Source organism: Aythya marila, assembly GCF_965140915.1.
Source record: "Aythya marila genome assembly, chromosome: 8".
NCBI classification, from domain to species: Eukaryota; Metazoa; Chordata; class Aves; order Anseriformes; family Anatidae; genus Aythya; species Aythya marila.
Window position 1 is genome coordinate 3,401,381 of NC_139049.1, and position 144,179 is coordinate 3,545,559.

The 144,179-nt window shown below is 38.8% G+C and overlaps 2 protein-coding genes across 6 annotated transcripts; one reads left to right on the top strand and one right to left on the bottom strand.

Moving 5' to 3' along the window:
• The first annotated feature begins 3,230 nt into the window (after window positions 1–3,230).
• On the top strand, window positions 3,231–31,076 carry SNX7 (sorting nexin 7). 3 transcript variants are annotated; one of them, XR_014317993.1, is made up of 10 exons: window positions 3,234–3,517; window positions 8,434–8,616; window positions 10,440–10,550; window positions 10,974–11,138; window positions 12,130–12,331; window positions 13,922–14,121; window positions 17,597–17,683; window positions 24,287–24,439; window positions 28,941–29,042; window positions 30,656–31,076. XR_014317993.1 is itself a non-coding variant. In XM_082765604.1 (9 exons), exons 1-9 carry the CDS (start codon window positions 3,320–3,322, stop codon window positions 29,402–29,404), a joined length of 1,479 nt encoding a protein of 492 aa, XP_082621730.1. In that variant the 5' UTR covers window positions 3,231–3,319; the 3' UTR covers window positions 29,405–30,647. The 3 variants fall into 3 exon arrangements, 2 of the variants coding, with proteins under 2 accessions (XP_082621730.1, XP_082621731.1); XM_082765604.1 differs by lacking the exons at window positions 28,941–29,042; window positions 30,656–31,076 and adding an exon at window positions 29,225–30,647 and having other exon boundaries at window positions 3,231–3,517; XM_082765605.1 differs by lacking the exon at window positions 28,941–29,042 and having other exon boundaries at window positions 3,238–3,517; window positions 30,656–31,072.
• PLPPR5 (phospholipid phosphatase related 5) lies at window positions 21,766–104,882 on the bottom strand. Of its 3 annotated transcripts, none has more exons than XM_082765608.1 (6): window positions 104,577–104,882; window positions 82,945–83,077; window positions 80,376–80,626; window positions 72,259–72,435; window positions 70,454–70,573; window positions 21,766–21,915 (listed from the first exon to the last, which is right to left on the bottom strand). In XM_082765608.1, exons 1-6 carry the CDS (start codon window positions 104,805–104,807, stop codon window positions 21,889–21,891), a joined length of 939 nt encoding a protein of 312 aa, XP_082621734.1. In that variant the 5' UTR covers window positions 104,808–104,882; the 3' UTR covers window positions 21,766–21,888. The 3 variants fall into 3 exon arrangements, with proteins under 3 accessions (XP_082621734.1, XP_082621732.1, XP_082621733.1); XM_082765606.1 differs by lacking the exon at window positions 21,766–21,915 and adding an exon at window positions 58,801–58,892; XM_082765607.1 differs by lacking the exon at window positions 21,766–21,915 and adding an exon at window positions 62,108–62,679.
• Between the last annotated feature and the right edge of the window lie 39,297 nt (window positions 104,883–144,179).

Genomic DNA, 144,179 nt, shown 5'->3' on the forward strand with positions numbered 1-144,179 from the left:
GCCCTCCATACCCCCTGACTGCCTGGCTAGGGAGGAGATGAAATAAAACAAGATTTAATCCTGTCCATATCACCGTGCAGTTGGTGAAACTCGACAAGTCAACATTAAGCATTCAAAGTGGTATTGTGGCCTAAAGGGATCACATGCAGCCTGCACATGAGAGCGAAGGAATAGCTCGGTTCTGCTTCGGTGTTTGTAAATTTAATTTGTTCAAGAAAAAGCAACTCTGGTAGGGATTACTAGCTAGGATCAACACTCTTACCAAAGGAAGAGGGAAAATACAAGCAGGAATAATACTGACATTTTTGTAATACAAAATAGCTTTTTGGGTTTAAGCGAATAAATAAAAGTTGGAGGCAATTGCAGCTCAGCCCTGGCATATGTGAATGCTCCACTCAGTGTTCCCAAGTAGGAGGACCTGAAACAACTGAAGGTTTTACAGCATTTCATGACAACTGAACAGTTACTTAGACAACACCATATTTTACAAAATATTAACATTTCCTTCCAAAAATATTTTTCACTATTGACTCAGTGCAATATCTATTTCTTTAAGTAAGTAGGGCAACGATACTCATGGCATGAAAACTGACATATTGGCCCTTGACTGTTGCCAAGATATAATTCCATATGTTCAGGGAAGGGTATTTGTGGTTAAATGTGTAAATCCCAGGTGCTCAGGAAACACGCAGCCTCCTGGCATACATGTGCACACACACGCACACAGAAATTAATAATAAGCAAGATCTGCAGCAATACACTTTTGAAATAACAGTACCTGTAAATCCTCTGTGTTGAACATAGTATTTATGTGACCTACATCTCTGAACAGCACAACTATTTCACTGTTTAAAGTTGTCATTGGTCCTACACCAGAAAATCTGCAACAAATTCGTGAGTCTGTAAAAAGTTCTTGTTGCTAAATACAGCAGGGCACAGAGGAGCTGGTAACTGTGGCTTGGTGGGGAAGTGCAGGTGTCCCTAAGTGGCAATTTATTCCCTCGGCCCTTTCATTAGATTAGAGACAGCTGGGATGGAGGGCAGGGGGAAGGGGTGGCAGAATGGCTTTCTACTTTGTTTTGGCAGTGATTGAAACTCTGAGTAACTGATAGAGGTAATGCCTTTTTTCACAGAGCAAAGGACAATGAATAACTTTTCCTCACAGATTGGTACTTCAAATATAGAACACAGAAAGATAAGCACTGCCAGTGGGCAATCAAAAATATGTCTTGTTAAGATTGATTAATGAGATAATAAAAAGCTATAATAAGAAAAAATAAGTCCAATTAAAGTATCTTCTGAGATTTCTCTCAAACAGAAATAAAGAATGCAGGAGAATGGTAAAACTTCAAAAAATTAATATGATAGAGATGACAGCCTTAGTATTCAAGACTACAGTACATCAGTTTTATACATTCTGTGACTGGCTGTCCCTTATTTATCATCTCTAATGTGTGGTGTCTGGAATTGTGATCCTCAGTAACTTTCCTTTTTCTCAGTTACTGCTTCACAAGTGTAACACCTGAATTTAAATTCAAACACATTAATAAAATAGGCATTATGCAGGCTGTAGGTACTTCATTTAGAAACCCTGTATGCCTCTAGCACTTTAAAACAGTGAAATAAAACCAAAACCAAAGAGGAAACAATGCCCATCCGTCACCTGTATGGAGCAGCAGACAGAAGACAACCTAGCTCCTCTAACTGCTTTTGTATGAAGGGTGAGTTAGAAAGAGTAGGAAAAACAGATGGTTTGCTTTTGGGGTGGTCCCGTTAGACTTGCTGATGCTTGTGGGCCCCTTCCAACTCAGGGTATTCTGCGTTACGCATTTCCTGTTGGGCTCTGGTGCACGAGGCACCCAAGGATACAGTAGGAGTAACAAGAGCAGAGGGAAGGTGCTGTGAGGCACAGAGGTGGGCAGAGCCCATTTGGTGAGAAGCGTCTGCCCTGTCACAGGGACCAGCCTTGATGAGCAGCGTGGGATGGAGCCCAAGGTCCCACCATGGGCTGGGCAGATGGGCAGGAACCGAGGGCCTCACCCCAGGGCCTGCTGTTAATTGAATGCTACAGAAAGCAGCAGCTTCACCTCAGCAGTACCCAGGCACAGCACAGCCTGCAGCAGCACGCAGACCATGGCTGAGTTTATTGAAAAGCATGAAATATGAAGTGAATTTCCTCATCAGTTGCTAAGAATGTTTCATGAGTGAATGGCTTTCGAAGTACTTTCATTTGATTACGGGTTTTGCCTCTTCTAATTTGACAGCTAGGGAACAAAGGTAAAGAAAAATTATGCCACATCTGCCTGTTTAAGTACCAGTCTAGGACTTCTGAAGCCAACAATAACGAAGTTCCCATTGACTTCAGCTATTTCAAAGTGAACCTGTAAAAAGAGCACTGTTCCTCATGGCGGGTCTGACCTGCCCAGCAGCACAAAGGAACTGCTGCGCCAACCCTTCTTGCCTTCAACCTGCCTGCTCACATCCCGGGTGTCCCGAGCTCCCCCAACAAGCACCAGCACTTGTTCCATCTTATTTGCCTTCAAGGAATTACCCTGCACAGGATGAGGGAGAGGCTGTGGGGAAAACATCCAGTCCCTGCATTGATGACAGCCAGTAATGGGGATACTCGAAGGGGAAAGCTAAGGAACTTAGGCAGCATCATAGTCCCTCAGTTCTGATGCTTGAACTTATTGCAGCTCCACCATTTATAAATGGCTGATTATTTAAAAAAAAAATAAAAAAAAATAAAAAAAAATCCCTTTTCAGATGTAACATGGTGCCAATAATACCTCACAAGTGAACCTCTGACCCCAAAGTGATCTCTGGCCTCAACATCAGAGAGGCAGTGCAGACCTCAAGATCAAGAGCAAACAAGTCCAGCTACACAGCAAAGGGCTGTCCGGGCACACGAGGCAGGAAGCCAGGCGTGCTTTCCGCCTGGGATGTGTGTGTGCAGCCAGGGGGCACACCCGCTGGGCAGGCTTGGAAGCAGCAGAAAGCCGCCTGGGCCGCCTCTCCGTGCCGGGACCGGCTTTGAGCAGGGACCGGCTTTGAGCAGACACCGCCCCCCCCGCCCCACTCCCCGTCCCCGTCCCCGTCCCCGTCCCCGTCCCCGTCCCGCCCCGTCCCGGCGGCGCCTCCCGCAGCCGCCGCCGCTTCCACTCCTGCGCACTGGGCGCGCCCCGGGGCCGGGGCCGGGGCCGGGGCCGGGGCCGGTCCGAGGGCGGTCCGCGGGCGGGGCCGGGGGAGCGGCGGGCGGCCAATTGCGGTGCCCCGGGGAGCGGCTCCGGCGGGGCGGCCGCCCGCGCTCGCGGCGAGGATGGAGGCAGAGGGACGGGTCCCGGGGCCGCCGCCGCCGCTGCTCGCCCCCGCCGGGGGAGGGAGCGGGAGCGGGAGCGGGGCCGGGGCTGAGCTCCCCGCCAGCACCCCCGGCGCCGCCCGGGTGCCGCTGCTGGGCGCCCCCGCAGAGGTGCTGGAGTTGGACGACGAGGAGGACGACCTGGAGGTGTTCAGCAAGGTACGGCGGGACCGGGACGGCACGGGGCGGGACGGGGCGGGACGGGGCGGGAGGGGAGGCGAGGCCCGGCTGCGCACGGCAGCTCCGCTCCGCTCCCCGCGGCGGCCCCGCCGGTATCGGGCGGGTCCCGGCTCCTTCCCTCCCTCCCTCCCTCCGTCCGTCTGTCCGGCCGTCAGCGCGGGCAGGGCTGATTGCTGGTTGTGATGAATCTCATGAAGGGTGGTGAGGCTGCCACGTGTAAGGGCTCTCATTTTGTGCTGGTTTGGTCAAGACAGGGCTTTAACTCTCGCCCTCTCAGCCGCTAGAGAAGGGAGCCTGCGAGGGATGCGTTTGCCCTGTCACGGCTGTGTAAAATGTCCCGTAAGGATGTACAGAGAGCTGAGGTGGAAAAAATGTATAGGGCAGCTGTGGCCCCATCCACTTGCTGAGACTTCTGCCTGTTGGATACCAGAATGTATGACGATGGAAAGAAACAGTAAATATTTTTCCTATTTGAAAATGCGACAGCAAACATTTTTATTAGGACCAAGTGTAATATGAACTAAGTGTATATTTTCTATTTTTGTGTAAAAAAGATACGTTTTTGTATGTGTGAATAAAAAAACACATTGGAATAAAAGCCTCATTCTTAGGAGCTATGTATTTAAACTGTGACTGCAATAAAATTCTTGAAATTCATGCATTTTAACACCACAGGTATCTATTAGGTAATTTAATAATCTGTAACATACAAGAGGTCAGGCTAAACTTCACTAAGTTATCAGTGTTTTTCTAAAGCATAACTAGGGTTTAGCCAAATCATATTTTCTGGAAAAGTATCAGTCTTGATCTGATGATTTGCTGAAGTTGCAGACAAAACCAATGTTAAATATAACTTCAGTTGTATCTTACCTTGAATCCTTTTGCGTTTACGAGGTAAGCTCAGGCAGTTCTGCATGCAGGTGTCAGTGCCTATCAATACAACATATCAACATGCTTGCTTGTCAAGGGTGAAGGTCCTTGAGAATAAAAAATAAAAACAAGTATGGATGATATGAGATACTGCTGCTCTATGGGAAATATCTATATCCTTAAATTACTGCCACCTAGATTCATGCAAAAATATTTCTTGCTTATATTAAATCTTAACTACTGTTAATGTTAGCTACTAATAAAAGATTTACTGCATGCAAAATAACCTATTCCTGCGAACAAGAAAATGTGTCAAACTGTGTTAAAGCTCCAGTGTTCTTTCCAAATCTTAGACACATGCATTTAGTGGTTATATGTTGGCCAGAAATTCAGTTTCTTTTCAGCTACAGCTTGAGCGCTGATCTTTTGAGAGGACGAAAACCTGTGAGGGTGATTTGGGGTTGCATCCTCTGTTTGTGTTCTGTATGTTAAAGGGAAACTGACAAGCTAAATGTAGCATCAGACTTATTTTTGTAAAACTGATTTTTCCATAATGTGCTGTTCCAAGACCACCTTGTATTAAATTGTATTTTAATGGAGTGTCTCACACCACTGTCTTTAAGGTCACCAGCATTTGCAGGCCCAATGGGATGCAGCGGCAGTGCAGTGCTCAGTGCCTGACACTGACTTCATTTTTCTAAGTTTAGTCAGTGAAATGGACCAGCTACCAAAATGGTGAAAAATGAGGTTCTTAAAAATTGTCAGCCTCAATACTGTAAGTTATTACTCAAGTTGTAAAGGCAAAGCTTTTATTGTATGAAAATTCATAGACATTTAACCTGATAGTGTCATAAACCACTGGCCCAATATCCGGCGACATACCTCAAATATTACAGACTAGCATTTTATTCGGCAGCCCTGATAAAGCATTTCATAATGTAACGTGCATTTCACTTTATCCCAGTTTCTGTTACCATGGAAAAAGTTCTGAGGTCGTTTTAGCAGAGACAGCCTCTCAGGGTTGAATGATGAGTCACACGAATGCAGTGTTTGCAGCCTGCTTTCTTCCATGGGTTTCAAAGTACAGTACCACATGTACTGCACTCCAGTAATCCTTGTGTTCCTTGCTGGTGGTACCTTGACATGACATTGGCAAAGCTGTCAGTGATTTGGTTAATACTTAAAATGTTAAGCAGCCGTCCTTTCAAAACTCGGTTTTACAATGCTTGTCTCCCTTCCATGATTACAGAAAACTTAATTCATGGTGTTTGTAGAAAAGATGTACATGCCACCACAGAATTGCTACTTTTTTCAGAACAAGTTGATCAAGGATTTAAGCCGGTTTCAAAGGTTTCGTCTCTTCTGCCAGTAGTTCAAGGGCATGGAAGGGAGGAGGGGGTTGGTAGGCACATGGAGTTGTGGAAGGTGTGGGAAAGTGCCTCCTTATCAAGGGCAAAGCCTTGACTTTCTTCACATAGATAAAGAGGAAAGAAGTTTATAAAAAAAAGTTTTAAAAACCAAGAGCTGGAAGAATCATCTGTTTTTCCCCTGCCATACAACTTCCACCGTCAACAGTATGCACACAAAAACAGGACCAACCCCAAAGTTACAGCTGTGTAGAAAACAGAAAATTATCAAAATTATCTATTTTTTTTTTTTTTTTTTTAACTGTGTTCCCCTGTGATGGCATCAGACATGTCAGCAAACTTCAAGAACTGCTGGAAATAAACCTGAAGTATTGTGATGATAGAGAAACAGATGCTTGTTTAAACCTTACATGTATTCACTGACGTGCAGACAACACAGAAACCATACTACAACAAAACAGAAGTCCTGCTTACTCTGTGGATTTTTATTGTCAGTGTTTTATTTCATAAGCTATGTATTTTTTAGGCCTCTCATATAAAAGCATGCTTTCAGGAACCTGCCTGTATAGAACAACTTTTAGTAGCAACCTAGAAAGAGGAAGGAAATATTAAGATAGTAATGGCCCATAGGAAATTAGAAGATATGAAACACATTTGCCTTGATCCAGTTTAGGCTTTGCAGTATCATTATTCCTCAAGTGTATGGCCATCCAAGTCCCTTACATGCTCACATGCATTTTTCTCTCCCTGGGAATTTCCCATTGTCTCAGCACTGTGAATCACATGGCCTGCCCTGAACTCGCACGTTTGGAAAGCAGTTGCATTCTTCATGGGGAGCACGGGCAGCTAGTGCTGGTGAGCCATGAAAACACAGCTTTTCTATTCATCCTCCACCACTGCCGGCGGTGCAGACTACGTACCAATACAGAAATCGTGGGTTGGAACAGGCTGAGTAAAATACATAACGTGACCGGCAGGCATACAAGGAAGCAGCTCTGTAATATTTAAAGCATTGTCTTTAACCTTTCTTCTTGGCTTTGTTTCCCTGGTCAAAGAACTGTACATGCGTGATGGGAGGAGATCTGGTACATGAGTGATTTCAGTGCATGGTTCACGACAGAAGTTTCTACTCCCTGTGTGTGAGAGTACATTGAAAAATCCAAAGGAGGGAGCTGGCAGTGTATGATGACGAGGTTAAAGACTGGAAAAGAGTGAGAGGGGAGAACATAGCCCAGAGGCAGCTTTGGTTTGGTTAAATCCAAAGGAGAAAGTCTTTCCATCCTCAGTGACACCAGTCTTGCACTCCTCAGTCCCACATGGCAATACCTGGCTCCAGCTTGCGTGGCCTCACACATTTCCACTCCTGACATTTCACCAGTTTTCTCTTCAGCAGCATCCCTTTTCTGCATGCTCCATAGCCAGCAAGGCACTAGAAAGGACCTTTTTTTACCACTCTGGGATTCTCTTGCAAGAGAGGAGCCAGTTTCATGAGCAGGCTGCCCAGAGAAGCCGTGCATGCCCCATCCCTGGAGGTGTTCGAGGCCAGGCTGGTTGGGCCAAGGGGAATCCGATCCAGTGGGCAGCATCCCTGCGCAGGGCAAGGTGTTGGAACTGGGTGGTCTTTAGGGTCCCTTCCAACCCAAGCTGTTCCGTGTTGCTGATTCACAGGCTTGGACGAGCAAGCAATTGGTTTTACTGTGGTATAAAGCAGATAGAAAGGTAGCTCAGGCGAGCTCCCAGTGCCAAGGGCAGCGTAGAAGTCCTGTGTAGGATGGCAGCGCAGCGCGGGGCTCCTGGCAGTGTGGTTGCTCATTTGCCTGATGATCTCATTCAGAAATTCTGATTTAAATAGCCAGTTTTTACCCAGTTTTGTGTATAAGCTTAAGTTTATGAAAAGAGAAAGCAACTTTCCAAAAACACCGAGAAATATTGAAGCTTGTTATTAATTGAAATACTTCATTGCATTGGATATGTTAGAAAAGCTATATTAAATGTCTGATATTTACAGTATGATTATTGATTTTAATTGCTTTCATTTATTTTTAATAATTTATTAAATTATTATGCTGTTTTCTGAGTTAGTGAATTTAATTAAATTAATAAATTAAGCAGTAATTTTGTACTGCATTCTTACTTAGCTTTTTTTTTTTTTTAAAGATTAAATTTACATCTCTGTAAAAGTTTCCCATTTGAAATTCTATTTTAAAATATATGCAAACTGGGATACCCAATTCCAGTAAAAATTCTGATTTAGATTTTGTCTTGTTTCTTAAAATCGTACTTTCTTATCCACCCTGTTCAACATACTAGAGATAATTCAAGCATGATGAGTCCTGAGTAACTGGCTTCTAACCATTATAATAAAGCTGGTAATCATACTACACAAATACTAGATGCTTGTAATCATAACTAATTTAAGCATTCACAGGCAATTTCTCTTTCTAACTATGCATAAAGGTCTAGTCAAATGGTAGCATTTTGCTTTCATCAGTTAAAGAATAAGTCTCATTCTTATTTCTTACGTCCTTACTGAAGTGAATAGATAATAGATTTGCCACATATCATATAATTCTTTCATCTTGCCATTACAGCATCTGAGACATGTTTGTGTGTGCGTAAATATGTTTCAATATGAATGTTCTCATGTCTTATATGCAGGATACATCATTGGCTGAAGCAAACTCATTCAGTCCTTCAATGACAATATCCCCCTCATCTATGATAAACCAGTATAAATTTGAAGATGAACCAGAATTGAGAGATCTCTTCATTACTGTCGATGATCCTGAAAGCCACATTACAGCCATTGAAACATTCATTACATACAGAGTAATCACAAAGGTAAGCATCTATTCAGTGGCTTACACTGGTAACAATATTTTCCCTCTTCTTTTGAACCATTCTTTGGGATATTACTAAGTTGAAATCATAGTCTGATTTTGCTATGAGTTGTAGAGCACTAAAACGGTATGAAACTGGAAGTTTTTTAAAAAAATCAGTAAAGTCTACAGACGTTATGTACATAGATTTTTTTATACTGAGAAAATAGCTGGTATTCCTTCAATGGCAAATTCAGTTCTATATGGAAATAAATATTTTCTGTTGTGATCTTCGACATGAATATGAAACAGCAGAGCCACTGATTTTGTTTGAAGACACTGTGTTAGCCAACGTATTATATGACTTTTGGATCACTTGCAGGCCTTTTGCTTTGCAAGACTTGCTGCTACAAAGTCTTTCAGCTCCATTCTTTCGTAATTGCAATGCCCACTGCGATGGGGAAGTTTGTTTCCCATCAACAGTCGCATATGATTTCTGGGAAACTGCCACAATTCTCAAATGAAAAAAAAAGTAATATTAGGAAACAACATAGTGTATTTTTAGCTGTCCTGAATGCAAATTATTCACTGGAAATAAGGAAGAAAGTGTTGTGAGACCAGGCAGATCATTTGGGATTACCAGCAAATATTCTGCAGGCTGTGTTTTGAGAATTACTGTGTTAATTTATTTTACTTTGAGTTCTTTTTAAAAGATTCATTTAAAACCAAATTTTCAAATGGGAATTATTCATCTTTAAATAAGAGAAGTTATCAATTCCTCATAAAATATTTAAAGAGTAGGAAGACAGCTATCTTCATTAGGTTGCTAGCAATAATTTTCACTTTATGCATCTTTTTGTAGACAAAAGAACATTTTTTCTGCAGGCAAATATGGAAGGACTGTAAGGTGGATTGCTTTTCCTTTTTTATCTCTTCCATCCTTTCTTATCATATTTAATTTGAAGTGCTGGTTGTTGATGATAAAGTAATGTCATTCCTCCCACATAACTTGAAAAAAATTTATTCAGTCCTCAAAAATGTTTAGATTGGTAAAGTGTGTTTTGAGTTTTTTAGAATTTACTTGCATTGCATTATAAATCTCCGTGCAACAACAAACGCTAAACAGCATGCATCACTCTGATGTAAACATGAGCTCTTTGTAGCTTGATTCTAGAAGATAGAGTGGTGATAAAATAAATCTCATGGTTTGACAATTTCACAATGCTGTAATAAGCATTTTTACAAGCATTAAAGGTTTGTTGGCAAGCTCTGACAAAGGGCTACAGAACTGGAGTTGATGATGGAATAGCAGAATCCATTAAACAGCACAGGAAATGTTACTTCTATGATGTGCTGAAGTTTTCACGTTCTGAATGTGAGGATTGTTGACTGGCATCAGCAGGCCCCAAGGACGTATGTCAGCTATTTCTAGCTTTTTCAGAATGCTAAAAAATGGACTTTCCTCACTCATTGATTTCAAATCATTTCAGAAGAAGTGCCCTAAGGGTAATCAACATAACTATGATTGCTAAAAGTAAAGGCACAGTAAAGTAATGATTGAAATCTTCTGAAAACACTGCTAGGGTGATTATTTTAGGTCACTCTGCTGTTTAGTTTTTCTTTTGTTGTTGATGTTGTTTCAAAGTAGAACTTGGATTTGTTGCTAAAATTGCATGTGTTCTATTTCATTAAGAGATTGATCGTCGTGCATTAAAAAACAGCAAGCAAATAGCAAGGGCAAAATAGAATCACGTATGCAGTTTTCTTCAAAATCTAAAACAATATAATTATTTTTTCACAGTATTCTCACTTTCTGGTCCTGTTTTTTATCTCCATGGTTTTCAGACATCTCGTGGTGAATTTGACTCCTGTGAATATGAAGTTCGAAGACGGTATCAGGATTTCCTTTGGTTGAAGAGCAAACTCGAAGAAGCACATCCAACACTAATTATTCCTGTTCGTTTGTTAAACCTTATATTATTTTATTCATTTATAAGATGACCCCAGTTTTAAACAGAGCTGCTTGAAGGCTTTCTTGTGTTTCTGAACTCTCATGAGCATCAAACTAACCTTTTAGTAGCTTTCTATGTATGTATATAAGCGATAATTAAAAATTCTGTAATTCACTTATGTTTGAAATTGTGCCATTTGCAGTAATTTATTTCCCCTTTCTTAATTGTACTTGTATCCTGCTATACTATCGGCTACAAATACCAGTATATACCGCTGTTAAATATGATAGTTTTGTAGCAGTTTGCTTTTACATGGTGAATTTTACAAGCTGTATCTATGTTTCTATGTTTTCAGTAAGTAGAGGAACTGTTATAATATCCCTAATATTTTGCAAGTTATACAATACACTTTTTTCTTTTTTTTTAGCCATTGCCTGAAAAATTCATAATGAAAGGAATGGTGGAACGATTTAGCGATGAATTCATTGAGACTCGAAGAAAAGCTTTACATAAATTTTTGAACCGCATTGCTGATCATCCAACTTTAACTTTTAATGAAGACTTCAAAATTTTTCTTACTGCACAAGCCTGGGTAAAATGGCTTTATTTTTATCTACAGTTATATGAAACCATGTCTTGTGTTAGTAGAGTGTATCAGGAGTCTCCCTAGTTCAGTATTCAATAGCATCCTCCCACAGCTTGTTACAGAAGTGTCAGAAGAAGGTGTGGAATTTATGGAATATTCGTCCCCTGAGATAACCTTTTCTTCTGTGCATTTGGTAATCTTGCGTGTGGCCATAAATATTGCTGTACCTGCCAAAGCAGTTTTTGTTGCTGCGTTTTGGATTTTTGTGGCACAATATTTCAACTCTGCATGCTTTCTATTATACACATAAGCTTCAAAGATTATATGAAAAGTAGTAATTTAAATGAATTACAGTTTTGGCATAGCACTTGTCTTTTTCATCTGATTTTTTTTTTTTTTTAAGTTATACTGGTCTCATAAAAGAAAAATATATCCTTTGTATTTCCTGTGGTATTTTTGCAAGATGTTGCCACTTGAAGATCAGAGTTTTGTACTCAGAAAGCCTGCCTCTGAACTTTAGCAAAGGCTATTCTATCAACATGTAAAAATAGTTACAGAAAATCGCTGGCTTATTTCTTCCAGTAGGAACATTGTTTGCTTTTCTCAATGAGTTCTTTCTGCAATCATTACCTCTGCTTTCCTGTTCACAAGGCTAAATTGCAATCTAGTCAACTCTAAGGAACGAAAGGGTAAAGGTTTTCTGCCATCTTTAATCATTCTTTGTGAGAGCATGATGCACAGCATGTTTATGTTTGTCCAGAAAGGCTTAGTTAATAAATGCATGTGACGGTTATGGTTCTGACACTGGTCTAATAATTTTAGAGTGAGATTTATCCACTAAAAAGACATCTGAATTGCTTTTTTTTTTTTTTTTTCCCACAGAGGTCTATGAATATAGTTTTGTTTTAAAACAAAACAGAAAGCTTTTAACCACATATTATTTTTAAAGAATTTAAAAATATATGTGCAAGTAAACTCAGCATGTTCTGTTTTTTAGGAACTCTCCTCACACAAGAAGCAGGGCCCTGGTTTGCTGAGCAGAATGGGACAGACTGTAAGAGCTGTAGCATCCTCAGTAAGAGGAGGAGTTAAAAATCGTCCTGAAATGTTTACAGAAATGAATGATTATATGGAAACATTTAGTCAGAAAATAAATGTACTGGACAAAATAGCTCATAGAATCTACAAGGAAGAAAGGGGTAAGTAGAAAACAAATATCTTTTTATGGATTTAAGAAATTAATATACTGGAAAACAACTTGTTGTAAACAGTACATTCATTTTCATTATGCCAAGCAAAATACTTCTTTCCAGCAAGCAGGGAAAAAGGGAAGATTTGTATTTATGCGGTGCTTTTCATAATGGTCATTGTTCTGGCAGATCTTCAAGTTAACTTGAATAGCTTGGTAATAGGGAAAGTTTTAACATGTCATTGACCTACCCAGTAAGGAGCTTAAAAAGAAGAAAACATAACAAGTGGGGCTGTCATTTTATTGTGGTTATTGGAGATCTGCATGACCTTTTGTTTTGTACTTTGAGTGGAATGTAGAGTTAGTTTTTTTCTCCTGTCTTGTCCTGGCATAATGCCACACAGATTCCAGATCTCTAAATGTCTTCTTCAGTTTTATTCCGCACCTTTTTTATGTATTGGCCAAGTAGATTAAGAGCTTTGCTGTGGGCCATGGTGTCTGCCATGGGAATCTGTGCCTGTTAGAGTTTTCTTGAGAAGGATGACTTCAGCTCATATTTTTCATCAGTAACAGCAGTTTACACACCTACTTGAAACTCTAAATTATTAACTTTCTGAGCTTGACCCTGATCTCAGACTAGGTCTGTTTACAATTTCTACTGGTCAGCACTTGAGAAATGTTATTGTATATATAATATAATTTGAAGTGCTACACTTTGTTCTGTAGTAACCAAGACCTTGTGCTTTAGTGTGCAGTACCACATCTCAGTGTGTCCTCACTAAGCTGGAGGGGTCTAATAAAAGGAGAATAAATGTTGCTGAAAAGGGTTCCTTTTTTTATAGTTCATTCCAGTGGAAATATCTGGCTGAGGTTCTTAGGTTCAAGTCATCAATGACAAAATATTTCTTGGAACACCTTATGAATTTTGACATGTTCCCAAGTGCTGCTGGATGTATCTTCTTTCTAGATTTTCCAGACAGCAATAGGCAGAACACTAGTGTGCAAGGCTGCACTGCTGGGGACGTGACCTGTTGATAACTGAGAATATTCAGAAAATAGTCCTGCTTGTAATTGCCTAACATGAGAGTCTTAATTACATTATCCATGGAGAGTTTTTTTGTCAAAGTGATCTCAAAGTAAATATTGATTTCTTCATGGCACAAAACTGTTTGGCAACTTTTGTTGGACATTTCTTCATTATAAACTCAATTGTGATAAAATTATGTTTTCAATAAATGGAAACGTGTTCTCAGTACCATCCTGTGAACATCTTCCAGGTCATAACCAGCCTTGCCAAATTAAGTACTGCCAAACAGCAGTACCTTATTCTTTCTTCCCCGTATCAGCACTTGGCTCAGAGACATAAGAGAAGCAATTTTTAGGATACCTATCTGTTTAGAGTAATACAAGTTTCTGAAGAAGATAACACCTGCAGAACTGGAATGAACTTAGGTATGCACCTTTGAGAACATACTAAGCAAATATTAAACATTAGTCCTAGTTTCTTGCTGCATTCACAGGAAATATGAAGTTGCAATTTGTATCGCTTAGACACCTGTTAGTGAACAAACAACTAACCTGTGTATATGTTCCTGTTAAGAGTATTTTAATGAAATGAAGGAATACGGCCCCATCCACACACTTTGGTCAGCATCAGAAGAAGATATAGCAGACTCCCTAAAAGGCATCGCCAGCTGCATTGACAAGTGTTGCAAGGCTACAGAGAAACGAATGGCAGGGCTCTCGGAAAATCTGCTACCGATCTTACATGAGTATGTTCTCTACAGTGAAATTCTGATGGTAAGGCTTCCTTTAGGATTTCTTATGGCAGTATATGAAGTTTGGCTTAGGGCACTGACAAACTCTAGAAGAGAGTTTGTAACTGATGAAAATGATTTTGCTGTCATTAACTGCCCTTAGTAAACCTGCACTACACAGGATCGCTGTCCATCAGCAGAGAATCCAGTTTGTCCTGTTTCCCTTGTTAATCAGGCTAGAGGCACCCCTTTCAGATGAGAAAGGCTTGCTAGTTTTGTGTGGCATGGATCCACTCGTGGTAGTAGTGCAGAAGAGTTTGGATTTTGCCCTCTGAAGAGAGCTCTGTGTTGTAGCAGAGGCTGGAACACAGAAAGGCTCGAGGAACAGCAGTTCAGAAAGACCTCTGCTGACACTGGTGAAATACGGACTCATCTAGTAACAGATTGTGAGGGGGAGGAGGACTGGAGAGGTTCTTTCCTTTTCTGGGAGATGTTCCTAAGTTATGTTTTCTTTTTCTAGAAAAGCAGGAAACTTCCAGTCCCTGTGTCATTATATAAGCAAGTTTTAGTCTGCCATAAGCTGATGCTCTCAGTTCCCTTCACATATGTAATTTTCTTACACTTGGAGAGAATGTAAAAAATCTGACCTGACAATCAACATAATTCAAAAACTGACTTCAGCATGTCATCATTCCCACTCTGCTGCCTTCAGAAAGCAGGAATGTCTGCAAACAAGCCTTTGTCTAGGATTTGCCATGCCTGTGCAATCTGCCGTATCCATTTTTGTGTCTCTGCTGGTGGTCCTGATCATACTGCAGTGGCTTCTGAGCAGGGGCTGAGTGTGCTACAGGTCTTGTGTAGAGCAAGACCCAAGTTCACTTGGCCAGCATAGGCCTTTGTTGGCACGGTGCACAGCATTGCCCGTTTCTCCAAATGGCTTAGCAACTGAAAGGTTAAAGAACTACTGTGTCACTACGCTGGTCACTACAGTGACCACTGTCTTTAAAACAAATTTCACTAAAAGAGAGACCATAAAAAATGTCCTGTATCTCACAGGCCTCAGTATTTAAATGTACATGGAGGCAGACGGAGATAGGCATTACTTTGCTTAAAGGTATGAAGAGAGTACTATCTTGGCAAATTGCAGTATTTCCTCCCCTCCCCCAGTTCCAATCTTGTCTTTCAGAACTTGTACATCTGTTAGCTGTGAGCCATCCCATCCCTCATGTTTTTGAAGAGACACTGCCTTCTAGTTTGCAGTTTGGCTCACCCTTTCACAGGTGCTTGCTTCTGTGTGTAGCACAGAGAGATTTGTCTGCACAAACCACAGAATGACTTCCTGGCTCTTAATGCACGTGTTGCGAGTTGCTGTTACTCACTGCTGGTTTCTTTTTTTTTTCTTTTCCTTTTTTGTTTTTGTTTTGTTTTGTTTTTCTTAGTTGCAGTTGCCTTGATGCAACACTTGCAATGCAGCATTAAGCTGCCACAAGGTCCTGTGCAAAGGAAAATCTTCCTCCAGTAGCTCAGTCCTCTTAAACTACTGCTCTTTTCCTTACATTCAACGTGGTTTTTTTCCTACAACTTACTTCCCTCTCACAGTACGGAGAGGGGACTACTAATCATACTCAAAATACAATGAAGGAAGTCACACACCAGTAAAACCTGCTTTCTAGGGTACCTCATCACAGGCACCTTTGTGTGTTGCTGCAGGAAGCTAACGTGCAAACATGCAGAAGTTGTGGTCAGTACAACTGTGATTAGTCCTTGTATTTTTGGGAGTTTAGCCTTAAACTGAGGAAAGAGATAAATTCATAGTTAAATAATTATGTCTAGATGGGCTCCTTTCTAACTGACTCACAGTGGAGACAACAAATCCAGAGAGTGTAACTGTCCTGTTGTGCTTCAGGGTACAAACTGCAGCTCTAAATTGGTTATGGGTCCGCATACAATTATTTGATGGCTTTGTGGCAGGGTAGTATTAATTATTATACAAATTACAAAAGTATAACAATATGTATATAAAACGTAGTCCATTTGTTTGACACTGGAATTCAGCACTTGCTTATAATTGCAACACGTTAATGTTAAAATTATTGTTTTTATCTTGTAACTTAAGAAATATTTGTGATAAAAGTTGGCATATGGTCAATAAAATAGTTTTAAAAGAGGCAAAAGGAATAATAAAAAAGATAAAACACTCATAATGTGAAAGACAGCTTTTCTAAACATAATCGTTTTACTTCCGTGCTTACAGCTAAACATTTTCTATATTTATTGAAACAGAAGATATTCTAAGCTATTGAAAGGTAGATTTATGTGTTAGCATGTAATGCTAAAGTAGTACTCAGAGCTGTCCCAAGTCGAGTTTGCCAAATTTTTCTAGTGTATATATGTTCAAAAGGAAACATGAAACATTATTTTAAAGTTCACCTACTGCTTTTTTATGTTGTGCTTGTTAAAGCGACAAGATATCAGAGACAACTCAGTCAAATAAGACAGATAGAAAAGGTAGAGCTGCTTAGGCCCTGTGCTGTTTCAACATGCCCTGTGCTAGAAGTAAATACTGAAAATCTTTTTTGTATATGCAGAAGAAGCAGTAAAACCAGTTGTGGCACAGCAAAGTAAAAGGAGGTTTTGACATTTGCAATTACGTATGTCCTGCTTCTGATTATTTTTTTAAAGGACTAATGCCTTGTAACATTTCTGTGAGATAAGCGCACCTGAGTATGCTTTTACAGATGAGAAAACTAAGGCAAAGAGAAATTTATAAGACTTGCTCAAGGTCACATAGCAAATGAAGATCAGAAATGGAAATTTAATCTGTTACACCATTCCTGTTTTGTAGTCTAACAAGTAACATTTCCTCCCCTTTCTAATTATTTTTTGGCATTATGCTAAAAATATAATACCTGTAAGACAGTTTTAGGGGAGGAAATAATTACATATACTGAAAATAGGCACACATATCAATGTCATTGCATCTATTATTTTTATGATAATTTTATCTGATGTTACTGAACTACAGTTGGTGCTTGCAGAATAATATTGGTTAAAGTCACAATTTCAATAATACCTTGTATACCATTCTTAGTCAGTTATTCTGATTTGTATTGTAGCTTTTCCTCAAGTAAGATACTTTTGATTTCACAAACTCATGTTGCTTTTTTAAAATGAATATATTGTAGGTTGAGTTACTACTAAGTTAACTGCTGCTGCAGTTTTTCTCATACAATTAGCAATGATACCGTGTATGGCAGATTCTTGTGGCATTGCTTTTGGATTTACCAAGATTCTAGAAAAAGCACATAAGATAAAAGGTAGGTATAGAAATATGAGTCCTTACTACCCAATTTTATTTTTTTTAAAGAAAAGTACTTATATCATGCCAAAATTCTTGAATTGTTTCATTCTCTGATCTTAATTTATTAAATTTCAAAATTGTCTGATGGTTTTCTGAATACATGGCTAAAATTTAGTGTGCTTTATTTATTTATTTATTTATTATTTTTTATTTTAAGGGTGTTTTGAAAAGGAGAGACCACATTCAAAGTGAGCTTGATTCCAAAATTGATGCTTTATCCAATAAAAAGGCAGACAAGGATCTGGTGAGTATGTCTCTGTGCAGAATGCTGAAATATTCTAGGCCTTACTCTAACTGCAAGAGATGAATCCCCTGAAGAAAGCGTGTCCTGTGAAGCCATGCTCTGTAACTGTATAGTGTCTCTGTATGTCCCATACTTTCTCTAAAAAAAGTTTGTTCTTTGTTCTTTGCAGCTGTGCATGCTAGGCAGAGGCAACCATGAGAAACATGCAACACATCAGTGGGTAGGCAGCTGTAGCAAAGGATTGGTAATAATGGGCATCCACGGATCATGTTTTGTCAATACAGGCAGTGCTGTGGTGTATTTTTAACATTTCTCTTTACATCCCCACTGGGAGTTAAGAGAAAGTAAGACTTGCTGCAGCGCTCTCATAGCTGCTGCTCTGTTGACAAAGGAAAGGAAAAGGAGGTAGAACGAGCAAAGCAATTAGACATATTTAAAATGAAAAGCTCTCAATCTTGCTCCTTCAAGTTTCTGTCTTATTTGGTTATTTTTTAAGATTTTTTTTTTTTTTTTTACTATCATTCGGATGTCTTAATTCTGGAGCAGTCAGACCATACCTGTAGTAACTCATGGAAGCAGGCATCCTGAAAGCCACCAGTGAAGTTCAGTGGGATGAATAAAGGAATTTTGGGATAAATTTGCACGACCTCAGTGCTGGCCTGCCCACTGTTGCCACTGGCTCACTTGTGGCCTCAGCCTGCTCCTGTGCAATGGTGGCACTTTTTCTGCACTGCTCCATTACCAGCTGTGCAGCTTAGAGCTGTGGTGGAGAGCAGAACTGGCATTTTTTAAATTTTTTAATAGTTGAGCTCTACAGCCTAAATAATGTCCTTTTAGCATAGTGTTAACACCAAGCATTATACAGTGTAAATAATATATAAAAATGACTAGATAATAATTACTGCAACTTTCTGGTATATCGATGGAGAAAGTCCTTGACATTTCAGACATTTTTTATTAGGGTTGTTGTAATTAGCTTTCATGTAAAGATGAGCTGTTTAGGTAGTTTTTGGCAGCTGAAGTGCATATTTTCATTTGATTTCTTGTCAGTTAACCGAATAAATAAGAATATATTACCACTATCTAAATTGTGATGTCTACTGTGTATTTCATAATTTGTCTCTGTGTACTGCAGTGGGACAGTCAGTAAATACGTCTATTTTTTATTTTTTTTTCTCCTGAAGCAGAAATTCTGTTTACTTGAATTTTTCAACCTTTTTGCTCTCTTATCTGTTTTCCGGCTTCCTCACCTGCTTCTCCTGTCCTTAGTTTAGGAATAACGTTTAAAGCTCTTACAAAATGCGAGGAGGCAGAGGAGCCCCCCATGCTGGGAGCTGGGGCACGGAGGACAGGTCTTGGTCCTCTGCCAGCTGCAGCTACCAGCAAGGCCAGCATATTTCCATGCTGCCTGCTCCTCGCCCAGCCCACCGTGTCTCCCCAGCAGCCCCAGCTGTGGTGTCCCTGGCCCCAGGTTTGTCTCCTGGCTGTCCTGCCTACACCGTCATGAAGGAGTTGGTGGGTGCAGGCCACATCTGTAAACCTGAAAGGTGGGGAGGGGGCAGCCTCTGAACAACACGGAGAGTGGAGGGGGAGGGAGCGTGGGGGCTCGCAGGGTTTCCCTGGCCCAGGGTAGCAGGGATGTTCAGGGGCATCGCTGCAGCCAGGAACCAGCCGGCAGGGGTCAGAGAGATTGCCGGCTGCCAGGAGAACCACATCTGCTCTTTGCTCCCCCAGGTTTATAGGGAATGTCACATAAATGGTGACTGAAATACAGTTTCTCTTGGAAATAAATTAACATGTTATATAACACTAATTTCACATTTATAGGAATAAGCAAAGACCATCTTCCAGCACAGCTTTACTTAAATATTTCTAGTCTCAGCCTATCTATATCTGTCTATGCACTGGACAATTGATTGCTAAGTGAGGTCTCACCGCGGCCGTATCATAGACAGGTCTATTAGTTGTATGTGAAAGCACAGTATATACTAAGAATTTGTTTTGCCAAAAGAGTGTCACAGGTCACCGTTTAAGTTATTTGTACACAGCTAGTTAGATCAACTTTGCAACATTGCATCCCTTTTATCAGTACTTCCCACTTGTATGGTTTGTTGGCAACTTGCTAAAAACAACTGCATTTGCACAGAATGACTCAGTGATGAATGGCAATTTCATACAACTTGTAGAGCAGCTGGTCTTGCTGCTGTTCACCGTAGGGAAGGGACATTGCCTGGCAGGACACGGCCTTTTCAGAAAGTATGTCTGGTATAATCTCATGGAGTCCTCAGACAAGGTGCACGCACTCCGTTTTCTTCAGCTGTTACAGACAGAAAGGAATAATTTTTTCCTTTAGCATTTTATTGATCATACCATGTTGATATATTGACAGTGTTTTGCTCCATAAGGAGGTTTGTCCTTGCTTTCAGTAAACCTGGTCTTTTCTGCACTATTTCTGAATTTCCTTGTTACAGCTCTGGTAAAAGCCTGTAGATCACACGATTACTTAGGTGTTCAGACCTTTGCTTTATCTTTCCAGCCTCTCTGTTTCTCAATTATTTCAAAAAATGCTGTTGCTGAGACCTCAATTCTCCTTGCAGACTCAAGAGAGCAGCAACATGAGTATCTGTTAGTCTAATCATAAAATCCTGTCCTCTGTAATTGAGTGGTGGCTACATCCTGAAGACTTTTTTCTTAATTAGAAGTTGAAGGCTTTTTGTATTAATGATAGTTTGGCCACGGAGAGTGGTGTACTGCTATTTTTAACTGTTCAGGTAACTTTTAACTGTTTCCTGCATCTGCTTTTACTATGTTTTAATTTTTATTACATCTTGAACTATTTTGCTAACATTTGTAACCCGACTGATTTCAGAATGATAGGAGATTGGAAAAAAGCCTGAAAACAGAAGTACTGTTATTGGAATTGGTGCCAAATGCTGAGTTTGGCTTTATTTTCACATTTCTATTCCTAGGCATACCTTATGTAGCTTCTAATGATCTCACAGACGTCAGATTGAACTTGTCAGTGCAATCTAGTAGCCAGAAATTCTGCTGACAATGAGTGGCATGAATTCTAATCTTATCTGAAGTACATTTCCACCACAGATAAGGAACTTTAGACTGTCATTAGAGCTGATAAAAGGCTGTGAGATCTTCAGCACTGGTCACAGCAAACATTAAATGATTTAACAAACAGGTGGTTATACAACAGGAGAATGCAAAACATTTTCAAGGTCAGTGCAGCTGAAACAGGCTGGAATCATGAATTAAACCTCATGAGATGTAATGTCCATTGGCTGGGGAAAAAAAAAACAAAAACGTTTTGGAGCCGTGCTTCTCCCACCAGGCTTTTAGAACCAGCTGCTTGTAGTGCTTTTAAAAAGCCAAACATTGGCCTTCCACTCCAAGCTTTAGGCAGCGCAGAAGGCAGTCATTCAGACAGGCACCAGATAGGCATTAATGCTGACTTACGATTCTAGTATTCAGGCTTGGAATGAAGAAAAGCCGTGCTGAATCTATCACATTCTGAATAGATAATTTCAACTCCAGGCTGAACAGGGTTAGTACCACCAAACTGTAGGATTAATGCATGTAGTAGATTAAAAGTCATGCTGGTTTGCATAGTGAGATACTGTAAAGTGTTGTGTCACTTACCGGGTAGTTCGGCTTTTGGGCCAAGTTCCTCTGGCTACAAGTCGCCCTGTGCATGTCCAGTAGTGCTGTGCCCTGGCAGTGTCTAGCTTACACCTTCTGGCCAGCTGTATGACGTCTGGTGAACATCATGCTGTCCTGCAGGAACCACTGATGTAAGATTTTATTCATCACACTAGCTGCCTCAGTGAGATCAGTGTAAGAAAATGGATTCAGGACCATATTGAATTGGTAGGATAAATTGTAACAACGTACACCTCGTAAATCAGGAACACACTGGGTGGATGTGTTCGTTCAGAGACCAGGGCATTCTTTGATTTCTGCTGTCATGTCAGCTGAAGAAGATGGTATTAATATTTCTTATCAGCTGTGAAAAAGTAGATCTTAGACCTTTCTAGTCGAGATGAAGAAGTGTGGCATAACGCTGTCTTTAGACCCTAGGTCCAACCCTCGCCTTGATACAACACACAGTTTCTTTGGGGCATTAGAGGGTGATGTTTAAACTGCGTATCCAGGTAGGGATGTAGAACAGTCTGCCTGTCCACATCACATCATGGCTACACCGTGGAAGAAATTCGAAGTTCCTGGAAAAGGCAAGACAAAAACAAACTGTAAAATAAATGTCTTAAAGATATAAAGAACAAGATAAGGGGAGGACGCTGCTCCAGGACTTTGAAATCAGAGACATTCTGACAACAGAAGCATGTTGTCTAGCTCATTTTCAAATAAGAACTTTTTTTCTTGCAAAAGCAGAAAAATTGATTCAACTCACCATCTTACTCTAAATCAGCTACAAATATTCACTATTTTCAGTATTCTATGTGCATTTATTTTTATAGTGTTAGAAGGAAAGGCAATTAACTTGGGACATGACCAAGATACCTAATCCAGCTGTGTGTAATGTCTTTAGAGGTAATTCCTCCATGTTTAAACTTTGGATTAACCTTTTCATATCAAATACACTGTTGGTAGTTGATGAAATTACACTTGTCCCTAGTTTGATTACTAATCTGTCTAGATAATAGAACTTGGGTTTTTCAGTAAAGTAGAAATAATATTTTTTTTCATTTTGTTCTCGAATAATATCCAGTATTTTGTGAATCTAAATGTGTAGCAAGTAAAATCAGTTTAGAAATAAAGTCCAACTAAAAATGTGTATTCATCTCTGTATTGTGGAATGTGGGAAAAAATCCATTCAGATGAAATTCCTTTCATTTTTCCCATTCTGTGGCTACTTGGAGAGGTGAAGGACTCCACTTTGTCAAACTTTGAATTTGCATCTGTGGTTTGGAAATTAAATATCTTATGTTTTCACTTGACCTTTTGTTCTTGGAAGGGTTGTTTTTGGCAGAAGCAGTACCTCTTGTTACAGTGTGGCCCAGAGTCAGCAGTCAGTAGATCCCAGACAGTGGATTCCCAGAAGGTTGTACAAACTGACTGACTTCAGAGTGATCTTGGTGACAATTTTATGCTGACTATATGGAGTGTGAACAGGATTTCTGCTGGGCATTGCATAGTGAAAATGTACACAAGCATGAGTTACTTGGTTAAAGCATATGTGGCTCGCTCTTCTTGGCTTCAGGGACACACAAGAAACATTTATGAGCTGTCATCCTTCCTTGATACCTCCATAAATTTTAAGGATTGGTCTCAGATTCTGTCACTGATTCAGACAGTGTTGCTTAGTTTATTTCTGATTCCTGCAGCACTTGCAGCTGTGGCCCTGGAATGGTGCCCTTCGTGCGTGGCTTAAGCTGGAAGCTGCAGGTTGTACCCTTCCATATCCTGCTCTGAAGTCTGACAGTTCTGCATTCTGTGAATAGCCTAAGCATCCCCTGAAAATCCTGTAAAAGAGTTGGAAGTTAATACCAATGACAGCACCAGCTCTGCAGAACTGATGAGGAGCTATCCAACTTTACAGAGTTGCTATATGAAGAAAAAACAATTTGCCTGATAGCAGAGTACAAGGAAGAAAAGGACGATGTATGGTACCTGAGTTGCAATAGAAACAGTGTAAGGATCAGCTTTTCCTGATTGCTGTTGGTTATTGGTGGCATTTATGCCTGACTTCCCTAGGGTTGTCACAGTCTCTGTGCAGTCCCAAGGCACTGAATCGCGCTGTAGCTGCAGAAGATTTACTTCATTCTGCAATTGGGTGCCAGCCAGAACCAACAGAGCTGATTAACAAATAACAATAGGTACAAAATTACTGAGAGGACTAGAAGACTCATTAAAGAGGGGCCCTCTATCTACTTACTGATTCCCATTAGCTGAAATTCACTTTGGGCATCTCCAGCAATTAGAAGAAAATAATGTCTGCATAGTAGCTGCCCTCAAGGTTTTTGATCCTGGATCCCTGTGAAGGAGTTCCTGCTCTGCAGAAATCCTGTTTTAATTTCTTTCTCTACTTCTGTATTTCTGCCTTCCTCACATGGTCACACAGAGGTTAGTTCCACAATAAAAAATTGCAAGTTGACAGGCAAGAAATCAGAAAGTTTGTGTGTGTGATTTCTGCTGTTTCCCCCATTCTGATTTTCCCTGAGGTCATCAAAGGTTCTGTCAGGGTTTTCTCAGTTTTTCTGTCCAAATCTAATTTGTATAGTTGATTCTGCTCCAGTAAAGCCTTTTAAGTTTCCTTTTTTTAATGAATTACTGTCAAGTGCAAGTAAAGAGGTGCCACAGTCTGTAACTTCGCAGTCAATAAAAATATTTTCAGCAACACTTTAGTTACCATCTGGAATTTCTGCTATTAATATTTCAGAAATTGTACTGAGCTATTCATTAAGAACATAATTTAAAATTTGTCCGTGGGAACGGATGTACTAATTGTAATACCAACCTTGGTTCTGCAGTTCTGTTCATCTTACTGCACTATGATCATTTGTTTTCAATCACATTTGAAATCATGACTCTACTAATTTTTATTTTTTTTTTATGTTTACAATTCATATTTAGTTCTCAGAAGAGATTGGGAAACTTGAAGACAAAGTAGAATGTGCCAATAATGCTCTGAAAGCAGACTGGGACAGGTGGAAGCAAAATATGCAGTGTGATATGAGATTGGCATTCGGTAATATGGCTGACAATAATCTCCATTATTATGAAGAGGTAAAACCCTTTCTCATAGCATTTTTTTTTCATTAATTATTTCAGTGGAGAAATCAATGCACTGTATCTAAAAAAGACATTTGCATCTTCGTTTGAACTTGTGTTAACTTCAGAATAAGTTTTTGTGGGCAGAAGGAGGCAGTTATCCCTAATTTGACATGTTTTAAGTAAAATGTATTTTATTTGTGCCCAAGTGGTTGATCCTGAGTTCATCATCGACAGAGGGCAGTCTTGTTTTACTAACCACAAGAATTTGGAAGATATTTTTTGATTCAATGTCAGCTGCTATATTTTCAGCCTTTTGCTGTAACTGCACGAAGAAGCCCCAACATTTTACAATGATTTTGAATGAGGAAAACATTTAAATGTAATTGCTTTTCAAACAGCACATTCAGAAAGTCATTTCGCTAAGGGATTGTCGTTCATAAAATAATCAAAATTTACTGCAATAAAGAGTATCAATACAATTTTGAGCTGTCAGTACAAAAAGCTTATTACACATTTTTATAAGATACACAGATGTATGCAGTTACTATATTATTTTTTTTTATAACTGAAACTTAATACTTTGGGAAGAAAGAAAAATGGCTGAGATAAAATTTTAATTTCAACTCAAATGCCATAGCTAACATCATTGGTAAGAATTCCAAGAAATATATACTAAGCAGTAGAACTTGAAAACATTTAACAACATCTCTTTAAGTATTCTGTGAAATTTCTTCATAGGAAACATGTTGATTGAAGTGCTTATTTTGAAAATATCCCATAGATCTGGAGTTTTTTTTAAAGAACTTCTCCTTATATTGGAAAAAGGAGTACAGTTAGCTATCTATTAATCATAAATCAGTATTCTTCACAGATACACATTGATATCTGTAACTTCAAATCCCATATTCTGAACTTTCATGGCTTGAGTATTAGCCTCAGTGTAAAATCAGTGTCCTGATTTTAGAAATCATTTTGTCAGAACATAATTGAAAAGACAGAGCTCATGATCATCAAGTCTAATTAATTAGCATGCAGCCTGTGAGATGCACGGACATTGACAATCTGTTGTTACATGTAAAGATCAAAATATTTTCTGAAATCAGGCAGCAAACTTTTGGCATCCTCTCACATTTTCTTCAGTTGCTGCTGATCTCTGGCTTCTATATCATGAATATGTATGTTAAATCAATGCTAAATATACTGGAATGTTTTGTTCATGAATGATTAGCTAAATTAAAACACAAAAATCATTCTTTCTATCTTTGTCCTGCCTAAAACTGCTTTTTGCTGAATTAGAATTTTAATTCAGACTGCCAAAACTCATAGTATACATGAAATTACTATCATTAAGTCACAAACTGCAAAAAATGGTTCAAGTATTTTTGTAACTACTGGTGTTTTTTTTTTTTTTTAAATAGCCTCTGAAATACTGGACAAGTTGGTTTATATTGAAACATTATTCTTTGTTGGTGCTTTTCTTACATATTGAAATCTGCATAAAATATGTTTGCTGTTATGCGTTGATAGATCTAAAATTTAGAAAAAAATACCTTATTGGATTGGTGCATTGGTTTTAATAACAGTAAACATTATGCTAACTTGTTTGAAATGTGAGTGCTTATCATTTTGTTGTTGGTTTTAACAGAAACATTTTATTTTAATACTGACATTCAAGAGATTTCTGTAAAGTTAATACTCAGTTTGGGAGTTTAAATGTAACGTGCATTTTTTTTGGAGACCTGTGGTTACTAACAATGGTTAATTATTGAAGAAGTGATTACAGTCAGAAGCCCTTATATTACAAACTATAGGTGTTGCACTCCTGAAAACAGCAGAAAAAGAAACACTAGCATCTGCTTTCCCTGTTTAGAAGTGAAACCTCCGAAAGGGATTCTCATAATCCGTAGCATCAGAATGCAGTTTTTATGCTTTCCATAAAAAACAAAATCCTACCTTAAACACAATCTTCTGAGTAAGAATTGTTCCTTTGTTTCTACAGCTGTGGTATCACCAATCCCTTTCTGTCTCTCAGTGCTTCAGTAACAAAGGCACTAATTAATGCCCAGTGCTCCAAATTTATAGGTGCTCTTATGCAGACCCATGAGAATGATGTCTTTCCTGGGATAATGTGCAAGCTGTCTTATAATACATTTGAATATGATGCCATTTTGGTACCCAGTTACCACGACTGACTAATCACTTAGAATTCCTGTAGTTGGTCTCAAGAGTTCATAAAGTTCTTTACTGCCTGTCCTTTTCTTCCAGAAAAGAGTTGAAAAATGTTTTACTCTCCCTGTATTCAAACTTGAGGCCAGTAACATACTGTATTAAAAATGACTGTAAGTGCATTGCTAAAACAGGGAGGATTTTCTGAAATAATATGAAAAGGTTTTAATTTAAAAAGAAAGTCAGGACTTTACTCCAGTTTCTGAAGAAAACAGCATCATTTTGTTTGCCTTACAGAGAAGAGTTCTTCAATGAAGCATGTGTTGGTGCTGTACCATTTATTTTACTGCTTTTTCCCATGCCTTAGGTATGACACAACTGTCTGAAGTAGCACAGCTTAGTTCAGAAGAGATACTATCTTCTGAATGGTTGAAATCACAAACTGTCCACAGGGTGGAGCATACAGCTGAGAAAGCTGCGTGTCACCGGGAATCACAGAATCACAGTCTTTTCATTAAGTTAGGTATAGATATTCTGCAGCTCCCTAAGGATAAAGCATTGCTAAAACCAAAACAAGATACAAAGGAGTAGTTGTTGTTATTTAACTAGGGTGTCTGAAGTCTTCCTGGTTCATACAAGTCACCAATCCAGGCAACCAGGAATGCTGAACTTTGGCTTCAGAGAGCAAGAGTGATTAAACATTTACTACATTTTCCCTTTTTTTTTTCCCCCTCATGTTTACCATAGTCTTCAGGATATTTACATCAAAAAAACAAAACAAAACAAAACAAAACAAAAAACAAACTAACAAACAACAAAAAAAGAATTTACTTTTCTCAGCAAATAACTTCGTTAACATATTCTATTCAGAAAAAAAACAAATATGGTTTGTGGGGATAGGACAAGGGAGAAGGGGCAATGGCTGCAAGTTAGAGCACAGGAAGTTCCGCACTGACATGTGGAAGAACTTCTTCACAGTGAGGGTGACGGAGCACTGGAACAGGCTGCCCAGGGAGGTTGTGGAGTCTCCTTCTCTGGAGATATTCAAGGCCTGTCTGGACGCCTACCTGGGCAGCCTGCTCTGAGGAACCTGCTTTGGCAGGGGGGTTGGACCTGATGATCTTTCGAGGTCCCTTCCAACCCCTACTGTTCTGTGATTCTGTGATCTGAACAAGTGGGTTTTGCAGCACAATCCAAATACCAGTCAGATCTTGTAAATCCAGGAAATATACCAGAGTTTGGTTTTCCATTGCTTATAAAGTACTCTAGTAACTGCAGGAAGATTGTGGGTTATGTTTTTGTTTGTTTGTTTGTTTGTTTTCATAGTGTGGAATGATATTTAATTCATTTCGGCATTGAAAGAACATGTTTTTCCTTGTGCAAGGATGCACCTTCTTTTAATGTGTAGCCTCTAATTTTGTTTTTGCCATGTCAAACTAATCCTGTTTAAACCTTTGCAGATTAATCTGATATAAAGCTAAACTTATCTTTGATAGGGTAGTGAGATTCTTATCGGCATTGACACGGCTTACTCTTTTCCAGAAACATACATTTCTTGATTTTCTTAACTATTCCAAGCCTAATTTGGTTCGTTCCTGTGATCTACATTGTCATGCAGGCACAAATTGATCCAATAAATTCATTAGGTCAAAACAATACTCCTTCCCCACTGGAGTAACTTCCCTCTATCTCCAAAACCTATATGTATCTGTCTAGTATAAGCTGTAGAAAAATAGATGAGATTTGTTGTTTACCCTGGAGGCCTCTGTTGTGATGCATTTAACTAGTCATTTGGTTGTGTACCAAAGTCAGCTGCTTATGCATGTTGATCACATCCTACTATAGGAATTTAGGAATTCCCTACCCAGGAATTTAGTTAACAAACTTCATGTGATTTTCAAAAGCTTCCACATGGCTGAGCCAGTTTGTCTCTGTGAATGTTGTTTCAAAGCCTGGCTCCATCTTTGAACCCTCAATCATTTCAACCATAGACATTTATTTTACATACTTTCATGAAGGCTTTAATGTTCTGTTTTTGTTTCTTTGTTTTGTTTTGTTGTTGTTTTGTGTTTATTTATTATTATACGAGGAATCAGCATTTTTCTATTTCTGTTGACTCCAGTTTTTGTTTCCTTGCACCCAGACACTATGAAAGTGATCTTTGTCTCTCTCACACATGGAAGACTACATTTTCAGATTCTTCTCTAGGAAATATTGTCATAAAAGGTATTTTTAAGGTATCAACCATGGAAAATTAGGAAACTGGAACAGAAACACACATGGCATGTGACACATTGCTTCTGTTATCATCCCTACTACATGTTCTATTTTTATATCTCCTTTTTAGTATGATATGCAATTGTAGTATACGGAAACCTCTCACTGCTATTTCTAAAAATGGTGTTGCAGAACAGATGTGTGACCTGCAGTAGTAGGCAGACTATTTTAGGTAAAGTAGCCTTATTTAAGCACTTGCTTTTTTCATTTTGTATATTTAGGTTTCGTTATATCTTCTGTGGGGCTTTTACAAGTAATTGGATTATGAATTTCAGTCCTATGCATGCATATTTAATTTCCTGCATTTGATTTTCTTTTTTTTTTTTTTTTTTCCTTTCTGTCTCTTTGTGAAAGCTGGCTGATCCTCTGTTCAGATCTCCATTTTTACCCTCACAGGAGAACCAAGTAAAATCATTCTGTAATAATGCTGAAGTATACATCACTAACAAAATGTCATTTATGCAGTTCATGCTTCACAATATAAAAAGCTTGAGCCTAAGGCACAGAGACCTAGTTTTGTCTTGGTATGGTTAATTATAAAACTTGTCAGCTGTAGCAGCACTGTGATGTCTGCCAGTGAAATGAGCCACTATTTCTCTTACATTTTGGAAAGTATGTTTTGGTTACATAAATTAGGATAAATAAAAACCAAGTAACTTGTATACCTGAGAAAATGTTCTGCATCTTTGTCTGGAAAAGCTTTAGTAGATTATATTTATCTGGGTAAGCAACATAGTGTGACTGCATTTTAAGACATGCATTTTGGATCAGTGTTGCAGAGATAATAGACAGCCATTTTTATATTCCAGCCAGTATATATGATATATATATATATATTTAATTCACATTACTGAAATTACAGAATGGCAAGACATGAAGTTACATGGTATAAATTAAGCTGTGGTTCAGAAAAAAATGTCATTCAACAACAAAAGACTGTTCAATGTAAAATTATTGCATAAGTTTAGCTGTACTGTTTGTTGACAGACTTAAAATGGCAGAAACCTGGTACTTCGGTAAGAAACATCAGCAAACCATAGTGATAGGCTTGCCATGATTCTCAAGAATACTCTATGATTTATATAGGTTTGCCAAGATGCCAACACTAATTTAAACCAAACTGAACCAAAGTCATATATTTTTATTTATTTAATTTTGTTTTTGTTTTTTCCTTTTACTGACTACAGTGTTGGTGCTTCAAATCAAAACAATAGCTTATACAGTTATGAATACGTTTTTCCATTAGGAGAGAAACATTTGTTGTAAAGACGACAGTCTCCCCCCAGCCTCCTGCCTTTCTTGTCCCATTTCTTTCTCATTACTCAGGGCGGAAAGGAATTATCTGTGTGTTTAGAAAAAAATGTTTTAATTTAACTTGGAAAGAATTGAGTATACTACAGGAATCCATAGAGATTATGCAGAAACTGTGCCTGACTGTGCTTTCTGTTTGGAGGAGATCTTTGCCTGTAACTAAAGGGAGAGATTAAAGAAGGGCATAATTAATGTTAGCATCTCCCGTGATAACACATACAATTACGATGCTCACACTGTGTGCTTGTCATTATGGAAAAGTGACCTTTACAGCTCACTCAGCATGTTGGCTAACATTTTGCATATCACTGAGCTGCCTAGGAAACCATATTTTGCTCTTACCGTAGTCCCACAGAAACAGCTTGTGACAATGCATATGTATTCTGCTATTTTTTTTTCTTCTTTTTCTCCTTGGCTACCAGTTCTACAGAAATCTGTCTGCTATATTAATATGTATCTGTGTTCTTTTTTAAGTGCCTTGCTACATGGGAGTCCTTCTTAGCATCTCAAACGGTGGATCGTCACGGAGAAGAAGATTCTGAAGACAGGCCTTGAGTAGTATCTCTGCTTGATCTCTACCTTTCCATGCAGTTTCTCCCAACCAAAGAAGTGCTTTATATGAGATCAGATATATTGTTAAATATAACTGTTAAAATCAGTGAAACGCAGGAAACCAGCTTATTGAAAACTCAGGTATTCTAGTCCTGAAACACATTTTGGAACATGCTATATATTGCTTTATATTGCTTAGTTGTGATTTTACATATTTTTATGCAAGTGTTTGCATACAATTGTTTTCATACATATTGCATAACTTGGATATAAAGTATTTTAAATATGTAAAAAATAGCTCAATTTTAATAAAAAGTTTAATAAGAAAAGGCCGTCTTCATTCTCCATTCTAGTCTTTAAGAAATATTTTGGTATTTTAGAGCGCTTGTTATATTCTCTTTGTTGAGTAATTGCCTATATTTGTAAAATTACATAGTGTAGTCTGCAAGGAGCAATTTAGGATTGTTTTAATAGATTGTTCTAGTCACCCCATGGCAAAGTGGCATGGGAAGATGCTGAACCTGTTCTGTGAGATTAATACTGCTTTAAAGTCCTGTTAATTCAGTTTTCAGTTTGCAGCATTTACTCGTCTATTAAGCATCTCATTTGACGTTTTTAAAAAGATAAAAAAATGATAGTTCATGAAGCAGACTATTTCTACGTTGATATGTTTGTCAAAGCACTCATCCTGCCAACACAAGAACTTTGGAGTTTGCCAGATCAAGGCCGATCGATAGCCTTTTACTCCCACAGCTGACCTGCCTATAATACTTAACTTCTTCCCTCTTTGGATGGCTGGTATGGAAGTGAAAGAGAAAAAAAAGGAAAAGAGAGTTTTGCTATGATTCACTAGCGCAGTATGCACTGACATATTCCAGTCACTGAACTCTGTCAGCCTGCACTTCTAACTCCTGTAGTTGTTCTCCTTGGCAGTTACGGTGTGAGCAAGCCTAAGTCAGAGTTTGAGAAGAACAAGTGCCATCCTCACCATGGCTCTGGCCTCGTGAAGCAGCACGGTGCCAGCCTTTGCCTGGTTTTGGTGATACTCTGTGATCCCGCTTCTGTCATTCAGACAATGACTGCAGTTGTTCAGCACTTAGCTGCACTTGGGTGGCTGTGGACCTGTCCAAGCAGGACATTCAGCTGATGAGTCATTTTGTGCCTTCGATCTTAAGCAATCTAGATTACGAGTCCAGCCTTTTTAGCAGGCTTTACTTTTTAAAGGGACGGCTGGTCCCATGCTGCCCCATGAAGCCTTAATGAAAATTTAGATCAATCTCTTTGAGCTATAATATTATAGCAGGGAAGATGCTTGTGAAATCCTAGGGGAAGCTCACGTCTCTCCCAGCCTGGAAAACTTGCAGGAGCTTACCAGCTGTACAGACCAGAGGCAAGTCAGCATCAGGATGGAGCAGGGCCGTGCCATGGGGTGCCCTGTCCCGCTGTGCTGGCAGCAGGTGCTCACAGGAGGCAGGGAAGAGCCACATGGCAGTGCCGTGCTCTTTCTCCAGCATATCCTTGCTGTGATTTTTTTTTTTTTATTTTTAACGTCAGAGCTTCTATCAATGTGCTTAATAGTGGTTAATGCCTTTCCTTTTTTTTTTTTTTCTTCCATCTAACTTTTTAGGATACCACATTGAATATGGCTTCTACAAAAGCCATTCCATATCTGCGCTCATTGTTGCTGCTTTCCTCTGTATTTTCTCATTCTGCTGCAACCAGTGGTCAAAATGCAGGCACACCAGAAATGTCCACATTCCCATAATTGTGCTTTGATTTTTTTCCTCATTCTTTACTATTTCTGATTTATTTTTTAAAGTACCAGTGAATGCTAAGTTGCTATTTCATAACATTATGTGCTATTCTGAAGGTTACCAAATAATTTAATTTTCATCAGTGTGTATTTATAGGAGAATTGGCTTTTCCCCAGTGAGCATTAATTTGCATTTATTAATTCTGAATTTTGCCTGCTGTTTTTAGCTCCTAATCTCTCAGTAGTATACAATCCTATAAGCAGGATTCCTACAAGATAGGCAGCAGTAGCACTCTGAATGACAGAGAAGAGAAAGTTCAAGAAAGTGAGCCTGAGCAGGCTTACCTGGAAGGATATGAATGTTTAAGTGTAACAAAAAATTAAATAGCATGCCTAAGCTCCTGTGAGAAAAGGCAGTGTCTGGTTAGTTGGGATGGGAATACCAGTGTCTGTTGCATTGATTTTTACCTGCATGTTCTGCCAGAGCAGAGAGCTGTTCTCTAAGGTGTTTGGAAATCAGAGCACCAGGAGGGATTTTGCATCCTTAGTAAAAACTGGGCTGCAGTTCGTCATGTTTAGGCTTTATTTTTAATTTATTTTCCTCTTTAGCTAGGCCATAAGTTATGGGGAAAGACCCACTAGTTACGTAGAGGCTTTCTTGTGATTGAGTTGTTATTTTTCTGATTTTCTATCATGATTTTCTGATCATGATTTTTCTATCATGATTTTCTGATTTTCTATCATGGAAAAGCAAGGTCTATTGTTAAGTACAATCAAATGTTCTCTTTGTGTGGTGCAAATAGTTACTATTTTAGAAAACATACTGTGTCTTTAGCCCTGTTTCCAATGACTGTTAATGTTATGGAGTCTCAACTTCCTTAGGCAACTGCTTAGAAAAAGCTTAAACTATTCTTAAACTCATAACCAACCTGCTTATACTTTGGATTTTCTTTCTGCTGTTTTCAGATAGCTTTGTACAGACTGTTAGAGCCCAGCCACTTAAGATGATTTCTGAAGTGCCAGGAGTCTGACTAAGAATTCAACTCTTAGCTGCTTACAGCAAAAAAGGTTCAGTCTGGTCACCTCTATTTTCCTTCTTCAAATTTGCCCTCTGAAATTAAATACTGAAAAGGTGATTCTAATTGTCTAGAAAAGAAGTCAGTGTAAAACCAGTGTGAAGTCTTAGTGTATCGTGTATCTGTCTGCAGAGAGCCCCAAACAACAGCTCTGAGAGCTAGAAAGTTTCCCATCCAGTGGTGTTTTTTTTTTTTTTTTTTTTTTTTCTCTCAAATTTATGCGGGGGCACTTTAAAAACATTATTGTTTTATTGTAAAACAGAAAATTCAGCCTGCATCTCCACTTTCCTAGCTAGGTAATCACCACCTAGAGAATATATAACCGCCACAGCTTACGAGTTTCTTCTGGCAACCAGAAGCAGTGGTTCATAATGAGTTTTATTTATATCTGGTCTTGACAACTTGTTACAAGTATTTGCAGGGACCAGTGAGTTCTGGTGGGCAGAAGGATGTCTGGGGAGGGGGGGGAACTGCTCTGCAGTGCCCCAGCTGTACCTTCCAGAGGTTTCTGGGCCCAACAGTTCCAGTTTTCGCACTGATGCCTTTTTTTTTGCCCACTACCAGAAATAAGAGCATTGGTAAGTTGTCATGAGTTACTGGTCAGGTAATTTTGCCCATTACAACATTTTGAACTTATGTACAGACACTTGGAAAGCACAAGTCAAATGATTATTTGAAAGAAAGAAAGAAAAAAATATAAAGAAAAAGCTGCCTTTTCCTCTGAACTCAACATGCAAATCTCAGCTACTGGTTAACCACAACCAGCTTCCTCACACAGTGTTGTTGCTGCACGGCCAGCATGGCTGCCGGGGTTACTTTCTGTGGTCTGTGGCTTGACCATAAAGAGGAAGATACTCAAGACAAGAAAAGGTCATTTGTTGAGAATATGCATCCTCTTTCTATGCTGGTGCTTCGTATCTGCAGCCTATAAACAATGCATTTCTCTTTTCTGCTAGATTGAAAGCACATACAAAGAAATGACCAAAAGGTTTCTCAGCAACCTAACAGGAGCTGTCACCAGTGCAAACTGTCACTAGCAAAGGTAAAGCAGAGACTGCTTGTACTGCTAGGGCATCACTGGCTCACGGCACTGAATGGTTGGTGATGGTTGCCTGGTGCAGACTTCATCACTACTAGGGCTGAGCTCTAAAAGAATGTCTTTGTTTCAAATATAATGGAAATAATGATGAAAAAAAAAAGATGTTAATTTTCCTACAGGCAAAAAGCTCTACTTTGAGTTTTAAAATTTTTGATCTAGACTGTGGCATGACACTGGGTTTTCAGCAGGAATAATTCCTGTGATAATTGTATTGCTTACAAGGTTAGTTAAGGAATAAGCATTGTTACGTCTGCATTAATAATTAACCACAAGTTGCAAGTAAGCCATTAACTGTCAGATCCAAACTTCCTTGCAATCGAGGCAATGTTGATGCCCTGTAGTGGGTAGGATTCACTGGTCCTTAAGTGTTACAACAGTAAGCCAGCTTAAAGGCAACTCAACTGCCTGTCTGAGCAAACTAACTTCTTTATTCAGAAATATGTGGTTGCAGTATGTTCTAATGGGAAATTATTTAATCCTTAGCATTACTGTAAATAAAGCATCTCACAAGGCTCTTTGGCAAATGATTTTTTTTTTTAATTATTATTTGAACTCTATAATTGTGTTCATTTCAATCAAGTTAAGCTTTCATCAGGTGTTGAAAACCTTGTCTCTAAAATGAGAGCTGAACAGGAGGCTCTATATATGTACAAATATCACAAAGTTTCTCACTTTTACGTAGAGAACTGTTTGGTCACTCAGTTACAAGCCAAAAACAGTTGTCATGAGCAACTGCATCTCTTACACAGGAGCCCGTAAGAATTGCTGGGGCCCCACAAAGCTTGTCCTGAGCCTGTAACACTGCTGAGACTGCCTAGATGAGCAGCAGCTCATTGAAGTTTCAAGACGCTAACACTTTTTTTCATTTCTTTACTGCTTGATACTTCCATATACCCTGTCTCTACATATATCTCAGCACAAGAGTCCAAAGCTTCTAGCTAATAAAATCAAAAGAGGGATGATTATGCGGTTCCCTTTCAACCTAAAAAAAATAAAAAAATAAAAAAAATAAATTTTATGAATCTATAAAATAAAGCAAAAATAGAGAGTAATTCTATAAAGAGAAAAACCATTACAGGAATTTAGTACATTATTGCCTGATTTTGTCCACTAACAATACCTTGTGCAATAAACAGAAAACCTGGCAGACACTCTGTTTGCTGACAGTAATGGAAGGCTAAAGCAAGGATAGAGAAAGATTTAATCCATTTGCAATTGGGTTCAAGAGAAAATAGCTAAGTCAGAATAGCTCTCTGGAGGCTATGTGCTCATTCACTAACAGGACAGTACGGATTTTGTAAGCAAATTAATTGTGACAGCTTAACATAGTAAAGGCAATTGTTCAATATTTATTGGTGCCTTTCAGCATGTCGTTTCATTCCTATGATTCCACATATTTTGTTACTATTACATTGCATGGAAGAAAAATAATGGAGAAATATAAAAGGAGAGATGCAAAGCAGGAAAAGCAACTAATTTTGTATTTTTCTGGGATGACGATCATGCACTGTTAGAGGCACACATTTTTAGTCTGCATGCAATTCTTAGAAGAGTTTAAAAATATAATACAAATGTAGTTGTGCCTCATTTTTTTCACTGATCAGTATAGCTAATGAAGAAATATAGTCCTGCTGAAGACTGAAGGTCTTATTCTAGCCTTCTCTCCATTTCTGAGTTATTGCTGAAGGAGAAAGACTCTCAGTACAGAAAAGCATCAGCTCTATCCAAAATATCTAATATTCTGGGTCAAACCAGCAAGTCTTACCCAGCTCCTGTTAGAAAATCCACAACTTCTTTTTTTTCCCACCCTCCTCTTAACTTGCCTTTCCCTAAGAGCTGCAGAGCCACTTCCCGCAGTTCATGCGCTGCTTCCTGCTCAGACCCAGCTCCTCTCCCAGGCTTCACAAGGGCTTTTGCAGCCACATTCGGAGAGGGGACGAAGATCCCTGACGGAGGCTGGGGGCCTGCCGTGCCGGGCTAAGGAACCCCTGCCTCGCCGAGCTGCAGCACTGCTGCGGGATGAGGGACAGGCTGAGGAACAAAAGGATTGCTACTGTGCTTGGTCACATTGCTCAAGGGAGATCACGGGTCATACTACGAAGACAGAGGTCTATACATATATATATATACACACATTGTAGTCTATACATAGATTTGGCAATATAAAAGAGCAGAATATAGGATGGAAAGAGAAAATATCTTGTATACAATTAAAGGATATTTGTTTTAATAGTTTAAATTACATTTAGCTTAGTTTTTAACCCCTAATTCAAAATGTTCTTGTTCCTTATTTGCATGGATTGCTACATATACCGGATGTGTGTTGCATCTGAAGTTTTAAGGGTTGCTATGGGAATTCTAGCATCCCTGCTCAGAAAGTCATCTGCACCTTGACAAAGCTGATCATCATTATTGCTATACATAGTCATCTGCCCTTAGAATCACTTACTGCTGATCTTTATGGAAAGAAATATTATTTCATGTCTGGTTTTTATTGTGTCATCTCATTTATCAAAAGTATTTATTTAGAACAACAATATTGCAAGGTTGTGAAGATTTTCCTTGGGAGTCCCTCTCCAATAACACAGACCCAGATATTATATTGTTCCAATTCATTATTTGTCTACAGCTAGTTTATAGCATGCATGTAGGATCACACATACAACTCCATAAAATGGCAGCCAAGTGTCACCTAGCACCACCATGTTCCCATGCAGCTGACATTTAGTTCACTCATCTGTGTGGAGAGCTGCTCAGTGCAAGAAATATTTCATTGTTAGCTTTAGCTTTTAAAAAATATGAGACCAGTTCAGAGCAGAATTGAGTTTCCTAAGTAATTCTAACCATGCAAATGTATTTATATTGTGCATCTTGTTTTTTTCTCCATTCATTCATTCATTCTGGGATATGTGAGCATTCCTGATGTGATTGCTGACCATTCCATCATTATGCTGTGATCCAGAATCCACTGAAATGAATGAAAAGACCAAAGACTGTGTTCTGATGTTCTAATACACTCTACCATTTAAGCAACATTCAAATTATTAATAGTATTTGGGGAAAAAATGCTCATTAAAAAGAAACTGGAGCAGAAAAATATAATCAGTACCTTGACTTCACTCTTAGTGACCACAGCATTTTGCCATTTGTTAAAAAAAGGCTGGGGGGGGGGGGGGGGGGGGGATTTGGAGAGGGCAGCATTTTCCATTGTCTCCTAAGTATCTCAGCTGTTTTCTAGCAGTAGCAACATGTGTTTAGAAGGAAAGCCATAAGGCGTTAATTATAGGGCAGTGTAACAGCTACAAATGCATATTCTACTGCAACATGTTCTCCAGAAGGATGTAATCAATTCACACTGTTTTTGAATGATGTTTCATATTGTGATCTTGTAAACAGATCTTAAAATAGCCAGTTTATAAAGAAAGCTAAATCTCTATAATCAGGAGAGCTTTTCTTTTCTTCCAAATTAACCCTAAAAGAAAAGTAAGAAGATGGAGGTACAGCGGTTTGATTTTGAACCCCCTACTGAGCTAAAAGAATGTGAATAATTTGAAAGGGCCTTTTTGTTGTTGTTTTTTGTTTGGTTGGGCTTTTTTTGTTGTTGTTGTTTTGAAAAGTGCACAGCCATTAAACAACGTATGCAGTTACTAAATGTGGTGTGTCAGAGAGAAAATTAAAATGACGTTTCTATAATGCCAAATGGCCATGAATTAGTTAGGGTAGTGAACAGTGAGACACTGCTTTGGAGTTCAGTGAAAGAACAAGAAAACAGAGTTGCCATTGAACCCACTTTTGTTGACCAAGGTGTCACTTGTTTTTGTACCATAGTCCCTGTCCCCTTTCCCATATGCCAGCAAGATTGAACACAGCTGTCAAAAAAAGCTGATCAACGCGCTTAAGAGTTCCCATATTTGCTACATATGAGGGTCATGTTGTGTAGCCAGAGCTTCTCAGCTCAGTCTCCCATGTCCCAAAACATCAGATGAGGATCCTTGTCTATCTTTCTTATCATTACAAAGACAAGTTCATAGGTATGTTGATAGGGCAAGAAGGTACATCTATATGGGAAATACTAAGTCTTTTTAGAGTTATAAGCCCGTCCAATAAATGCCTCTTCTCAAGGGACTAGAACTAGAAGTATTAGCATTCCCTACCAAGTGTGTTCATCTAATCTCTTGAAGTTGATTAGGACACAAAGATATCCCCATCCTGTGGCAGAGAGCAAAAATAAGCTTTTCACTTTTCTAATTCTTCAACAAAATACACACAGTAGAAACAAGAAAGTCTGTCAGGTCTATTGGCCTTTTCTGTTTCTTAAGTTTTATTATGTATGTCTGTAGCATATGGGTATAACTAATTACATTTTCTGAGCAGATGTGCAAAAGATGGATTGATATGCCAAGGCTGGGAAATGTCCAATGAGGAGGAGACTGGTTCGCCCATGACAGATTTTGTAAATGAGACATTTACGGAAATGACGAACATAAAACATCTATTTCATTTTAATATGTTATTCTTGAGGTCATAAGAACTATTTATAGACACCATTAAGTGGACCTTACTTTATTGAATTAAATTCAGAGATGGCATTTATCAGAGTATGCTCCAAACACGCAGGAGCCCAAGTCCATTGTCAATGGGGAAAATGTGTAATGTGTCTCCATTTCCATTCCACTTTTAGAAAAAATATATATTTTTAATTTTTTTTCCTAAATCTGTATGGAATATGTTATTTTTTTAAACTTGTATCCTCTCTCCTCTCTTCCATTTTCTACTTACTGTTAAAAAGGAAGGTAATTAGGAAGGGATTTGGAAGGGAAAAAAATGTTAACTCCCCCTCTCCCTCATTTTTTTTTTTGGGCAAATGTTAAGATGAACAGATAAGACTAGTGAGAATCTGCACACACTGCACCTGAGTAAAAGAGCAAACAAGGAATTAATGACATTTTTGTTTGAAGCACTGTCAGAGATTTGCCTGACCACTCAGACATGCTTAATAGTGTCACTGCTAATGCTGCTGAATGAGCCTACCTGAAGCACACCAAGAGTCTTACGGATCCTACGCTTAAAAGTAAACAATCCTATTGTCCCAGTTCAGTATTCATCTGGTGAGAAAAGTCACTTTGAGAAATAAAAGTAATACGTTATTTGATACTTAAAATAGTATTTTTCTCTACATGTTACAGTCCTTTAGCATTTCAGTACGTCTGCTCAGCTAATCCCCTTTAGTCAGATCTAGGCATGTTCCCACCTGGCTATCTCCAGGGGGGCTTCTTTCATTTTTTAAACAGAGCTGAAGGATGTTTGGGAAGTTTATAAATTCTCTGTAGATAAAGAACCAAAGAGGAAAAGTATTTTGCCTCTCAAAGAGAATCCTAGTTGTCATACTTTTTCCCCCTGTTAATCTCTTCATTATTATTCACATATCTCAAATCTGTGTATTCACCTTCTCCAATTTTCAGGTGCTTTTCCTTCACAGTTAATTTCTTTCTTCATTTCAAAATCCTTCATTTCTCTCCGACACCACGTAATATTTATTACATTAGTGCTAAAGCTGTATGAATAATTCATCATCTATTTTGCCTCTTTTCCTATTTGAGTATGGCCCATAATGATTTATTTGAAATATTCATTATTTGAGATGTGTTGCTGAATAATTTTTGCAAATAATTCTTGGCCTATGTATTGTTCAGAGGTGCAACTAAAAATCCAGGTGGTAATGATTCAACACTTTCATCCACCAGTGAACAAAACACATCCCCTGATGGAAGCTATTGTGATCCAGTGCTGAAACTGCTCTTCAATATTCTCTTACAGTTACTGAAATGGCAAAAAAAATGCCCACCCCAAAATGCATATTTTTAGACTGCTTGGAAAGGTAGGACATCACAGTCAGTGGCCAAAAACTCACCGAGCAGCAAGAATGATATCAATAGGGAGACTGCTGCTTGGACGACTCAATGCGCTGCCTCTGCTGCCTTCATTCACTTACTCCCTTCTCTCCTCAGCACCTTCAAGCAGCACTGGTTACCCAAGTGACAAGGTCCTTACAGTGAAATGTTGCACCTACAGTTTATGTAGCCAGTTTTGAGGAAGGCTGAAAGAGCTAACGCTGCTACTGAGAGCAGCAGCTGTGCTGGGAGTTCCCCTTGTGGGCATCAGTGCTGGCACCAACGAGAGGTCAGCATTGATCCCAGAGCAGAGGGATTCAAAGAAGAAGCTTCAGTAATATTCTGCCACATATTTTTCAGGCATTAGTTGCAGCCAGGGTATGGGTACTGTGTTTATGAGGGATGCCAGCGTCTGGGGAGCAAAGGGCTGGGCTTTCAGGAGGCTGAAATGTGGTGGGATAAGCAGGTCCTATGCCCTGGTCCGTGGCTGCAAGCTGCCCCATCTGCTGTCACCCACTGCTCTAATCAGGGAGCAACCATGCCCAAGTTAAGTGTCACGAACTGGAAACCTCTGTTTTACTGAGACCATGAAGGGAATGTGACCTTTCCCCTAGGCAAATCCACCCCTTGTGTCCCCAAACTCTGTCTTGTTTCTGCACCTTATCAACAGCTGCCAGTGCTTTCTTGGCTGATTTAGATTCTTCAGTGAGAAAATTGCTGCCGTAACAAAATCGTGACTACAGATTTCAGTAGTATCATGGTTACTTTTCCAGGCATTAATGTAAGCATCTATGTAAATACTGCAATTGCTCAGATTGTCAGCTTTCAAGGCTAGGGGTGTGTTTCAGTTTGGTTGATAAGGCACCTAACATCACTAGCCTGCTTGGAAGCTGGGACTTCTACTTGCTGCTACAGTGGAATTAATATTTACCTCTGCATGTGTATTTTTGGTATGTCCTTGGGATGCAAACTACTCCTGTTTGTAGTAGGAGCACACAGGCACAGCAAACACAGGGCTAAGCCCCAGAAAATTGTCACCTATAAAATGCAGTAAAGCTGTTTGCAAAATACTGTCAAAGTTAGTCTCAATGACATTTCCCTTGCAGTGAGGAGGGTGCTTTTAATTTAATTGCTAATTAAGAGTTCAATCATATACTGCTTAATATTTCCAATTTAGTACTAATTGAACATTAAGTGATATAATTGCCACAGAAGTCCCTGACCAGACTGGAAGAGGAGGCATAGGGGGCAATCTTTGCCAGCATCAGGGCTCGCTCTGTGCTGATGCCAATTTTCCACCTCTTCCTTTTGTTAGCAATGCTACGCGGCAAGAGCTGACCCTCAGGGTTAGCTTCTCTGGAATAAAAAATGGGAATTTAAAGCTGTGCGGCTGTCTGCTGTGGCCTGAGAGGGGCTGCCTGGGCTCTGCAGGCTGTAGGAGCATGGCCAGGGCAGCAGGAAACAAAACACCATGCAGGAGAGCCAGCGCTATCACAGGGAATGTGCTTGGCAGAGGAGAGAAAAGAAGGTGCTCTGTTATGCACCAAAGCAAACAAGGGGGAGCCACTGGGGAGACAGCAATTTCTAATAAAGCCTTGATATATAGAAACATATATATAAGGGACACTATGAACTAGGTAATTGGTACTGAGAAGTAATTGGTTACAGAAGCTGTGACTTTTTCAACTCATCATTTTTTTTTCTGTTAGGCTGAGCTGTCACCCACTGTGGCCAGATTCCCTGGATGAATGTGCATCCTGTAATTAATTATTACTTATTCTTTTTCTGTCTGACCCCTGGAGTTGTTTTTTATAAACTGCAAATTGTCAGAATCTGATCGTATTCAGTGCTCTTGACAGTGCGAATAATCAGAAGAATTCACTTAACAAACACGGATGATAAAATAAAATGTCACATTTTATTACATACTTTTGTTCCATCTGTCTGAGCAATTTTGAATGCCAGATTTAAAGACGTGCCAGCAGGCCACGTCTTTCAGGGGTGCCTGCACATGGCTACACTGGCTTTTAGCATTTGCTTTCTATTGAGAGGGATAATTTGGTGGCCTGGTAAATTCCTGGGAGGGGGCAAGGGCACACATGCTGGCCGGGGGCACTCGCCCCTGCTGCCAGCTCCTGGAGCCAGCTGTCCTCAGCTGACACACACCGCATGGGCCCAGCAGGACACGGTGTCACTGCTCCCAGGTGGCTTCCGATGGTCACCATGGCTTACCTCCTGGAGACACTGCAAGAGCACCTCTGTTACTGGGCGCTTTTTCTATCACTCACAGTCTTTCTCAAATTCGCTTATCAAAGAGCAAGGCTTTGGAAAATTTCAGATTGCCTTTAAAATATGTGTTGTCATCAGAAGGCAGGGCGGTGGTGGCCGCGGGTAGGTGGCAGGTCCTGGTGTCATTTTTGCTCTGAAGATCACTCCCCACCGGACTGCTCCTGTTTCACTCCAGTCCTTGGTGGGGACGGACACGCCAGGCCCACCCCATCCTCCTCACTAAGGAGGAAAGCGAATCCACCTCAGCCCTGAAGTCCCTCAGAAGCTGTGGGTTTTAAAGTTCAGCTCAAACTTGAAGCGTCTTTGATGTATTTTCGGCTTCAAAAATGCTGTGAAAAAATGAACAGGAAAAAAGACCCAGAGGAAATAACTCAGTAGAGAAAAAAAGATTGGGAAATGGAGCAGAAGGAGGTAGAATAAAAAATGTAGAAAGTCTCCGATCAAAGGGATGAGAGAAGAGAAAAAAGAGATGATGAATAAGTAACTGCTACATGCCCCGTGACACCCAGCTTGCCGTGCCACTGCCCTGCAAAAGCCCCACACCAGGTCACGACCCTCCTGGCTGCCCCAGGGACAGTGCTCCTACGTGGCACAGCCCCTCACAGTGGGCAAGGGGCAGCCCATGGAGCTGCCAGCAGCAACGTTAGCTCTGCGTCCACCCCACAACAGGGTCTCGTTCCCCACTTCACCCTTTGCCCTGCTGCTTGCATTCCCTGTGAGACATTGGCAATCGGTCAAAATACATAAAAGACAAACAAACTAACAAGCAAACCTAGCCATGTTTAGGAGGGAACAGAGAGACAGTTCCCTCTACACGGACACACGCGCCTCAGATGGAGAGACCTTAAAAGGTGCAAAATTTCAGCCCACAGATCCTTAGCACTTGCTGAAAATAAGATTTTGTACCTCAAATCGCCAGCTACGTGGAAACACAGGACATAAATATTTATGTGGCTTCCCATGGAAATTCCAATTGCCTTTCAAGGTTGAAATTTGCACTTATTTTCAAATATTCACAATAATATCTTGCTTTTTAAAAATCTTTTATTTCAGCTGATTTAGGTGTATGTGTGGAGATACGCAAGCGTGTGAAGGCACCATTGAATCTCTCTCTTGGGCCTTAACTTTCTATATGGAATTAATTAAAGTTGGGCTTCCCAAGAGCCAGAAGTTAAACATTCATATCTGTTTCTGTGAACTAGAAAACAAGATGGTAAATTGCTTTGGCTGGCTTTGAGGCACCTAATGTATTTTTCAGCCTTTCATTTAAAAACTGGCTGTACAATGGTAATGATCACAGGAGAAAATGCCAAGTATTTATCAAGTTAAAGCTCATTTTAAAAGAATATCAGGAAATAAAGATAATGGAGACAAACACGTCACATATTTTAACAACCACCAAGCTTGGTTTTACTGAAAAAGAAGATGCTGAACTGAACAAATACTCCATCTGACCATACCAAATCCGAGACATTGATTTTTTTCCCCCCTCTGGCTAAATTGCTATCTTCATGCTTGATCTCCTCAAATAATACTAGAATCAGGGCCGTTGCTCTTGAAATAATGTAGGTTATGAGGCGAGGTAGCTGGAATATTTGGATTTAAAGATGAAAACTTTGCTAACTGCAGGCTACTGTTGGTTTTGCACCCTGCCAGCGAGTAAAGCATGGATTAGCCTTGCAGAAATACCCCCGACTGTGCTCACGCCTTGGGGCGGGTTTCGATCAGACTGATTGTTCCATTAAGCTCCCAATCTGGTGAGAAGTCACACTACTGATTTGCATGCTCATAAAAGAATTAGCAGAGCTGTTGCTTTGAAGTTCAATTATCCATGTGCACGTTTAAAGCAGAATATTGAAAATGCATTGTGCTGTTTGCACAGCTGCAGAGAACTAAATACACGGGATGTTTGCAGGTTTGCTATGGGACTTTCCACCCAGCCAGGGAAACACAGAGCTACTGTGAAGTCTGCAAATCTAAATCATGGGCAGGCATTGAAGCAGAAGTGAAGCTCTAAAGAAAGTTTATAGCTTCATTTGTGGACATTGAGGATAAATTCAACAGGCCACTTAAGTGTTTATATTATGAGGTGCCAGCTGCAGCTCTATAGTTGAGGCTGAATTGAGCTTTGAATTTAAATCAGGGGTTCAGCTACATTATGTATGTGGATGATGCGGTTTCCTTTCTTTTTTTCCTTGTTGCCAAATTTACAGTACTCGCTGTTTGAGTACATGATGGATTTCCCAGGAACTCACAAGTAAATCAAGCAGCTAAAGGTTAAAATTAAACCATAAAGTAGATCCACTTTGAAATTAGATTTTGTTCAGAATACTACTGACTTTTTCACATTGTTATCACTGTTTAAACTGTTACATGATTAAAAACAAACAAACAAACAAACAACAGATTGGCCAAGGTGAGCTGCAGAAACTGCTGTCTACGCAAGGCACTTTGTATCTATGTATTATTTTATTTCCTTCATCCTTACATAATTTGCACAATGTTTCATGGACCCCTCTTTACTGCTTTTGACCACTGCACTGCATTCTGGTACCAGGTCACTGTTGCAGAGAACAGCGAGGACCACTGCAAAAGAGACAGGCGTGCCACAACATTTATCTACGAGCGAGGAAGATATTTTGATATGACTTTTATAGTTATTGCTAGTGACTAATCAGAGTTCCAGCTCAGCATCTGAGGATCAGCACTTCTAATTTGCTGCCTGCCTAGCTCTTAATCAGGGCAGCATCTTAACATCAAGGACTCTGCAGCCTGTGGCATTTGTTACGGGAATGTGCTTCCTCTGAAAGTTAAGAGAAACAAACAGATCTGATCGCAAGGAAACAAAAATATTATGGCTCTGATGTTATCAAAATTAAATGACTGCCTTTGAACACATTACTTTTCCTATAGCAGAAACAATTACAAAGGGAAATACAAGTAAGGAAGGTTTTTCAAAATGCAATAAGTAACCAAGGAAATCTCATGTATGAAAATCCACAGTGTTTTGTACAATTTCATGCATTGATGAATCTTTGCCAAAAGGAACAGAATTCCTTTGGGTTACAGCTGTACATGTAATTAACCACCTCAAAATGATAACCCAAAGGAATTCAATAGTTTGCTCCAAAACATCATCCTCTTGGGTCTTGTGGCAAACTATCTGTTATGCAATAAGCCTGAGACGTTAGAGTCAAGTCTGCTCAATTTGCACACGCTGTATTCAGAGAGCCACATCTTTCCAAAGGAAAAACCCCAGTGGAAGAGATAACAATGTATTTATTTTATTAAAATACTGCTGTTCCTCATAAAGCTAAGCTTGGGGTTAATCAGATATACAGCAGTCTATTATTTTTGTTTATGAATTATTGGAAAAGCATCAAGCCCAGGTGCAGTCACAGCCCCTGAGCAGGCTTGCAGATCAATAGGAAAATTGATCCGGTCTCTTCACAGCACACCTCTTACTCGTGCTGTGTTACAAGCTATACAACTAAAACTAAATCAGGCAAAGCACATTAAGATTACAGCTGATTTCCAGCATCTGCTAAACACATCTAGCCTTGAAACCACACTTTCACTAACTGCACCACAGCCATGATTTCTCCTTCCAGTGATCCATGTTGATGTAATCTGTAGAATCAGTTAATTCTACAGTTGATCCTCTGCATTTAGCACTGCAACAAATAATGCCTTTTCACTTTATTGTAATTTATTAAATATTCAACACTATTCACACTCCTACTGAAAATAAAATTCTATAGCTTTTAATGCTGGAAAGAATCCTGGATGATGGCAAAGAAAATCCGTAAAAAGCAATGCTAAACAAAAAGAAAGTTCAAAGAATTCAAAGAAGCTGATGTCAAGCCTGCAGTCCACTCCCCCACTGCTTATCCCAGCGAACAGAGATAAAAGAGGGGTTTTGCAACATATGCAGAGGACTAATAGACCAAACCAATGTTGAATGTGATACTATAGAAAGATCAGATATTGCCTGCATCTCACTTCTTTATAGCTTCCTTCCTGTCCTGTCATGTTTAAATTAATATTTTCCTACTATAACTTATTAAATGAATACAAACATTATTTCTTAAACAGAATCCAAGAGGGGCATTTGTATGCCTTGCTGCTAAATGCAGAGCAACTGTGGCTGTTGCCTACTGTAACAGCCATGAAAGTCAAGGGGGACATGGAGTCATCCACGATGACTCCAACGTCCGCTCCTCACATGATGCCCGGCTATGATCTGTGTTATTTTCTTTACCTTTTTACATTCAGTACATTATTTGCTAGCTATACAAATAACGTTTGCCAAACTTGCTGCAATATTGCTCTGTTACAACAAGAGTTCACCTTGGATATTTATCACTAACCAAAACCAATTCTACAACCCAAACCAAGAGTCTATCTGTATGAAGTGTTTGAGTATTTGGTCAGGCAGAAAGCCAAAATTAATGCCATGTTACTGATTTGTTCACTTCCAATCTGAACAGTTCAAACTGTAAATACTAAACATTGCTATTAAGTCATTTTTTAGCTAAATCCTGATGCAGGATTTGGAAATGTAGACTAAACCCAATCTATGTAGTCCAGTGTGTTCTCTTTGATGGATATCAGTGCTGGATTTTCATAAGAGGCTGGGTAAGAGCAAATATGAAATAATAATCCTATAGGATAAATCCTCTCTTCAGGGCTACGGTTAGCTCCTCAGCCTAATAGCTTAATTACATTGTAAATAGCTTGAAATCCTATCTACAATAATCATGAACATTTCCATCTTCTAATTTGTTTTCCTGAATCATACTCTTAGCTTCAACAAAACCCTGTGGTAATAGACGCCTGGAGTTAATTTAAAAAGTCATCAATTTTAAGCTTGTCTCATAGAAAAAATCCTTTGTACATACGATAACACCTCCGGAGGAGCTGTGGCTTCTTTTCTCACTCACAGACTTTCACCATAGCCTCTTTTATTTGTTGTCACTCCAAAGTGGATTCAGAATTCCTTTGGAAGGAAATGTCTGGTTTGCAAAATTCTTACCTGAATAATGGATACATTCATTTTTGCACAGATTTGCACAGATGAATAAAAAAGGCTGATCTCATTGTGTGAGTTATGCAATTCATGTAGTCATTTCTGTGACATTACTCTGTTCTGAAGAGCACAAATTGATGATAGTCTTATTTCATTTTCTCAACTTGAAGTGTTCATCTATTGCATTAAGAGGCAGAATTTCTGTGGAGATTCTGTCCCCAAATGAGTATGGGGACTCATAACGTAATATTTGTTTCTCTCAATAATTTTCTTTTTCTTTGATAAAGACATAGTCAATTTTCTAGACAAAGTATTTTGTTTCTCTTCCATTTAAGCAAAATGCAACACCCTAACGAGGATAATTTTTTCTCCATATCCTCATTTGCAGAGCAAGGTGCACACACCTGAAGACAGGTACCACCACAGTCACAGTACAGCTGTGAAGGGAGCACAGCACTGCTGGACAGCTGGCTTTAACACTGGGGTTGTCCAGCAGCTGGAAACCTGCTTCAGCACAGTCCCGTGCTTTCCATATCACACAGGCCAAGCTCCTACATCCCCATCGTGGTGGCTATGGGACAAAGTGGGTGGTGAGAGGGCCACAGCTCGAGTCATGACATGCAGCAGCTGCCAAACACACATCACAGAAGGGGAAGCAGAGGGAAATCACCACGGTGGAAAAATCAGTGATCAGAAGCCCAGAATGACTTTGTGGAATAGAGGAAGCCTGTTGTGACAGCCATGGGCAGGGGTAGCTGTAAGTGGTTACAAATGTACACTGCGCTCACTAATGTCAGCAATAACCATTAAAATAAACACTCAGTAATTTGTTGGAAATAGCTGTAAAAATGGCACAAGATAGATGATTGAGTAAGGGTAATTTCCCCATCTCATTGGTTCTTTCTATTCAACTCGTAAGGTTCCTTCTACTCCCTGCCCCCTTAAAAAATGATTTTTGTTTTCTATCCTGCAGGGAAAAAAAATATTCAGTTGGCAGCAAATATAGTTCCGGAGAGAATTTATTGACACAGAGTCAATAAAAACAAAGCCTGCTCGTGCTCTGTTTGGCTCCTCACCTACCAGACTGTTTCAGGAAGATGGGGTATGGAGGAGAACTATATACTTTAACTGGGCATTGTTTGCTGTAAACTACTAGGTAAGCCCCAAGGTGTTCTGAAACAACCTGTAAACCAAAAAGCATCTGCAGTAACAAGCATGTAGAACATAATTCTTTGCTTATTTACTGCTCAGAAGTATTTTGAATCTTGTTTTTATTTCCAAGTGATCTCAGCCTGCAAATGCACAATGCACCATTATAACAGCTGCAGATGATATTAGAACTGAATAGTACACTTCTGAGCACTGCACTGAATCATCTATGAGCACCGGAGCGCTGTTCATGCATTATTTTAAATGTGTATACATTACCAAATAAAAAAAATATTGTACATTATTGATATTAAATTACAGCACAGCGGGTAGGTTGCATAGAAACAAGAAAAGGATAACCAGAATAATTATATAGTCTATAGTCACAGTACTTTAACAAAGTTTACAGGGGTTGATTTGTTACAAATATGAGATATAGATACAGGATCTACCCTTGGTCTCAGAAGGAATTTGATTATATTAATTGCATTATAGAAGATGCTCTGCTTTTGCATGATTTGGTTCTTTATAGTTTAATCACTGTAGGCTTCTATAAATTAAATAAAACGCTTAATTGTTTGGATGAAGAAACATAAATTATCACAAATACATTTAAAATTATTTTTAACAATAGCCTGCTAGGTTCCATAAATAACTAGTGGCAAGGGCCTTTACTTTACTAAGGTAAAGTAAAACTGCATTTTAAAATGAACTCTTGAACACCAGAGAAACATTCTCATGCTTACACATAAGCACACAGATTTTTCTCTAACACAGGAGTATTGTTCTGTAATGGAATAATGGTGGAAATGCCATAATATGTCAAAAACACAATTTAATATTTTTTTTCCATTAGAAGACTGCTTGCAGGCACAAAGATAAAGTTATTACTGCAGAACCATTGGTGCTTTCACAGTTAATGCCTGATAGCATTTTCATTTTAAATTGTTTCTTTCCATGGTGTGTAACTTGACAAATCTCCCTAGCGCTGAAACATGGCTTTCAAGAACTAATATAGGTACCTCATTTAGCCAAATTACATTTATGTATGTATTTTTAAAATAGAAGAACTTATTTTTCACGAGAAGAACTTATTTTTCATGACTGAATCATGATAGTATGAGACAACTATTCAGGAAGTATGGGAAACTGATAGGACAGTCAAAATCCAGTTTGAGCTTTAGAGCAGGTTAAATATTTTTTTCAGCAGCATCATGACAGTGACTATTCTGGCTCTGAAAAATCAGCATCCCTGTATATAGGAGCCTTTGCTTTATTTCACCACTAAGAAAAACTAGTGGCACTGGGAAAAATGAATAATCACCCATGCTGCAATGTCTTTGTGAGCAATTAAAGCACGAAGGACGCTCTGTTCTCCAAAGGGCCATCCATCCTCCAGTAACTCCTCTTAGATGCCTGCTCACTAGCGGTGGGATGAGTCACAGACTTTCACTTCCCACTGACTTGCACAGGTTTCCATAGATAACCCACATTAAATATACAGATATATATATGTATGTGTGCATACATGTATTTATTTATATCTCCATCCCTCAGCCTACATGCCAAACAAGCATTCAGCTCTGTCAACTTTTTCTTCTCTCTCCTCTTCTCCTTTCTAAATACGTTGGTCTATCCAAACTGGAAGTGTCTAGGCAACATCAAAGGTATTAGCAAATTAATTCCTGTGCTCTCTCTTTTCTAAGTTTACTCAAATACAATAAGGAGCAGAAATATTACTAAGTAACATGTGCTAAGTGCATGGTTGTACACTGCAGAACTAGGTTTCCTGGCTTGAACTTTGCCTAGCTTTTTCCTGCTGCCCTGTAATATAGAGAAATCTCCCAATACACAGTAGAAGCAAAATTAAGATACCTTTTCTTCAGAGGCAATATTTCAATATGGGACTTAATGGATTTTAAAAAATCATGAAGAGACCATTTCAAGAAGGGACTCTTCAGAATCCATAAATCTGCCACTTAAAATTCACAAAAGAATAGTACAGACTGTGCTTTTCAAAGGCATCCCAAAGTTAATCTGTCTAACTCCCACTGCAAGCTAATGAGTTTTGACATTTCTAGAGACTCTTCAGCAAATCCCCCAGCTATGGTATATAAGCACCTTTTCTCAGCCCAAACAAATTGCCTCCTGCAGAGGTGCCCAGTTTTCCACCACCATGCTGGAATGAGGCATAATCTCTGCTTTTATACTCCTCATTCCTGGGAGCCTTTCCAAAATAATCTGTTCTGCACGGACTGTTTAGGATGCCTCTGCCCCCGCTAAGTCAGTGACGAAACTCTCATTGCTTTCAGCCTATGCTGTCTGTGTCCAATGAGCTCATCAAGAGTTTGGGATGAATCCAAAACCTCTAGTTGAGCTCCTCAGAATGTGTGGAAGCCCTTTGCTGTGTCTCTCCCACAATAATGTACTCCCATAGCACAGAATCGTATAAAATCATATTTCTCTGTGTAGAGCCAAAAAAGTAAGGGAAATCTGTCCTTCAAGTTGCTGCTGGTAAGGTCATGCCCCCATCAGTTCATAACTACCAATACAAAGAGTTCAGACTAATGTTAGACTGCTTCATCCAGATATAGTCTCATTTGTTTAGACATGGGCAGTTAATACCTTTGAAAAAATACTAGCTTTTAAAAGTTAAAATGCATTTAAAAACTTTGGCCTAAGGACACAGAAAGAAGGTAAAATTGCTACCAATTGTTTGGAAAAGACCAAGACAGCTGTGCTAGCTCTGTGAAGATAATTCTACTAACATTTGTTTAGGCAAAATACAAGACCATAGTAAGCAAAAAGAGATCCATCAGTATAATACCTTTTTAATACCTATTAAATAAAACCATACACTTTTAAAAGTAACAAGTTCCAAGAAGCATTTAGAGAACTTCTCTGAGTTTACAAAGTAATAAAGCACAACTCCATACAAAATAGGAATTAGAACATTACTCCAGAATGTCATCTTTCTATGCAGAATGACTTTTAAGGCACGGGCTACTAATTCTCATATTCAGTGTTTTCCAGACCAAATGTCCCACATAAAACACACTATTCTGTATTCCCAACTCTGTACTCTCCCCTTCCCCTTGTGCCTTGACACTTTAAAATAACGTGTTTCATTTCATGCCTTCATTTTACTATCTTTCAGTTAATTCTATTTTCTAAAGTAAGACTGATACCAAGGTGCGAGAAATCTTTACCACCAATCTCTGCTATACACTTCAACCAAACCTGGAAAGGTGCTGCTAACTAGGTGGCAGAATATGTAAATATGAAATACAGGAAACTACTAGCTGCCTTTTTAAATGAATTTATGGCTCTCTTTGTCTAAAGAAGGAGTTTTACGGTTAATATTTCTCCTCACGGTTCTCCTTCATGGTTCATGAAAGTGTTTCCAAACAGGGTAAACCTCAGGCAAATTTCATGCTCAGAAAACAGTCTGGACACAGTTTATGCATCTATCATTCTTGTGGAAGTTGTCTAAGGACTGTGGTAACAACATCCCCTTATCCAGTGAGCCCCAATTACCATCCAGCATAGCATCACTGGACACTGAGTGCCTGGTAGCTCTTTAGCCATTACTATTTTTGCTCTGTGGCTGCCTTGGATTGGCTGTTTTAATGGCGCACAGCAACACAGTACCAAAGAGAAGAACAGGCAGTGAAAACTATGTCATTCTGTTGGCAGCACTGAGTAAATTAAGCCAGGCAAAATATAATTGGAGTTTAGCCAAAATACAAGATGTACTACAGGTCTTCTTATCAAAACGGCTAAGATCTTGGCCTGAAATTTAGACTAAATTGCATTTAGAAAAGGAAAAGACATTGCTAAAAACTTACAGCTGCACCAAAGGTGACCTTTACAATACACAAAGGTGACCTTTACAATGTAAAGGTGACCTTTACAAAAATTTAAAGAATAGGGGAAGAGAAGCTTAGGCTCAACTCTTATTTTTGCTTTTGTTTGAAATGTCATGCTTCTTTGATAGTAGCTGAGAAACAAAGACCAGGAGAACACAGAAATGGAGATGAGCAATGCTCATTTCTGAGAGCTGTTTCTTCACTACTGAAAAGAGCAAGTTTCCTAGGAGTGGATTCCCCAGGGCGATGAACAGTATTTCACTGGAATCAGGAAAGACTAGCCAAGGGACCAGGCCCTCGTCTATCAAACTGAATGCATAACAGTCAAATCGGTTGTTCTGGCTGAAAAGTAGTCAAACTGCAAAATGTTCTAATTACTTAGGCGACAGTATTGGTTAACAATCCAGCAAGCCCAAATCACTTGCCACTTAGATACCACAATAACCAATTGTGCTGATCCCCAGTGTGAAACCTTCTATAGCAATGTCTCATACTTACAGTCTTGTAAGGCAGAGCACCTTGCCTGATAAATGGGGCTCTACCTTGTAGAGACAAAATGCTGAGAGAGCACTCGTGCAACTGTAGAATAACCTTCCTCATGTCTCCTCAGCCTCTGTCTGGCAAATCCATTTCCTAGACTTCTCCAGAAATAGGTGGGTAGTGAGAAACATCAGGACTGTGATACTTAGAGTCAAACTGCATCTTAATTGTCTGTTCATTTATCTTGAAGCTTCACAACTGCAGTAATTAAAAATTGTAATGCCCTTACTAACAATGGCAGTTTCTACTGCCAAGCAAATTCATTGCTTGGGTTGTAATCTCTCTTTGTTGGAGCGTGACTGTGTGATAGTGAATGAAGGATTCCCTACCCATCACCTCTAGCTCCTAAACTACTTTTTATCTAGCCGGTATCAGAAGTCATAGCTTCACATCCTTATCCATCAAAACTCCACTTGATTGCACATACTGAGCATGATGAGCTCTATTCATGGAACAGCAGGTCAGAAAACAAACCTATATTTGTAACAGAAATAGAGCCTGTAAATATAGTCAATTTATACTCTTCCACACTGATCACAGATTAATTTTCTGCATAGGATAGCACAGCAAAATGCTTAGTCTCAGAAAACTGGCAGATATTTTCATTTTCTTGTGTTTATATGGTTTCTTCAAGAAAATATTTGGAAAGCTTTTATTTTATTTATTTATTTTGTGAAGATGTCCTGAAATTTTTCATCTCTTTTGCTTAATTTCAGTACCCAAATTCTCCCTTTCAGAATCTTAATAACTGAATAGCTCTTAATATCTTCAGCTAAACTTCTTTCTCTGTCCTTTTACTGTTTTCACAAGACTCTTTTTCACAGCAGCAACATTCTGTAGCATTAAGTCTCGCATATCCTGGCCTGTTCTTTCATGTTCACAGGCTGGTTGGAGCACATCTGTACCATGACTGCCACTCCATACCTGCAGATCCTGTGCACAGCAGTGGGATCCTGGAAGTCACCTAGACAGATAAACATGTCTATAGAATATTTTTGTTAATAGTTACAGGTCCCACTAGGGATAAAAGCTCCACTTGATGAGGTGGCTTGCAGGCCCAGATACAGATAGCAAAGTATCTACAGTCTAAAAGACATAAACCACACATCACACTTGTAGCCAAATATGTAGTAAGAAGGCAAATTCATTCATAACCAGTACTCTTGCTGTTGCATATCGGTCTTTGTTAAAACAAAACCAAAGTCTCTGGGACTAACAGTAGTAGGGGAATCACCACAGGATGGGAGTAAGCAAGGGGCGAGAGTCAATTTTGTGTTGCCTCCTTGGTAAAAACATGGACATCTGTATCTTAAGGACAGATGTGAGAACAGATAAGGCAATACTTGAACTGACAAACCAGCACATTGTATGCTTGCATGAAGAGGTAGACAACAGAAAGTGAAAAAGCATCAGGCTGTGTGTTTCTGGCATTACTTAATTCACTTTGCCCCTGCCGATAAAGAACCAAAGCATTTTTGTCCAAAGCATTTGGACAAAACAGCACAATATTGCTATCACTGTGACCACAGTACTGAACAAGAGCACAGGGCTCCAAAAGAACCACTCCTGCCTATGACTGAGCTTTCTCTGTCTCGTGCGTGACTGCACCAGGAGAGCCACACAGACACTGATAAAACACAAGGAGAGCCATGAGAACACTGCTGCCTGGAGAGGGAAATTTCTCCTTGGTTTTGGTAAGTCTCACATTTCTTCTTGACCATAGGTACCATGCTGAAACCAACACTCACCTCCAATTACAAACAAACCAGCAGAACTTCCCAGTTCCACTGCTACAACAGGGAGATGATAGGCTACATGTAAAAAGTGGACAAAAAAAGTCATTAATTTGTCCATGGTACATTCTAAGACAAATGCTGAACTGCAAATCGACAACAAACAATGAGAATGTGATGCATTTAAACGCTGCTGAAGTGTAAAACTCAACAGAGAGGAACGGCACTGAAGGGAAATAGAATTTTTGTAAAGCTAAATTAACGTATGCTGCAAAGTTCTTTATGCCGTCTGGTAATAAAATTAATAAAAGAACAATATGGGAGAGTGAGTAAGTTCAAAAAGTAATAAAGAATAAGATACAGGCATATATATATGTGTGTGTGTGTATATATATATATGTATATATATATATATATATATATATAAAATATGGCATCTGTTATAAAGAATGAATGGAAATCACATCTATCTCATACTAAAGAAATAAGAAACGACAGACTGAAAGCCTATTCTGATAACATACTGTCCTGGAAGCAGGCTATGCCAGGACATCTTAAAGCTTCTGGGAGACACAGCTGATAAATTCACATGATAAATCCAGTCTCCATCTGGCAGGTGAAAGAGCGTTTCTCTGTTCCAGGGCTAACCATTGATCTGCACAAGCTTGCAGTCTCCTGTCACAACTAAGTCTATCAGAAAGAACAACACCAACATAATAATACAAATGTGCAAATAATCATCAGCGACAAAGAACACAGCCTGGTCTCCTATCATATGCTGTCTTGCTGAAAATGTTTGGTTTCCATTTACCCCCGCAGCAGAGAGAATGGCTGTGTATCTCAGCTCCAGCTGCAGAACAGCAGTGACATGTCAAGCTGCAGCTCTCCTGGGTCCTCCTCACAGCTAATGCAAAAGCTGTGTTTGAAGTCTTGCTAATGGTCCATGAGTGCAGACTGGTGTGGGGATGAGAGGAGAGATGCAGAGAAGAGGAGGAACTGGATTCATATCTGGTGGCCTACATTTGAGGTATAATTCAAAGCCTGAGCAGCTGAGCGTGGGTTTCAGAAAGGAGACCTCTCAATCAGGAGGATACAAGGAGGCTGAAAGGGAGGAATGATCCTTGGGATTTGCCTGTTGTCTTGTGTAATCTGGTGATTTTCTTTGAGCAGCTCCACATGAGAAGTTTTCTTTGGAAAGGGCCATCCATCGTATCTGACATAGCGCTCTTAAACTCCCTATGCATTTGCAAGAATGGAGAAATATACGATCTAATTTGAAAAAAAAAAAAATACCCATTCTGCCTCTTAAGTCTCCTATTCTCCTATTTAAATCCAGAATAAGGCTCCTGACTCCCACCACGAACTACACAAAACAGAATACACAGAGCAGTCCTTTTTTGAGGACTTTCTTGACCAATTTATTTTCTGCTAGATTACAGAAAGTATAATACAACACAGCCCTGCACAACTTTCCCTTCCCGTTAGTTAGGGTTGTTGTCACAAATTCAGGCCATATTTGTGCCCGTAACATGTCTGCCAGACCACTGTCTGTAGGGTCTGCACTCACTGGTTATTATATGATGTGACATGGCACTATGTAACATTAATGAGAAAGACAGATGCCAGAAGCAGAGTGAAAAAGCGAAGACAGAGCACAGAGCCATATAATAAAAGAAGCAGATACACAGAAGGCCTGTGAGGATGAAGAGTCAAGTTTTAGTACTGTTTTCTTTTGTGTAGATATGTTATGTTCCTTGGTGATTTTCCTTTCAAATGAAACCATCACCACAGTGAAGTGGTATGTCCGTGAATCAAACCACTCACTTCAGATCAAGCAGGCCACAAAGAGCCTTGTAGGTGACTGAAACTTTGAAGTGTCTCCCACTGCAGTGCTCAAGGCCTGTAGGAGCTGGTTCCTCCTTTGAGCCTGTAGGTAACCCTTTCCCTCAAGTATGAACAGCTTTTATTTTCAGGTTTATAGCATTATACAGACAGAAATAAGTTTCAATCCAAATTTTTTAAAGAAAGTACAACCATGAGAGAGACTTTCTTAACCCCTACACACAGATGCACAGACTCATGAAGAAAAATTCAAATTCATTCATTCAAAAAGCAGAATACAGTCTTTTACCTTAAGTATGCTGGAAGGCAGGTCATCAGGCAGCAAATAAAAAGCAGCAGCATAGTGTCCAATGGCATGGGAGTACCGACTTCTCTTAATCTGACAAAGAACTGAAGATCAAACATCCTGTGATTATTTGTTCTTCTAAAAAAAATGGTAATTGACTGAAACGTATACATTGTAAGTAGACAACATTCCCACAGGAGATCCAGGATGACAGAACTCTGTCACATAATCAGCTGATATAAGTCCTCATTCATTTGCTTTATTTCTGAAAAAGACTCATGCTGCAAAGCTCTCACCCTCCATAGACAACACACAGTTTTAGTCTTTCTATCCCCCTCTTCTGCACTGTGCTTCACCATCTTTGAGTGTGACTCTGTAGAATAAATATAACACAAGCAGGGACATTCTCAGTTTCCTTCTGGAATACTGCATGCTCCAAGACTGCACCTTTATAATGTTTTCTCTAATTGCTCAGAAAGACAGGGTATTAATCCCAAAAAAGATCTAACACCTCATCTTAACAACATTGCAAAGTACTGTCAAAAGGCAAGGGACTTGTTTTATTCCTGGTGTTTCCTGTTAGGACTAGCTTCAAACCCTCTGCCTTCAATGAGAGCCAAAAGGGTTTTGGCTTTGTTTTCCTAAATGAGCATTTCATTCTCATTGCATCAGACTCATTTTTAGAATAGTCAAACACAGTATCTTTAAGTTGTCAGTTGCTATCATTTAAATAGAGGTTGCTAAGGAAGGAATAGTAGCCGCTTCTTTAAGCAACAGTAGGAAAAGGGGATGAAACAGTAGATAATTTCTTAGCAGAAAGAGCAGACAGAACAGCAGTTCTCTGCTGCAGCATTTCAAAAACACAGAAATGCCATCCACTACACTATTGAGATTTTAAATTAGGAAAACACAGCAAATCTACCTGAAATTAGCATATTTGCTAATGAGCGTAAGAAAGTATTTTCCCTGCTCCTCCGTCCCTTTCTCATTCTGTAGGTCTGAGTTCTTACTTTACAATTGTAGGTATTCTTACTCTCTTTTTAAGGTTATCTGCCTACTTCACAACAATCTAGGAACCAAAGAATCTCATTCAGAACCACATTAAAGATTGGCAGCAAGGCCACAAGTTCCCTCTACATACAGAGAGTATACATATATATTTAGGTGTAGCACTGTTATTTAGGGCAAGATTTGTCAGAAGGGTTTGGGTTCTTATTTTTATTTAGAACTGAATGTTGTCTGATGAGATCACTGCTGCAAAGAATCGGGTTTCAGCAGCTAAAAGTCTTAGCTGGGGTCATTTCTGAAGACCCATTTCAGAGGATGGATTCAGTAGTCTCAGGCAATTCCAGTGTGCTATTCTTAATCACATTCAATGCACAAGTCCACCAGCAGCTGCATAATTTAGGGATGATTATTCTATTGATGAGATGACTTCAAGAGGCTGACTACTGCAAAACTATTTGTCTATAGTCACTAGGGGAAGATATTAGAACAGCAGAGCTCCTCTGGGAAAATAAAAGGCTTAGGTCTTGTCCACACAGGGGGCAATTCAGGACAGTTTATTTGTGAAGCTTTCCTTTCCTTTACTTTGTGGAAGTCCCTGAAAGACAGAAAACATAGAGAGAAGAGAAAACATAGAGGCTGAAGAGATGAAGTCATGACAGGTCCCCATTTGTCTTTCTGCTTGTCCAGAAGAAAACTGGGCAGCCGCTGGCCCCAGCTGCAGTCACACTTGTAGAGTGCTTCAGGGTTAGAGAGTGGTATCTCACCTGAACTGTCCAGCTCCCCAAGCATGAGAGGTGCTGGGTAATGGCTGGAAAGTCTGGCATGTGGGGGTCAAGTCAGCTGTCAGAGGCAGACCTTGGTGAAAACACTCGTGGTTGTGCTCAGAGGGAAGTGCTGCTGGGCACCAAAAGGCCTGAGAGCCTTGGAGGCCTGCTCACCCTACTTCAGCCCTCTGCCCTCCTTCCTGCAAAGCATCCCCAAGGCCAAGGCAATCCAGATGGGCAGGAACGTAACTTGGTGATTTGGTCAAAACAAACTCAGGTCGTCTCTTCCTAAAATATACTGCATTCTCCTTTCTGCATGGAAAACCTCAGAAATACCAAAATTAGACTTCAGAAGAGTATAAAAGCTCCCTGCTAACATAATGTGCAAATGGACTGTCACACTCACTGTGATCTTGAACAGCAACAAAATTAGAAGGTAACAGCAAATAGCAAAGAAAATTGCAGCTGAAAAATAGCAATGATATCCTCTCTTAATACATATTGTTAAAGCAAACGTTTTTAAAAACTGAAGAGATGTGAGCCCAGATGCTATCGCCGTATGTCTTATGCAGTTCATGATTACGAACAAACAACAGAATACGTATAAGGGAATGTAAAATGGTATGGATACAAGCCCAGCTGGTGTCCCCATATGCCTTATGAATTCCACTTTTAGGAACACAGCAGCATACAGCATTAGAGATGCTTCTTAAGCACCTTATTTATAAATAGAACAGAGCTGTTTCACTGAAGCACACACACAGAAAAGGTCCGCAAGGATCATAAAAACAGAAGGTCCACCACAAATCATAAAAACAGACGCATGTAAAACCATTGAAATAGTTCAAACAACATATTTTTACTGGGAACCACTCTGAGCTAGAATCTTCTCTGAACAAGGGATGATGCTTGTTTGTCAGCCTCTTCATGGGGATTTTTTTAAAGAACAACTACCAAAAAGCCATGTTAGTTAGAAAATGCCAACTTACTTTCGTTTGGACAAACTCTTCCTACTGAAAGTTTTCAGGTCCAGATTGAATGCCCTAGCTCCAGGGCAGTGGAGCCACTGCAGCTGTGGGAGAGGTAAAAACTTGCCTCTTTTCCAAATGAATCAAAGCAGGATCTGGAGCTTGGCCTGAGCCAAGCATGGTCTGGAACTTCACCAACAGGCAGCGGACACTTCTGCAATACAGCTCTTCCCCTCCTGCTTTTCAATTTCACCAGAACCACCTCTAAGGGAAGGGAACTGTGGGAATTCCTGGTTAATTATGAAAATACATCATGAAATGCAGTAGACTTTTAAAATCATCATTTCATTGTTCATAAGCTATCAACCAAAATATATCTACAGCAGATATCTCAAAAAATACACTATATATGATTGAAAAATTATTTTATTTAAAAATACATTATACAGCAGAGTGTCTCTCTGTTTTCTCACTGCTGGTTCACAGAGATAAAATGGTAAATTTAACCCAAATATTTGACTGGGAAAGATCCTGAGAGAGAAAGAGACCAGTTACAAGCTGATGATATACAGTACACTGGAAAAGAGTCATCTCTTTTAACATAAAAGAATCTCTTGGTAATCTAATAAATCAGATAGTAAAAAAGAAGAAAAAAAAAATGTAGGTTTGCTACCATGCAAAAATGAGTGAGGATTTCATTTAAACCTGCACACAAAAATCATTAGTACCTTGGACCCTAAATAGCTAACCTAGAATAAGGGTAAGTGTGCCTAACATGGTGATACAAACTTTGGACCTACTACAATTTTGTAAACACAGTTGGTAGTCTAATAAAGGTGGATCTTCAATCACCTAAGTAACGTTATTGTAGCTAAGGGCTCTATTCTAGGACTTTTCCCCCACTAATTTATTTCTTTGTTCTCTAATTCTCAGTTTAGGATGATGACTTCATGGGATATATTCTATGATATATTCTATTGCACTCAAAGACAACTTGGCCTTGCCCTGCTTGCCAAGCAATATTTAAGTAGTTGCATTTTAGTTAAAACAGAGATTAAAATAAAAATAAGAACTATGTGTTACTATACAGGAAAGCATTTAAATTCAACATAGAAAAATATATACCCAATTCTACAGTCGTATGTTTCAAACATTTTCTACCAATGATTAATGCACAGGAAATGCACTGAATTATGGAAAATTTAAGGCCTAGAATGCTATACTTGTTTCAGCGGATCACACTGAACATTACTGTTCTCAATGTATCTATAGTGTTAGCGTCAGAACTGCTGCTGCCAGAGGAAAACTTTCTGGCAGAAGTTGAGAGTATCTTCAGCATCTCCAAGATCCAAATCCATTTGGTTCTTAATTTTGATAGGACAACTTCACTATGAATAGTCAGCTAGGCTGTCTTTTGAAGGGGTGGCTCAATTTGATTTTTCACAGTGATAACAGTGATATGATAACATCACCTGATGTTGAAGAAAAAAAAATAAATAATCTGTCAGTACCATAAAAACTGACAGAGGATTTTTTGCAAGAATATGGCCCTGAAAAGTAAACAGGGATAGATTCCTAGAGATAAATTCTGCCTGTCCCGGCCTATTCATCTGAAGTAAACTAAAGCAGCCATTTCCACTTTCCCATGAATGCTCCAATGTGAAAATGGAGAGCAGAAACACTTTTGCACTTTTCCTCACAAAGTCTGTGACCCTCTTCCTGTCTTAGCACCCCATTCTTCCAGCATAATATCTGTGTGTACAACAAATATGAGGAGAAGATGCCGGCTTCCTTGAGCAATTTGTTTAAGTGATCTATGATTAGCAGGGCTTCCTATCAGATATGCTGAGCTAAGAATGGAGCCCTTAACCTTTCATGGGATAGCATTAGTAATAAAGGATATATCAATGATCAAAATTTCTATATTATTTTCATTTCTTTTTAACCTAGATACATATATATCATTCAAGACATTCAAGAACTACAAAACAACAATTCAACTACAATTATGTCAGGAAAATATCCAAATAAATAAACTTTTAATTATGATACAATACTTATTACAGTAAAAATTGGCATATTTTTTTTTTCTCTTCAAAAGCAGAAGCACCAGTCTTACATATAACATATTGTTTGAATGATATCTTACATGGAATACAGCGTAATACAATGTGCAAACAGCATTTTCATACAGAACATAATATTTTTCTAGTTTTTATACACTAAAACCGCCTCAAATGGAAACAAGTTCATGCTGAATTAAAAACGCAGATTTTAAAAATCAAATTCAAAACAAAGTATGAAGTTCTGTTGGAATAGGTGCATGAATCATTAAAAAACAAGAAGCCAAAATAGAGGGTATTGTCAGATAAATATAATTAGTGCTCAGTTTGTCCCATTCCGTCAAAAAGTAAATAGTTAATATTTTTTCTAGAAAGTAAAGTGACGTTCTAATATTTAAGAATTCTTCAAAATGTCGGTATCATTTTAATGACGTAAAAATCAAGTCAGAAAGAGGACTTCTAAAAATTTCTTATTTTTGATACACTGCAATTATCGTGAGTGGGCTGTGAAAAGAGATGAAGTCCAATGGAGTGAATATACATCAGCATCAACATCATGTGACTTCTGCAAAGGCCGTGATGTGGTTCTGTGAGTTAAAGGAAAAAAAGAAACAAATAAAAACGCAGAAACCACACAGGTAGACATCAGTCACCATTGTGAAAACTGTTGCACCTCCTGCTTTAGGGACAGCCTTATGCTTGCAGAGTATTGCAGGGTGATTTAAAGAAAACTGTTTTTTATTGCAGTGCTCTCACTCACTCCTACAGCCAAGTTTTGTTACATGCTGGAAGACTGTATATGTAACTACACTGAACAAAGCAATTAGGTATGACAGTTCTACAATATTTTAGTTTTACATGCATTTTTTAACTAAATAATGTGAATAATAGAATTAGCTGCAGTTTTGTTGGTAAAATATAATCGAAAGCAAAATGAAAAAGACTGTTTCTGGCAGATTATAATGTTCTATTTCAGTGTTAAAACAATTTCTATGTTGCTTTTTTTTTTTTTTTTTTTAATAAAAAAATGCAAATTGCTTCCCATGAGCTCCATAGCATGGAAGGAAGTAGTGAAGTGCTACAACAAAACAGCATTCAACAGCTGAGGACCTGTATTCAAAGTTTCTTCAGAATCACTAGCGGCCTCTTCACTTGCAATGTTAGTCTATTTCCTTCAACAGGACAATCCTTATGAACTCAGATATCTGTCTCAGGATGCTACATGTGACTCTGCACAGTAAAGCTGTTAGAATCCCAAAGAGCTTTGCTGCTTTTTCTTGCTCTAACCTAAGCGAGTGCCTCTGCAGAAATTTGGAAGACTCAAACGTGTAGGAACATGTAGGATCCAAAGGAACCATATGTTGCCTGCTGGTACACAGCATCCTTGATTGCCACCAGTTCGGTCTTTCTGTGTGGTTGGTTTTTAAGCATGCAATATGTAAAAGGAATGAAGGGTGTCAACATTTTAAGCCACATGTTTCTTCTTCAGCCCCAGGGCACCCAGAAGGAATTGCAACCACACGGAGCACTGCAGACCTCCCTCATCACCTTCCTTCACCGCCTGCAGCAGGCCAAAGTCGGGAGAAGAGAGGAGGCAGCCGCAAGTTGAAAAGAAACTGGGGATTTAGATAACTATTAGAGATTGGGCTATACTTCCAATTTCTTACTTAAGGGAAGTTGTTCCAAGTCCCTCAGAAACTCCCACACCATAGGAAGTGCTGGAGAGAAACAGTGGCCATCACACAAGTTCTTCCTTGAAATGGATATCTGTCTATCAGTCTGCAGAGAGCCAGGGGGAAGAGGGACGAGTGTCTTTGATTTTCACACTTCAGAAAAGAATCTACATGCAAGCCCAACCGGGGACACGGGAGAGCTGCCTTTTATTGCCCCTGTCCCTGCAGGCTGGCAGCTTTGCTCCTCTCCCTGTGCCATGACAGTAATGTGGCCAGGAGGAGGAGCTCTTTTTTTTTTTTTTTTTTCCTCCTTTGAGTACTAAGGATTTTCGCTCTAGAAACATCCTCACTGCATTTTGTGACAGTTTTCACAAGTGAGGAACACCAAATACTAACCATGTACTTTTTTTTTTTTTTTTTCCTCCAAAGCAGAGTGAATATATTTTAAATGAATAACAATGATTAAACCATAGACAGCAGATTTTTCAAAAGTATCGGGAAAGAAAACAATCAGCATGCGACATTCTGTGAAAGTGTTTTCAGTAAACAATATTAGACATTAGTCAGTGTTTACAGATTTTGACACTGAAGAATAAAAGCAAAATTAGATTTCCTATCTGGAAAATAAAACATAAGCATTTCAAAGCATTTCAGTTGTTGGCTATCTTCTGCTTCCAGCAGAGGAAAGAGGATGCATTGGGCAACCTCCATGAGTCTGGAATTGCTATGAGGACATTATGCCATTTTCTCCATTGTATTTACTTTATTTTTCATTTAGATTCCCAAATCATCCTGTCAACTTAAGCAAGCAACATTCTAAAATTATTCACTTTTTTGATAACCACGGTAGTTAAAAATGAGGAATTAAAGAAAAATATATTTTTCTCGTTATTTATCCTAATTAATTCTTTCATGTTGTGTTCCTTTCTCTAAATGGCATACATTTGCCAGTGATGCAGGAACCAAATGGTCTTTTGAGTGCCATTAACTCATGGCTTGGTAACTATTTCTTAAGAAAGGTGAATGTGGTTCTCACTCCTGCCATCTCTGCTTTCAAACTGAGCAGGTCACCATCCATGGAAGCATATGCAAAGCACAGAACAGAATCACAAAGAAGAAAATCTGCCTTCCACAATAAACTCTTAGAGAGAAACGCTAAGCTCCCAGTCACGAAGCAATTGATTTGGACTCTAGTGAAGATTTGTCGATTCATTTCTAATGGGTTCAGCATGATAATACATAACTAGGTCAAAATTAATGACTTTCTAATGGCAAGAATCACTGATATTGATTCATGGAACTATGTATTCACGCTTTTTCATATGTTACCTTCTCATGCAAAACTACAAATAAGCTTTGCTGAGACAGTTCACAGGAAAGCAAACAAACAAACAAACCAACATCCATCGTCTGCTCAGATGCACTGTGACAGAGTTCATTGTGAGATACTAATCACTGTAAGCCAAAGATTTCCACAAATGCAAGAGACAAGCAAAAAAACAAAACAAAACAAAACAAAACAAAAAAAACACACAAACGAAAGACCTCAGCTTCTCCAGTTTCAAGGGAAATGATTTCACCTACAGCACTCAAAAGAATTAGAGCATGCTGAGGGGCTGCTCACAAGCAGCAGTTTCACAGACAGGCACACCAGATTTTGTATTATTCATTCTAAATTGACAGCATCAGCTTGGTGTCAGCACCGCAAACAAGGCATGCTTCATAACCATGCTCTCACACCACTAACAGAAAAATGAAAGGCTAAAAGGCTAAGCCTTGAGTGCAGGTTCCTGGGAGAAATTATCCATATCTGGATAATGTTAAATAATTGAAAAAGTCCATACTTACCAAGTTTCTTTCTGATTTGCAGTTTTCATTATATTTAACATTTTTAATCTGAAAATTCCGTTCTGTTCTCATTGATACAATTATAAATAATCATAAATAGTCATCATCTTAAAGATTCTTCTATTTTTGAAAACAGGAATGTGAAAAATTGTTTGTAGTTCTTCACACAGTAGGGTTTGTTAATAGAAAAACAGCACTGTAGTAGTTCTGGCAAAAACAGTAATAACTATATTTTAGTTACCATAAAATTCTCCTGGTCAGTAAAGCTTATTTTATGCTTTTGCTGGACAAGCCATGTTTTTAGAGAAAAGAACGAGTTTAAGTGAAATTCCCCATCTAAAACATTGCAGACCTGCACAGAACGCTGCCACCACACATTGTTTTCATTCCATACACAAACACACAGTGCAGTCTTGCACACGTTTATTGCCTTATATGAAGATGGTCAAAATGGTCCATTCCTGATATCCAGGAGAGGAACCTAATGATGCGTGCTTTGAAGGAGTTTTGTTGCAAAGGATCTTCTTGGTTGTTACTAATACCTTGATTCTTTAACACCTACAACATGTATATTTGAGGAGTTCACATTGAATGTATTGTTCCGTTTCCTACGTTTAAATATTTTATTTGAAAGTTAGATGTTGTGATCACAGTTTGCATTCAAATAAAGATAATTCTTTTACAATTCCCTACAACCAGATCAAAGCAGAAAGATTTGTGTTCATGTCCTACTCAAATTTTTAAGATTGGAACAAAATTGCTCAGCTGCCTTTTCTGGGTTTGTGTTTCTGTGTGTGAAACAGTGTTTTATTGTGTCTCCTTTAACATAACGTATTATCAAGAGAACCACTATGACAACAGAAATTTGAAAATCTGCCCATAGGCTAATGTAAGCACATGAGCTCTTGTCAAGCTGTCCTGAAATCACACATGCATGTATTAAAACACTGCCTGTAGGGATACCTACGTACACTTGTGGACACAAAGCACAGCAGCATTTGGATATTTGTCAACTAAAATATTTTGGAGCAATAAAAATAGACACAAGCCCTCTCTCCCATTCTATCACAGCACAATGACCTAAAACGTGCTCATGTTTTGCATTTAGCCTGTGAGTTCAGTGATGAGCCATCGGTCTCACTAGAGAGCCCCAGGGACAATATCAGACTGCCCTACCACACTGCGCGTACACAAGCACACACACCAGTGAAAGATCCCTTAGTACCAAAATGCTTAAGACCTCTGTATCTCATGAACAATCAAGTTGGAGTAAACAGAAAACACGTTATAGACGGAAAAAAGCTTCTACAGTTTTGAAAGTCTAATTTAAGAGGGATCCAGGACAATATCTGTACTTACTGCAATTAAAATGTTTCATCTCCACCATAACCTTTGGCACATACACAGTATATCAAGAATTACGGTGCCAAACTCTATAAGACTTTTGAGACAATTGGCCCTGATTGGTATGATAGGCAACAAGAATGTAAGAATGTCGTATATTGTGAGAGGAATTCCAACTACTTATCATCACTAAAAATGACTGTGTCTCAAAAAACAACCACCACCACCGCTGGCCCATCTGTAAAGGTAAAAAGACTGTAAACTACCTGTTTCTTGTTCACAGTCTGCTAGAGTCAGTCCCATGGGTAGAGTAGAAGCAATCTCACATGGGTGGAATACAAGCTATCTCACGGTAAAAAAGAGCGGCGGTTGTGTCTGGGGATGTGATTTAGGCATTGTTGACAGAAGTAACACTACAAAGGGATGCCAAGCAGAGGCTTTGGGGATAAATTCAGCTCAGCAGTTGAACAGAGTACTGTGCAAATAAATAATATTGAACAGATGCAGAGAGCACTGTTGATCAGACAGTGATCTCATGCCATAGGAGATGAATTATAATGCCTATCCTAACCCAGCACATTTTTTTTTTCTTTTCTTCTTACCATCAGAATTTTATCTACTGCCTCAATTCATCCTAAAATGCTCCATATTTCCTTTGTATTTGATTTTTTCAAAGGTAGAATACCTCTAAGAAAAAGTCTAGCATGCTCAGCAGCTACTACAAGACATTTACCAGCCTTCTGTAAGCCCTAGACAATTTCAGGTGACTTTGGCATGAAACAATAAGGTGTCAGTCTCCCCTGAAATAGGGAAAATTTGTGCCTGCACTGGATGATGGTGGACTTCAAACTCTTCTGGGTGCCACCCAGAACATCCCTATTTCCCAGGAACCCTTATAACAGAAAAACAAGTGTCTCTAACCTTGGCTGTGGTGGGAATAGGGCCTCCCCTCTGTAGCAGAGGGCCTGCTTACAAACTCAAGTTACTGTACAAGAGATGAAGGTCAGAGACAGAAGAGAAAAAAGAGCAGATGGGTGAGTGATGAGGTTTCTTGGCTTTCAATCTTTTCATTAATTCCATGGATGAATGTAGTTAAGGTGAAAGCAATAAGTCTGCGCTGCTGAGCCAGCTCTGGCAAGGATTCTTCAAGGAGACACTCTGCAACTATGTTTTATTTGAGTGCATAAGAAGTGGGTACCCATGCAGAACAGCTTCATCATCTGCATGCACCACAATTAAACAGAAGTGTCATGCAAACAGTGATCTACCCTTAACCAGCAGAATCCCAGTTCAGAATATTTCAAGTACACATATTCCTGCTTAAAGTGCACTTCATATGTGGCTCCTGACCCCCACCAGAGCTCAGACAGTGGCAGCACAGAGAGCGTGCCAAGCACATTGGTTTTCCAGCAGGAAAGAAAACAAAACACTGCAACAGACAAGTAGCAGATCTGGAAACAGAAGAACAAAGTATTTCCAGGTCTGTGTATTATGCCATGTACCATGTGCTTATTCATTTGTTGGTGAATTTAAAACAATTGCAATGAGAGAGGTCCCATCTGGTACGGATTTCTAATGAAGTCATTCTTTAGGACACCATCTTTAAATTGCTTATTTCCAAATGCCCATATGATTATCATTTTTAAATACCAGTAACAGAGCTGCATTGCTTCATCCCAGCTCTCCTTTAGCCCACAATAACTTTAGTCAGCCAGGTTCTGTTATTCTTAACAGCTAATTTATGATAGTAAGCTGGTTTTAATACTGCCACAGGAGCTTGCAGACTGACAATAAAGAAAAAAATCTAAAATATGCCAAATAGGAATGTATACACACTCAGAATGTGGAATTAAAACAGCCCTAACTGAAATATAGTGAAAGCTAATTTGCACATGGCAAAATATGAGTATCACACAAATCATCTAACACCAATCTTTCTAGAGGAGAACGAAGAATGTAAAACAAGACAATAGTTAAAAAGTAAAGACTATATTAATAATTCTTCCAGTGATGGTAGTTAATTGAGATGGCTCAGTTTAGACCCTAGTTTCATGTAAGTATTACTCCTAGTGACTTTCATTTAATAGGGCCTGGATTGTATCCAAAACTTTAGACTAAGCATTTAAACAAAAACAAAAGAAACAAACAAACCACACCTCGCCACCTGCAGCACTTGGAAAAAAAAAAAAAGATTTCTCATCAACTACTTGCTAATTCCAATTCAAAACTTTCTGAGGGGGAAACAGAAGAAAGCATTTCCTAACACAAAGTCTCTACATAGTCATCCTCCCATCTCATCTGAAGGAAGAAATGCTTTGCAACAGAGAGAAAGATGAAGCCATACACTGAGATCTCACCAAGTCATCCTCAAGCAGGGCAATTCCTGCAGCCACCCTTCCCATAGCTTTCCCCACATCATCTCAGTCTTGCCTAGGCCAAGTATTATAAAAATAACATTGTTTGTCATGGATAAGAGGGTGTCAAATCAACTAGAAACACGAAAATAACATGAGGTCTTTATCCCCAGAAAATATAAAAATAAAAAATTCAGCAGACAAACTACTGCTCTGATAAGTAGAATCTGCACAGAATATACATTTATGATCTGTGATGGCTTTTGAGCTGTATAATTGTTTATTTATTTATTTTTTTATTGTAGGAGAGCCTAGCACATAAATAAGACATGCTTATTAATATGGTATGTCCTAGGCCAACTGACAGCTTGTTTTGTTTTGACATTTTACAGGGAGCTTACTGAAGGGACTATTTTGAAGATACACATTTATCATCTAAATGCTTGTTCAATCAAATGATACTGTGACCTCCTTATGACAAAATATCAGCAGAAGTAGCTTAGACACATTTGGTTCAAAAAGGCATGTTCGATTATTCTGATAAGAAATCTTTCCCTTCAATGAAATACATAACAAACCTAGGGCTAGCAGCAATTCTTATTAAAGGACAATTTCTACCACTTTCAAGTGACTAACCCAGGCTGGGAAGTGGTTAAAATATTTCTTCTTGCTTTAATATGAAAAATTATCAGTGGTAACATGGGTTTGCAAGAATGCCGTAGAAACATAATTTTGGTGCCCTAAACAGTAGAATTGTTTACTATCTTGAAACATTGGCATAACAAAAGAGATTTTAATGACAGAGAGTCATTAGAAAGTAGAACTGTGTTAAAAATTTGCATTAGTAACTCTAATTTTCCTTCTAGTAAAAATACCTAAAATATTTTCTTTATTTGATTATGCTATTTCAGAGGTTGTTTGCTCAAAGAATTATTCACATATAGCCTTACCTAACATTTGCATAGTACAACATCATCTTTGCAAAACCAGAAATTTTTATTACAAGAAACTAAAATAACTTTTAAAACAGCACAGTACTTACTCATGCAAAACATCTTGGCCTACCCAGGAGAGTATTGCCAGTATGTTCTTAGCTAAAATCATATTTTTCAGTCACATTTTTTTAAAAAGTCAGACATTACCTTTTCTAACGGGCTTTCTACTCGGGGTATGCTGATCACGGGCATCTGGGCCAGATTATCCATATGAGAATGTTCATGTTCTGGCTGACGTCCTCTGAAGTTATTTACCACACAAACAACCTAGAAGGGATTAGGAGGTAAACACAATAGCTAAGGAACAACTCATTTTTTCAGCTTTGATCATGACATCTGTAATTAGGCAGAACTGACACTAGCTTTAGTCACAGCTTACAGTAGAAACACTGAAATATGAAGTTCATGTTTTACAGAAAATTCTTAATTAATATTTCATAACAAAAGATTTAAGTAAATTATTTTTTTGGATACATGCATCATCACAGAACCAAAAAGCCCTCTTAAAGCAAATACATTACTGAAGCTAAATAATATAATACTACTTATTAGCAATTTGTATGAATGAATGAACATCCAGAGCACGTGCAGCAGAATATGGTAATAACCTTACATATACATGCCTTTGAAGGGCCTGCACCATCAAAGAATGGTACAGAACTCTTTTGACCAGCAAAGAATTTCTCAAATGGAGAGTGAGAAAGGGAGGATAAAAAGGCAAGGATCACCAAAAGGTTTGATCTGAACTCCATTCCAACAGTGTAGTAGTGACACTCACATAGACATTTAGTAATGTGGCATAAAGCAATTTGTTCAGGTTTCTACTAATTCAGACACTCAGCCGAGACAATGCTTGCCAACTATATTATCTTCAAAACACAACTAAATTTGATGTCATGTTACATAAATGAATTTATGCAACACAGCACAAAAGATAAGAAAATGTGCTAGACAGATTTCTTTTGTGCTCTATTTTGTAACTTTAGGGGCACAAACACAACACAAAAACTTAAAAATGCAAAAACAAATACAGCTCCAGGATACCTTGTGTTGAAGGAAACAACTGGAAGTGCCAGAAAGTGTATTTTAGAGAAGACCTAAAGCTGCCCTCACATGTATCAGATGAGTGAAAATGCCCACCTCAGCCATTCCTGTGTGAGTTCACAGACAAGGCCAATTTTGAGATCCAAGATCTTGAGATCAAGATCTTGAGATTCCAGAATCAATATCAAAAGAAATTTAGTGGGGAAAAAAATCAGTTATATTTCAAAGTTATATTTAGTACTAATACAAGCTGTCAGACAGACAAACTTGCAGGCAATAAGCAGGAGTAACTATTTCATTCTATAGTCTTGCACTGAAGTTATTGGTGAAGGTGATAAATAGATTAATGGCAGCTCTCTGACTGACACTGGCCTGTGACTAAGGATCTCATGTTGCAACACAGCTCCAGAAAAGGAAGAAGCTAAACAAGAATTTTTGATTGAGAATAACTTAGAATTTCAATTTAAGCCTGAATTAGTATGGAAAAAAAATAAATCAAAGGGAGCATGAAGATTACTTTAAAGCCAGAAAATTATGAACTAATTCAGTGTAGGTATCAATTACAACTTATTCAGTGTAGTTATCATTATACTGTATTTAATGTTTTATAAATTAAATTATGAATAAATGTTATTCTGAGGGATATGTACTTGCTTAAAGTAGGGCTTGATGCAAAAATCATTGGTTGAAACTCATTAGTCTGGTTTACATGAAAGTCGAAACAGAAAATTTGATCAACCCATTATTTGGTATTTCTGAATGTATGTAAATATATCTAAGGAAACTGATACATTAAAAAAATAGAATCACCTCTTTGTCTGAAAAGTCAAGTTTACTAATACTTGCTAGGAGATACAAACCAATATACTGATATTTTTCCAACAGAAGTGACACAAATATACACTTACCAAAAACACTGCTATAGATATTCCAATTACAAATCCTGCTATTACATCTGACCAGTGATTTCGATACTCTGCTACTCTGTTGATTCCAGTAAGGAAAGCTAAGCACATTAAGCCCAAACACAGAACAGGTTTTGCAAGCCTTGTTCCTCTGGCTTTTACTGTGCTGGTGATATACATCTGAAAAGTAGAAAGGAAGAAAGTTTAAGACTGATTGACAATATATTCTACTAACTGGTGAAGAGAATCTCTGAAACTTCAGGAGTGGGAGGATATAAAGAACCAAGAAAGTAAAAGTGTTACACAAGATAAAGTCTTCACACTCTTTTCTCAGAGGAAACTCTTCTTACAGAATAAGAGTTAGACCACAGTAATTTTATGTCTTATGTGAACCTGGAAAACCCCCAAAAGAACACAATAATTAGACAATTCTATCCTATCATTCTCAATTTACGCATTTATTTATACAGAGAAGTAGAGAGACTGACTTTTCATATCCCGGTGTTAGCAATAATAGCAAGAGATCTTCTCTTGAAAGGTGCTACATCAAGGCCTGGTTTTTACTAGCAAATGCCTTTCTTCCTCATACATGGCTTCTCCATGTTATTAACTAGAGACTTCACAGAATCACAGAATCATCTAGGTTGGAAGAGACCTCCAAGATCACTGTCAAAAAGCAATGAAAATTGAACTAGATATCAGCATCTACTTATATAAACAAAATGTAATAGTTTCAACCAGTGCTGGATGGACACAATCCCATACCTCACAGACACTGACTGAAGATATTTAGTACTAATTTCCCACATAAACCAATCTAAATACAGAAACTTTTATACAAACTCCAAGCAATTGAAATGCCTAGCTCTGTTTGCCATCTAACTGTCCTTGTGCAGTACAACTGAATTAAAAGCAGTGTGTGGTAGTAGACCAGCTCTTCTGCCCTAAGAGTAGGTGCATTAAGGACTACAGGGTTTAAGCCAGTGCTTCCCAAATTCTGATGGCCCAATGGGAGAAATGAATTTCAAAGCTCTGAACTTCCATTCTCCTGTTTATACTTAATCTTGGCGTTAAGGCTGTTTGAAAGTTTCACCCTGAAAAGTAATACTTCAGCTGAATAGGATTTTGAGAGGGAAAAAAGTACTTACTTTCTGTAGAAGATCCTTCTGCAGCTAAACCACCAAAATCCATAAATCCTTCACATTTAGACAAAACGCTATGGTTTTAGGACTGAAGAACAGAAGTTTCTTTGTGGGGTTTCACTAGAAACTCAAACTGTAATGTCAATACTTTGAATTGCAAAGGGAAACAGATGAATCTGCACTAACAAACTGGTACCTTTCTAGCTAACAAACGGGCAGCCCTTTGGCTTTTTTCTCACCATCGGAAATTTCAGCTGAATTGGCTCACTAACAAGTTAGGCACTGCTGCAATAATCCAGTCAAGAAAAATATCAGAAAGTGTGGTTACAGTTAGGGTAATTTAACTTCCAGGAAGGAAGGAGTGGTCAGAGCTTGTCTGATAAGAACATCTGCCAGTCATTTTGTTCAAAACACTAGAGAAATAATCAAGGCATAGGGGGGGAAAAAAAACAACTAACATAAGCAGGCAGATTAAAATCACAGCAGAGTACTGCAACACACACATTACATCATCAACGTACCTTATGTGCCAAACAGCAGACTAATGGCATGCTTTCAACTAGTGCAAACAGTGCAAAGTTTTGAAAAAAAAGTTTAGGGTTGTACTTCCAACCCACAGTTATCCTTTCTCCTTCCTAGTTCATTTAAGAAATACTGTTTCTCCTTTTTCTGACTAGCCTTTCATCTTAGGTCCTTTTTTTTTTTTCCCCCCTCAAACTCTCTTCTTTAGTGAGTTGCTCTTACCACGTGGAATGCTGACAAGATAACTGCAGCTTTCATTTCCAGCTCTTTAGCCCCAGCAACTTTTCTTCAAGCTACAGGACAGTGCATGCTGAGTCACCCAGCAACCCTCTCTTTGAGCGAGTCTCGCTGTACTTGTGGATACCACTGTTGGGTAACATTAACACTGTGTGTTAGAACATCTGGTGCTTGAGAAAATAGTCTAGTATTCTGAATGCCCAGGAAATCTTAGTGATGTATTTCATTTCTATAACATCTAGTCATCATCCAAGCAGATGATCTCAATTTTTATGAAGTCAAAACACAATGTAAATAGCTGATTCTTCAGTACTTCAGTCAAACTTCAGCTTTGTATTAGAAATGTTGAACTGAAGAGTGATCTGCAGAAAATTCTCAGTAACTCTTTTTAAAATAAGCATGTCCTTCAAATCTTTACTCAGACAAAGCACTCAGCAAGCAGAAACAACTGCAGCCTTGTGTTGTGCCTCTTGCGACTAACAAAGACCACATTTGCTATGTCCCCTCCTATGCACAGAGGCAAGATTGCCATACCCAGTCCATTATTCACAATAACCAGAGGGATCTGCCAGCATGGGTACCATTTTTATCTTTTCTTAAAGGTGAGCCTCCAAGATATTATGGACGGTATTCTATTAATCAAGAGAAAGAGGGCAAACTTCTCTTACTGGAATATGACATTGACAAGTCTACACGTTTTCAAAGCTCTGTATAGGAAACACTGAATCCGGCAAGTCAGGACTCACAGACGTACATTTCTAATCTTTTCCTCTAGCAGCTCTAGTACTAATTGACTTATCAGTCAATTCAGTCAAAGATCTGATTCCCATTAAAAATAAAATGTAATTAAGTAGCTTTCTTCTTCTTGATTCTGGAAGAAAAGCTCCATACACAGACACAAACGTAGCAAGGTCCCAGACTTCCATTTTAGTTAGAGTGGAGCTAGTCGTCAGGTTGGGCACACCAGCCAGGATGAGGGTTAATTTTCCTGTCTGATCAATCAGACCGTGTCCCAGGAAGTGGGGAGGCAGATGCCCTCCATGCTTGCTGTTTTGGTTCCCCTTGAAGCAGATGGTCAGGGGGTACTGACAAAGGGACAAACCAGTCTGTTAGTGGGCAGAGGAAAATGACTCATGAAGCAACAAGCAGAAATGGGAGGAATCATTGTACAGGCACCTGTCCCAGGCAGCACTCCAAATAAACATGACTATGTTTTGTTTTGCTCTTATAGTGTACTAGCACTAAAAGAAAAAAAAAAGAAAGAAAAAAAAAAGAAAGACTCCTGCAAGTAATATAAGTTACAGATCTTCCACCTGAGGAATGCACAGTTTTCAACATTTGTAACAGCTACAAGAAAAGAGATAGTAAGAGATCAAAAACATGGAAAAGTAGTGGGCTAGGATGTAGTTTGCAACCAAGTTCAATGCTTAGTTTGAATCCTGCCTGGTAATATAAAAGCTCTCCAGCTTCCTTGATTGGAAGGAATTACTGGGTCAAATTATTACCAGAGCAAACCACCACAGTCCTATCCTTAAAATCATCTGGGTGTCACTGCAACCCAAACTGCCCACTGAAGATTTTTTTTAATTTTAGTTATTTTGAAGACTTCTCCAGTTTTCTTGATATGCGTTGCAGCAATTATTGAAGACCCTTGGCGAAACTTGGGTTTCAAAGTCAGAGGCCTGGGTTGGCAAAAGGAAAAGGAAGTTCTAGGAATTCTGGAACTTACTATGAAGTGTCCCACTAAGAATTCCGCACAGTTGTAATTTTAAGCAACCGGAAGAGGTATTCTTCAACTTATCAAGACAGTAAGATACATTCAAATATTAACTAGAACTAGTTCAGTCTACAGAGGTCATTATCTTGAGTGACTGAATTGTAATGAAGAACTGACTGAGAAGAAATCTCCAGAGGTCTTTAGATAAATCCCCAAACCAAATTGTAACGTTACTTTGCTATCCAGTGTGAAGCATCCAATATATGAAGAGCTGTACAATCAGTGTCAGCAGATACTTTTACTCACTGAGCCATATACCAAAAAGAAATCCCACTTTCCTAACACTGTCCCTGAAAAGCTTCCAAAATCCTTTAATCCTTCAACTTCTCAAAAAATAAAATTAAAATTAAAAAGGCAACAACAAACCAGACTCCAAGATTCTGTTGCAACTCAATAGTCCCTTAAAGCCTATCATGCCCCTGTCAGCTACCCACTGAATGGGACCCAAATGGGCACTTCAAGAAAAAGATCTTCAGAGATGAGCAGAGACCTGCACCTAAAGACTGGATCAAGGAGCAACACTGGGCAGTGTCATCATCACCTTGCCAGCACTGTAACCCAGACGGCATTGTCTTTTCCCAGTGACTTATAAACACATTAAACAACAGGGATGATACAGCAACGTCCAGAAGCAAGAACCTTGCAGAACAGAAGATCAAGGTCCCAACAAAAGCTCTGCAGATGGGAAAGAATTATTTGTCAGCTTCATCTGCTAGCCCTGCCTGAGGCTGTAGTTGTGGCCAGGGGTTCACTGTACAGAGCAACAAAAGCAGCCCATGGACCTAAGGGCTATGTTTATTATAAAAACATTAAACCTCTATCATTACATCTGCTCCTCTATCATTACAAATCCAAAACAGGTCTGAAATGAATCTGATAGCATCAAGTCCAAAAATCATGCTTTGGATAGGTTAGTTGCCTACTGCTCATCCAACGCAGTAAGAAAAAGCAACATTTTGTAGAATTAAACAAAATTTGTTTTAAACTACAGCCAGCAATGATCAATCCCCTAGGTTTGCAGCAACAAAGGACAACTGTTAGTCATAGTCTCATATTTAAATCCATGGAAATAGATTGACTACATCTTCATAGACCATTTTAAAATCCTACCAAAAAAAGACTCATGACTTCTCATTTTCGTGTCAGTTGTGGAGAAAAAAAAAAAAAAAAAAAAAAAAGTATGTGCATAAGGGCTGCTTCAAAATATATCTCTAATCATCCAGGCTGTGTCAGCTTATGCATATTAAAATGTGTCTCATACAATTATATTCTATTTAATAAACCCACAACGTTTGCCTCAATACCTATGTCAGCAGATGTTGTTCAGCTGAGAAAGGGTGAATTGCAATGCTGATAAGAAGTGACTACTGATGCAGTCAACTTATTATCCGAACTTCAGCACACACATGCACACACACACACACGAGATCTAAGATGAGTTGAGCAGACAGCTAAGAAAATATCCAGCCAGCTAAGGTACAGATTTTGGAATAATTTATGGTAGTTTATTATGAAGATTTTGGTACACTAGGGATAAATAAACCTAAAACTCTAAAGAAGGTAAGTAATGGAACCTTGAAAGCATCTGCATTTTGAGCAGGGTAGAGGAAACATCTAACCATAGTGCTGCCATTCAACGTTTCAGCTGCTGAGTCTCGATAGGTCCTGAGAGAAAGCAGTGGAGACAAACACTACAGAGAGGCCTAAATATTAGCAGTACAATTGTTTGCAAAAGCCTGTACTTTCAGCAGGAGGGGAATTCAAAGTTACCATAGCAGCCACCCACTCACAAAAGAGGGGAGGGGGGGGAAAAGGAAAACTCAAGAACTTAGATGAAAAAAACCTATTGTTAACAAGACAATATGCACAGATGCTAGGTGATAAGGACATGGCTGCACTTACATGGAACAAGACCAGGGAATTATTAGATAAAGCATAGGTTTTGATTTCAAATGGGCTGATCATTGAAATATGACTGATCAGTGAAGCCTGGCTGTTTACGTCACCACTTCAGAAAGCAAGGACACTGGATCAGCTTGTTGCCTGCTTATGTCTTTGAGCTGGTTTCATTTTGTGCACAGCTGGCTGAAATGTCCAGGGAAGATTCTGAAACAATCCCTCTCTCTCCCCCAGATATTTCTGTTAACCAAAAAGAAAGCACATTTTGTATCAGAAAGGATATGCTCATGCTACTAGCTGAGTAGTATATGGAGGTCTTTATGTCCATGCTCTCAATAACTTTTGTACCACAGCTCATACAAAGACTAGGCTACTGTTTAAATATTCCTCTCCAGTGAATAATGATGAGAAAGTTGTTATTCAGGGCCAACTTTCCCAATAAACATCATGACAGTGTAAGGACATGACCTCAGATACTAGAACATTGCATTTCTTTCCCTGGTGTGTAACAAACAGTATTTTTAGCTGCAAAAAATGCAACTGTTTTTTTTTTTTTTATTATTATTTTTTAAAAGACTGACAATATTGCAGAAAGGACCTAAATCTTCAGGCTAGCACTCAGCTGATACATCACAGTAATTAATTTCTTCAGGCAGCCCATAAGAGCTCAGAAATCCTGTCTGCAGTTCACAGTGCTTTGGTTAAGTGATGACACTGTCATGTATCGCAATGATAAACTAGTGACATGGGATATATCCATGTCCACAGTTACGGAAAGATTATGAAGTCATTAAATAGATCACATTGTTTTCCACTTTTGATGTTGTTAATCATATATTGACCAGAGACACCATAAAATTTGCTTGAAGTACTGTAGCTCATAACAAAAACCATGAGGTATTAGGCCTTATCAATGCCTACTTTAAAAGAAAAATGTATTTATACTATTTTTTTTTCTGCTCTGCAGCAGCTGAACAGTTGGTTTCCTTTAGTTACTGTGACTCATGGCAACAGTGGAAATCCAACTTTGCAGATGGATGAGAAAAATAGGAGCAATTAAAATGTAGAAAGCTGAATATTTTCTAAAATAGCTTGCACCAAATTTAGAGGTATGTTTCAGTGAAGCAAAGCCTCAGATATCTCCCCAAATAAAGACAATACTATTAGGAGTCTTACACTTGCCTCAAGTTAGAATAAAATTTAATTGCTCATCTCTTATTTGCAGATAACACTTCTCCTGTACTAACTGATAATCCAAATCTCTAGGTGGCATTGCCCACAAGGAACTTCAGATAAGTGTTGCTGTTAGGGCTGCAGATTTTAAGCAACTGTCTCTAAAACCAGATCCAGAAGAACAGCATTGGCACATTGCCTGTGGATGGTTTGAGATCTTTGCCATGTATCGAGTATCAGCTGACAAGTATCAGCTTCCAGATCAATCAAGAATTAAGGCAGTTTATTAAATATATACGCTCAAAAGTAATACACATAAGTAATACACACTCACAGAAGCGTGTGTATATACATACATGCACACATAGGTACATGCACCCCAACACAGACCACTGCTGAAACACTCCGGACACAGAAGGGATGACTGCTGCTACGACCAGCAAGGCACACACCTGCCCTGCTCCCCAGTGACACTGAGGGAAGCCTTGGGTCCTTCCAGTGGGCCATAAAGGAACGCAATTGCAAGCCCAGGTCAGGTGGAAGATTTCCACAGGGGTGCCCTAGCAACAGTCAACTAAGAAAATGCTCTTCTGCTTGTGAAAGGCACAACATGCGCTCCAGACTAAGGCAGGGAACATTGCACTGAGTTACCTGAGCAAGACTCATGACTACTACCCTCTCACCTGCCTCCCAGCACCAGCTCTGATGCCAGTCAGTGAACAGCAGTTTGTCCCAGCCCTGCTCATCACTCCACGTGTCAGAGAGGAGGGAGGGAAGAAAGGATGGACCGTATTGTAGCCTGCTTAAATGCAGTATAAGAGCCTGAGCACCTATGTACCTATAAATACCAATTCTGGTACCTATGGATATGCACAGATCCAGAAAACTTGTGAGATCACTTACATGTGCCCACTCCTCTCCTTTACCCCACCAAAGCCACATGCAATTCTACTAATGCGTACTCAGATAAAACACAGAAAGGGACTACTACCAGTCACAGATAATCCCTACCTTTTTTCTTTACCACCTAGCACAGCCTTTTCCCAGATTTTCTGGAAACAAGGAAAAAGTAAACCAAGAACATGGTTATCCTACACACCAATAACCATTCTGAACAATTTACCCTCCCTCTGCATTGCCCTAGACACTTCCTTAGCTTTCAAGGCTCAGAGGACCACTACATCTGTAACTGTCAGAATGAAGTCAATGAATCAAATTCTCAAAGGCTTCACAGTAACACACAGAAGGTTTGCATACAGAAAACCAAAATTCAACAGTTGCTTTATTTTCCCTCCATTCCTCCCCCCACCAATAGTTTGAGACATGTACTCTCAGAATTATAGTGACATTAAATAGCACAATATACTTACAGCCAGATACATAGCTGCATATACGCTTAGTGCTGCTTCTTTGGATGGGAATGTCTTTCTGGCTTTCATGATAAGGTCTGGGTTTCCCGTACAGGCATGCGCACTACTGATGAATTGTGTATACTGTTTACATCCAAGTGCTGTATAGTTGGGTTTACAAAGTGCAAGAAAATGTGGTGCAAGATTCCCTGTTACTACTTGTCCAGCATTTACAAAGATGTCCGTAGCAAACAGTCCAAATGCGTAAATTCCTAAAGAGGGAAACAAAGAGTTAAATATCCTGACAATTTCACTCCAGGACAACATATTATAATATTTATTGCAGTAACAAATCAGCTCCTTCCATTTAGGAACACAAACAACTCCCAAGTGTAGAGACAAGACTGTACCCTAAAGATCCTGGATGATGTTGGAGATTATAATCTCCTACACAACCACAGAAATGATGATGAGACACCCACACACCCAATCTCTCTCCATCCTTCAGGGGAGTATGCTCACCTCTCATACAAACAGCCTGCCTTCCTGAGCCCCCTAGCCACATGTCTCCACCTGTTCAGCGTAGCTAGCTATGCTGGCATCTAGCCTTTGCCTATGTTCACTAAACAGAAGTGACAAAGGCAAATTCTTCACCCCAAAAATCTGTTTCAGAACCAGAGAAGTCAGGGTCTAAGTGGTAAGGAAACTTGAAAAAAATGTAACACATACTGGACATTTTCTTTTCTCTCTCATCTGTAAGGAAGATGAAGTACTGAATAATTTAATACTATCATGCACGAGTTGTCTTCATCTACCTGCTACTGTGTACAACTCTACGCATGGCATATTAATCATATTATCAACACAATGAGCTAAATATATATATATATGAGGAGCTTCTTATGCTAAAGCATATTTCTAGTCAGACATATCAGCAAAGCATTAAGCATATGTACTTCTTGTTCTTTAGAAAGGAATGCATGTATCTGATGATTTAAAAGAAAACAGATTTCTCCTATTCTGAGGTCTCTTTCTATCCTTTTGGAAGCAGAAAGCAAGCTCTGGAAAAAAATGCAAACACAGTGCTCTGACTGGGAGACAAAGCCAGCAGATGTGTGTTTAAATTCCACCTGAGCTACAGATTTCCTGTATTTCCATAGGCAAATCAATTTGCCCTTCCCATACTTCAACTCCCTATGAATATAGTGTGAGTTCTGGCAGTTCCCAGCTTCCTGGGGCACCGTGAGGATGAGGACATTAATGGATGCACACCACAGCAGACACGATGCCACAGAAGCATGTGCATTTTTAAAGGTCAGGTTTTTTTCCTCTGCAAAACTGGAATACCAAGCACTGGTATTCTGGCTGGTCAGCAAGGTCACACTAACGTTAATTCACCCTGAGCAGCTAGGCACTAGTGAGCAAAGGATTGTGCCCAGGCACTGCACAGGAGGGCCCTTTCAGCAAGCCCTGGGGATGTGCACTGACCCAGAATAGGTGGCCACATTGCTTTCTGTGAGCATAATGGGTAGTGATGCCTTGCCTGGTGGAACAGTGCAAAGGCCGCTGTGCATCCCTGCCCTCCCACCAGCTTTGGTTTTTGCTTCTGAGAGCAAGGAGGGCCCACCAAGCGGGAAGGCAGCACTGACACTGACTGCACAGCCCCTGCACGGAGCAACTGGAGCTGGAGGAGCTCCTCCGCATCGCTCCCGCCCCCCTTCTGCATCTATGCAAGACAGTCTCACCCTGAATGACTTCCAGCACTCCTGTGTGACAGTGAGCAATCGTGCTCGCAGACGGCGGGCACGGCTGCGCACAAAGCTGCACAGACACAGCTGTACGCCCCTTCCTGCCCCAGCAGCAGGGGCACACCGAGGATCAGCTGCCCCGGGGCTTCGTGCTCCAGCTGCTTCTCTTAGATATAAGGGAGAAGCAAATAACTGACAGAGAGCCCTGCTATGACGTCCCTGCATGCATTAAAAAGCAGCATCTGGGAATATTCAGCAGACATTGTTTGTGGTGGTACTTCCCTCCCCAAAATACAATTCCATGAAATAAATGGAAAGCATGACATTTCTTACTCACTGAAGCTGGGAGAGGGTTGGGGTTTTTTGTTTGTTTGTTTTGTTACAGCTAACTTCTGCAGACCAAGGATTTCATTCAGTCCTCTATCAATGATTATAATATATGCTCCAGGCTGGGAAAGTACCTAAACGGTGCTTGCTTTCAGACATACGTTTATATCCCAACGTCCTCAATTTTGGCTGCTGTATGTGTGTACAACCAAAAGGAAACTACTGACCATAGATATGGCATAAGGATATTTCCCTTCTCCATTTCACCCTAGTCAGGGCTCAGCAGTTGTCTTTTGCCTCTCATGGTCCCAATTTTTTCTATTCTTCCTGCTGTTTCTGCAACTGTTTTTTTATCCAAAATTCTAAGAAACTTAATTTGCTCCCCAAAAGGAAAGAAGCCACTGCACCCAAGTTAAGACTACACATGAAACACTGAATATTTTCCCCACGTTAGATTTAAGACATATTTGATCACTCTCATCACTCAGAAAATGGAAACATTAATTTGCTCATACCAAGGAATCTGATGGTTCTGCGCACCAGTGGATTTATATAACAACAGTCTCCAGTTAATATTGTTTTTTCTTGGTTTTCAAAATCCTTTGTAGCTAACTGTAGGCAAAACACTGCAGTTTCTCCAACGATAATCTTAGGGGGAGGAGAAAAAGGGGAGAAAAATGGTACATCAGATTACAGCAAATAAAATATACTAGTATTACAGAGATGGCAATCTCATCTTAAGGAAACAAAACCAAACCAGCACAAAACACAACATAAGCGATCCAAGTTCTGTAAGTTAATCTTCTTAGGAGGAAAATAGGCCATATGGCTTGCTATACTTTATTTGCACTGAGAGAATGAACTTCTCTAACCAGGACTTGGAATCAACAAAACATAACCTAGTTTTCAGAAAGAGGGAAAAAAGAATAACTGTTAGTTCAAGAAAAACAAGCTTCATAACGCATAGTACGGGGACCAAAGTAAGGGCCAATCCTGGAAGATGCTGAACACTTTCTCTTCCGACATGGCTTTCCCCAACATTCAGCACTTCACATGGGTGGGTTCCAGATTTTGGACCGTAGAGAAAAATTCACAAGAGAGCTCCAGGTCACAACAGAGAATTGGTTTGCCAGTAGATACTTAACAGGGTTTGATCCATATTTTCCCACCTAAGTTTATCTAGTCTGGCTTTAGCTTTGCTTCTTAAGCTTGAACAAAGCGTCGCCATGGATATTTTAACATTAAGCATGGTCTGTTTCCTATTCATTAAACCAAATTCACTTGTCTATAGCTCATGAACAATACAATTGGTTAAAAATTCTCACACACTCACAAATAAGAAAAATACAGATTTTGAATGTAAAATATCCCCTCTAAGACACGTATTTACCTGTACAGGAAGACATGACTCCTAATTTACTTATGACAATTATGGTATTCAACCTTAATAGCCAAGGACAAACCATAAGCGTGTATTAAGCCTTATTACTAAGCTTTATATTGAAGCTCTACTGCAGGTAGAACACGTATGATCAAAAAGCGTAGAGATGGCCACTGTATTCTAACTTTGGTTCACTGTGGGACTTAAAATAAATAAATAAATAAATAAAACGGTGCTTTCTCTCTTCTTGCGGTCACCAGTGGGGTCCCTCAAGGCTCCATTTTAGGACCGGTACTTTTCAATATTTTTATAAATGATCTGGATGTAGGAATAGAGGGTATTTTGAGCAAGTTTGCTGATGACACCAAACTTGGAGGAGTTGTGGACTCAAATGAGGGCGTAAAGGCCTTGCAGAGGGATCTGGACAGGTTGGAGAGCTGGGCGATCACCAACCGCATGAAGTTCAATAAGAGCAAGTGCCGGGTCCTGCACCTGGGACGGGGAAACCCTGGCTGCATGTACAGACTGGGCGATGAGACGCTGGAGAGCAGCCTAGAAGAGAGGGATCTGGGGGTCGTGATAGACAGCAAGTTGAATATGAGCCAGCAGTGTGCCCTGGCAGCCAGGAGGGCCAATCGTATCCTGGGGTGCATCAAGCACGGCATCGCTAGTAGGTCAAGGGAGGTGATTGTCCCGCTCTACTCTGCGCTGGTGCGGCCTCACCTCGAGTACTGTGTGCAGTTCTGGGCACCACAGTATAAAAAGGACATGAAACTGTTGGAAAGTGTCCAGAGGAGGGCTACGAAGATGGTGAAAGGCCTTGAGGGGAAGACGTACGAGGAACGGCTGAGGTCACTGGGCCTGTTCAGCCTGGAGAAGAGGAGGCTGAGGGGAGACCTCATCGCAGTCTACAACTTCCTCGTAAGGGGTTGTCAAGAGGCAGGAGACCTTTTCTCCATTAACACTAGTGACAGGACCCGCGGGAACGGGGTTAAGCTGAGGCAGGGGAAATTTAGGCTGGACGTCAGGAGGGGGTTCTTCACAGAGAGGGTGGTTGCACACTGGAACAGGCTCCCCAGGGAAGTGGTCACTGCACCGAGCCTGTCTGAATTTAAGAAGAGATTGGACTGTGCACTTAGGCACATGGTCTGAACTTTTGGGTAGACCCGTGCGGTGTCGAGAGTTGGACTTGATGATCCTTAAGGGTCCCTTCCAACTCAGGATATTCTATGATTCTATGATTCTATGATTCTGTGTATATAGCATTAAAGTTTACTGATAGGTACATCACACTGCTAAACAGGAATGAAGACCAGCAAATTAAAGCATTAATGCTACACAAATACAAGAAATAATGTTGTCAAATCAGATTAATTGCCTAGGTTTTCTAAACCGTTGAGCCAACAGAAGATTATAAATCTTTTAATATATCACTATAGATATGAACAGTTCTACAGACAGGACTGTTTATATATATATTAAAAAACAAGCACACAGCTTAAAGAAAACTGTGGGAAATGGCTCATACGCAGTTTGTTGTCAACCAGAAGAATGCAATTAATGACCTTATTTAGTTATTCTTGAATATATACAAATGACTTTTGGCTAAATTGAGACACACAAAGGAGGAGAGTGCTTCTCATAAATAATGTGGCATAAATAAAAATAACTTTGTGGTGGTGTTTAACAAGCAAAATTCAGTTTGTCAGAGAAAAAGCTGTCTTCTATTACTTTACTCTGGCTTCAGATCCTTGTGGCCTTATTAGATGAAACAGAAACGTGAGTACCTGAACTAACAAGTATCCACTCAATACTTTGATGCAAGAAAATTTTCTGCATACTGAAGTACAGTTCTTTTACCTATAAGTAGTAAATGATCAGTACACTTATGAAATGTAACTCAATCTTGAATCCAAGTTTATCAAAATTGTGACAATGATAACATGAATTCATCCCAATAATTCCTACAGCTCTCATGAGAAAAACAAAACAAAACCAAAAACAATTCTAACATGACTCATAAAGATGAGAATTGAAACACTAAGATTTTTATGTTGAGTCACAGCAACTCCCTTGAAACATCAGGGACTAGGCAACCTGAACATTCTCACTTAACTGATTTTCTTTTTTTTTTTTTCACCAAACCCAATAAATTTTAGTGAAATTATTGCAGATTTCCAAACGATAAAGAAGAAAAAGGGAAGCCAGCATGGTCAACTCTCCTGCTTTGAGCAGAGTCTCTAAATCTGCTGATCATGACCAAGGGTTCTTTCCTTCTGGTTTGCAGGGAAGCTGGGGTCAGCAAATGGAATAACTGCTCATTCAGTTATACAGAAAGAGATGGTCACTTCCAACAACTTGTCTTCATCAGCTGTATCTGGTTCCTTGCTGCTAGCAACAATTTCCTCTTATTATATTTCCCATCTTTGATGGTGACATGGATGAAGAAAACCCACCGCTCCAAGAATAGCAGGGATCAGTATTCAAGTTCTTAGCTGAACAAAAATGTTCTTACAGGTGCAAGGGTCAGAACAAGGCAGAATTCAGCAATGACAAAATATTTGCTATAGCAGGCCTAGTGCACTACCCTCAGAAGCAATCTGGGTGGGATATACCACTGAGCACAACAGGCACTCATTTCTATGCTTCTGTGGCTTTACTTTGATCCTTCTGGAATTTGGCAATAAATATAGATTCTGTGTTTTTCTGTACTGGCAGCTCAGATAAGCTGTCCTCCCTTTCTCCAGCCTTCTCCACAAGCACAGCTCATCTCAGTAATCAGCCCAGTGATGTTTCAGAACGGAAGGAAAATCTTTTCCAACCACAGTCAGTCCCAGGAGACCCAGTGCAACCTTTTACCCTTCTCTCTGGCACCACTGGCAATAGTCAGCTCTAGAGGGTAGAGGAAAGGAACAACCATCTCCCTCTTGCCCTTTACTGTGATTTGTATGCCTGGCATATTCCAGGAGGAAATAATTTCTCTATCTCCTCTATCACAAGGACCAGTACTGCCCTTTGCTCTCCATATGTGAGCTGTAACAAGTCAATAAATGTTATTTAGGACAAGAGAATAACATGTGCATTTCTCAGGGCAAAGAGTTTCTGAAATACTCCAAAACTGACAGTGGGGAATGCTATAGAGAATCTGAAAGCTCTGTCAACAACCTTTTGGACAGAGCTATGCAAATTCAGGTACAGAAATGTAATTTGCAGTGAAATAAAAAGTGAGGATATTGGAGGTGTCTTTTACCTTCTTCTGTCTGACAGGTGCATACTATTGTATATCACTACAGTTTTTATGAAGAGTAACATATATTAAAATTATTAGCTCACAGATATTTTAACAGTTGTTAAAAGCAAAGAACATCCTTCCCAAAGGCTGAGAAAACCTTTTGACACAGAGCTACAGCACTGAAGTACAAAGAACAATTTTCACCTGAACAGTAACAGTACAAAGTACAGGCTTTCTAAAGAACATATATATATAGCTTTCCCAGTCCTTAGATAAAAATGCAATATACATAGCTGTTACAAAAAACAGCAAGACAAGAAATACTATCCTGTGGGCATTGGCCCAAGCTCTAACAGACAGCAATCAGCTCCCTGTTCTACTACATCCCTATGATACTGTCCAGAATACCTTTAGTCTTGCTTCACACAATGAAGTGTAATAGAAAGAACACAAAAAATCACCTGAGATAAAAAAAAAAAAAAAAAAAAATCACCTGAATTAATGCACTCTTTGTAACTAGCAATAAGAACTAACCATAGACTTAACAGCAAAATCTAAATCATAGGAAAAGTTCTAATCATCTCCATGGCAATCATATCCTTTCGGCGATGTGACAACCCTTTCAACAGACAGGAACTCGGCTTAGGAGGAGTGAGATCTGAGATCTAAAATTAATATCGCTTCTTCTTTCACCTCTTAGCTCCTGATTAACTTACTAGCTGATTTTTTTTTCCCATGGTGTCTTTGTACTAGCAATATATTTAGTTCTAGACACAAAATACCTGTCCCTATCCTTGTTTACTGCACAGGATGTTTAAAGGTTTTGCACACATCCCCTACGCTGATTTCTTCCTCCCAAATAAGTTCAGATTTTTTCTGTATTAGTCATTTTTCTGAATCCAGGCAAACTGTTCCTAGTTTTAGCACTGCATGTCAGTTTAAAAATCTAATTTGTCCTTCCCCAAAACATCCTTCCAGTATATTCTTAACTTGGTTCTACATTCAGAGTTTTCTCAACTTGAAATGTCAAACCTGACTCATTCCAAATATTAGAACTAGAGCAGCCCTGACCTTGTTGATTTTCCAGTAAACTGACTCCATTAAAAAAGCTTTCCCCAGAGTAATATAAGATTTTTAACAGCCAGCACCTATACAAACTAATGACCTTAAATCAGCACTTCTAGAGTACTAAACCACTAATGAGGTTTATTTTATGGACTAACCTTTCTTATATGACATAACTTTCTATAAAACTCCAGGATTCAAGTTAGGATTAAATATGCATTTGGTGACAAGATATCTGAGGGTACATTCATGTATTTAAACAAGAAAGTTCTGAAACCTAAGGTTGATAATAATGACCATCTGCATTTGGGTTTAGGAAATGGATTTGTGTGTACACGTTCATAGGCCTTTCCTGCTATCATCTGCTTTTGGATATACAAACATTCATGAAATATTTCATTTGGGCCAGGGAACGTGGCAGAATACATGGTTCCCTTTCTGCCAATTCTCTGGGTTATGCTGTAGCTACAGCAACTGCTCAGATGGATGAGTAACACTGAAAAGCAGTTATTGCATTAAAAAGACTACTAAATATTCATCTGTGTTCTGAAGCTTTTGAGTGGAGAACTGTTGACAGTGCTGTGCACTGTAATTTCTCTTCTCACGTCTCCTTTTCATTCATTGTATTTCTCTCCTGTAGGCAAGATTCAAACCCTAACCAAGACTTCTGTGAGACCATATGCAAGACATAACATGGTAAAGGAGATCTCATTGAGCCTACAGCTTTGCCTTTTAATCTAAAATGAACTTCCTTGTACTACTTTCACAGGCAGATGGGAAGCTGGGAATCTGAACTAAAATCTTGGCAATTATCTCTGTATCTCCAAACAAATTGTTATCATTTAAGTTGCATGGCCTCCCCATTAATTTCACTTACGAGTTTCCCACTTGAAAAATGTGGGGTAGATTTCCTTTAAAAATGTGGCTTTCATAAGCTTTGTTGTTCGTGTTCATTATCTTTTCTTCTTACCATTGAGCAAGCCCATGGCTATGCCTGGCCTATTTTCCCTTTAAAAATGCCATCAACATGCCACGGAGCATAGTGGTCTCTAGAGTTTGGAAAATCTAGCAGCATAAACCTTGGTCTTCAGTGATGCTGTAGATAAGCTCCACTCCCTGTTTTAAGCTAAAATTGCTGTGTGAGGTAACAGCCCTGGCAGGAAAAGCAGAAACGGTATTTCCAGCAGTAGCAATTTCAAGTTCATTATGCAGAGCTTTCCCTTGAGGCCATTTTCTTTGTGTTTTTTCTTGTTCTCGTTGCTTCTTGCTTGCTTAAACTGACAGCAAATGCCTGGGTTGATTTCCACAGGAGCGCATTTTCTGTAGTAAAAAATGACCAGGAGTTTTGAAGAAAATGAAAAAATAAATCTTAGATAATATGTCTGCTATTGATTAAATAGAAAATATCTCTCTTGCATTCAGCATAAAGATACAGCACCATACTGCATATCAACTTCTGAAGATATAGGGAAAAGTATAGGAAAAAAATTGCTTTTCTCAAGAAAAGAAGGGAGGGCAGTAAGTCTTTTTCTAGCAAATTTTGTTTTTAAACAATATACTCTTCTTTAAAAAAAAATCAAAATTTTAATACAGGTCTTGGTATTCATGGCCATTTACAAAAGACAAATACCAGTATAAGGTTATATGTTTAATTGTGAAATATTATTTAATGATTTCTTTGCAGTATGGCTATACGCCACGAAATAGTAATGTTAATTCTGACAGGGATAGATAGCCTTTACTTCTCTGTGATACATTGCATACAGTCAGTATGTAACAATGGTATAAGTTGCTCATTTCATAATGATGTTAATGCTGTATGAAAGCAGGAGGCACATATTAACCAAGCAGTAATAACTGGCAAGCTTTAAGGTAACCCTGGGAGCATGTAACCACAGAGACCTTGCCAGCTTTGTCACTCACTTCTCAGTGTCTCTCCTTATTCATTTTATTATCATATCACAATAAAAATGAAATACTTAAGTACAATGTCCATAAAGGCTTCTGCCTCCCCTTCCCTTCTTTTTTTTTTCCTAACTGAGCAGTTGCTCATACGTGTAAATCTCTTCTCCTCTAGAGTTTGGCTGCGTCATCTGACAGGCAGCATCTGCACGGCAGCACCGTCACTAGTGCTGGAAACCTACACACAATGCCTGAGCAAAGTTTGCTTATGTAAAAGATCATTTTGAGAAGTAGTCACCAGGCCCCTGCTATTCTGAGTGCAGTTAAAATAGCCGTGTGCCACCACTGCAGAGGGCGAGCTGTGGCGTGACAGCTTGACCAGTCTCTGATGCCCTGCAGAGGGGTGAGCAAGCGGCTCCAGGGGGAAGCACTGGCCCCACATCCCCTACTCATGTCTCCTGAATGCTTTGTACCACTGTACATTACCTGTACAGACATTAACTGTACCTGGCTGCTTTGTACTGTAGTCCTTCGAAATTTAGAAATGGTTAGAAATGGCCAGGACACAAGAAAAGCAAGCTAAGTAATGCTAACATGGCTGGTTGGAGGCCAAAGAACTGTCTGGCACTTGGCTCCTAACTACCCAAGTGCTGGCACAGTTCCACATTACTGAGAAGTTTTCTCAATGAACACCTTCCAAATGGTAGTAGGTAAAAGACTTAGGTGAGAATTTTTTTTTTTCCCCATGTAACAAAGCTTTTCTAATTTTAAAAAATAATATCCAAAAGCAACAAATGTTAATTTAGAGAAAATTCCCATCATCTAAGAAAAACTAGTTATTTTGATCTGAAAATGGTGATGGGGAGAGGAAGGATCAATTCAAATCTGCCTTCTAAAAGCACATAAAAAATCAATTCATGTTCCAAAAAGTAAAATTATTTCAGGCTGAAATACACCAGATAAGTTATCTAAATGAGAAATTGATATAAGTGTTAAATTCTCCTTATTTTCTTTTTGCTAAAAAAAAAAATATTGAAGATGCCATTATCCAAAGTTTCCAAGCTCTATACTTCCCTCAACAAAGAGACCTAGTTAGGAAGATGGGTTTTAATCTGATCAAAGAGCAATTAATTTTACTCTCTGGATCTATCAGTGATACTTGAAAAAAAAAGTTGCTTTAATGTAATTATGTCATTAGGGAATTTGAAAAGCAACTTCACATCAAAATTTTCAGCACCTTTTTTTTCAGGTGCTTAGCTTCAACCTTTAAAATACCATAATATTTGCAAAGGAAAAACAAGCATGTTCAAAACCCTATCATTTATCTTCCTTATTAGAAGATGAATTCCATACAGCATCACTGCAACGTGATTTTCAACCCTGCACCCAGTCGTATCAATTAGGTACTCTGTTGGACTTCAAGTGCTAAATGTGAAAAAGACTGTGTCTCCTTATGGCCTGGCCTTGGCCCTTTGTACTTTCTTGGCTATCCAAGAAAGCAATATTTTTTTTTCTGTCTGTTGAGAGAGATTTGTTTCTTAACCCTTCTTTACATGTTGAAAGCATTATTCCTTGATGAGCACAATACCAGTAATAATTTTAGCCATACCAACAATCACTTCCAACAGCTATGTAACTTCATGCTTTAAACCCTAGGTAATCTACACAACTCCATTTTCCTATTCAAGATCAACATTCAATTGCAAAATTCAAAATAAATGGTCTTTCATCCCTGTTTCAATAAAAACCAATCATGTAAAAGGCATCTCTTAAAGATTCTGGTCACAGACTAGTGGTTTTACAGTCAGTATATGACTGGAGCCAACTGTTCTCAGAGGCTCGGAGGAAGGACACTATCTGAATTTCCTGCTTTTCATACTGTCTTGCTTCTATCTTACTTCTACTCAAGGCAAGCTACATTATGCAGACATTATTCCTGAGATCAGTTCAAGGAAGTCCACTTTCACTGAAATGCCATATTCATCATACAACTGAAACCAAAGGGCCAAATACCCTATCAGTACAAGCACCTTGGTGTTTTAATGTAACTATGGAAAAAACAGGCTGCACATATGATTAATACCTGTGAGATTCCAAAAAAATGTGTTTTGGCTTACTGTGGCAAAATATATGAATGCAAAACCTACACCTGTAATTCTTGACTTTGGTTTATTACTGGCCATTGCTATTTGATCTATTATGATAAATTTATGTAAATAGCTCAATAAAACAATTTTATACATTTTTATTAAACAATTTTATTAAAAACTAGTTTTGCAATAAAACAGCTTTCTTTGAAAGCATGTAACTAACTCCACTCCAGTTATAATGACCTCTATATAAGCTTCTTTTCCTCTACAATTATTTTAAGCCAAACAAACGCATTAAGGTCATTACCTTTTTCGAGTTAAAAATTGAAGGTAACATCCCTGCTAAATTTAACAGGGTCTGTATTAGTTGTGAAAAATCAATGGCATTGTAGAAAAAAGGAATAAAAGGAATACTGCAGACAAAATGGGAAGATCGTTTTCAACTATGAATCTCATCCCAAGAAGATATTAAAATAAAACCAGGAAGCCCTACCAATTTTAGAAGGGAGCAGTGCTACCTGTTTGGGAAGGAGTTTTAACAAGTCAGGCAAATTAGAAAGTAAAATCCAAAACTGTAATGCTCACTTGTAAGTATATTACCTTAAATTCACTGTTATTAAGTAATACTTTATAGTCTTCACACTGCAATTAGGGTAAAGGATCCATGTGGTATTATAAAATTAGTTTAAAACACTTTGAAAGCCTTTACATGCAAAGCATTCATCTAGAACAGTGACTTCATTCTGAGCTGTCTCACATCACTTGTACAAAATACTTACATTCAGCATAAAAACAGCAGTAAAACTACCTAGTAAGCAAACCCATATTTCTAATGCCCATGAAAGCCAACACACAAATGAAGAAACAAAAGCTTGCAAAGAAAAATAGGGACCACACCTTGTATTGCCCGTTCCATGACATGCAGTCCAACTGAATGAAACAGTCCCAAACCCGAACTGACTTCAAGAGACACACAGGAAAGGACACGAGAGATGCTGATCAGTGAGAAAGGATCATAAAGGAAAAGAGAAATCCCTTATCTAGGCACCCCCCAAACAACTAATAAGTACAGACAGAAAACAATTCTGACCATTCACCTGACTCTCTGTCTTCAGTCTTGAAAGCTGTAATTTGATGGTGTGCAATTATTTCTCCTTAAGAGTGCTTGAATATATCCATTTATTACAATAACAATGTTTATTAGAAACAGAATCTTAATGAAGACATAGAAGTGGGAGCAGAGAACCGTTTATGAGTATCAGAGGCTTTAATGATTATTTATCTCTTCATGTAACAGTGCAATTGTAGGGAATGAGGCAGCAAGCTTCTTCACAGAGCGTATCCCATTTGTCTTTATTTGATACGTATTAATGTAGAAGCAAGATCTCAATAATGATTCTGCATATACTGCAGATCAAATATGGGGCATTTACTTTGCAGTTTTGTGCAAATATGATTTGCACCACTCTCATCACTCTTTCACCTCTGCTACACAATGTCTATTTTAGTGCTTTTGCCACAAATCCAGATGGCTGCAGATGTGCAGCTGGCAACACTATGTTGTCTGACCCTGTTTAGGAGTTTACACAATGCAGTGCTTCAATTAGGAGGAAGTCCCAAATGCCCTCATTACCACAGCAGCCAATGAGCTGAAACAGGAGCAGCAAGAGTGGGAAATTTTAGCAAAAAATTCCTAGTACAGGAAATGCCTACAAGACAGAGGGGAGATTGTATACTTTGCTGTGAAGACAGCAGAGGATAAAAACAGCTCTTTTAGGCATGCAATGGTATTCTGAAATCTAACTGCAAAGTCTATAAGCCAAAAAAAAAAAAAAAAAAAAAAAAGCCCAGCTACTCTTCGTCAATATGTGCCTGTATTTCCTTCCACTCATAAAATAGTGCATATTGGTTTACCTTAACAAGGATCAACTCCTTTGCATAGAACTGTAAAATAATATTAAACATGTTGCTGGCTTTATCAGATATCTCCAAAAAAAGCTCAAGTGGTGAGAGAAGTGTTTTAAGGATGAATGAATCTATTTAACAATTTTAGATCTTGTGAAGTTTTGACATTACTTTCTTCAAGGCAGGCTTTGTAAGAGCTGGCATTTGTCTTCTCTGTGAAGACAATAAAGGAGTATTTGATAAAATACATTGTTATGTAAATGTATTTACATATATTGTGTTTTTAATCAGTGTTGGATGTTATCTCGTTATTTTAGAAATTTAAGCTTTTGCTAGAAACAGAAGTTCAAAGTATGCTGTGTTGAAAGGTACTATCACCTGTTCAGTAACAGAACAACCTTCTTAGTTACTCTGGTGTGGCAAAGGAATTCTTTCAGGCATTTTATTTCCTATTGGCATTCAAGGTTAAAAATGTAAATTTCATTATGGATATAAATCAAACACCTAAATCTGATCATTTTCTGACTGCGTGTTGTACATGCACACATACTTAAAAAAAAAAAAAATATATATATATATATATATTTTGTTTCAGAGATAGACTCTGTCTTATGATTTCTTCCACTGTAGAAATCACACAGCCATCACAAATTAATTCATAAACAAAAGAAATACCTAGCAAAACTGCAATTCTGACTCTTACAATGGCTCCATAAAAAGATTCTATCAGCACCTTGCTCATTCACATATATTGTTCCATCTCAGGAAAGCCCTACTATTCCAGGTAGCACTGAATATTTAATTAACAGTTAGTACATACCTCGCTCTTATACAGTTCTTTCTACACATAAATCTTGAAGTGCTTTACAGAGAAGACTAGTTTGACAATTGCCACTTGACAGGAAGGCAGTAAAGTCTTAATCTACGTCATGCTTGGGTGACCAGATCTTTCTAACAAGTCAAAGCCTGACAGAACTCACAGCCCAGCTTCGGACATTCATTCTGCCAGCTGCAAATGTCCACAGACTACTTATATACCCCAAGGTCAGTCTGCCTACTGATAGATCTCTTCTGCCTTTGCTAAATGTTCTGGAAAGAGTCCCTGTGAGTAACTGAAACGCTGGTATCAGCTGAGCATGAGCACTTGGCAAGGAGGACCATATCGGCTGGGCTATCCGCAGTATCACTCACACAAGCATACCTGCAGCCCCAGCTCCTGCCTCCTCCCTTGGGCCTCTCAGACACTCAGACTCATGTCTGTTGAACATGCAACAGCCACAGCCTTGAGAGCAGTCTCATAGCAGAGCCCAGGTACACCTGACGGGTCCAAGGATGCCTGCCGTAGGAGCAGGAGAAGCAGAAAATGAGATGCAGAGAGGCTCTGAACACCAAATTCAAACTATGTAAATATGATCAAACCTTTAGCAAGTGCTAAAACTGCCTGACTGGGTGGTCAGACACCAGCAAGCAGCAGTTCGACCACAGGCATCGCCACTTGTCAGCAGAGCCACGTTAACAGACAGTCCACACACCTGCCCTGCAACATCCAAACAGGCAGCACATATTGGCTGGTCTTAATTAAAGCAGATCAAACTAAAATACTTCACCTCATCCTCCCCACAGGCTGCAGGTTGGCACGTGGTTGGTTACTGCAGCTCAGCTGACCCATAATTAACAAATCTTTAAGCAGAATTAATTCAGTCATGTCTGAACTCTAAATTGGTATGGACTGGTCACAGAAATCCCTGTGAAGCTGAGTTCCACATACTCCTTTGTGTACTTAATTCTTGGTTTACAAAGAAACAAACTACAAAGTAACCAAATAAAATTATCATAATATTATTCAGAGATTGAATAACAAAAAAAAAAAAAAAAAAAAAGACTCGGATCCCTTAGAGACAGCATGAAAAATACCAGCTTAAAACAACCAATGGTTTAAAATGTTACGTTATATAGAGGAGGAAAAAAAGAACCAAAACAACAGGATACTGTTGGGCTGACTTCTGTTCTTACTAGTTTTATTTTTTTTTCTCCCCCAGAAATACTCTAATTAGTTTAGCAATGAATGCTTTCAGACATACTCCTTGACCCTACATAGCTGACAGGCAACAAGTATATTTGTAGAGAAGGAAAAAAAGCTGTCCATAAGATGAAACCCCTTAGAACACATTCATATTGAATTTATAATTAAATGTACATTAATAAATATGTATAACATATTAATTAGAGTGCCATATAATTATTATATATAATATTGATATATAATGATATAATATACTGGGTAATTATGACACATTAGTAAAATACATGCAAAATTACAGGTAACATTGTATGTTGTCCAGAATGGTAAGTAGAAGTTTAATTCACAGCTTACTGATTTTTCACTAGAGTTTAACCCAGGGACTGTTTTTTTCTGTTTTAGATTTTTGGTGCCTCCTAACCAGGAACTAGCATCCGAGATCAAGATTCAATTTTGAAGAGGTTACTGAAAAATTTACTAGATTACAAGTAGATCTTTAAAATACATTATTATATCCAGTAATTTTTCTACCTCAGATTTCTTAGTGCTTTACGTTATATATTTATATTCACACCTGAAGGCTGGGTGAAGTGATCTGAACAAAGCAAGGCTGCTGCTGATCAGAGATAGAAAATGCTATTATGCCTTTCTACTTCTTCAACTGCAGATTTGTGCTACTATGTATGAGTATCAAGACTAGTATATTCAGAAAGGATATTCATTGTTAAAACAGCACGCCACGGGATGTTTTCTGAGTACTGGAGATGTGGTATATCCACCTCAGCTAGGCTATTTACTTATAATCTACATGATACAACATCTTAGCTAAATAAGAACCTTTTCATGATGAAACCAAGGCCATGAAGCACTTCAATGTACCCGAGAGAAGCTGCAAGAACATTGTAAATGTTTTTTTGTTTTGTTTGCAAAAAAAATCACTGATTAAGGCTGAAAAACACAACTAAAGCTACTTACTTTTCTACTTTGCTGGTGTCCATATGATGCAAAATAAATGACCAATCTCTTCAATCCTCTATGATGTACAATGAGCAAGAACTGCTCAGTGTAGCAACTGATCATTACCTCAAGCTTACTATTTCAGATTACAAACAATGCATACGAATTCCCTAATCGTATGGGGCAGGATCAGTTGGATTAACATTTTCCTCACTTAAACATAAGTGCATCATTTATAGGACAAGCAGGCATTCAGCTGTTGCAAACAGAACCCTGTCCGCCTTGTTCACATCTGCTTGCCACTTTACATCCAGAGAGTCCATCAAGGGATGAAGCATATGGACCTGAGATTGTTAGCGTTTGTAAGCTGTGTGCATAGCAAGCATGGCAGAAATTATAAATTCAATTGGAAGTAGAAACATTACTTCTGCAGGCACTGTTCATGTAAGCCATCACAACACAAGAGGAACACAGACAGATAAAGAAGGATTGTGGAAAAAAAACACAATGGTTCTGAATCTTTTATTGTTTCTCCTGGTTACAGCTCTGTTGGATTAGTGGTCATATGCTGGGATGAAAACAGCATCAGACTATCAAACCATGTATTTGTCTTGCTATGTGCCCCAAAAGGCCAATACTGACATCTGGTACACAAAGTTACTGCAGACCTTAACAGTGTGATTTATTTTTTATTCTTAAGTAAAGTTGCAATGCAATTATCCCTTCACAAAGGGAGAACACGATATAAATAGCCTCTCAGCATCAACATCTTCTGCCAGCCTTCCTCCTTTCCAAAAAAGTGGTTAAGTCCCCGACTTTTGCATATTAAAAATAAAAGCAGCAATAACAACAATAATGTGAAAACGAAGGAAGAAGACTACCAAAGAAAAAAAGTTGAACTTGTGCACACAGGTTCAATGAGAGTTATGAAGACAGAGAACAAAAGGGCCCTTCAGGAACAACTTGATCACAGAGTAAACAAAGTATTCTGGCAATCACTTATTCACGTAAAGTCTTCACAGCTGTCAAATGTGCCAGCAAGAGAAGTACACAAATAAATTCACAGAATCACACAGAATCACAGAATTTCTAGGTTGGAAGAGACCTCAAGATCATCGAGTCCAACCTCTGACCTAACGCTAACAGTCCCCACTAAACCATATCCCTAAGCTCTACATCTAAACGTCTTTTAAAGACCTCCAGGGATGGTGACTCCACCACTTCCCTGGGCAGCCTGTTCCAATGCCTCACAACCCTTTCAGTAAAGAAGTTCTTCCTAACATCTAACCTAAAACTCCCCTGGTGCAACTTTAGCCCATTCCCCCTCGTCCTGTCACTAAATTCTCACTAATCAAAGATATTCCAGGACTAGTGACACAGGTTACATATCAAGAGGCAGAAGGCGCACAAGTAAAACCATTTCTGTTTGATTTCAGAGGACAAAACTGGTGTACCCAATTTATATGAAGCTGGATGTGTAATTCTAATCTTCCATTGCATTATCATTATAATTTCCAAGACATTATTGGGAATATTGCAGCTAAATATATAGAAAAAGAGCTTACTGCTCCTGGACAGAATGCTGGACACACTGAACACTTTTGTTGGCCAATTCCTTTACTTTGCTCTAGAAGATGCATATAGAAATGAACACTTGAATACCTCACTACACATTCTAAGATTTTTTTTGCCCTGTAACACAGAGCTGCTGACAACAGTGCATCCCTGCATTATTTATCAAGTTTTCTTGATTTCTTTTTGGCAGAAGTGACAAAACAGCTTAGTTTCCTTCAGGATGCACAGAAACCACTTCTACTTCAAGAAGTAGAACAGGAGAAAAGTCTTTTATTCTGCCTCCATGCTTTTTTTTTTTTTTTTCCCAATAGTATCAAAGTGTCCACAGAAGCTAAAGTAGCTTTGTATCAGCCAAGAAGCAGAAAATTTCAGCATAAAATAGATGGAAAAAGCATTTGTGAAGGTATTGCTTTTATTTTGTTTTATTTTATTTTATTTTGTTTTATTTTATTTTGTTTTATTTTATTTTGTTTTATTTTGTTTTGTTTTATTTTGTTTTGTTTTATTTTGTTTTGTTTTATTTTGTTTTATTTTATTTTATTTTATTTTATTTTATTTTATTTTATTTTATTTTATTTTTTCCTGAGGTCAGGAATGAAAAGCATTTAAAGTTCTCAGGTATGAAGGGAATTCAGATTCCTGTCACAGCAAATTCCCAGAGGACACTTCCAGAAATTTCTTTTTCAGAACTTTAAGTTGTGTTTTTCCCTTAAGTTATAACAAACAGATAACAGAATGTTTTGATGTCCCAGCCATGGATCCCAAGCCAGCATCCTTTTTCATGTACAACACTAAGTTATATCAGAGTAAAGTAATTTCAAAGTGAACTCTACAGCTTAAAAGGCTACTCTGACAGGAACATTTTGAAAACTCAGTCTGACAAAATCAGATCAGTTCCTGATGCCACAGCACATGGAATCATAGGTGCAAGAAGGAAAATAGGAACTAGGAGGTTCAAAAAGGAAGAGGAAAACAGACACAAGCCCAATCATATCAGCCCTATCTACATGCTAGAAACAAGCAGCGCATCTCCTTCAGGTCTTTGCACAACTACAGTCTTGAGCTGCTCAGGCCTGGAAAGAGATCAGCAAAGACACTAAAGAAGAGAGAGATGAAATCTGCTGATTCTTCAAAGGGAAGCTTTTCTTTCTCATTATTCAAAGAATTGTCTTGTTTTTTTCTTAAAGCATCAGGATACAGTAAATTCAACATGTGACATTTCTCACTTTTGTCATTTTTTGCCATGCTTCAAAATTCCTTCCTCAATTGTTCAGTCAGGAAAAAAAAATACTGACTAAAGCTAATGTGAAGGTTGAATGTCTGTTTTCTTTACCTTCATTCCTTGCTTGGGATGTGCCAATTTAAAGATTCATCCAGTCTACTTAAAAAAAATACAATACAGTACTTTGCCTGAATTGCAGATATTTTTTTCAATGATGATATTAAGAGGAATTTCTAAAATAAATCACTCTTTAATTGGTTTACAGAGAATATATGAATATGCTAGGAATTCATCTAAGCACATAAAAGTGTATATTTTATGAATAAGTACTACAATCATCTGTTTGTTACTTGGAAATAAAACCAAACATCATTAGCATAATAAAACTGTTTACAGTTAAATGTGTCATTATCTCCTCCTGGCTTTTGTGAACCAGTCAGCATACATCATAGGTCCTATACATTGAGTTTTACACCAATTATTTACTTAAATATTTTTTCCATTTTATGTGATCCATATTAGTGTATGTAGCCATTGAAAGAATCCTTGAGTACAGATAATAGTATTTTAGAGAGGTAAAAAATAGTAAGATCTATCAGAAAGAAGTAATGCAGAACTGATCACTCTCCAGATTCTGAAACAGTTTTACAAATCATTTCTAACTGGAAGCGAAAGGATTATACTGACGTATATTTCCCAAGCTACATCTGTCATAAGAAGTCTAAAAAAGCAACCAGCCTACTGAGCAAAAAGTGGCACTTTGGGAAATGGCTTAAATAGCACTGAGCTCTCAGCTACCACTTCTTTCTTATTGAATATTTGAGTAGACTCAAATCAAGAGCACATTGCTCATTACCCTCACATTTGACTTAAAAGAAAAAAAGGATTGAGAATTCCAGCTATCACTGCCACAGACAGTAAAAGCACAGGAATGCCCAGACAGCGCTCCTCTTTCAACCTGAGCCACAGAGACAAATGGGAGGACTTCAACACTGCCTGTGTGGGAGTCTCTTCCACCATGGAATCTCCTACTTCAGGCTTTTACATTCTTCTGATAGCAATTTCAACCCCTTCTCCATTTTGCAGAACATTTTACTGTTAGTCTGCCTAAGATTGCTGATGTAAATGCATCCACTCACTCAAGGCACTACTATGCCTGAAGGTAGGACTTAGGAGACCTTCCATGAATAATAGCCTAGTATTGGAATGGAGCATGTGTTTTGTTACATTACAAGCTGCTTTTATTTCCAGCCTAAAAAATAATGAAATAATAATAATAATAATAGACATCCAGGCCCTCAAAATTCTCCAGTGGAAGAACTCATAGCTACAGATTTAACAGATGCATATACCGTTCAGAGATAATCCATCAGAGAACACAGATTGAAAACCAATGATGTAATGTATCCTGCTTAAAAGATTGGAAACCATCTGGAAAGAGGGAAAGGAAGAAGCTCTTCTCATCTTATAGAACGACTGCTGCTACAGGCTTTCAACAATTGCTGTTATACCTATGAAGTTATAGGATCTTCAAGCAGCCATGGACAATAAGATCGATTACTATTGAAGTGAATAGCTCAACAATTTAACTTCTCTCTAGCTACTACATGACCCAAGGGATATTTGAAATATTTGACAAAAGACACGTACAAATTCCGTAAGCCCCAAATGCAGAGCATGAAACTCCCTTCCTTTAGCCCCAGTTTCACTTCCCTGTAGCAGAGCACCTGCAAGTCAAGCATTACAGTTCAGCAAGCAATCTCTGCTACTGTGCAAGGACTCCATTTGCCAGCTCAAAATCCTGCAGATCTATGACTGACAACCAGCTGCATCTGCCCTGGGATGACAGGGGGCAGAAAGGAAGGCCAAGCGGATGGACTCAAGAATGGAAGCGTGGCAGCAATGCTGCAGCAGCATGTTACTAGGCAGCACCATTTGAAAGACTAACCTGAAAGCTTTCAGGATTAGCATTGTGCTTGCAGATACATCCCTGTCAAATGACCCAACTCATTACTTACGTCTCAGCACGTGCATGTTTTTGCCCTGTGTGTGGACACTTGACTGCATGGCTGGACAAGTCTGCTACTGTAGCTCAGTTGTGGCACAGGATTTTGGATGCGCAAGCTCAGATGTGGCACAGGAGTTTGGATGAGCAGCTGTGTGCCAGCCTCAAAGCAGTAAGACACCCATTACTGATGAGATGCTTATGAAGATGGATCCTACTACTGGCACTTTATTTTATTTTATCAGTTTTTGAACAGCAGGTATGTGGGAAGAGGACAGTCACTTGGAAAATCCAATTATTGTCATTCTAGAGCAACCTGAATACAATTCAATGCAAAGGAACCCATCACTGAGTCATATTAAGGGAGCCTGGGTTACCTTGAAGCATATCCTGGCTCCAGTTTGACAAGCCCCAATTCAATAAGAAGTTAGTTACCCTGAACATCAAGATAAAGACTTTCTGATGCTCTATTTCAAAGCACCCAAAAGAGCATTAACTCCACATGCCAAGCTAATAGAAAGTAATAAATAAATATTACACAAAATGGTACAGCTAGTTAGAAGCTTTGGACTAACATGTCCAAAGCACTATGTCAAAAGAATGGAATGAAAGAGGAAAATTTGGAAGAAACACTCCCACAAATCATAGCATTTAATAAACAATTTTCCATAACAACAGTGATTTTGCAAACAAGAGTATATTTTAATTCATATAAATCCATTTTTCCATAGGTTTGTCTTTGTATCCTTACAGGCACAAATACATCTTTGTCACGTTTGTTTTCATGTTTCAATTATAGGAAAAAAATACACAGAGCACATATGTTCAAACCTCCATAGATGAGATAGAAACGAAATAGAACAAAATCTAATTCACCCCTGTGTAATCTTCGTAAGGGAGTTTCACTACCGCTAAAAGCATACAAGTAGCTTTGGTGAAGAAATATCACCTTCACTGCTTCTTTCAATGAAAGAGAATTTTTATACCCTGCCTGACTGAGCAAGAGTTATCCCATGGAAACACCAAGCATGGGAGGATTGCCCTTGGAGAGTCAGAATTTTGTCTCTAGCCTGAATATTTTTTCCTTTATTTAATAATGTTAATGATTAGATTTAGTGCTATTGAAGTCAGGAGACTTCCCCAAGGCTAATGTCTACATAAAATAAAATAAAATAAAATAAAATAAAATAAAATAAAATAAAATAAAATAAAATAAAATAAAATAAAATAAAAATGTGCAAAAGTCACCTGCAATGTGACTTTCCGTGCCCTGACCAACCGATGCATCTCATTTTCCTGTGGAAGTGGAACAGGGAGAGGAAGAACAGTAAACCATCACTAAATTCCATTATTAGGTATTTAGCAAGGCTAATTATAAGACTGCCAAGCCAAAGGTCTAGGAGATTTCTCTGACGTCATCATCTAACACCCAGGAAATGAATGGCAACTACCAATCCGTTTTGCTGACACACATTAGGAAGAAGAAATGCTCATCATAAATATCTGACATACTCTATAAAATGTCCTAAGCCAAACAGAAGAAATATAATTAAAAGTACAACAAACGCCACATGCAACAGAAAAATACTACCAAGAAACAAAAAGCACATGGAAATCTCAACAGAATTTGAGGGTTCAAAAGATCATGAAAACAGATAAATAAAATGGTCATCTAACAGATACTGTAACAGAAAGGAAATTTTACCCCAATAGTTACATAACATCTTTTGCTAAAGATTAGTTCGTTCCCGAGGGAAGAAGAAGAAAAAAAAAAAAAAAAGAAAAGAAAAAAAGAACAAACTTGCTATAAATTATCCCAATGCAGCCTGATGTCTCAAACACTAAAGCTGTGCATAAGACTTCACAGTGGATGCCATCTGAGACACTGATGCACAACAGAAGCGTCTGCAGTTAACCACAGCATCAGCTTGATGAAGCTTTCTGTTCTCACATTTTAGATAATTTCCTGAAAAGGAATGAATCGGTGAAACTAATAACCACTACCTTAAGAGGCCTCCTCTTACTGTAAAGGGGTTTGGTTTTTTGATTTGTAATGATAACAGCTCATTAAAACAAACTCTTTACAAGGAGTTTGTGTATGTGTAACTGTGTGCACCTGCTGAGTCTGTATATAATCCATCCCTGATGGTTCAGTACTCCCATCTCATTCCCCCCCCCCCCCCCCCCCCCGCCTAGTCTGTGCTCCACAGGATGGTCGGGGATTATTAAATGATGCTAATGTTCTCATTATCTGACAATGCAAATAGTGCATTCAGCAATTCTCTCGTAGCTTTTTTTCCCCAAAGCGAAGAAAACCAATAAGACTCATTCTCGATGCATCTTCTTAAACAAGACCGGCAGAAGATCGTACTAAACTGGAGACCCCGGTTTAGTTTGCACCCCCATCAGTCACTGTGACACACGGAAACGACCAAATCGAGCAGAACTGCTCCTTGCTCCTTTCACAGGTCAGCCTACTTTCAAAATAAACAAACAAACAAACCGACAGAGGATTATTTTTTTTTAATTAGCGCTGGGTGAAACACCACCCTACGGCTGCCAGCAGCCGGGCTTCCCCGGGTAGTCCCCGTACCTGCGAGCGCCGCACGCTTCGAGGGAGGCTGCACCCGGCGGGGCTGGCAGCAGCCAGCCGGGCCCTTACATAAACGGGCGCTAAAAATAAATGCCAAGCCGGGGGGCGGCAGCGGCCGGGGCTCGGAGCCCCCCCGGACCGCCGGCCCTCCCCGGAGCCCCCCGGCCGGTCCCCCCATCCCTCCGGCGGCCGGGGCTTACCACCAGCACGGGCACGCCCGCCGTCAGCGAGTAGAGGAGCACCGGGGGCACGGCGCTGCTGTCCTCCGGGCCCGGGTAGGGCTTGCGGTACGCGCCCTCGTAGCAGAAGAAGCCCTGCACGTTGACGGCGAAGGTGTCGGTGTACTCGAAGTAGTAAGCCAGCATCACGGTCCCTGCCATGATCACCATCTGGAAGTAAAGCATGCTGCTGAGCGGAGAGGGCACTCGCATGGACGGGGGGCTCCGGCGGCCGCGGCAGCCCCGCTCCCCGGCGGCACCCACCGCGGGCGGGGACGGGGCAGGCGGGGGCCCGGCACCGCCACCGGCACCGGCACCGGCACCGGCACCGCTCGGGCGGGCGGAGCGCGGCGGCGGGAGGGGCGGCTCCGCTCCGCCCTGCCGGGACCCGGCCCGAGAGGAGGAGGAGGAGGAGGAGGAAGGCGGCGGGGAGCCCCAGCGGAGCGTTCCCTCCGCGCCGCGGCAGCGCCCCCGCACCTCGGGTTTGGTGGAAGATGCTCTGCGGTGCGGGGCGCTGCTGAAGGGAGTCGTGGCCAAAGCCACAGGGAGAAGGGGCAGCTGGGCAGCAGGCGGTCACGGCCCTAGCAGCAGCCCCGGGGAGGAGAAGAGGCGGTTTCAGCGCTGGGAGAAATCACCCAAGTGACCCCAAAAGCTTTCCACTTAGAAATCCCCACGGGCACGGCCCCGAGAATACACGGTGGCCAGAGCGGACACGGCTCCACCTGCACAGGGGCTGCTCTGCCCTCCAAAAGCCAAAGCTCAGAAGTTACTTAAAGGTACTCCTTCCACATGACAAAATGTGCTACGGATGGTCACGGCCTGTAAGAGATACCTCGGCCTGAAGGATTGCCCTTGGCTTACTCACTGAAGGCAAAGGGGAGCAGATAGCCCTGTTCTGTAACGTGTCATCATTCTTCCAGGGCAGTACTTTGGTCTGAACTGTTCGCTTTCCTCCTCCTGTGAGAGCTGTGTTCGCCTTCAGTGATGTTAGTCTCCATGTATCTATTTTTAATCGGCTCTTGTAGAACAGTCTTCGTGTCTGGATTCCACTTCTAAGTCTATTTTTGTGTGTTCTTAGCATACTCCCCAGAATAACCCAAACCATGCCATTTGCCTTACGTTCACCAACCATAACTGGATAGCTCCGTACCTTTGTGATTTATATGTAGTGAGACATGAGACATCTTGTGGTGAATTCTGCCTAGCACAGAGATTATTCTCCCCCCTTCTTCAGCGCAAAGTCTACTACCCATTACCATACATGTAAAAACCTTAATTTCATCCTGCAGGTTGCACACAATGAGCCACACTGCCAGCTTATGAGGCCTGATCCAAAGGCCAAAGCCACCAGCAGGACTGCAGCAAGCAGCACGTGGCTCTTGAGCTGTATTTAGGTAGGTGCCCCAGAGGAGCACTGACAGCACCCCAGGATTGCCGTGGCTGTGGTACAGTAGTACACTGCTGAGTTATGAAGTTCCAGTATCTAGCTAATAAAATACTTCTAAATTTCCCAGTCTATTACAAGCCAACTTCTGTTTATAGATATTCCAAGGAAACTATTGCATATAAGAATTAGAGGACGAAGTCCTGCTTTACAAAGTGCTGTGAAGCTAATTTCAAAATCACTGAAGGATTTTGGAAAGACTCTATAGGTCATGTAGTCCAACCAGCTATTGCAGGTCCTGTTAGATCAGGTCGCTTAGGGCCATGTCATAACCTGTTAAATATCTCAAAGGATAGAAATTCCACAACCACCCAGGACAAGCAGTTTCCATGTCCAAACACTGACACGTCAAACAATTTTTCTGTACTCTAAACCAGAATTTCCTGTATCCCATCCTGGGTCCACTGCCCCCCCTCCTGTGTCTTGAAACAAAAGGGGAAAATTTTGACTTTTTCTTCTCTGCAGCCTTGGTAAACATAAGAAATACCCTTGGCCTTCCCTTGTTAAGGCTAAAAGAAATCACTAACACTTCTGCCTGTACAGGAACGCATCCGTATCCTGAGTGCTCTGTCTTTTGTGTAGATACACATGACAAATGTTATATCAAGTATATATTGAATGCCATTAAATGAAGCATAGGCTATTAAAAAAAAAAAATAAATTAAAGAGGCATTACAATGAAGAGAGACTTTGTTCATGCTTCTCTTTTACTCTACAAGTGACAATATTTAGACTTCCAGTCATTCAAATACATGGTGTGCAACAGGCAGGAATACATCTATTTGGCTGAATCTAGTGTCCCATGCTTCAGACACTACAGGGGAACTGGCTAACAGAACTGCAAACCAGAGAACACAGGATTTAAGTCACAGAGGAGTTTTAAAGTCAGCTTCATTGACAGGAGACTCAGATCACTGACGAAAAACTTTAAAATAAAATAAAATAAAATAAAATAAAATAAAATAAAATAAAATAAAATAAAATAAAATAAAATAAAATAAAATAAAATAAAATAAAAGTCAGGCTCCGTTTTTCATTCAGAAATGATGGTCAACTTGATGCTTCACTGAGGAAGTGAGGGAATTGTTCTCTTTCTCCAGCTCCGATTTTTAGTGCAAATATCATCATGTGTGAAAAATAGCCAGGTTCCTCACTGAATACCAAGTGGCTCAACTACAGGGTGGATGACCAGATGCAAAAAAATAAAATAAAATTGAAAGCAGAAAGTAGATAAAATTTATTTTTTTCCACCTCTTTGAAACCCCTGTAGATCTGTGACTGTTTCTGCAGTGGATATTAGTAACTGTGAATTTGCATATATTGAATGCATTTTCCTTTTTGCCCCCCAAATATTTACCCATTGGCACATCTGACTAAGAAAAACAGTCTAAAAATTGCATGGAGAAAGCTGTTTAAAGTTACTTTATGCCCATCTACTATCTGCTTTTGTTACTACTAGCAACATCTCCCAAGCTGCAAGATCTGCTATCATATAGCTCCTTTTATAATGGATTGCATCAGACTGTGGACCTGTAGATATTCATGCATAGTGTGGATGATGCAATCTAATGTAGATTTCCTATCTGCCATGTTAACAGACACTACAGATTGGTTTGTCTGTTTTATTACTTTCCAGAATAACATACATGGGACACAGAGTGGTTCTGTATGGGTAATTTCTCAGAGCTTGGAAGGAGACAAGATTCTTTTCTCTTGTACCTATATACAGTGCTAGATTGGTATTTCTGGCAGTATTGCGCAACCATGGCAGCATTCCTAAAGGCACTAATAGTGCGTGTAAGAGACTAGGGAAGATTTCTTGCTCTGTCCTTGCTATTTTTAATGGCATGTTCGTTTATTTGCATATTGCCAAATGACTGGTTCAGAACTGAAAGGCTTAGTTTCTTGTAGCTGATAATTTAAAATTTGGATTAGGCTCTGTTTTACTTGCACCAGTTAAAAAACATACGTGGACTTGATACTTGCTACTGTTCTCTTCATAGAAGTTTGTTGCACTATGTAGAATACAATTTGTTACAGTAATGAATTTATAAAATGCTTAGGAATACATAGGTAAGGCAGGTCCAACCTCCAAACAATGCTTGGAATGTTATGAAAGGAGAAAGGCCAATAATATTTATTTTAATATTTTATTAAATCTTTATTTTAATTTTCATATTTATACGTTGAGAATATTTATTTCATGAGAATATTTACTTTAATTTTCATAAACAAATTCCCATTGTTGCAAACATACTTTGTAATCATGGCCTGCACATCAATGGCTTGCCTTCATGAATATGCAGTTAGCTGATCAAGTAATGCCAGAGCTACTTTTTATATTATAATGAACATGGTATGTATTAGTTGCACAGTTAAATATGCAAGCATGTATTAAAATCAAACCAAAACAGAAGCACAAGAACACAATCTCCCATGACTAATGCAATCAGCTAAATATATTCCACAATTACAGTATTCCCTGCTGATTTATATTGGTGATATACAATGACAGCAGAGCAGTAGAAACAGCAGAACAGTAGCCCAAAACCAACAATTTTTGCTTCAGAAGTCTATTGGTAAAATCGTCAGTTGAAACTTTGATGACAGACAGACTGGTTTTGAAACTAACTTTCTTGGAAATAGTTCCACTGACCTCAGAGCAGAAGTTCCCCTGATACTTTTATTTTCATTTGCTACTTAATTTTAAGTGAAATATCAGCTCAAGAAATGTAGAGCAGTGCAGACAAAGAGAAACCTTCACTTCAATGTTTTGTAATATTCTGAAATCATGACCTTTATAACAGAGATATATTTCCAATTTGAAAACAAATTCACTAACCTTTCACATGCTTTACATCACCACTTTTTTCAGAATGTTCTAGCTACAAAATATTGCTATGAGAGAAGGCAGTAAAGAAATACAGTCAACTCAAAGCTTTCCCAATGGGAAGAAGAACAAGAATTGATATCAAATCATCCAACTGTTTTTACCTTTTTCTTTCCTGCCTTATCATAGTGATAGCATCTGGCAACCCCCTGGACGTTTCCCTGTTACATCTCCATATTACATTAAACCAGCCTACTCAGAAGGGAATATTGCATCTACATTGATGATACAGCAGCAGGGAAGAGACAGAATGAACTGAATTGTTACAGACCTTCTGGCTTATCCAGGCAAAATTGGCAAATAGCAGGAAGGAGACTTACATAAAAACTTTAGAAGAGCATTGACCACAGAATAATCAGGGAAGCAAAGGAATATCTGCAATAGAGGATTTTTTTAATTTATTTTGTTTTTCACAAATTTCATCCAACTGTGATTAAAATGTTAAATCCAGGGAAAAGTACTACTCAAATTTATGTTTATAGGACCATCATAATGCAAGAGGAAAATCATTTGCTAGAGGGAGGAGCACAGCATAGAATCAGAAACGGGATCTTGCATCCCGGAACACCCTCAATGTGATTCGGATAAGTTAAGCACCTAAACTAGGCTTTTCATATGGTCTTAATATGTAGTTCACATACAGAGACAACTCCAGTAGGTGACTAAGCTCTACTACATAGGGCAGGATGAATCATCCTCTGAAAGTGCCATTCATTCCATACTGAGAAATACCAACTTCTGATGATATCACTTGCACAATAATGAAAAAAGGTTTGAGGACTATCTTAGACTAGCACCCATCTTTTAAAGGTCTGCAGTGAGACATGATCAACTTTACTCTTAACTTTCACTTCCACATCACTAATCTAGCTCCAAAATAGGAATTATACTTTTCATGAGTCACACAGGGAGGAAAAGAAAAAGGCAAGGTAACAGTAGCATAAGCATTAATACTGCATTTGTATTGCAGCATTATGTAGAGCTAGACCCTATTTCCAAAGAAGGCAACATTTTGCCCTGCTAAGCTTGGGGACCTCATACAATGCAGTACAAATATATGAGGGAACAAGCAGATGGAGATGAAACAAATGAGGAGGAGGACAAGGCAACAATGAATTGATTGAGTTAGATATAATGAGTAGCAGTCACAGCACATTAGTTGCCTAGTCAGTGTTTACATCGATAAGATAATTAGTCTTCATAAAACTGCTTGCTATCTTCACATTAAGGAAAAGTATTATTGCATGCAAGTTCCTCATAGGTTAGAACAGCAAATTCGGGATGCCGGAGGCATGTTGTGTAACACAGCCCTGTAAATCTTGAAAACTAAAGCCTGTATTAGCACTTCTACTACCATGCTGCCAGAACAACAACAACAAAAATACAGAATACTCTTTTGTCGATGTGAAATGAAACTAGACCCTGACATTTGAATACACTTACAAAGATTATTTAATCTAACCTAAGGTAAAACCCAGGAAAAAGCCTACCACTTACAAAATTGTTACCACAGCTATAAAGTCTTCATCATTGGCAAACACATTTTCAGCACTGCAATGTTATACAAAGTGTCTGGAAGCCTGGCAATTTTTGGCGTAATTGGTTCAATAAAAATAATACAAATAACTTCAAAATTTAGGCATAAACATACTTATCTCATTCACCCAGAATATTCACCCACCTTCTTATCAATTCTTTTGATGAAGGAACCTCCCCCCCCTTCAGAGTTAATCAGCAATACCTTGGACTATTGATACAACAGATTAATGAATCAGTAGCTGACATAAGCAGAGCACTAACTTATTCATGGTGCAGCAGTCAAGTGGAAAAAAAAAAATCACACGGACCTGCCCAGTGCAGTACACTGTATGCATCTGTACAGTTAGATTTATATATAGTCCAAAATTAGTTCAGACATTTGCACAATGCCTGAAGGTTTTACAGACCAATTCAAAAAACTCCCTTTACATACTACTGAATTAATTTCACTCATTTGAATATGGCAGTCTTGTTGTGCTGTAATTTGCCTTCTTGTGTATATTTTTTATTGTAAACAATGAGACCGATTAATTACAATTTCTGAGTTAAATATTGTGTATGTCTCCATTACAGGGCTGTACTTAAAGTGAATGTTTGCCCACTCATCAAGATTCTGTGTTGTCAGTATGAAACTTTTGCCAGTCTGAAAGTACACAAACATGAAGAAAAGAAATGCTCAGCCAATCCAGCCAATAATCCTGTGGTTATTTTTGCCCTCATCTACACTTTAGCCACCTATAAGAACTGGAGTATAGCAGTACTCAGTGCTTTTAAACACAGAATAAACACTTTGCTCAGAGATGTGTGAACAACAGCTGACATTACCAGATAGATGGAGATACACTTCTGTATTAACTAAAGGAGACTTTGCTCATTCACAGGAAAAACTTGTGTGAAAAATCATTCTCTGTATGCTTGTAGGGTTGATGTTTTATAACCTGGACTCTACCTGGATGAATGCAACCTCTGATTTTTAAACTGCATGCTTAAACAGAAGTACAACTTCAAATGTTAGGTCTGCACACTTGCCATCTTTTGCTAATTCCTCATCTAGGGAATGTAATACTCTGAAATACATAGGGTGAAGAAGGTAAAAGCCTTTCAGAGGCATGCAGAAGATATTAGGCTGTCACGTTGGCATGGCAGTCTGCAAGGAAGTGTGAGGTCTTCCTCCTGACACTGAGGAGTCATTGATTCAGTGTCAGCTGCATATTAAAGCTTGCAGTTCTCTCTCTCTCCATAACCAAGCTTGGCCCTGAACTGTAGTATCATGAACAGGTAAATTATACAAGACTCCAAAGACAATTTCAAGCACAAGTCTGTACATAAGATTAAATTAACCCACTTACTAACTCTCTCTCAAATGGGAAAGACAAATAGACTAATATCATAAATTATGCACCATAATCACTGCATACTTCCAGCTCTGGTTATCATTAAATGTATGCAGCTCATCCTGGCAGCAGTCCAATACATTCTCAGCAACAGTTTCTTGCTGGATAAGCTCAAGCAGTTGTATGGTAGAACTACTTATGTTCTTACAAATTATACCAGACATTTCTCATTAGCATTACACCTGAAAACCCATTCCCAAGTTGGATATTACCCTTTCTTTCATAAAATTAAAAGCATATGAAATGCATAGAAAAAGCAAGCTCAAGATACCTTAAGCCTGTGTTTTAATAGAGGGGAAAAAAAAAAAAAAAAAGGAAAAAAAGCGCCACAATTTACCAAACAGAATTACAGACAATATACATCACTAACAGGTCATTGTTCAATAAAGTTAGAAATAAAGCTGATGATTGTTTTAGGTTACTTTGAAAAATTTAAATATAAAAAATACCTGAAGCCCAATCCATAATATTCATCACCCAGGACACAGCTCTCCTGTACCCTGGCATAGCCCTCATCATTCATGATCCAGACAGCTACAGGGGTGCATGCAATACGTTTCCATTCAACACTAGGACATTCATGTTACATTCATGTCTTCACACAAATCCTTGCTGTGAAAAATATCCTTTCTTTTATAGCTTGATCATAAGCAACAAGAAAAGGCAGAAAACTTTGGAAAGAGGAAAAATTGAAGTCTAATGGCAAGAAGTACAGCTACAAAGACAAAAAGCAGACCAGTGACAATGTGCCTTGCAGCCATTTCCCACACTGGTGTGCTTCACAAAAGCACACGGTTCATGCCCACTGCAGGACAGATGCCTCTGCACTTGGAGAAGCCCCCCACCTGCTGCAGAAAGCCACCTCTACAATATTGCTTGTGGCTACAAGGCTAAGCTCAGAGCAGGACTAAAGAGACAACCTTTGCTTACGGCGTGACCTGCAGTGCAAACAGGTCTCATAAGTGTATTTGTAAGAATACAGTCATTCAGTGAAAACAAACATTGGAGGAACTATGCACTTCCATCCATCATTATCCAGATATTTTCCTTCTATCAAGGTATCTCCATCCTTAGAGATATTCAAAACTTCAGCTGGGCTAGTCTCTGAGCAACCTGACCTGATACTGAAGCCAGCCCTCCGCTGAGCAAATTGGTCGATTACATGACCACTGGGAGTCCCTTCAAACCATTTTTTTTCTGCGATTCTCTGAATTACTGTTGATTTACTATGACCCACAAATTTGTAATCTTAATGACTACAATCCATTTTAATGGTGATTCACTGCAATTACTTTAATTCATTTGATTATTGCAATTCATATCTAAAAATAAAATCTTATTTCCTCTAAATTGGTGAATTGGTACAGTGAAGCTGTCCATCTGCTTACCTACACTGGCAGCAGCAAAGATATCTGCTAATTTTCCCCTTTCTAGACAAAGAGTCATATATATATATATATATATATATATATATATATATATATATACACGCTTCAATAAAACACATGCTTCAATAAGCTGCCATATAAAACTTGTTACAGGATTGGTCCTTAAAAAAAAAAGAAAAAAAAGATAATAACCTGAGAGGCTACCCCTTTGACTTGGTCATCATTACACACCATAACCACCTTCCAGGCAACATGTACACTGACAAGCATTAGACGGAGACTCAGGAAGGCAGCAAGGAAAAAAAATAAACTTCAACAGTTCAAAAATCCCTTCTAAAAGAACACCTTTGCTGCTTTGACTGCTTTGAGAAGTGAATCCTGAACCACAAGGAGCAGCTGGAAAGGTAAAGAGCCAGAGTAACAGTAAATATACCAGCTTTTGAAGATTCTTTGTGGTAACTTGCCACCGTTGGTGTTAAAATTATTAATAATGTTAAAATTATTAATAACCAAAGTTTTCAAGCTCTTAATTAAACTAACATACTTGAGATTCTTTCTTATCTAAAAATATTCTGAAAATATTTTGAATATTCAGAATATTTTCTGAATATTCTAAAAATATTCAAGAAATTGCTAAGCTAAAGCTCAAGATATAACTCGGGCATGCTGTCAAGTTACTGTGTAATTAAATAGATGCTTGATTAGATAATACACAGGTCTTTTGCTTTGATCACTGCTTTTTAGAAGTCCTTATTCAGTGCCTTATTCACCTAGCTAACCAGCTGAACTCCAGACAAACTGTACTAAAAAATGGAAGTGGCAAGTGATCACATGTCCAAAATGATTAAAGAGGGGGGAGAGAGATTGTACAAGTGTACACTTATAAAGTTGGCAAAAACATCAGAAGTTGAAATTACAGTTTTCTTGTGGGAAAATGCAGTAAGTGGGACGTTCTGTGGGCTTCTGCCAGGGCAAAAGGATTACAACATAGCAGCTCAGCAGTTCATGTGGCAACTATTGTACTTGCACAGACAGCAGGACACCATGAAGAGAACTTGATGCACAAACAGTGTGGCTTGCAACGTATGAGATCCTCTTCCTAGGCCTGGCAAGCGGTTGAGGGGTGAGAAGGACATATCACTGGGACACACTCAAGTAACATAAAATATCTTCAGCATTCCTTTTTGGAAAGGATTAACTGATACCTGCCAGAACTATTAGCAGTGTGTCTCTCCTCTTAGGACCACCTAGTGATTTTATTCTAACGGCCTTAAAGCATCACGCAGTTCTTCCTCACGCCACATTACAGAAGGTTCATTTACTTTGAAGTGACTGCACTGTGGTAATGCTGTAATTATGAAGTATATCTCAGAAATAGACATTAAAATATTATTAGAGTTTGGTGTCTTCCCCCTGCCCCCCCCCCCCAAATTCTGTTAATTTAGAGAAATTAAAAGCAGTAGGAGATCTGAGGACAGAACATAAGGGCTGCAGGATCAGATTCTCACTAAGCTGGCATGAAAACTAACCTTAGGGAAATGGAGTGGGCGGTTGCTAAAAAGATACAACCATCTCAGGACACATAATTTTTATGGCATTAACCTTTTCATCATTGAGCAATGCCAGTATCCAGCATGCTGAATACTGCTTCTATAGTAACTAGGACAGTATCCAAATTGGATTTAAGCAAATTATTTAGCTTATTAGGCATCCTAATGTCCACTGTTTAATTCCATTAGAAACAATTAAAATTTCAGTTAGCAAAAAAATAATAGGCACACAGAAATAGGCACAATTTCATATTTTTCCCTAATGACCTTGGCTTTAGTTACTCAGATAAAATCAACAATGAGTTTAGGAAAACTCCATATGGTGTATTACATATGAGTCTAAAAAAATGCATATCATCCACATAGGTTTAAATCATATACTCACTGTTTAATCTCTCAACTCTCTTGCAATAATGTTGCAACTAGCAACTCCAGAAAAAAGGGTAGTGAAAATCGGAACACAGAAGACTTTTTATCATAAACTCTTCCTCAGAAATGGAAGAAGAAAAAAAAAAAAAAAAAAAGGAAGGAGAAGTGTTCGTTAATACACAACAATTTAATCCTGTATTGGTAGCTGTATCTTACTAGATCTATGTAATGAATAGATACTTCTAGATAATCTTTTCATTTCAGCTTTCATAATATCACTAGTGTGGGAGTTTTAAAGAAATATAAAGTATTAAAGCTTATAAACCAATTGGGATAATTATGACATAAAAGACTTAAAATAGACTTACACTGTCTAAAAATATACTTACACACACTAAAAATATCCCATAGACAAAGGAAAGTTCCTATCCAACACGTATAGAACTACTTCTAGGAAGGCCAGCAAGAGAGGTAAATCACAGTGCATTCACTCCATGATGGAAAATTTCTTCTTTCTACATTTCTCATAGTCAGGGCTAGAAAAGTCATCGCATCAGAGTGAAGAGCAATAATGAACCCAGAAACCTCTTCAGACTTCAAGACAATTCTGGAAAAAATCATTCATGGATTAGTTTCCCTCAGATTATCTCCCTTGGATCCTGCTCTCCTTACTATCCTCCCTTCTGCTTTCTTGTGCTTTGATCTATTTCTTGTAAGTAAAAAAGGCTTTAAGAAAAGCTGGAGTAATAGTACCCACTTAATGTTATTGACTACTCCAATTGCTTTCATTACCAGCAGGTGAAGATGAAGAAAGGGGAGCTGGCTCATTTCTGTACTTCCTGGGGTGGCTAGCACAACCCTTACATGCAGGACATTTACTCGCATCTGGTTCTCTATTACACAAGTGCTTAACAACTTAAACAATTATCTGCTACAGTGAAATTGCTTACTAGGGTGTTACTGGTTTATGAGAGCCAAGCTCAGAAATTGCTTGGGAAGATTACATTACAAATAAAGAACATTTATCGAATTACTGTGCTTTATCCATTTCAAAGAAGCAGCAGCTTTCCAATGTTTGCCTTGTCAGTAGAAGATATTAATAAGTTTCATTAGCACAATTAGTACTCATCAGCATCAGTTCTTTCTCTTACGGTTCCATTGCTCCCAGTGAATGATTAGTGTTGAAATCCTCTTCTCCCTGAATATTTACCATCCTGTTAGATATGGCTGGAAGTTTAATCTTTCAGGGCATTGGCAAATAAAATGTGTTGCTTTTCTTGATAGTAAAATACTACACAAATAGTCAGAGCCTCTCTGGGGACCATTTCCAACAGTGGAGTACTTCTTTCTAGCAATGATGGAACAGATGTGTATTGTGGTACATTCATATTTTATTGTAAAATGTTACTAAAATGAACTACAGAAATTATCAATTGAAAAGAATTGTGCAAGAATGACTTATATATAAAGTACTTTCTATTCAAGAGCAGTTTAAATGAACAGTGCAGTAAATAAAGGCTGAACAATATTTGGCAATAATATGTACAAGGCTCAGACTCCAAGCAGGTAAACTTTCCTGTTTCTGCCAAGGAAGAGAGTCTGTTGGAACAGAGGAAAAGCACACAAATTCTAGAGATGTATTTCCCTGCACACTCTTTGTCAAACGATCTGTATATAGAATCCAACAAGATTTTAAAAGGTCTAATAATTTTGTTTGCTTTGGGAATGAGGCCATTGGATAGTCAATCATGACATTTGCTTTTTAAGATGTTAAGATGTTTTAACTATACTGTTCTGGAAAAAATTAATGACAAAGACTGCCTGAGCAATTCACTTAGTCCCTCCTTCAATGCTCACGTATTTCCTTAAAACCTCTGCTTTGTGTCACCTGTTGGGATTGTGTTGTACCTGAACTCATAAGCCAGGAGTAGTTAATGGAATACAAGATTTGAAAACAAAAACAGTCATCGCCCATAATTCAGATGATCCATGAAATCAAAAACAAGTTTTCCCTAAATCAAAATGAGTGAAAGGGATACCTGTTATTGAAAGAACAACTTTCCACAAAACAGCAAGCCAAGGATATCCAAAATTCACTGAATGCTGTAAAGGATATTTTGCAAGTGGGGTTTTCACCCAAAGTGTATTTATTTTATTTTTCCTATTAAGTCACTGTATAATTTCACTTTCATCAAAGACTGTGTGTATTTAATCCTGTTCTGATAGTTCACGTTGATGTATGGTATTTAAAACACGGCATTGCTTTAAAACAGTTTTCATTTCCTTAAAACATCATCAAAAACCTGCTGAATATATTATTATCATCATTACTACTAATGAGGTAGAACTGCTACCATAATCTTTGTAGTTTTTTCTTTCAGGAAAAATTCCTTTCAGGATCTACATTTTGCACTTCAGGGGCTATGCAGAACATTAAGAGCTAAATCATGGAGAAGAGATCAACAACACATAACAGTATTATTAGAAACAAATCTGCATGCCATTTTAATATTACACTTCCCTGTTTGCGTATGGTTTCACTTCACATTGAAGCATAAAGTTATCAGGCATCTTACTCCATACCTGAAGAGAATTACAAATCTTGGAATGAGGACTAATACACAAATGAGCACCAACAGATACATTTGGTAGCAGCACACCACTGTACATTATAACCTTATTTGTCTAAGAGCAGACTCCAGTATGCATATCTAGTGTATTCAGTGGAATATCTTAAGGGTCCATTGCAAAAAGAAAAAAAAAATATTAAAGATTTAAAGAAAAATATATTTTGAAACTTACAAAAAAAAAAAAAAGGTTTGTTTGAGAAGTGGTGACTTTGAAGGCTGTACTTCAATGGGAGACATGAAATACTTTTCACTTAATTCCTTGTTGGCATTCCAGCATTGCCACAAATTCATACAATTGCAGTTCAGTCATTCATATGACACTAGTTTCTGCATCCTATGCCAAGTGCCCTACTGGCTATAAGTTTTAAGACTGTTGACAAGCTACTTAGGTACTAGAAGCAGAGGAAGAAAAAAACAAAACAGAGAGAGAGAGAGAAGAAAGTGGTAGGCTTTAAAATTACACAAGAGAGAGATTATACATAATGCCCTTTTTAGGCAGAAAATAAATCCTTAGAACCCAAAGGGCAAAGGAGAAATAAAGATTGACCTCCTACTGTTGAATCAGCTGTAAATTGTCTGAGTCATCTTGACTCTCAGCTATGAGAAAGCTCACAATTCAATAGAGAATAAATTGCATAATGAGCTCTGCAGAGTGCATAACAAAGGCAAAGGGAAACGTCAGCCAGGATCTCTCGAGAAGCATTAAAAAAAATAAAAAATAATTTAAAAAAAAATCACAAAACATTGCTGGATTGCTACAAAATATATCTCCAGTAAAAACGAAAAAAGGACAAAGCCTATCAGCACAGCTAAGCACAGTTCAGGGCTCTGTGCTAAGAACTCAGAAGTCTGTTATGCATTAACACAAGTTTTCCACAAAATTTAGAGAGGTAGATAATTAATGTAACTACTGTCTGAAGGACAGAAGTCAATAGTATTCTCACAGCTGTATGTATTAAAGGATCTGCCCACTGACATACTAATATTCTAATTTCTGTATTCAAAAAATGTAAGTTCAGTAATTTCTAAATGTGAATACAGGGTAAAGAAGTTATTATATCTTCTCTAGAGATTCCAATGAGTATATTCCTATATCCATAACAGGGTGGGGGAGATGAAACACTATCTAGATAGCACCACTTAATACTTTTCATAGCAGAGTACCTAGAATACCTAAACCTAAACTCACAGAGGTTTGCAAGAATAGCAGAAGCTTGCATCTGGTGATACTGAGTCATTTTAAAACTAGTACAGTTAAGATTTAAGGTATTTAGCCTGAGTCCACCAGGCATTTTTGACAATTAACTGTCATATCTAAATTACCTCCATTAAAGAAAGAGTTAAGGTTACCTCACAGTTTTGGACAGCTGTTTTCAGCATATGTATTATAAAAACATAAAGCAACAAATGAGTTAAAACTTCACAAAGAAGGTAGAAATAAAACAGGGTTTTGGTAAGGATGGAAAAGGTAGGGAAATCTTAGTCCAAAGGGCAGTCGAACAGTACTCTTGGAGAATAATGGACCTTTGAAATCTGAATTTATGGTCTGTCATAAGATTTGCATGAGTTGGTATTGCCAGAAAAGCTAACTTTTGATACTTCATGGCTTTAAGGAGATTAATCTCAAAATCTGACGCTTACATAAACTTTTTTATGGAAAAGGTGCTTGGAGGAAAACAATAAATAACCAAATAACCAAGTGCAGCAACATGCTATAAGAATTCAATACCTTAGACCAAAAAAAAAAAAAAAAAAAAAAAAGGTTGGGGGGGGGACAAAAAAGAAACTGTATAAATGATGCTTTGAACCAGCAGAAGTTCTTGACAGCAACAGGAAGTAACAGATGCTTGCACAGCTCAGGTTCTGCCATAGAAATTCAGCTTCTGAGCTTTCAAAGTCTTATAAAATTTACATTTTTTCCTCCAGCTTAGGTAGCTGGATACAGACTCCAGGCTCCATCCAATAGGATCAACACATGAAAAGAAGGTTCATCTCTTTGAATTGCACTAACGAAAGTATCTGGAAAAGATAACAGAATACCCAAATAATATCTTCTTCTATCATTTGTGAATTGAAGAGGACAGATGTTTTCTGAAAGGTTGACAGTAGCAGCTTACAAAACTGCTCTGTAGAGAAGAGCCAGCATTTTGAAATGTGTAGATCTTAACATCACCAGAATAATGAAGATTGCAGAGGCCCTGGTTTTCTTGCAGCTAGAAGTTTTTGTACATCTTATCTGTTTAAATAATTTCTCCCCCTAGGTCAGAAACAAGTTAGGGAAAAAAAAATAAATCCACTATATAAGGTAGGTATTGCTAGAAAGACCAAAAGAATAGAAACTAGATCTACCAAATTTTCTCATGATGTAATGCCACTACTTAGCAGAGTTGAGCCTATGCTTAGGAGCAAGCTTTAAGAGAAGGGAGAAAAAAAAAAACACACACACACACACTTTATTCTGTCTTGTTGCAAGAAAGAGACTAGTCTTAGCATTCCCCTCATGTAAATCAGTCTGATCTCCACCTTTTCTTTTGCTCCTAACCTGCAGGCTACTCATGAAAAAGTCATACATTTCTGCAAAGAGTAAAATAGAACCTGACTAGCATATAATGCAACTATTCCCTGCTGCTGCTTCCAGCCAGCACCTTCATGTCTCCTTCTAGGGCTGAGGTACCAATCTTCACATAGCTTCAGCTGTTCTGCCCCTGCTTGCCACCCAGCCCAGATTGCCTGTCTGAGGGCTAACTCCCTGCTTTCCCGCTGCTGCTGAGCTCTGGAGAAAGGCTACCAGGACATCAGTAGCATGGAGAGAAACAGCACCTCAGGTGCTTCTCTGAGAAGCAAGCTAGGAATTGTGTACGGTCCCATGTCATATCCTGTATCCCTTTCACGTGTGCTCTAATAGCCAAGTAAATAAAGGCTAACAGTCTTCCAGCAAAATGAAGTTTTCCTGTGTTCCATGATAAATACAATCTTGAAATAGAGACTGGGGAAGCTGTTTACAGCCACCTTAACTATTAACGTACCTCTGCAAATAAATGGTCTCTCTGACAGATAGCCCAGTCCTATAAATATTGCAGACATCAGGTCTCCACAGGGACATAATCACCACCAAATGACTGTCACCACCACTGGCACCTCATGGTTGCTATTCCGTTTTATCAGCATAGAGAACTTTGTGTGGCTGCATGGTTACAGATACTTGAACTCACCTAATTTCTTTTGCTCTCCAGCTGCTGCCTAAGCATAAGTACAATTGTTGCCTTACTATGTCTTTTATATATGTGGGTGGATTAATTTCTTCTGCTAGAGAAATGAGGAACATATAATGAAACCTTTAAAGTAAGGCTATGACGTCTCACAGACCTTCCTTCTCATCACCCAAATACTTCAGCTCAGGTGCTCAGATATTGCATACTTCTCTTATCCAATTACTTTAAAAAAGAATTACAGTTGTTATATTTCTTGACCACCTTGTCATCCTAGAGAACACTGCAAACAATAAGCAAATATAGAATATAGTACTGCTACTATACATCTGTTGTCTTCTGTTTGCATATCTTATCCACTGTGGGCTTGAATTATTCTTCAGATTTTACAAGCAACAAGAAAGAATATGAATAAGGCTGAAAAACTCCCTCCAACGTTCAGGAATAGAAACCATGTCCCCTGACCCCCATCTACTACTCCAGTTGCTCTCTACTGTCTCCTTAGTGACTTCCATGACATAAACTTATGTAATAGTATCATGAAATCATCAGGTTTTTTGATCCCTTAATGCCATTAGATTTGATGATACAGAGGTCATGCATCTTGATGCAGTCTCAGCATGACATGACACAGGCAAGAAAAGCCAACGGATCTGCAGTGATTTGTGTCACAGTGGATCACAAATGTTATTTGAAAAGAGTGAACATAAATTGCCAAGTTACAAAACTAGCTGAAGTGATGTGACAGAAATAATACCAGACGATGAAACAATTTTCTATCCACATGGACGCAACTTCCAAAATGTGCTGGCATAAATAAATAAATAATTTAAAAGCCAAGGATCTGTGGAGGATGAAAACTTTCTCAGGAAAGGTCACGTAAGTCATTATGTCTTCCTTGGAATATTGCTATGTTTTTTCCACAGTTCATGACATCACCCTCCCTCTATTTATTGGATATCTCTAAATGTATCATATTCTGAGCATCTCACAGCAACCAAAGCACTGGCTTCCCAGTACCATTGTGTGGTAAGGTGATGTGTACCAAGACACAGAGACTTTAGGAACTAGATCCACAGATGGATCTTAATACTACTCAACTTTTACTTCTAAAATCCAGTATTAAGCATCACTGAAACCACCAGGACACAATTTAAGTGCTGCCAGTTAGCATAAAATCCAGGCATAACAATGCCCAGCTGTCTCTGTAGTAAGCTCCAGGTGGCACATGCAATACAGCACTGGAAGTCTGCGGATTATTAGAAAATTGAATGAAAATTCCCCACTCTCCCTCACCCTGAGCAATGTTTATCTGAAGATCTGTAGTCCACAGAACCCAATGATACTAGCATGCACAATAAGTCAGGAAAGTTTGTGCTCAGAATACATCTTAGTTCTTTTCCTCAAGCTTCCCCATACCAAATCAGCTGGCAACCCTAGAAACACAAGTAACGTGCATTAAAAGATAAGCTACGTGTTTTTTTTTTTTTTTTTTTATACACAATTCAAATGTTTGGACATAGAAATGCTTAAATAAAAATGGGAACAAAACCTCTGTAGATACAAATGAGCACAACTACTCTAAACTGAGATGCCAATATAAGATTTGCTCCATAAGGCAGTCAGGGTCCCCTTCACATCAATGTTTTCCTGGGTTCCACCAGATATACACTGTTGTATAATAATGTATTTGTTACAATGTAGTTTGGCCCATTCTAGATGTAAACATATGCCTATTGTAAGAGCAGGAAAGGGACACTTGCACACCACAGAACTTGAGTGATTGCAGCATAGCGCACTTACACCTAGATACTAGCACAAGATTTCCCACAGGTGCTCTCCCTGCCACCCCACATACACAGGTGCAACCAGTGTGCTCCCAGTCCTGCTCACAGCTATGGCTGTGCAGTGCTCTTAGCCATAGCCCTGGTAAGCTACCATTAGCATAGCTAGGCTAGCAGCTGGGACACAGCCATAGCAGCCAGGTACTTCAAAACCTCACAGGTCTCAAGTTCTGCTGAATTTGTGTGCTGGGGGGGCCTGACTGGTCAACCACAAAGTGGCTCAAGCAGAGCCCAACAGAGCTATGCCATGCTGCAGCTCTGGCTCCACTGCAGGGCAGATGTAATTAGGGCAATCTCTACCATAAGCATGACCTACTAGCATAAAATTTTATATATATATGTCTTTAGTAGTTATAGTGTGAATGGTCTCAAATATAAGAGCAAGATATAAGGAAACTGTTTTTAAATGGAGCTTGATTTATTCAATATCACAGAATCACAGAATTTCTAAGTTGGAAAAGACCTCAAGATCATTGAGTCCAACCTCTGACCTAACACTAACAAGTCCTCCACTAAACCATATCCCTAAGCTCTACATCTAAATGTCTTTTAAAGACCTCCAGGGATGGTGTCTCAACCATTTCCCTGGGCAGCCCATTCCAATGCTTAAGAACCCTTTCGGTAAAGAAGTTCTTCCTAACATCCAACCTAAAACTCCCCTGGCACAACTTTAGTCCATTCCCCTCATCCTGTCACCAGGCACATGGGAGAACAGACCAACCCCCACCTCACTACAGCCTCCTTTAAGGTACCTGTAGAGAGTGATAAGGTCACCCCTGAGCCTTCTTTTCTCCAGGCTGAACAAGCCCAGCTCCCTCAGCTGCTCCTCGTAAGGCTTCTTCTCCAGACCCCTCACCAGCTTGGTCGCCCTTCTCTGGACTCGCTCAAGCACCTCAATGTCCTTCTTGTAGCAAGGGGCCCAAAACTGAACACAGTACTCAAGGTATGGCGGCCTCACCAGAGCTGAGTACAGGGGGAAATATGCATCATTCCAAAATGTCTGCCAATCCTGACAGACTGAATAGCCTTGAACAACTACTATAACTTTCTGTTCCACTGCTCCCAATCTAAAAAATGGTAGTAATGATATTTACCCCAAAGGTAAGATGTTTTAAGACTGATGAATTAAAAGTCTTCTAGGGATAGATATCTTAGGGATATGGTTTAGTAGGGACTGTTAGTGTTAGGTCAGAGGTTGGACTCGATGATCTTGAGGTCTCTTCCAACCTAGAAATCCTGTGTGATTCTGTGTGATTCTGTGTGATTCTAGACTAATGGAATATAAGCATGAAGTTTTATCCACCAATTACTATATGGGTCCATCTCAGAGGTACTTCATATTGCTGGATTTTGGCAATTCAGAGCATTAAATCCACTTAAAATTAACTTGCATGCTTAAGGACCCCCCTTAATTCCATCTTTTGAAAGAGCTGGAAAAAAAGTTACGCTTGCAGGGACTGAAATTTTATTCACAGCTGCAAAAAAAGAGATCATCATCCAGCAGATAGCAATCAGTATTGAGGCAACCATAAATCTGTTGGTAAATATAAATCAGTAGCCACTGACTGTCTTCTTAAAAAATATACCCCAAAAAATATTAGCAATATAACTACAGTTTTTCTTACCTCAAGAAGTACAAAGCATGGCAACACTGTGTGACTTCTCTGAGACTTATGCCTGATGTTTGAAATCATGTTCACCTGTGAAGAAAGCAAAGTATGTTGTGTCCATCTGTAACAAGCTGGCATTGCTGAGATTAACATGCTGACAACAAACTATAAAAGGCCTGGCTAAAACACAAATATACCAAAACAAAGAATGGTGAGAAGTACAACAGGAGAGAGGAGTGCATGTTACTTTATACCACTATGAAATGAGTTAACTTATTACTTGAAAGTACTTAAAGTTAATTTAGAATTAACAACTGTTTTTGTTCCAAATAACAGTATATATGCAAATATTAGTACTTATAATTGTTTTAGTTATATCACTCCTCACTTTGACCTTTTTAGTATCAAAACAAAACATTTATTTATTTTCATTAGAGTTTTTCTGAATTCTGTTGACTTCAAAGAAATGTAAGCACATTCTTAAAGTTTACACTAGAGGGCTTTACTGAGGGAACATTAGGTGAAGGCTTAAAATTTTTCAATCTACCAGGCTTCTACAGAAGCACTGTAACACAGGGCTACCAATCTGTGAAGTCATGCCTTGAAATCCCAGTACAGCAGACTTCTGGTTCTGAAGGATCCACAGAATGTTTCTTCTCAATACCACAGATATAAAACATTTCCTAGCTCCTTGCAAGAAAATTAAGATCTGTGGTGGTTTCTGATGTTGTTGTTTTTGCTTTTAAAAAGGCATCAACTGTCTAGAAGAAAATCCTGCAGTACTAATCCCTGCTGCAGGAAAAGACCAGTAGAAAGCCATGCATCGTGAATACGATGATTCTAGGAGCCAGCTCATGACTGCTAAAGTAAATTAGGTAAAACCTCCAGAGGAGTTAGCATCTTCAACAATTATAAACAGTGCTACTGAATGCTAGGCAGCCCCTCTAGATCTCCCTCTTCTTTCTTAAATATTTTCTTAAATATATTGCTTTGATAATTTAATTTTTAAAATCTCTAATTTTAAAATTATTCCTAAGAGATACTGAAAGAGTCCTTTAGCCCTCTTTTGTTTTTCTCAGCTGTGCCTTTTACTGTTTTCATTCCTATTCATCTTTCTTTTTCATGATTTCTCCTTCTTGTCTCCATGTGCTTATCCCTCAGTTCCTCTTTATCACTTTTACGTACTCCCTTTTCCTCATTCCGCTTCTCTCATGTATCACTTCCATCACCCTGCTTGTCCTCTCTCTTCCATACCACCCCAAATCTCTTTGATTCTCCTTCCTCTGAAGCTTCTGTAATCTGCCTCTGACTCTTCTCCTTTAAGTTCTGCCTTTGGATTCCTTCCCTCCTGTGCTCTGCTTGTGTACGTGCATATTTCATACAGGGCTCAGGGCTGAACAGTCCAGGAACAGACTGGGCAGATGCTTCCAATAACACTGGGAAAGCACACACTGGTATGTGTGCGTGCAGCCTGGCGGCCAGCAATGTACTGTGCATCTCAGATGCCCCTCTCCTCTCACAAAAGTGGCTGGGGGAGTCTGACACTGTGCCTCCATCTCTGTCTGAGTCAGAAGAAATGTGGAAACAGATACAGCTCTGTGCAGTGAGACCTGCATATGCACCAACTGGGGGCTCCCTGGGAGTGATTAGTTTTTCAGCTGGGACCCTGTCATTCGGGGCATTTTTAGCACAGTTTTTGGTGCTATCAAGCACAGAAGTGGTTATCTGTGTTCAGCCTGTGTTTTCTCAAAGCAATTAATAAGAAAATGCTTCATAAGCAACCAGTATCAAATATGTTCTTGAAATCTCTCTCAGGTTGTTAAGGGCTGAACTTACTTATCAAGGAAATATATAAGTAAGTTTTTAAATTATTTGTGTGTATCCAAGCCAAAACTCTGCTGGTCATATTCCACTGGATTCAAATCTTTACTCAGGCAAGAATCTCAGGGACTCCTTGACACTCAGTTATATAGTTAGGTAATATAACCATTAATATTGCATGTGGAGATGTGCATGCACAGCCACGCACATTGGGACTATAGGCTCATCTGATTGAACAGATGCCAACCTAGCAGTTATTATTTATTGTGTGTTTAACAGTATATTGAAGAGAAGAGAACAAGCTCTGAGCATCAAGGACCAGTACATGGCTGCTCTTCGGCTGTTACCTGAGGAATAAGGAGGACCTAAGATTCTTCTCCAGCACAGCATTAAAGGAGAGACATGTTTTTCTTTTTGTCACCTAAGTACTGTGGCTGGGTGTCCACCGATACCTAAAGCTCTTCAGGCACATAAATGGGGATGAACTGTAGAGCCTGAGGTGTGTCCCAGCTCTTCCTTTTTCATAACATGGAGACCTGCACTGGCTGCAGCCTGAAACATCCTTTACACAGGAGAAACACATACCCTGTGTGAGATTGCCTTTCCTGAGGTTGTTGCTCTGAGTTTGGAGGAAAAAGAGTGAGCCTGAATGAGGCATCAAGAAACCACCTGTGAGGGCATGGCTGAAATGCTACAAGCATCTATGTAAATGGCTCTTGGTAAATAAGTTCTTCTGTTTTAGTAATATGAAGTCTTTTCATATAACTAGCTACTAGGCAGCCTATGAAATGGTTACTCTGGCAGTAACCCACTGTAGGCATTATCATGCCTGCCTCCAGCTGCTCTTTTGGGGATATGCCTAACAGTAGCCTACAAGATCAGTCTCTAGACACACCTGCCCCTGCCATGTCATCACCAATCTGCTTCACTGCTACACTAGGGATTCATGTTCACATCTGTGCTCTTTCCTTTCTGGAAGAAAGATTGCAGGCATAAGCTTCCAGGAGCAGCTCAGGACAGCACAGTTTGACTGAGGGGCAATACATCTCTGCAACTCTGAATGAAAGCTGGTTATGAACCACAGCTAAGTTGGCAGCTGTATGCCAAACATCCACAATTTATGCAGTTGTCATCAACATGCTCTTTGTTTCTGATCACATTTGGAGAAACCCAAGACACCCTTATTTATAAAGAACTTCAGTACCTCTCCTTGAGAGAAATGTTCAGGTGTTTAGGGTAATTCTTTTTAACTTTTAGCTACTATGTAAAGAGGGTAGGAGTTTGGCAGCTAGACCAAAATAGCAGAATGTTTTTACAAAACGGAGTCACTGCCCTATGTTTGCCTGGAAATCAATCCTAGAAGTGATTACTACACAGGTGTACTGGCTCAGGTCCTTCATGTTCACAGAGAGCCTTGCTCTTTGGGTGGGACATCTGCAATGAGCTGTGGGAAATTCTACACAATTTTTAGTGTAAAAAAATAAGATTCCTGGTATAAACATTTCCAGCATTACTCAGAAACAGAAGAGGAAGTGCTTGGGCTTGCAGCTTGAATATGACATCTAGCAATATAATATCACGTTTCTACCAGAGCCACAAAATGAACTCAGATACCCACGGTTCTGAAAGGAAGTCCCCTAACCTCACTGTTTTACTACTTGTGTTATCCACAGTTGACAATGTATGACTCTCTTCTCACATGACCTTTTTTTTTTTTTTTTTTTTTTGTGAAAGCCAACGTGAAGGAAATTTAAGAGCCTAGTGCTGCTTACCTTCCATAGTTTGTTATACATCTGCCAAGTAGATCTAAGACACTACTGTATCATCATTACAAGATGTCTATTCCATCATAGGCTTCCCTGCTGCTTGAGAATCAGTAAGAAATATAAATTGCATATTCTATTTCATCTGTCTCTTTCCATTTACGGGTGAAGTCCATCAACACCAAGGAGGAAGTACTTAGCAATAAGTCAGGAGAAGTAAAGCTAGGCAGTGAATGGAAAAAAAAAAAATGATAGCATGAAAAGCAGGGAGGATTCTACTCTCTGAGAATGTCTCATCTGATTGAAAGCAATATGCTTTGCATGACTGTCCAGGGTTCTTGCTGTAGAAGTGTTAAATGACAGGGCTTTATTGCATCTGGAATCAATAATGGAAAAGAAAATGTTGCACAAAGATGGCGTCTGAACTGGGTTTGATCAGTTATGTTACCTATTTTCAGTTTTATAAATGGTACTTGTCAGTGTAAACCTTATGTCTTCTACTTCTATTTAAAAAAAAAAAAAAAAAAAGGTAGTTTGTACACACACTTTAAAAATGCTTTAAAGGTAGGAAACATGACCAGATTCTGTCATGCAGCAATACACAGATATGAGTGTGCTAAAGGACACCAGGATATGATGATGCAATTTGCAGACCTATATACATGTACAAATAGATGGCATTTCATCTAAACACACATTCAGTGCATTTGAACCACTTGTTGAGCAAAGTTTCACATTATTTTGAGAAGCTGAACTATACTTAAAAATCACGAGCAGAATGTTAATAGATAGAAAATAATGCTGTAGTCTTATCAGGTCTTACCTTATTAGTAGAATAATATTACAGAATAAAGCTAATATAATTTGTTCTTATGTCCTTCCCATCATTTATGATGGCAATTTCAAAAATAAGGTCTTTTACTGTAACATCTTGGCTTCTGTGTAACCACAATATTTCTCACTTTCTATTTCATGTGAATTAATTCAGTTTGCTTTGCTGTTACACTAATTCCTGCATCTCAGAAGTTCTGTATTAACACTGCAAAAATGACACCATTTTTTGCAATAAAAAAAAAAAATAAAAAAAAAATCTAACTTGAATGAGTTTTTCAGGACCCAAAGTATATTTCTCCATGGAAAAGCTTCTGTAAAATAAGCACCTAGCTGCGTGCTCACCTATTCAGTAAATGTTGCCTAATGAACATGATAGCTCTGGGAAAAATAGAAATTGTCTTCAGCAAATCTCAGGGGAACATACAAGTCTCTTGGGTGTGCCTGTAACATAAGACTATTCTTTTCTCAGTAGTAAAATGCTAGGGAGTTTGTGCTCAGTCAAACAGCCTTTCTCTTACAAAAAAGTATTGTAAAATGAAAAAATAAAAATGATCTTCCTTTCAGGCTCCAGATCTCCTAGAGTAAGTAAAGAAAAACATCAGAGCCACTTCTCCCCAGTAGGAATGTTTTTTCAATCTCTTAAGTATAAAGCAAGAAAAATCAATAGATTATAGCTGATACTGATCGTTAAGATCTGAAACTATTGTTTCAGATCATTTGGACACAGATCATAGAGATCAAATTCAACATTTTAAATTATATCCAAAAATAAAGTGTGAAGTGAATGAAAATGATCTAAGCTATGCAAGAGTTGGTTGCTTTCACCTGAGAGCACAAGGAGAGATCAATTGCATATTACCTTGGTAAGAGCAGGAAAAGACATTCAACTGCTTTTGCTACCTGAAAATTCATGAGTGCTACTAACTGGTGAACCTTAGTAATAAACTTCAGATGCTCGTTCCCTCTGAAACCTAGGGCAGTTACTCACTTTGCCACTTTCTCCAAGTATCTTTCCATCTCATAAATATATTAATCCATAGCCAACAAGGCCCCTGCAGCATCTGCCAGGCCCTCAGTGATTACCAAGGAACAGCAAAATCTAGGTCAAAAGTAACTGAAGTACAGACAAGAATGCTACCAGGATTGGAGGCAGTACAACATATACCATCACACTGTTTTCCCTGGTGATTTCCACATATGTTGCACAAATGTGTCTTGTTTCTTTATTCTTTGCAGGTCTTCTGGTAGATGTGGATACGTCATGATACTGGGAGCTAAGTGATGCTCTCATATCTTAAAATTTAAAAGTATAAGTTTTTTTAAAAAACTGTAAAACAAACAGTTGAAACATCATTGGGAGGCAATCTCATTACCAACCATGAGAGATGAAAGCTAAAAATGAGAGAAACTCTCTCTCTCTCTTTCTTAGATAATTCACTATTTGAAGATTAACATTAGAAGGACCCAGAAGCCTGTCAACCATCAAATCAAAATCTCCCACTGGAGTTCAAATAGTAAAAAAATATCAGCAAGAAGGGGATTGCCTGGATTATGTTTGTAGCGATAGGATTAGGCTTTGCACAACAAGCTACATTATTAGAAATAACAAGGTCATTTTTATGTTAAGAAGATGAAGGAAGAATGCACTTGTTTTGCAAGCAGGCAAATTAATATGGCATTAACCAATAAAAGAATTTCATAAACTGACTTCATTTGTGAACTCAAGGCAAATCTTAATCCTACAGCTTTGCACTTAAAAAAATATTCCACTGGAGTGAAGAAGTAAAATCCTTGAGTTGACATGAAATCCCATTTGACATGGGTATAACAATGACCTTCCACCATACTAACACTTGCAATTCACAAAGTATATACAAGAAAACCTTCCCCCATCAGGGAAGGATGAGAGTCAGTGAGAATCTCTGCAGGAAGACACTCACAAAAATAGTTATTATCGTGTAACTGTCTGGAATAATTCCTCATATAGCTATTGGAATAGATTATTGTCTTCATCTTTCTCTCTGTTTTAGAATCAAAATATTCAAATATGTAGAACTTTAAAAATAGTTAGTCTACATCTTGCTGTGCAGTCAGGAGTAGACATTGAAATCCAATTATAATCAATGCCCGATGAGGTATGAATGATGCAGGCCATACGAGAGCATAGCAATATTGGGTATGTTTTAAACCCAGTGTAAAAAGTCTTGTGTCCTCAAAGTTGTAAACAAATAGTTTTAAAATAAAACACAATTATATGATTTTAGATCTTTTTTCTGTTACAAGGTTCAGTCCTATCTTCTCATAATTAAAAGTTAGTTCACATGTTAGCCTGTGGAACTTGTTACTTATAAATATTTTTACCAGAAAAAAAAAAATCAACTGCTCTAATGTTCACCAAAAACACACACAAAGAAGAAGCAGAAGAAACTATGTTCACATGCATACCAGAATATGTATATCTGAATATCTAAGCAAATTCTGTATTGATCATGGGATGTGATGGAATAATTCTGGAGACAAGTGACTTAAAATTTTACTGCATAATTTTAAAGCTCCCAGTTAGCTTAAGTATATTTTTTCTTCTTCTTAATCACTACTCACTAATAAATAAATAAATAAATACAATCACAGTAAGTATCTTAAGGAACAAAAGAAAAAGAAAACAAAAGCAAAACCAAAAACAACAAAGATTATTTTCTTTTCACAAGGAAAATTTAAGTGCATACCTCTAGGTGGAGGTATGTGAGCCCACTGTCAGTGTGTTCTGGGCCTGCCTGAATATCAAAACACTGCCCCCACTGGCCACCGAAGTACATTCGCTGAATCCTACAGACTCCTCAAATAAATTTACAAATTTCATAAATAAAAGTAAAATACAACCCTTAGGTTGTGTTTACATTTTTCAGTGATAAATTATGTACTTATTCAGGCAGCTGGGATACCTACTAAGGGCGGGTGTGAACTGCAGGGTACGCTATCTACTAAATAACAATATGTTCACAGGAGTATATAGCCATACTGTAACTTAAGGCCAAGTAAACAAAAAAATATAACCTCAGCATGTGTATCAGAGGATCATCACAAACAGTTTTGCGCTGTGGATCTATCCATGAAAGATTCATTTTCTAAATATGTCATTGCAGCTGGTGATTCAGAAGTAGAACACTTCCATCTGGCAACAGATGGTCAAGATGCATCTCATTTGTAGGATAGTCTTCTGCTAAAAGAACTAGTCCTCTCCACAATCTGTATAATCACATAAGCAGCTTGTTTCTAGTATTACTAACATGAGAAAATACACTAGCACCTTTTCTCACAGGATTAATCAACCCTGTATACACCTATGTAGTTGCTTAAGTATTAAGGGTCCTTCTGTGTATTATAGCCATTTTCACATTGCACTCCTAGTTCTGTAGTTGATGAAGTGCATACTATCTATGTAACACCTGTGCAGTTACCCAGATACGCTAGCTGGTGCTCTGAATCTATGTAGCATTCAATCGTATGTTGTGCTGAGCTGCTCAGTAGCTCTTACTACCAGCTCTCATCATTCCAGTCCTGCAAACTGACTGCAGCAAGCTGTTATTGACTGAGGGATGCTTGTAACTTCCCAGTAGCATTTGCCAAGGGTTTGCAAAGGCATCCCTTCAGACTGAACCTGCTGCATGGTTTCACGTTTTTAATCACTCATGCACAAGGCAGCAGTATCTGTGGGAGTAACAGATGGCTGCTAACAAAGTCAGTTTATCCTATTTCCTCCCTCACCATCCCAGATATGTGTTGCTTTCTTCTCTAAAGGTTCTGGGAAGGATATCCCAAAGTCCAGCACATCCTAACCAAGCATTCAATACTTTCCAGTGGGACCATCCCCTGTCAATGTGGTGGCATATCCTTCTATTGTGTTCCAAGAAAGAAACACTAAACTTAATAAAGTTTACATAGAAATTTTTCTACAGCCTTATTTTTCCACCCAGAGTAACAGAAGCATGCATTCTCCTGCCTTGCATTGGCCAGAATTTTCCAACCACTATGAATCCTTCACAGAATAGCATGGAGCTGGGCAGCAGGCAAACGAGAGCTGAAGCAAGCTCTGCCACCCTCATCCTGCTCTAGTGTTTCACGTTAACAGCTCTGAGAAGCGCTTTTTAGGAAATTGTTTTTAGAAGTACACATTTGTATTTTAAAATCAAAGTTAATTAATCTGGAAGAACAATTATGGAAGAACAAGGGTATAGGAAGAATAGTAATACTGACCAAAACCAAAGAAACAGAAACAAATACCACCAAACCAAACAAACATAATTTTGGAAATTCCAAATGCAATCCAACTTAATATACTTATGTTCCATTTCACCCGTATGAACCCCTGACTATGCAGAGTAGATCTACAAATGCATTTCAGAACTGTAATTAAATCTGGTCAGAACAGCATTTATGACCATTTCAGGACATATAGGGAAAGTCTTTTACAACAAGGAGCCAGGGAATAGACTGAATATCACATTATTAGACAGCCTGCCACACTGCTGGAATATCAAATTAGGGATAGCACCAGATGTACAGATCAAGAAGCATCTCAAAACTGTTCCAGAGAACATTTGGGGAACAATTTGTATTTGTAAAGAATTTGTAAAAATCCAACAGATTCTGTTTGATAATAACTGATAAAGAGAAGAAAGGGATACATTCAGTAAATGAGTTGTTCGTTTGGATGTCTTCACTCAGCTATAAGAAAAAGAGCTCAAACGTCAGCTCTAGTGGAGAGCTGACTCATCAGGTAGGAAAATTCAGCTCCCCCATTTTTATTTGGTTTTGTAAACAAGAAAAGCACTGCAGAATTAATTCAGTGCTTGCTTTGGTCACAGAATCCAAAGTGACTGTTGCCATGGGTACGTGGAATCAAGTTTTAAAGGGGATTTAAGGACATGACAGGGGAGAAAATAAAAGACAGAGTGGAAGATTCAAGAATTGTAGATCCCTGAAGAAAGTAAGGATCTGAAACACAAAGACACATAAAAGGAAAGTGTCTATTCATGCCATGAAGACAAGACAGAAGAAAAGACAACCAATTGAAAGAGCAGCATAGAGAAAGAAAGAGAAGAAACTGGCAGACACTCTAAATGGAAAAGAAGAGCAGTTAGCTCCACCAGAAGAGACAAAGGAACACTATAAATAAGCAGGGACTGGATCATTAGAACAACAAACTACACAGTACAGAAGATCACGGCAGAGATCAGAAAAGGCCAAGAACGGGATCTGAAGAAATAACAGCAAAGGGAAAACTGAAGATGCACATTTACAAAATGAAAAATGGGTATGAATGATTAGGGATTCTTGTTAAAAAAAGAATCCATAAGCAACTCGAGAGGAACAGAAAGATATGCAGTGTGGCAGAAGCAAGAATATGTGTTTTCCCAAACCACAAGAACTTGCCATTGGAGAATAGAAGAATCCACTGATCCTACTTCATGTTGAAAAATGTCACTGCAAAATTACATCAAGAAAAGGATCAGAAATGTCTCCGTTGTTTGGGAAAGACTCGATTATCTGTTCTTTAATGCAGGTTTTTCAGCCCCAAGAAAAGGAACATCTATAAAATATAAGATTAAATATAACCAGAAGGAAGTTTTTAGGCTGCATGGCCACTCAATAGAGGACTTTTTTTTTTTTTTTTTTTTTTTTTTTTTTTTTTTTCTGAAGAGAGGACTTTTTAAAGAAGTGACGGTAAAGAGAAATGAGATAATATTAAAGAAAATATCAAGTGAGTCTGTTAAATAGCTACAGAAATATGGCTAAAAAAAAAGAAAAAGAAAAAAAAAAAGTCATTTTAAAAAGAGACTGTAAGCAATACCTAAGCTGTGTGTGCATAAAGAGAAAAACCTCCAGAGGGAATGTATGCTGAAACAGCAGTTGTGACTAGGATACCAGCATCAAAAAAACTTGCTGGCCAGGAAAGATGTATAAACCTAAATATAGTGAAATGTCATTTCATAGTAAAAATGTGACAAACTGCAAAGATATAAGAAGGGCTACTGCGGATGAAACATGATCTAGCTGGGTCAAAATCAGTGTGTAAAAGCAGTCCTACTGAGTAGTGTCAAGAGTGTGTGATCATCCCATATGTCTGGCTGGATCTTTGTTCTGAGATCAGTTGCAGAAAACGTCCATGTAAGTGTTCTTACCTCAAGAAAATACAATGTTCTTCGATGAAAGCTTACCTCTGGTGCAGGTTTCATCTTGAGAGGTACAGTCTGGCCTTTCCTTGTCTTGCTATTTCAGTGTTAAGAAATGAATCACTAGGAAATGTATTGTTTCAGAAAGACTTTTAGGATTTTTATATTCCTTTGGAAACTAAAGCTATTAAAGGGCTCCTGATGAGGTTTAGACTCATTCACTGAGAACATTTTAAATGTTCTCAGCTTTTAAATGATGATCCATATGGACTTTCAGGTTTTGAATCAATAAATTCAGGGTGTCTCTTCAGGGGAAGAATTATTAAGACATACTCTCTATTTCTGTATTTTCTTAAGCATCTTTTAATGGTCGCAGTCAAAAACAGGAGACAGACTAGGTGGCCTTCTCTTCTGGGTCTGAGCTTTGGGGTTGAGATTGAAACATGAAACATGCCTTTGTAATGGAACAAGAAGGAATATTTATATCCCTGTTGCGGATTACCTGATTTCTTTATCCTATGGAACATGGATGGGAGGACAGAGTGTTCAGTGAGCCTTCATTCCATAACTATTGTGCAGATAAAGAACCAGATGACCTTCTTTGATACTGGCAAGAAGACCTTCCATTCCACACTCTTACAGAAAACAAGACTTGAGAGTCAGAAAGCTGTCTGCAAGTTACAGTGCCGTCCATGGCTACTTCTAGGATAATATGTTTCTGTACAGTTAGTTCTCTTCTCTGGGACTCTGCATGAAGTGACAATGCAGTTTCAAGGCATGTCCTAGAGTATATGCGTAATTCATAAAAGTGATTGAAAAATGAAGTTCATGTGCTCTGGTAAAGTAATGCTAACCTACTATGTAGACTGGTTATCTTTCTTTTTCCATGAAGGACATGTTGAGAAAAACCTATTTCTAACAATTACCAACTAACATTTTATTTAATTAATGGTGTGTTACTTTCTATTTATGAGGACATTGCTGCATATTTTTAATTGCTGTGCAATTTACCACGTACAATCTTTTCCTACAGGAAGCTCATACTGTATGGGTGAAGAGTAAGGCTCTCCTGCCATCAAAAATATTTGTTTTCACCAACCACTACTGTCAAATAACCTAAGAACAAAAGAAAAATAAAGTATTGCTACTGGAATGTCTTAAGTAATTTAAACACATCTTTTCTTCTTTTTGAAGAATTGGGTGTTTTTCCTTTGCAGTCAACAGATTTTCAATCATTTAGGTCAAACACATTTCAACTGGTTGAGACCTATTGGAAAGCATCTTGCAAATGTCTTATGTACTATGTGAGTTTTTTTGCGATAATGTTGCAGCACCATGTGGCCCTGTTACACTTCGTGAAGAAGTTGCATAATTAGTAATATTCATTAAAGTTTCAGCAGTACACCATACTGTCCATACAGGAAATGATAGTCACTGCTATAAGGAGCTTGTAATTCAAAATCAGTAACAATGAATAAGGGGGCAGGGGGGGAAGTGTAGGCTTAGATGATCATAGTGTTCACACTTACAAGGGAAAATATTTAGCTGGAAATTTTTTTAAATGAATTTAGTTTAGCTAACACAGACCACTAGGATGATGGCAGTACTTGAAAACGTGCAATGGCCTATATTCATCTGAATGAACCACTAAAAGATTTAGTGTACCCTGGAAGAACACCTGTGTGGGAGAAGAGGGATGCAACACAAAACGGCTCTTGTGCAATTAAGTACACAGTTCATAATTCAGCACAAGTTCTATTGAAAACCGACCTTTTAGAAATTTTTAACTACAGATATAGCCACAATCCATCTTTGGCTATATATAGCTTTGATTTATGTTTCTGCTAAGCTTCTGGCTAACTTTCCTGAAAGAAAAGCATAAACTGTAAACATGAAACTGCACAAATACATACTATCGTGTCTTGGTCACCTTTTTTTTTTTTTTTTTTTTTGTACTTAACCTTAATATAGTGCTTATTCCAGAGGCCTGGATGCTATTGAAATAAAACAGTATGAGAGAGATGGAAAGACAGTTTAACATCTTATGCATATCTTTAAAAATAATATATTGTGAATAGACTTTTTTTTTCAAGGTAGGCAGCAGTAGTAATAATAGAACAAGCAGTGACTATCTAACACTGAAATGGGACACTGACATTTTAAGGAGAACTTCAGTTGTGATATTTGAAAGATTCTGGAAGAGAACTTACTGGTTCGTGATAAGGATTTATTTTTGCTATTTCTAGTTCTTTCAGAAGAGAAAGAGAGAGAAAAAAGAAGACTAATGTTCTCTTCCTTTTTCTGAAGGAAGAAATAAATTAGACTCGGCATAATGTGCAGAAAAACAGATCTCAGTATCCTGTCATTTTCTGAACAGGTTTGTGCCTTTACTCTGGGGATATCACTTTGTATATGTTTGTGCATTGTTTCAAATATTTGGTGATATAATTTCTTGAGATATAATTTATACATTTCTTAAAATGGTCTTTGAAGTTGTTAACACTGGTGTCATCAAGACTTACTAGCTAGTGAAGTGCTAGTTTAAGGTGCCCTGAACACCTGCTTGTTATTTATACAAATAATGAATTTTATAGTGTGTTTGTAAGATAACAGAAGGAATAATTGACTCTTTCTCTAGCTGTTGATCTGCTTCTATCAGTTCTCAGAGGGTAGATATTCTCATCGTCTTAGACTTCCATGTATGACTTTTATGTTATCGCACTCTCAGTCTTTACAGAGCTCTATCTTGTCTCTGTCAACATGGACTAAAGCATATACATCAGACTGTTTTGCTCTTCTCTACTGCAAAGCTTCCTGCCATCTACCCTCAAGACAGTCGTGTTCTGGCCCTCAGCTTTCATCCTCAAACTGCTAAACACATTGGTGAAAATTTTGAAAGTCTTCTGTAAGTTTGGTTATAAAGACAGGGACACAATGGACTTTTGTAGCATAAGGCTATGGATTTTCACTGGGGAAACTAGATCTCTTTTCCAGTCAAGCAGAAGGCTATTAAAGAACTACTAAGGTGTGCACATCCTGCACCAGCCTCAACATCTCCTGCACCAAGTTCAGTTCTGAGACTGCCAGCACCAGTATAAACATAGGGCAGCACAAGCATATGCAGGCTCTCTCTTTCCCTTGTGTAATGCCTAGCTCATACAGTTCGCATCTGAAGGAAAGAAAGAGGCAGAATGAACCGATGTCATGGGTTCTGAAAAAAATAATGACATAGCACACTATTCAAACTCTCTGGTGATGACAGAAATATAGAGGCACACACACAAAATAAAACAAATAAATTAAAAAAAAAAAAAAAGGAAATAATGAAGATTATGCAGGCAAAAGCTATATTAATTTTCCTGGCTTATTTTTGATATTTGAAACAATGCTACTCCCTTTCTTTGAAGGCCTTTACAAAACATTTCAACAAGTATAACCCAAATTCATGATTTTTTCTGCCATATAATTTAAAAATCAACAGACACCTACCCTGTAATGACTTCAGGTTTCAAAATATTAACACTACATAATCTCTTGATAAATGCACAGTACATAAAAATTAACACACGTAGATCTTCAAAATCTAGTAAATTTGAGTCAAATTTTTATGTACAGTGTTGGTAAAATTTTAAGAAACAATTGTAAAGTAAGGCACAGAGGAGAATGCAACAGAAGCAATTAAGCCACTACTCTTCACCTGCAGAACCCTGGCACAAAGACTACTTTCACTTGCAAGTGTAATATGAATTCATGAGTACTGAAAATTTCCCTATGTCTGATATTTACTGGAAAATATGACTGCTAGGCTAGACAGGTCTGCTTGATCACAGCACTCAGTCTCAGGAGTATTTTTTCAAATCCATGGCTACCTAGATCCCTTTGATCATTTAAACCCAGGTGCCTTTGGGCAAAGTATTTCAAATAGGAATTCAGAAGCACCTATATAAACATGTATAGGTGTACCATGACAAACTATAGCCCAGTATGCCCATTCCTACCTGCTGCCCACAATGGAAAATTTTTCTAGTGTATTTATTTCAAGTGCCAGGAGAACCACTGTCAGTTATCATCTAATTTTGAACCATCCATAAGACTAAAAAGGACAGAGGAAAGAAAAGGAAAACATATCCATGTAGGATTAAGTACTACTGACACTGCTGGTCTACCAGGTAGAACATATCTGGGTGACTTTAGACTGGCCTGTCATACATCATGCCATTACCCCTTCAGTAGCCACTGGTGCCTTTAAAGGAATTGCTGTTTCTATTCTATTTGCAGATTAAAAGGGTTTGTGAACAGTTGTGGTTTTTTTTGATGGCTAGAGTGAAATATGTCTTTTTTTTTCTGATAAATATTACTGAATACCTATTTAATATTGTGCAATTTATTAAAAAAAAAAAAAAAAAAAAGTGTTCCCTACTACCTTGGAGATTTTGCCAAATGCCTTCTGTGAAACTTTTTGTGTAAAGGGAGCAAGTTTTGTATGGACCAACATTTGCAATACTTCTATATTAGTCAAAGATCCATCTAGATGTGTATCTCCTCAGAACATCCACTGCAACTCCAGAAAACATTAAACTACTGAAATGCACCATTTGATAGAAGGATTAACTTCTTCCCATTCTGAGCAGCTTGTCATTTTATGCCCCAAAGCTTAAACATTCTTGGTGCCTTTGTGCATGCAAAATGAGCCCCATCAATTGTATAGAAAATTAAATACAGTAAAGCATGGTATCTCTCATACATTACATTTAGCAGTTCTACTGAAGCAAATAACCTATTGGAAAAAATGTGTAAATATAGAATATTTTATTTTAAAATCCTTTATATTACCTTCCAATACTCTTTCTTTCCTGCTTATTAAGCCCTCTTACACCAATAAAAGCACTAACTTTTCATAGAATCATAGAATGGTTTGGATTGGAAGCGACCTTAAAGATCTTCTAATTCCAACCCCCCTGCCATGGGCAGGAACACGTTCCACTACACCAGAAATTTTACATCTTGCAAGCTTTGTGCAGATTCATCCTATTAGATGGACCCTCTGGAAATCAAATTCCATTTTTCCAATGGAGTTGCATCCAGTTTTGCTGTGACGTGCTGTCTCTCCTTATTTACATACCAATCCGTCACTCATTGCATACAAGAAGCAATTTTTAAACCATAAAAATACCTGTGTGTACCAGATTTTAAAAAAGGTAGTCTGTTTTGTGGCCTACGCACTGAAGATTTATAAAGATACAAAAAGGTTGCATATCAGCCTGTGCCCAGTAAAGCAGTCTTTAATTATAATTAGCCTTCCTAAATACTAATCAGCAAATTTATCTATGTGAGTTCTTATATTAAATTCCCCAATATATGAAGCAGCATTTCACTGAATATTTCAACCTCTTTGGTTTATTCCTTCCAGAGGGTAGATAATTTCAGGTAATTAACAAAATATTAAAACGCATTACTATTCTTCTTAGCAACAACACTGGTTATTCTTTACACAGTTAAAATAATATTAGCAGAATCAGGTGCAAAGCAACGAGTCTGTAGGAAGTTTCCATATGCATTATGTATCCATGTAAGCAAATTAACTTTCATGCTTTTAATGAAGTCGAATACTTCCACTGAAGAAAAGTGCAGTGCCAAAACATGAAGGAAGTGACACTGGGCTCCATGCCCTGTGCCCAGAGGTGCCAGGCTTACCAGACTGCACGGAAGCACCGTGCTGATGGAGGCTGCAGGCCATGCGCGTCCCACTGAGGGATCCAGACACCTGGGCACTGCCCCTGTCCACACCCACAGTGGGAGCTGTGAGGGAAAGGAATGGCAGAAAAATTGCTCCAGCAGGAAAAAAAAAAAAAAAAAAAAAAAAAAAAAAAAAAAAGCTCTTTTTTTTTTTTTTTGACTGAGCAGGTCTGATGCAGATTCACAGCTGCATTTCAAAATGCCCTCTGTTGGTGCTGTGGAAAATCCGAACATAGCTCGTTGGTGGCAGCTGACACACGAGCATGCACACACGGCTGAGGAGCCCTCATAGCTAAGGAAGAAGCAATGCAAATCACTGCTGACAGATTTTTTAGAGATCCATTACACTCCAAAGAAAATATATTACTATCTCCTATATCCGAATTCCTGTTTTGCCTTTCAGACACCAGGATCAGAAGTGAACCTGACCGTCAGCATCACTCTCTGTGTGCCAGCTGCTGCCACCATCAACAATCAGGAGCACTGGAGGCCTTGCTGAAATCCCATCCACCCACTTGACACGAGCTTGTGTTTTAGCACCCTGATCCTACTGGTGTAATGCTTCTTTTCATAACCAGCTAGGGCTGAAGCTCTGTGGTCTTCCCTGCATGGGTGGGAGCTCCACAATTTAAACCCTGCTGTTGATTCTACAGTGCATCCTCCTGAGCAACAGTAAGCTCTGGTGCAGGCATCTTTCTGCTCCATTAAAAAAAATTAAATATATATGATTATCTAGAATATCTCTCAATTTCCTTCTGGTCCAGCATAACTACAGGCATGTTTGCATAATGGGAGCTTTCTGTAAGATGTGCCGGTATTGTCTCTCTGCTAGACCTCTGCATTTTACCAAAAAATGAGAGGCTAACTAAAAATACTAAGGATGCATTCTCACACCATGAAAATAAATTAAGAGAAATGGAGCAAAGCCTGAAATGATAAAAATTGTGCAGGTGAATACAGAAAGGAGACCGCTGCCTGTGATCCGTTTGCAACAGCTCAGTGCTCGGCAGAGGGCTCCAGCCCTGCGCACAGGCAGCTGCTCACTGATGCCTGTGCCCAGCAGTGCTGCCAGCAGTCTGCACACAAGATGGAAATTGCAGAGTTTGTCCGGTTCCAGGAAATATAAACCTCTATCTTGAAATTAGGGTTAAAATATTAATTTGCCCAAAAGGAGAATAGTCTTCATATTTTCTGTTCATACCTTTTTCTGAAGATCAAAATTATTCCTAACAGAAAAAATCTATGGCATGCCTGCACTGAGGAGCTGCAGAGACTGAAATAAAATGGCTCACGTCCTTCTCGATTCTGTGAAACAACCACCACAGAAAAAGCAGACAGCAGAGCAGGAAGCGTGCCTGTGTTCATGTGCCCGTGCACTCTGTATTAGTGACATATCACAACGTGTTCTGCTTGAGTGAACAGAATTAAGTACTTGTTCTCTCTCTTATTAAATACATTCTTAAAAACATGCCTGCATGTCAGTCTCTGCTCCCGTCTTCTTTCCCAAGTGCTCTCTAGGCTACAGAACAAACTTCAGTATGGAAGAGCGGTACGTCCTTTTCAGGTCTTGACAATACTACGATGAAGTGTAAATATTTGAAACAGCTATTTAATTGAACCCGACATGAAATTCAAAAGCAATCAGACTGGCCTGATTTTGAGCATGTGCTGGGATTACTCCCTTCACTGCAGTACAGTAGTGCCTGAAGTGTGCCACTGCATGTGGATCAGCTCTTATTCTAAATTAAATACTCTCCACAAGAATTATTCAGAGTCTGTACCTGATCCCATACTGCTTTCAATTCTGTAAGATCTTTCCGCCATTTCTCTACAAGATTGTCCACTTCATAAAGAAACGTTTTCACTCCTACGAAAATTTAGACTACTTTGCATACAGGATATCTTACGTTATCAATGAGATTTTTGTTCTTCTGTATTTATTGTAAAAAACAACATTCCCTCCCATTAAAAAAAAAAAAAATCACTCTCAGAAACACTCCATGTATGACTATTTCCCTAGAGGTTAAGGTTTGCTTTTTTTTTTTTTCCTTGTTTTGTTTTGTTTTTTCTTGTTTTTTTCTTGTTTTGTTTTGTTTTTTCCTGATGGAGAGGTTATCTAAAACCATGAGATTTTACTCCTCATGACTGTTAGTGGTATGTACGGCAAATTCATTTGTTCACTAAGTAGTAAAAATATTTAGAGGGAAAGAGAAGTGCCCTAATACCCCATGTAACAGAACACTGTACAGCTAGTGCTGTAAAGCACGAACACGTAAACAGTACACACCCCAATCTCACAACTGTAATTGCAGGCAGACTGCAATTCAGAACAGAACAAAAACAGTAGGATTTCTCTTAACAGTCATCTATGCAATGGCTAGTATTATTATCCTTTTTTATTTTAGACTACAAGTAGAAGACAACTACTGTAGCTTTACTTTCTTGCCAAAATAACAAAGCCCAAAAAGGGTAAAATGCAGCCTTGGGATGGGAGTGGAGGTAAGGGAATGGCCCAAGTCTTGGATATTCCTAACCTAGTATAAACAGGGATTCCTCACTCTTTTGCCTGAAAGTTCCATTTATTTCAACAAATCTATTTAAATTAAACAAGATTTGAAACACATCATTCTTAAAATGTGCTTTCCAATCTTCTGACTGATTTTTATTAAATAAAACGGAGAAGTGGAGTAGCCATGAAAGGTGTATATAGAGAGTTATGCACACACAAATGAGTTTTTCAGTGAGTATAGTCATAACAGCTTTTTACAAGGTAGTACATTTAGGACTTAAGACTGTCATATGCTAAAGTGTTTTAGCACTGTTAAAATGAAGAGTATGTAATCTCAATAAAAATATCTATCTTAATAACCCCACCAGCAATTTGAAACACAAAATGTGCCTTTTAAAACTCATTTTAGAGTGAAAGACAAGAGGTGTTAAAACACACAGTGCCATATCATGCAGATTTTCCGTTTAGGTTTGCTTTGTTTCTGTGATAACTGGAGTCAAATTTTTCTTTTCCTTTTTAAATAAAAGGAAGCTGTCAGAACCAAGTTAGTCATTTTCAAGGGGTCCATTATCCTATTACTGAGAAAGAAATTTAATAGCTTATTGGATATTTCAGTGCAAACGTAGCTCTGCATTGAAACCTTGCATCATGGAATGCAGGATTTAGTGCCTGTGAGCTTAATGTTAGAGTTCAGTTCAAGTAACTAGCTCTCACTGAGAAAACATAGGCAGCTTAACACCTGGAGGTTTAACACGAGATCTTTCATGGTGAAGTCTATTGGGAACAAAAGTCTCCATCTTGGTGAAAGGAAGAAAACTGTCTCTGCATTGAGCCAAACTTACCAGTTATCATGGTAGAGCAAACACTTGTAGCTGAGCCATG

Bases quoted from the DNA above. Each gene is read 5' to 3' on its own strand.
- SNX7 (XM_082765604.1), top strand. From the start codon at position 3,320: ATGGAGGCAGAGGGACGGGTCCCGGGGCCGCCGCCGCCGCTGCTCGCC. The intron at 11,139-12,129 runs GTAAAATGGCTT...TCTGTTTTTTAG, and splicing joins TTCTTACTGCACAAGCCTGG to GAACTCTCCTCACACAAGAA. The intron at 17,684-24,286 runs GTGAGTATGTCT...ATTCATATTTAG, and splicing joins AAAAGGCAGACAAGGATCTG to TTCTCAGAAGAGATTGGGAA.
- PLPPR5 (XM_082765606.1), bottom strand. From the start codon at position 104,807: ATGCGAGTGCCCTCTCCGCTCAGCAGCATGCTTTACTTCCAGATGGTG. The intron at 72,436-80,375 runs GTAAGTATATTG...TCTACTTTTCAG, and splicing joins ATGCAGCTATGTATCTGGCT to ATGTATATCACCAGCACAGT. The intron at 70,574-72,258 runs GTAAGTGTATAT...AATCCCTTCTAG, and splicing joins TATCTATAGCAGTGTTTTTG to GTTGTTTGTGTGGTAAATAA.